Genomic DNA, 131,389 nt, shown 5'->3' on the forward strand with positions numbered 1-131,389 from the left:
CAGTAACAATGCACTCTTCATGTATACTTACATATGTAAAGCTGCTTTCCATAGAAAAATTTCAATATGTACATGAATGTACCCTGAAATACGCTGCTTTCACTAAATCTTTTTTTGCATAACACACTCCCCTAACTTATTCTAGCAGGGAAAACTGCCTCACCAAAACTTGTACCTGTAACCTGTTTAACAGAAACCATTTCCTTCCCAAAAATGCAAAGTTTTCAGGTCTTTGCCAACTGGACGCATTCTGAATAGGGAAATAAAGCAGCTGCCTTTGTAAGAATGAGAAACCAAAGCAGCATCTGGGGCAGCGCTGAGCTCTGAGCAGATGAAGGCAGCCGCCAGATGGATCCCACGATGTGAACCTGAGGCTTCTCCAATGCAGACTGAGAACTGACTGTACGTTGCTACTCAATGGAAATAAATTATGACCATTTTGAAAATACTGTTGCTTTTTCCTCGTGTATTTCCTCACAGGATGCATCTTGTGTGCATCGCAGCAGCTCGTGCCACGTCCTTCTGCACTGGCCAGGAGCTGCTTGTTATCACCCCAGCGTTGTGTCAGCACTGCTCTGCAGGGGGAAAAAAGAAAAAGACAAAGTGTGTAAGCAGTCTAGAAAAAGAAAAAAAGTTGGTTTACTAATTATAAAGCAAACAAGTCAGAAATGGGTTTAGTAGTGGTGCCTGTCTTTATTTTTACTCTCAGTGTCTCCATGCTGTTCCAGCATTGGATGTACCTGGTGGTTACATACATAAAAGGCCTTCATGTTTACAGGGTCAGTAACAAAAACAGCACAGGCTGTGAAGTGCTCACAGGGAGAGGGGCTGCATGGAGCAGCACAGCAGCAACTGCTGCACTCCGACGTCCAGCAGGGCAACCTGCACCGAGAGCAATTCTTCCTCAAGGGGCACAGAGACAGTCATCATCCTGCACAAAAACTGCCCTACAGCTGCAAGGTGGAATCAAAGAGAAGAGCAGAGCTGTGGAGGGAAGGCCTTGTCACCACACAAAAGAATGAGCTGGAGTTAGTGAGGCAAACAAAGCCTAAAAATAATGCACGTGGGTGATGAGGAAGGGTGGTGGCACTTTGCAGCAGTCAGAATAGATGAGGGTGGGCCATAGTTTCCTCTCCCCATCTCTTCTTTTATATGGAAAAACAACCGAAGGCCCATTCGGCCCCATGTTCGGCCCCAACAACCTCAGGGCGGAGGTTTCAGATCTCGGGGAAGAACCTCTTCCATGGGCAAGAATTGCCCCCAGGTGCTTCTGGCTGCCTGCCTGCCCTCCATCCCGCAGCGCTTCTCCCTTCCCAGCTGAGGTCTCAGCGCCTCGTCCTTGTTCCATCACAGCAGCCTCCATATATATGATTCCATCACAGCAGCTTCTTCCCCAGGCACGAAACCAGAGATCAAAATGTCCTGATGCAAAAGCAGTAATCAGGAGCACCTGGCTGTATTCTGGTACCGCGCACAGGAGCTTCCCATCCTCCTGCTGAAAGAGAAAAGCACTCCTAACATGCTTAGATGCTTCAAAGTGGGAGTTCACAAGCACAGCTCTGGTAGCAGCCTAACCTATTTTCAAGCCACGTGAAAAGTTGGTTTTCACTTTCACCTTCCAGTACGACCCCAGCTCTGCACAGAGCCAAGGCTGCTACCAGAGCAGGGAGTCAAACCCCTGCTAATTAAACAACACCTGCCATTGCCACAGCTTGCTACAGAAATCCTCTTCAGGTCTCAACAAGCACGGTGGCTTTGGGTTCACCTCCACCACATGCATGGCAGATTCAGAGCCAATCGAGGCATGATCTCACGTATTTGTCACTGCTGAACCCATGCAAATCCTCAGCCTGCAGGAACCGAAACTCTTAACTTACCTCCTTGCTGCTTTGGTTGTTGTTTTCTTTTTTAATTCAATTGTCTAAAATAAGAAAGCAAGCAGATATTTACTTTCCTTTCTTTGCTGACACGCCGTTACATAAACCCGAATTTCTGAGTGCTGATACGCTTGGCTGGGAAAATTCTGTGACTAAAGACCACGTCCAGCATCCAAAATCATCCTGCCAGGGGGGAAAGGCCCAAATCACCTCCAGTGCCACATGGAATCCAAAGAGCCTCCGGGATTCAAAGTCTGCACACATCTGGTTATCAAAACCAGAGCTCCTACGGATCCTCGCTCTTCCTTCTTCAACCAGGAGCTTGCTCTAAAATCCACTGAAAGCAACAGAAACTCACGAAGGCTCTCTGCGTTACCTGGGAGCGGGTGTGAATTTGTCATGCTCTGCAACAGGCAGCAGAATCCCAACAGCTGAATCCACACAGCCAGGTGCAGTTCTGAGAAGAGCACAGGGAAGAGCAGCCATGGACTGCATTCATCCCCACGGGCAGAGAGTTTCAGCAGCTCTGCCAGAAGAGCAGATGAGCTCCATACGCGTCTGCTAAGGCCCAGGGAGCCCAGAGCTGCTGCAGAAGCCCGGTGCCACTGCTCCTGCTGCCCGTGCCTGTCCTGCAGGCAGCTGTGCTCCTCTGGGACACAGCTCTCATTTACACCACTTGAGTCAACAGCTCCACGAGGCTGAGTGCTCCAGAGAAGCAGAAATGTTCTGCTCCAAAGCTCTTCATGGGGCACAGTAAAAAATAACATTTTCACCAGAACAGATGAGTCACAAGTCAAAGTGCCTCATCCAAAGACCCTAAGCTGTCATTTCCAAGAAATGCTGCTGCTTTTGTGTGCTTCTCACACCCAACAAAGGCAACAGAATTCCCACCCAATCATCTGAAAGGAAGATGCTGATTTAGACATACAAAAATCAGCGTTTAACCAGATAGCATCAACTGCTTCCTCTGATTTTGATCCCGTTGGCTTTGTGCGATCTCAAAATCAAATTTAGACACTCTGGTTTACAAATTTTAATTACAAGGAAAGCAAATATTCCCATCCTCAGCCTCCACCAGGCACATACAGCCCCATGGCAGCGGGGACATGGGGCTCCCAGCCCCCCACTCCCTCTGCCTTCCCCCCCAGGTAGCACAGCAGAACGCCTGCTGCTCTGCATCTTATCACAGGGCATCTGACATCTACATGAGAACGTTAATGTGGAAGGAGGTGTGAGCACACACGTGCTCAGGTCTGCTTTTGTCTCCCAGCAGAACTGGTTTCAGACTCCAGGGGCTCTGGCAGCAAAATTAAACGCCCCGCTCAATCTCGCCACCAGAGCTGTGCAAATGAAAGCTTGTGTTTTTAGGGGAGCGTTGACTGATTCCCTTCAAGATAACAAGTTTCTTCTTCTAACTTGCGGCCACACCGAGCAGTGAGAAAGAATCTCTACCCCCGTGCCAGGGCGGGGAGGGGGAGAAGGAAAAACAAGTCTCTTTCTGGATGACTAACACAGCCAGCAGCGATTGCCACTCTGCAGCTCAGCCCCGCTCTTCAACAGGGAGTTACACAAAGCTCCTTTGAAGAGGTTAACACATTCGCAGTCGATGCTCTCTGCATCACCAGGGGGTCGCAGGGAGCTGCAGTGCTCATGCTCGCACTTCAGGACCTGACTGCATGCAGAGGCAACCTTCACCAAAAGTCACGGCGCTGTGCTCTGACTGCCACAGCTTCCACCAGGCTGGGACGGGATGGCAGCAGGCCTGGTGAACAACCAGACCCTCACAAGGGTCACCAGAATGTCTCTGCTGCCAGCAGCTGCTGGCAAGGCTCCACACTCACCTGCAGTTGAGCAGCCAGTGGCCAAGCATCGCTGCAAGACCTGGGGGCTGCTTTGGAGCGTGCAGCCAGTGACAAACAACAAAGGTGTCCCAGCCATCAGAAGCAAGATGTGAGATGCCACCAGGCCGTGCCTCCTCTGCTGGGTGCCCTGGGGCACGATGTGGGCTGCAGCCAGGGCGCAACTCCATCGGCTCAGCCCCCATCCACCAGAGCACAGTGACGATGCATTGTGAGGCAGCAGCGCTGCAGACAAGCTGTTCCACCTGGGGCTTCTGGCACCTGCTCACCCCAGACCTGCTCCAAAGCAGCCGCAGTCTGCACCAGCACGACCAGGGGCAGCAGCTCCCTGCACACAGTGTCTCCATGGGGAGGCTGCGACTTTCTCTGGTTGCAGTCTAGCCAGACAAACCACGCCATGCCCCCTGTAACAGTGGCACAAAAGGAGCCCTTCCTCACAAAGCATTTCCTTCTGCAGACATGCACGAGGTTTGTCAGCCACGGCACCTGCCCTGAAACACGCTGCGACCTGAAGCAAGCCAACAGGACCAACAGCAGCTGTTTCTTTGAGAGATGCTGACACCGCGTGGGAAAGGCTGAGAAGTGCTCAGCACAGGCGGCACCTCGCTGCTCACAGCGCAGCCTGGGAGTCCTGCAAAAAAATCATGAACTTTTATCCTCTGAAACAAAGCTGGGGGTTCAAAAAGCGAGTAAAGTCACACTGAAGCGCTACGTGAGCAGTCAAGCTTGCTTTAATTAAAATACACTGGAAGCACTTTTAACAGGGGCTTGATTAGTTCTGAAATGTAACCTGAAGATTTTACCGCCTCCATTTCAACTTCAAACACACCTACTGCAAAATGAAACCTCCCTGACTCCACGGGGGTTGGCTCTGATGGTGCCTCTTCTGTCTGCACAGACAAAGAAGTCCTTTCTTCGTGCCTTTCTGCAGCACTGAAATGAACAAAAACAACGAAGGCTGCTCCATGCATGCAGCTGGCTTCCACCTGACAGGGATATCCCCCACAGCCCACACTCCACCCACCAAAACCTTAAAGAAATAAACATACAGTGACATGAAATGTGTTACCAAGGGAAGTTTCCCAACGCCCTCATACAAAAACACTTCAATATTCTGTTCTCTGGGACGCTGCCAACCCGCTGCTCCCCACACAAAGCACTCAACAGAGACAGAAACACACAGCCCTTCTCAGGAGGTACGGATGCTTCGTGTTATCCAAATATCATCACAAGCCAGGATGTGAGCAAGGAGCAAGGAATTCCTGCCACGAGCAAAAGGACGCCTGAGCAGACAAAAACCCAGCAGCGCAATGATAAATAAAGCAGACAATTGTGCACGAGGCTCAGCTGCAGCAGAAGAGGAGCTCAGGACCTGCGCAGTGCAGCCCTTTGGTTCTGTTAGGGCAGCCAGCGGAGGAGCCGAGGCCACATCCTGAACGTGAATCGTATCATCGCCCACAGTTTGGATTGGATTGCATCACTGATGCCAACCATGTGGGTGCAGGGATGGGCACTACATGCGCCACAAAGGAAAATTAAAAAGATTGTATTTAAATCCTGCAGAAGTAACGGGATAACAGAGGAACACGCGTGCGCCCGTTAACGACACCCAGCAGCTCCGTGCCGCGCAGCAGGCGGGGCGCAGCCGCAGGGAGCCCCCAGGGCCGCCTGACCGCAGGGGGGCGCCCTCCGCACAGCAGGAAGCTGCGACGGCTTCGCGCGATTTACGTGGTCCCGCCTCCACGTGCCGGGCAGAGCGCGCATGCGCTCTTCACCCTCTCCGCGAACGCCGCTGCCGCGCGGCGCCCCCTGATGGGAAGAGGGCGTGAAGAGCTTTAGCGGGTCGGCGGCCGCCGTGGGGCTCCTGCTGACGGACGGAGCTGCGCGGTGTTTGCCCACAGCCGGGCTGGGGGCGGCCGTTCGCGCCTCCCGTGGAGCTGCTCCTCGCGTTCCCTGCGCGCTGCCCTCCGCAGCTTCGCGTTCCGTTTCCCGCAGCTTTGGAGGACTCCTCCCGCTGTCCGCGCGGTGGCGCTGCGGAGCTCGCGCGGCACCGCTGTGGTTTCTGCGCGGCGTGAGCGGGGCGGCGATAACGGGAGCGGCAGCACGGGATTCCCGCTGCTAACGCGGACGAACGGCCGCGCTCTGCCTTCAGCCTGCTGCGGGCACCGCGGTTTCTTGGCTGTAGGAGCCGAGTCTTTCCTCCTGCTGCGAGCTGTGGCGCTGCGGGGCGCCCCTCCGTTACAGGAAGGAGGGAGGGAGAGAACGCGGCCGCGCGCGTGCTCGTTCACGGGTGCGCAAAGCAGGGCAGCAAGGCGCGCCCCGCCGCCCGCAGCCGCCAAGCGGGGATGGAAGGAGCGCGGCCCGAGCTGCCCGAGCTGCCCGAGCTGCCCTCTGTCCCGTGCGGTCGCAGCTGCGCGTCTCCCCGCTCTGGAGCTGTGACCGCAGCAGTTGGCTGAGCGCAGCGTGGAAGCGCTGCTGATCGGCGCGCAGCTTTTTCTCTCCCCCAGGAGAACGGCTGCGACTCCTTCGGAGTCCATCAGCAGCTTCCTCTCCTTCCACCTTGAACGGCAGCCATTCGCAGCCCCGGGGCTCGCGGTGCAGCGCTGGGTGCGGAGGTGCCGCGATATTCTTCCAGCTCCCATCCCCTCCTGGGCAGCGCCGGCAGCAGATCTTAACAGAGGAGCAGTGACCGGCTTGCCTGCACCCAAAACGAAGTATTTTGCCCCGCTGGTGTCTGCCTGCCTCGCACAGCAGTGAGAGGCACCGATGCTTTGCTGATACGTGTGCTGGGAGGTTATCGGGGAGCTGCCGTGGCTGGGACAGCAGTGAGAGCCCGTGGCATCCCTGCGGAACCCGAGATGAAGGCAGAGGCAGCGCAGGCTGTAGGGAGAGCACACGGAGCACCGGCCTGCAGGTGTGAGCTGCTGCCACCAGTATCAGAATGGCTTCGGCGTGACAAATGTCAGCAGCTGTGAGTCGGCTCCCAGGCAGACGAGCCATGGAACCATTGTGGCTCATTGGAACATGAGCCATGCAGGAGCCCACCGTGGCTCTGGCTGAATCCCGCTCAGCAAGGTGTGCCCGTGCTGCAGTGTCCCATGGGGAGATGCCGTGTAGGGATGGACCCCAGAGTGCATCTCGGCTCTCCCACCCTTGGCACAGGCCTGCAGCCCCTGAGCAGTGTGCGGTTCCCACTGTCTCCCCATCCCAATAAAGCGTGCAATAATCAGCCCATTCTTCTTCCATCCCTTGGCTGCTGCACCCACCTGGAGGCCCTCCATACACACTGGCTCTACCTTTCCCCTTCCTGTGCCGTCACTTTTGTTCCCGCTCCCCCCAGCTATTATCAGTAAAAGCTGTAATTAGTGCTGCTCCCTGTGCCTGGAATCCTTTTCCCATCCCTGTTGCTGTAGGGCTTACAGGTCTTCCGTTGAGCAAATATGGGTACAATTCACTTCAATTGCCAATCCCTATCAGCTGCTGGTGTGGGGCACTTCAGTGTGTGCAAACAATGCTGAGATAGAGAGGAAAAGCAAGTGTGGAAAGCAATTGTTCTCGCTGGCTTCACCTTGATAACAAAGACGCCAGCTGCGAGACAAAGGCTGTTCACGGTTCCTTGCCCTGGGGCTGCAGAGGTGTCATTCTTGAAAAGGGAAAATTGATGGTGTGGGCTTCAAACGCAGCTCTGCAGGACGGCGGCTGCTCAGGCAGGGCAGGGGGGCTCCATTTAATTCCCTTCTTCCTCCCAACATGAGAGCTCAGACATGTCTCCCTCCAGAGAAGAAAACATTGCTGTCATAATTCAGCTGCAGGCTGCCACCAGCTGTACCCAGAGCTCAGGCCTTCTTGCAGCACTGCCTGCAGAAACGAGAGGCTTCTGGATCACACACGTGTGCACGTGCAGCTGCTCCAGGAGCACAGAGTGCATCCAGGGCACAGGACAGAGTTCTGCTCCCGCCCTCCCCAGGCCCATCCACGGGTGTCTCCGGTGCTCCCAGGCGCGGCTGAGGCTGGAGCTGCAAAAATCTGCCTCTGAGGTGTGGAAAACAAAAAGTCCTTTTTCCATAAAAGGCGGCTGAGGAGCCCCAAGCCGGGGATCCGCGGGGCTGCGTCAGCGCTGTGCGTAACGCGTCGGTGTTCCAAGTGGAGCTGACTCACCTGCTGCTGGCAAAGGAAGCGGTGACGGCACAGATGTGGGGCTGCTGGGGGGCACTGGGGGCCGCCTGCACCAGGCTGAGGTCCTCACCAACACCAGCATCACCCAGCTCTGTGCCCAGAGTTGCTGTGGGTATTTCACTTCCACGAGTCAGCGTTTCAGTGCTCAGTGCCTTTTCTTCTATTCTGCAGCCCTGGGGGGCGGTGGGGGCTCTCCTGCTGCAGCCTGCCCTGCCATGGGGCTCAGTGCTGCCGTGCATCTCCAAGGGGGGACGGGGGATGTGGGACGGGACTGCAGGCACTGGGCACAGACTGCAGCACGACATCCTGCCCGAGGTGCTCCTTCTCCACCTTTTCTCCACATTTGCACACGTGAATTCCAGAGAAGTGCTCCCAAGTCTTATTCATATCCTTTGAAAGGCCCTTTGCTGTCTCAGCTCACAGGTATCTGCATGTTTACTTTGTTCAAATTCCACAAAGATGTAACCATGCACTTAGAAACCCTCCACGATCCCAATTGCGCAGCAATCTGCTCACACGGCTGAAACAGACTGGGATTTTTGCAGCCTGCCTCAGCTGGGGAGGTCAATCCACGCGTCCCTCACTGCTTAAACCCAAAACATCGGAGCCAATTCACCTCAACTTGGCAATGAGAGTAATTAAGGTAAAAGCCTAATCAGGCTGTAACAGCTGTGGAGCATGGAGGGTGTTTGGTCTTTGGAGGTCTGTGTGCTTTGCCCACCCCGTTAATTCTGTGCTGCCAGCAGAGCGCAGGCAGGGATTGTAGCTCGGCTGAGCTGCGGGAGAGAGGCCAAGGGAAAATGCTTGGGCTGCTTTCCTGAGGGTCCCACACCGCTCTGGGAGGAGTCAGCAGCGCCACAGCCATCCCCTATAGCAACTGTCCCCCAGAAGAGCCCGGAGCGCTGCGCACAAAGGGAGCGTGAATGGCACCGCGTTGTGAACGGCACCGCGGGCAGCGTGAAGGGAATGAAGGATCGCGATCTGAAAGCGCCCCCAGCAGCAGCAATCCCACACCCAGCCGGGAGGAACTGCTTCACCCGGGGACACAGAGGCCTCACAGAGCCCGCAGCACACGGATGGGATCAGCACGGAGCATTTGGGCGCCGCTGGGCCTGGGGGAGCTCAGCCGGGGCTGCCCTGCAGGTGCTGCTGTGCGGGGGGAGCGGCGCGGCAGGAAGGGCTGCGAGCTGCAATGTTTGCCCAGGGATGTAACGGCAGGAAAAAAACAATAAATAAAATGTCGGGAAGGTCGTAAAGGGAGTTCGAGGAATTAAAAGGAATGGGATTTTATATGATGTGCTTCCTGATAAACCGGGCGTTTCAAAGGGTCCCTCTGCGGCGTGGCGGTGAGCTGAAAGCATTCCTGGGCAGCAGAGCGGAAGGTTTCCTGGAGGAAGGGCACTGCAGACGCGGGGTGTTCATGCAGCTCCGTGGCTCCGTGCCCACCGACAGCAGGACGACCCCGGGGCAAAACGGGCGGCGCTGCGGAGAGGTGCTGGGGGATTATTTGTCATCACCCATCCCCACTGAGCGCCGGGTGCTGTATGGATACGTGTGTGCCTTAACCCCGCACAGCACGCAGGTCTGAGCGCTGGGGGCACAGCGCCGGCGGCTCCTGGGGTCACACGAGGCGATGCCTCGCGTGCTGCAGGACGAGCAGCGCCCGGCCCCGCCCGCCGTGCCAGAGGGCAGCGCAGCTCCCCTCCCTCCCTTCCTTCCCTTCTCTTCCCTCCCCTCCTTTCCCCTCCCCTCCCGCAGCACACCTGGCCCGGTGGGAGGGAGCGGCCCTATATCCCGGGCGCTCGGGGAGGGGCTGTGTCGGATCGGGGGCTGAAGGGCTGCAGTGCAGGTACCGTGCGGAGCCGCCTTCGGGGCACATCTCGGCGCTCTCTGTGCTTTTGTTTCAGTTCTTTCGGCTTTCCCTGCTGGCGTTGGTTGTGGTTACGTTGTTTTTCTTCCGTCCCTTCCCTCCCTCCTGCTCAGCACGGCGCTATTCGCTGCCCGGCGGTGCTCGTGGGGTGGGGGAAGGCGATCGCTGTGCGTTGGGGCCGCGCAGCTCCTCGGCCGTGAGTTCCCAGCGCCGTCGCAGTGCTGTTGTGATGCTGCTGCCCGGCGATCCGGACAGTATTTGTGTGGGAGCTGTGCGAGTGGCTGCGGGCTGCAACCCCCCATGCAGGCAGTGGGTGTGAGGAAGGCAGTGCTGTGATGTGGGGGGCTGTGAGGAGGTCCTCATCCTGTCCTGGGGTCCTGTCCCCACATGGGGGCATCGGTGCGATCCCTATAGGGTGTGTGGTGGGATTGTGGGCACAGTGATATGCTTAAAGTTCTTCTGGGTCCCCTGCAGAGCTCCCTCCCTGCCCCTTCCCTTAGCACCCCCAAATTGTGGGGGGACAGCCCCCAGCGCTGCAGCTTTTGGTGAAATAAGGGTTTGTGACACAGCCTGCCAGGGAGACCTGCCTGCAGGCTGCAGGAATCTGGGCAGCAAGAGGAATCTGGGCTGCAGCTCCAGAGAAGGTCTCATGTTCCCGTAACTCATCGCAAGCATTCCTGGGATTAGCCAACACCATCTATTTCTGGACAGACCTCCTCTGGAGGTGCAGCCCCACCATGGGGAGATAAAGGATCCTGGAGGGGAGGAGAGGGTCCTCAGAGGGAAAGGGGGGAGCAACTGGAGCAGTGATTCCACTCTGCAACCACTCCACCTCCCAGAAACGCATGATGCTGTTTGCTGCTGAGGTTCCAATAGCTCTCACTGGGGTGCACTGCCCCTCCTTGGGCACCCACTGCCCCTGGTCCCAGTGCAGCCCCCTGCAGCTGCAGGGCTGTGCAGCTCTGTGTCTGCAGGCCAAGCACTGTGACCGTGGCAGCTGTGTTGCTCAGGTCAGCAGCACGCCCTGCTCGTCGGAGCAATCACCGAGCAGCCCCACGGTCATTAAGCTGGGTGTGCTGAGCTCTGTAGGTCAGACAGTCTCAAGGCTCTTCCTTGTTGACAGCATCCCAGGTTCGTATTTTGGGGACAACCCCCCCAGGCCTGGAAGCTGACGTGCTGCGTTGGTCCCCGCTCTGCGTCCCAGCTCAGATGTCTGTCCCAAGGTCCCACATCAGGACGCTCAGGAGGCCACTGTCCCACACACGTGGGGCTCCGTGTGGCTGCTGCTCTGCGGTGCCTGCAGGCCATGCTCTGCCCACGTGCGGGCGGTATCGCTTCATTTCCTCCAGCAGAAGCCTTGTTCCTCCTCTGGTGCTTTCACGCAGACCCAGAGCGGTGCTGGGCCACGCGTAGGGCGTTCCGGAGCCCCGGGAAGTGCTGTGGGCAGCTCTGGCAGCCGCAGGGCCTGGGGTGAGGCCGTGCTTCCATCATGGGAGGGCAGGAGATGCTTGCGGCTGAACGTCAGCAGCATCCGGCACGGGGACAGCGAGGGGCTCAGCGCCGCTGGCTCGTGCGTGCTGCACGTTACTGCTGTACCTACTGAAATTAAACCCAGCTGCGCCATGCGGGCGCTGACCGAGGCAGGCAGCTCCGCTCCCCGCGGGGGAATCCGATTTTCGCTCGGCTGGGCTCGCGGTTCTGACCTGGGATGACTTTTCCTTTCTATTCAGCAAACGCTCCCTCCCGGCCTGCGCTGCTGGGCGGGTGGGGGTGGGGATGGGGGTCCGCTCAGCCCGCGCGGCTGGGGCAGAGGAGCCCTCAGGTGCCGCCGGGCATCGCTCGGCACCGCGGCCGCAATGAGTCACTGCCGCCAGACGTGACGGAACGGAGCGCGGCCCCCGCCCACGGAGCGCCGTGTCTGCTCCCTAATCCTCTGACTCCAGCGTTAATCAGCCGGAGATAGGCGAGCTAATTAGTCAGGCGTTCGGGCCTGGTGCAAGAAAGGGCAAATATTTTGGGAGGTGCATTGCGGTGTTTGCGTTTCGCGCTGCTCCGAGGGATGCGAGGCAGCCCTGAGCTCCTGGCCGTGACGTCCTCCGGGTCCCCCCAGCGGTGGCGGCGCTGCCCGAGAGCTGAGCTGCCCCTGAGCTCTGGGATGCTGCACCTCCGCTGCTGTGACGGGGCAGGACAGTTTTCCTTGGCCTGAGGTGCACGAGCGAGGTTCCCCATTGCATTTGCTGGCAGCCACTGTTGCTGTCGGTGCCTGGTGCAGCCGCTGGGAGCGGGGATTTCCCCGACCCAGGAGCCACTACTGCATTTCACTCGTTACAAGAAAATGAGCACTAATGCAGCTTCTCATGCTGCCAAATCCTGGGCTGCACAGCGGTTGTCCCTGCCCTCACCCAGCCATGCAGTGAAGGTGGTGCAGAGCAGGACAGGCCCTTTCCTGCACCGCCTTGTGCTCTCGCAGTTTCTGCTACAGCTGGCCCCTGCCCGCAGCACGCCTCGTGTAACACTGCTCTCCTGCATTCCTCAGATTCCTCTTCTGCTGGGGCTGTGGGCCGAGGAGGAGCCCCGGCTCTGTGGGGCCGACGCGGGAGCAGCAGCAGCGGGAGGAGGAGGAGGAGGGTCGGTGCTCAGCCATGTCCCAGGTCATCCACAGCCACGTGCTGCGCGTGGGGCAGAGTGTGTGCGTCCCGTCCCAGGAGGGCACCCCGCGCCTGCCCGCCCCGTGCTCCTACTACTCGACGGACGCCTGGGCTGAGCCTGGTGCTGTGCGCTGCGCCGCAGCCCCGCTGCCCACCCGGGGGCTGCAGGGGGGCCACCCCGCACCGCAGGAGCCGTCCCTGCGCCAGGAGGACGTGGGCACGGAGCCCAGCGCCCACCTCGGGTCGCCCATCTTGGACATCTCCATAGAGAACCTCAACAGGATGATCCTGGAGCTCGACCCCAGCTTCCAGCCGCTCTCCTGCCAGCCGAGGAAGGCGGCTGTGCCTGCTGCTCGGGGGGACGCTGCTGGCACCCCGCAGCACGACGTGGAGGCAGCAGGTGGGCAGGGGCTGTGGGCTCCCACCTCGGGCTGAGGATGAGGATGGTGTGGGTGCAGCCATGTCGTCAGTGGGACCTGTGTCACGTCGGTGTGTGATGGGAAGGAGGAGGGGCTGGGTGCCCACTCACCCCCAGAATGTCACACCTCTCATACTCAGTGGGACCCCAGAGCAGCCTTTAATCCAGGCTAATATTTGCTCCCCTATGTTTGGAGAAGGAATTTCCCATGAGGAACAGGATGTGTCACTCTCTGAAAGCTCCTGGCCCATGTTGCTGGCAGCAGTGAGTGCAGATGGGCAGTGACACACCTCACCCCACAGAGCCCCATCCCTGCAGGAGGGCTGTGGGGCCGTTCATGGGTCACCGTTCACCCACAGAACATTGGAACCTGGAGCCGGATTTCCAAAGCCCTGGGCTAAGGTGCTGCTCATTGCACAGCCACCCCTTGCTGATGTTCCAGCGTTTGGTCAGGGAAATTCTATTTCCAGGGCTGCGTGCTCCTCCAGCAGCATACCCCATCCCTGCAGCACAGAGCAGAACACACGGCCCAGTCCTGCTCCCATGCTGGAGTGCTCCATGCCAGCAGTTCTGCAGTGCATCATTCCCCCTCTGGTGCTGTGCTGCTCCCAACCCCAGGGCTCTGCCCACATCTGTGCAGTGCTGGTGCCCTGTGCAGTGAGGAGGCTGTGATGCTGTGCAGGGAGGTGTGCTGCTGTGGGAGCACCCAGCTGAGAGCAGCCAGGCTGCACAGTGCCCAGCTGCAACCTTAGGCACTAGAATGCCATGGGCATCTGCTTGCAGCGCTCCTTTCAGAGATAACATCCCACCCTTCGGGCCTAAGGATGTGGGGAGACCAGTTCTCCCTGGCTCCTTTTGGGAACTCGTGTGTGTGCTGTGGGGTTGGGAGAGGATGAGGGGTTTGTGCTGAGCCCCAGCTGGGCAGCAAGGAGCTGGGAATGGGCGCGCAGGGTGCGGCATGTGGGCACAGCACGGGGTTTGGGCGTTCCCCATGCGGCTGCGCCTCGTGCTGCACTAATGGGAGGGGTGGCCTTGCAGATAAGGGCTGTGGCAAAGTGCACGTTGGGCCCTTTTCTCCTCGTGCTGCTACTTTGGGCAGTGAGGTGGGCAGCAGTTCCTGCCCATGGCCCCCAGCAGGCAGCATGCTGCTGGACTGGGAGAGCTGGCACTGCATGTGGGCCGAGCAGCTGGCAGTCCGACCCTGTGCTTGGTGGGAAAAGCCTCACTTTGGCTTCCATTTTGTCCTAGCAGCTCTTTTTCAGTATAGGCTTCGTTGCTGCACTGCAGTGTGGGCAGCACCCACCCCTCGGGCTCCATCTCCTCCCCAGCCGACACGCAGCACCGCACCGACCCTGCGGCACTTTCCAAACCATTTACACACCCTCCTTTCTGCCCGAGGTGCCACTCAGCTCCTGCAAACCAGCCAGGGCTGGCAGGAGGCTGCCTGCACCCGGAGGCACGTGGGAGGGCTTTGCTCTTCTCTGATGGGAAACACAGTGTGGGTTTTGATCCTCTACGTGGCAGGAGTTTCCATCGCGCAGCGGCAATGGAACCGCCTGGGAGCAGGGCTGGGTTGCTGCTGGTGCTGGCAGGGAGCAGCCCTTCAGCCCACCCCGTGCTCCTGCTGCCGCTCCTTGGTGCTGAGCAGCGTGCCAAGAGCCCGAGCAAATATTTGAGGTTTAACCACACCTGATAAGCAGGAGCCTCAGTGGGAGGCACAGGGCTTCGCCAGCCCGGAACATGAAGTTGTTTCTTCAAAGGAGGGTATTTTTCCTTTTGAGGGACACACTGACGGTGCCCAGCCAGCAGTGTTTGTGTGCTGATGCTTTGAGCAGCCCAGTGCTCCCACTGCCCACACCACGTTGGGAATGCGGCCACGCTGCACGACGGCTCTCCTGTCTGCAGCGCACGGCTCAGAAGGGCCGAGCACGGTGCAGGCGCTGAGGACAAAGCTGGGCATGTTCAGAGCGGGGCGCCCGGAGCGGGGGGTGAAGCGCAGCCCCAACCCGCTGCCTGCTGCTGCAGGCTCTGCTGGCTCGGCCTGGAGTGCCGGCGTGTTCGGGGATGCAGAAGGAAACGTGGGTGGAAATCCAGCGCCTGCGGTGCGCAGCCCCTCCGCGGGGGGGTCGTGCCGCGCTGTTCATGGGACCCTGGGCTCAGGTGGCTGCTCCGTGCTGTGCGCCCCAACTGCAAAAGCAGAGCGAGCAAAGAGGCTGTGAGGTGCAGCCCCTCCCCATCGGGAAGCATCAGAGTGAGGGGGGACCATGCGGGCCGGGCCCCCCCAGCCTGACGTCACGTTGGATGGTTTTCCCTTGAGTCAGACACAAACACAGCAGCTGCCGCAGGGAGCACCCATGGCAGGTCCTGGCAGGCAGCGGGGGGGTCTGGCAGACGTGGCTGCATGTAACCCTCCTACAGCCGCCAGCACCGGGGGTTGGGGTTGGGGCCCAACAGGCGCTGGATTGTAACGGCTCTTCTCTTTCTGCTTCCAGACATTAAGTACATCGAGATGACACCGACCAGAGCCAAGTGCACCGAGGTGCTGCAGGGCTCCCCCAGCCCTTTCTCCAGGTCTCCCCAGAGCAGCCGCCTCCTGCCCCACGCAGCAACATCCAGAGGGCACTGCACCAACGGCAGTGTGGTGTTCTCCAGCCCTGCACGGCCCGACAGCCCCCGCTCGGCCCCCCCGGGCTGCTCCGTGTCCGAGAGCATCGCCGTGCCCCTTCCTCGAGCTGGGCAGAGCATCTCCCCCCGCACATCACCGGGTGCCGACCAGCTGCTGAAACCCATGCAGGCAGTGAGGGCGCAGCAGAGGGGCAGCGAGGTGTCCCTGCTCTCCATGAGCCCCGGCTCTGACACCAGTTATGTCTTTGGGAGGTGAGCGCAGCCCTGTGCCCCGCCTCAGGCAGGCGGTGGGGGTGGATGGGGTACCCCCAGCCCTTATCCATTAGGGTGGGAGTGATGGCAGTGGGGTGGGGTGGGCTGTGGGCAGATGCGTGCACCGTGCCCCAGCCCTGCAGCCCCTCCTGATGCCTCCCTCCTTCCCTCCTCCTGCAGCAGCACCCACTCACTCCACGCCAGTGACCCCGACGCCGCCTGCCCATCCCCCCCCGGCTCTGTGGGCAGCCCCCAGACATCATCACCTGGCACCAGGTCTCGTTCTGGAGAAGCTCTGTGCCCCCCGCACCCCCCTGCAGCCTCTCCTGTCCCACCCAGCCTCTCCCTGAAGGGCCAGGCCAGCAGCTGCCCACCCTCCATCCTCCCTGACGTCCCGGTGCTGCTGGTCAATGGGTGCTTGGAGCCAGGTGGGATACCCCTTCCCGGCCTGAGCACAGCCCCCCCAGCCCCTGTGCAGCCCAGCCCAGGGCTCAGCACCCTGAACAACGCGCTGTCAGCACCCACGCTCACCTGCGTCCCTGACAGTAAGTGCTCTGCTATAGGGCAGCTCTTCTTCTAGGGGGAATTCATCTGTGGGGGATGGACGCGAGGAATGCGGGGTCCATGCTGGAGCTGGGGGATCTTAGGGCATCCCCATGGCATGCAACTCCTTGCTTGGGGAGGTGGGGGGGACCAGCAATGCTCTGGTCCCACTGGAGGTGCAGATGCACTCATTGATGGCAGCTGAAAGCGAGGGCCGTAGTTCTGTCGGTTCACACTGGTGTGGGGCCTGGAGCTGGGAGAGGAGGATGGGGTTCCCGTTTGCTTTGGAGGACATTAAAGGTACCGAGGTCTGTGAGGTCCCTCATTCAGGGGCAGACAATGGGACCGTTGTGCTCCAGGGAGATCAGCAGAGGCAGCTCTCCAGACATGGGGGTTTAATTGGGATTCTCGTGGGAAAAGCAGGAGAGCTCTGCAGGTCAGCAGGAGGGAGCGATCCCCCGGCAGCTCCTCACAGAGGTTGGGGTCCCCAGCTCTGCTCACCCCCCTGCAGGTCCCCTCCGGGCTGAGCAGCCCACCTTGAAGTTCGTGATGGACACCTCCAAGTTCTGGTTCAAGCCCACCATGAGCAGGGACCGAGGTGAGGATGGGCGCCTGGGGCAGCCCTGTGCCTGGGGTGGGGAACCCCCTGCACCGGGCTGAGCCCCACTGTGCCCCACAGCCATCCAGCTGCTGCAGGACCAGGAGCCGGGCGCGTTCCTGGTGCGGGACAGCACGTCGTACCGCGGCTCCTTCGGGCTGGCCATGAAGGTTCCCGGCGCTCCAGGTGGGGGCCCGGCGGGGGGCACGGGGGTGTCACTGAGCCCAGCCTCACAGCGCTGACAGCCCCTCCGTGCCACCCAAAGGTGACGACAGCAGCGACCTCGTCCGGCATTTCCTCATCGAGTCCTCGGCCAAAGGGGTTCACCTGCGGGGCGCCAGCGAGGAGCTGTACTTCGGTAAGGATGCCACCCCAGCCCCCCTTCGTGCCCCTCCTCCCGCAATCCCCGGGGCACCGTGTGGGGCCGAGTGCTGATCTGCCCTGCTGCAGGGAGCCTGCCTGCCTTTGTGTACCAGCACTCCATCACCCCGCTGGCGCTGCCCTGCGCGCTGCGCATCCCTGCCCAAGGTAGGTGTGAGCGCAGTGCTCTGCAGCCCCCCTGTCCCAGCCCGTGCTGCGCTGCTCTGAGCGTCAGCAGGCGTTCGGCCCACGCCAAGCCGTGAGCACGGAGCAGCCCGACCCGCAGCGCTGCTGCTCCATCTGTGCCCCGCGCAGATCTCACGGATGGAGAGGACGGCCCCGACTGCGGCCCCGGCCCCACGCAGTCCCCGCTGAAGAGATCCGCAGGTGAGCGCAGGAGCGGTGCTGAGCTGTGGGTGTGCTGGAGAAGGCAGCTCTTGAGGTCCCGAGGCGGATGCTGACCCCAAAGTCCTCCGCTTTCACACCGCCTCCAGTTTTTAAGGCTCTCTCCCCATTGCCTTCATTCTGGGCACTGAAAGGGGGGGGTTCCCAGGGGAGGGATGGGGAGCAGGGGGTGTTTGGAGCCATCGCTGGGTTCCACCGAGGGCGCCAGTGGGGGTGGATGGGAGCTGCGGGTGGGAGCTGCGGGTGGGAGCGGGGCTGGGGCAGCGCTGGTGTCACAGTGCGGTCACTGCTGGAAATTCTGAACAACGAGTTGGCAAATGGAAAAGTTCAGCCTGACCAGGAACAGCACAGTCAGCCCCAAATGTCATGTCTTCAGCCAGCGCTAAGCTGTCAGCTGGCCTGGGGGGCTTCTGCTTTTCATTACTAGAAGTATGCAATAAACAGAAGGGGAGGAAAAGCCAGATCTGACATTTAGAAACCAAAAATTAAACATTTTGACTTTTAAAACAATGAGCACAAAGCATTTGAGTAAAGTGGAATGCACATTCGCAAAGAATTTCCACGTCCCCCAGCCTCTCATTGTCAGCAGAACTGAACCTGACCCAGGAGCACTGCTCCCATGTCTCAGGGATGCCGCAGGGATGCCGCAGGATGCTGTAGGGATGCAGGGGGCGCTGACCCCACTGTGCTGTTCCCGCAGAGTGCAATGCGCTGTACCTGGGCTCGGTGAGCACGGAGACGCTGGTGGGAGCCCCGGCTGTGCAGAAGGCCACGTCCTGCACCCTGGAGTTGGATCCGCTGCCCACACCCACCCTGGTCCGCCTGAGAGCGTCGGAGCAGGGCGTCACACTGACGGACGTGCAGAGGAGGTGGGGGCTCAGGGCAGGGCAGCTCTCAGCTTTGCGGTGCTCCATGCGTTCTGCAGCGCAGAGCTGCGTTGCGACATCCCTGTGCTCACAGCACCGCGCGGTGCTGCTCTCAGTGCAGCGGGTGGCGGTGGCCCAGCGGTGCTGGGATGCTATGGGGCCGTGCGTCGGTCTGAGATCCCAGAACCCCCGTGGTGCCTCCCACCCTGACGCTGTGCCCCCTCCCCACAGGGTGTTCTTCAGGCGGCACTACCCACTGAGTGCCGTCCGGTTCTGCGGGATGGACCCTGAGGGCAGGAAGTGAGTGTGGGGCGCAGGGGGGGCAGTGGGGCGAGAGCTGCTGTGCAGAGCTGACCCTGAAATGTTCCCCTTCCTTTAGGTGGCAGAAGTACTGCAAATCCTCCAGGTGAGAGCCCGACCCTGATGCAGAATCCTCGCTTGGAAACGGGGGTGGCTGAAGTGGGGATGGGTGGGGGCTCTGACCTGACAGCACAGGGGAGGTGAGGGGCTCAGCTCTGTGCCCCCAGATGGGACCCCGCCTGGCCCCTGCCCCCCCAGGCACAGGCAACAGCGCGGCTCTTCCTCTCCTTGTTGGAGGACGCAATGCTGCCAGAATGCTTCTCCCTTCCCAGCAAACGTGACTGGGGTGCGGGCCAAGGAGGGGATGGAGTGGGATCGGTGCCGGGGCCGTTTGGAGTGGGTCCCTCTGTAGCTCAGCGCCTCTCCCTCTCCTTTTCCAAAGAATCTTCGGGTTTGTGGCCAAAAGCCAGATGGATTCGGAGAACCTGTGCCACCTGTTTGCGGAGTACGACCCTGTGCAGCCAGCAGCACTTGTCATCGACCTCATCAGCAAGCTGCTGCCCGCCCCTTAGCGCCCGGCCGCTGCCACATGCTGGGATAGGACGGGTGTGCTGAGCCCCATCCCTGCAGCCACGGCGCTGTGCCCCCTCCCCATGGAGAGGGGGAGGTCTGGGGGGACTGTGGCAGTAGAGCAGCGTCACGGTGTCTGAAGTCAGTGGGCTGCGCTGGAAGGTCCCAGTCTCCTCTGCAAGCACCGGTGGTGGCAGAGCTGCCAGCACGGCACAGCTGTGCGCAACGCCTCTGAATTCTTCTGCCCTTTCTGCAAAGCCATGTCCCAGAGCACCGCGACCTCCTCACAGCGCCACAGGCTGAGAAATAAACGCTGACATTTTCACGACGGTGAAGCATTGGGATTTGGAAGGAACTGGGACGCATTTGGGCCGGAGCCCTGGCTGACGTCAATGTGCTCAGCCCCGCAGCACTGGGTCTGCGCAGACCCTCCTCCCCCCGCGCTGCTCTCATTTCGGACTCTGTGCCACGCGGCCCTCTGGGGGGGGTCAATAAATCAGCGCATTGTTTATCTCACTGCAGTGATTTAGCAACTGAAATGCAGCGCTCTGCTGCCCGCAGTGCTCAGCCCCGTCCTGCAGCACGCTGTCCGTCTGTCGGCCAGGAGCCACGAAGGAGGGCCGAGCTCCACTCGACCTGTTCTCATTAAGCAATGCCAGCCCAGGACCCGCACTGCACGACCCGCAGGCAGCGCTGCTGCAGCTCCTCGGGTTTATGGCAGCGCTGCCCTGAGCATCAGGGAGCAGAATCCAAACGCTTTGGCTCTGAGCGGCTCCGGGGGGAGCGCTGCTGGCGCCGCCCAGCCGGGCCCCCCCACCCAAACAGCTCCGGTTTGCAGAGCTCGCCAGCAAAGCGGGGGCTGATCTGCAGGGAGGGGTACAGCTGCTGCCTCCCTCCAGCCCGACCGGGAGCAGCTCCAGGCACCGCTGCCCGCAGTGGGAGTTCTGCGTTTGCTGAAATCCCTTTTCCAGGGAAGCGCTGCAGGAGGGGGGGAGTTCAGCCAAAACCACCCGGATTTAGGAAAAAACAAACAATTCTCTGAGCGATGCGCGCCTCCAACGCCGTCCTTCCTGGAAGCTCGCTGTGCCCGTCTGGCTCGGGGCATCCTGTGAAGCAGCCAGGACCTCAATCCGAGATGGGGACTGCACGGTGTCACCCCCAAAGGGGACACAGCACTGCCCAGAAGCACCCGCGCTTTGTGCTCTGAGCATTGGGGTGGGAGGTGCCCATTGGGCATCCCATCCCCATACAGCCCGAGTCACGAGGGAAAGGGAACACGGCCACTAAACGCAGCAACAGCTTTTTCTTTTCTTATTTTCTTTTAACAATACAAAGCTTCAAGTTTACTGTAAAAGGAAGGATGGTGCTACACAGAGCCTGAGCGATGGGGTCGTCCGATAGGGAACTACGATCGCATCAGTGCAGAAAAGAGACGGCAGGGTCACGGTGGGGTCACGGCAGGGTCATGGCGGGGTCACAGTGGGGTCACGGCGGGGAGGTGGGGGGCCTTATGCTGGTGCAGGGCAGTGTGTAACTGCAGCAGCACAGCAGGAGCGGCGGTGCGCAGCGCTGACCCTGCAGGACCCACCCCGCGCTCAGCCCCACACCTGCTGCCATTTCACACCCGCAGGACATGGAAACCCGTCCTGTTTGCACCCCATCTGAAGACGAGAGGGCAGCGACCGCGAGCCGGGCTCTGATGCCCTTGCTGCCCCACCCCGGGGTGAAGGTCCTTATTGCTCATTGCGACCCCCACCCCACGCACACAAAGGCAGGTGGCAGCTGGGGGTCCATCCCCTCCCATCCCCTCCCTGCCCACACCGGGGGGCTGAGGCACTTCTTGTGCTGCGCGCTCAGGGGGGCGCAGGGAAGGCACTGCGGCGGGGGGCTGCAGGCAGGGAGGGGCGCAGCGCTGCTTTCTCCTTTATGCATCTCCACCGAAACAGCCTGAAAGCAGCCCTGCTGACACCCAGCAGTGTCCGTCTGTCCGGGGTCTGTGCGGGACAGGGATGCCACCAGCGGCTGCTGGGTGGCGGTCACAGCACTGGGGCGGCACGGTGCTGCACCGTGGGCAGAGCAGAGCAGTGATGGGGGGCACGCTGGGGTCCACGGGCGCCAGGAGCTGCTCGGCAGATGTGTCCCCTCTCCTCCATGGCCCCGGCGGGCGGCCCGGCCGCGCTCACGCTCACATGCTGTCTGCTGGCTGGTGGCAATCCAAGTCCCCCTTCAGCTCCAGGAAGCCCGGCAGCTTCACCCCCGTCTTGCGGTCCACGCACCAGCACTTGCCCCGCTGCCCGTCCAGCGCCGGGTGACACTGAAGGGAGGCACAGCTTCAGAGAGCGTCCATGGAGCCATGACAAGCCCAGGAGCTTCTGCAGCTCCCACTGAAACCCAGTGCCCCCCACATCCCCCAGCCCTGCAGAGTGCAGCCCCCACCCTGCCCACCTGCTTGGGGTGAAAGTTGCCATTGCGGTCGCAGTTGGGGATGGGGATGACGTAGAGATCCTCGTGTGTCCGTGTCTGTGAGGCCGCCAGTCGCTCCAGTGCACGGTGCAGCTCGCTCTGACACGAGCCCTGGGCCTGCAGAGAGGGGGGAGCCGAGCTCTCAGTGGGGCACCGTGCATCCCCCCACCCTGCCCCGCTGCCAGCCCCCCTCCTGCCCTGGTGCCCCCAGTGCTCACAATGGGCCGGGTCTCCTCGCGGTGATGTGGGCTCCCGCTGCTGCGCATCTTATTGCCGTTGTTGACGCGCTTCGCCTGCTGCTTCTGCAGGCACTTGCGGTCGTGGATGCTGCAGGGGCTGAAGCTGTTATTGGGGTGCTCGATCTCCTCCTTCTCTGCAAGGACACAGCAGGGATCAGCGCTACAAGGCAGCCCCCAGTGCTCCCCCCACGCAACGCCCTGTCCCTGGCACAGCATTGGTCTGAGACCCCTTACAGCACAGGGAAAGGTTCTCAGGAGCTCTTACTGCTCATTCACAGTTTGTTTCCACGTGGCTGTTATTGCAGGGTTGTAATTCACGCCTGGAACACTGCACAGCACTGGGGTGCACCCTGCCAGCCCTGTGCAGCCAATGGGCACCGGGGGGGGGTGCTGACCCCAGGACACGCAGAACAACAGCCGACCCCTGGAGCCCCCAAAACTGCAGCAGGACCGGGGCTGCGGGGCCCCACCAGGTTCTGCTCGGGGTGCACAGCCCCAGCCCCCCACTCCCTTTCCGGGACATGAAAGCAAGAATTCCAGGAATAGGACAGTCCACCTCCTGCTGGCCGGCCGGGGGGGGCGGCGCTTGGCATCCCCGCCTGCGCCCACACGGAGCCAAACTGCAATCCCAGATGTTGGCAGCTGGGAGGGAACGTCATAAGACCGGGGCTGCTCAGACTCCATTGGGCTGCAGGTCCCCCTGCCTCCAGGCCCAGCGATGCCTTTGGGCCACGCACCACTCCTCCTGCTGCATGGAGGGGCCCGATGCTGCGGTATCAGCGCCTGGAGGAGGGCTGGGCACTGTGTACCTGATGGCAGCTCCTGGCTGCAGTGGGTCACTGAGCAGCTCCCAGTGTCCTGGGTAAAGTTCACAGCCCACCTGGCTGGCAAACCCTTCTCCATCACTGTAATATTTGCTTTTTGTTTAAACTGTCCTTTTTTTTCCAGGAAGCGGCTCATGCCCTTGACATTTGAAACACAAACTTGACACCCACTGAGGAGAGACTCCAGGACCCCTGGCAGCCCCTTTCACCGTATCACATCCCCACGGCGATGTGTCACATCCCTGAGGCACTGTGCTGCAGCCACTGGGACTCACTTGGGGACGCTGCTCCTCAGGGACGCCTGGCACTGATGGGGCCACCACAGCAAAGTCCCAGTGCAGCTCCCATGGAGGGGACACAGGGCACAGAGTGGCACTGCTCCGCACCATAGCCCGGCACAGGACCAGAACCCCCCGCTCCCAACCCAGCCCCCCTCCCCCCTCCAGCCGCTGTCAGAGTCAAATCTCTCAGTTAAATAAAACCAGATGCCAGTAACATTTTCCTGAGGTCCCCAGGAGCGCGGTGCCTCCGGGCAGCACGGCGGCGCTCCGTCGGCACCGGCACCGCGCTCCCCACCGCGGCCCCCGGCTCCAGGCCCCCTCCCCACTGCAGGATGGCTGCGGTTCAGGGCGAGCTCCCACCCGGCCGAGGAGCCTCTCGCCTTCCTGCCGCTGGCAGCGCTCCTGCACCGAGCTGGGCAGCAGAACTCCTTCAAGTGGAGCACAAAGATCTGGGAAAAGCAAATTCCTCAGAGCCAGGAAGGAGACCTGGAGCTCGCGCTGCACCGGCCCTGCACCACCAGCAGCACGAGGGCTGCACAGAGAGCAGCACGGGGAGGAAACCCCACGGCTGGGTTTGGGGTGCTGCCTCGGGAGCTCAGGGGTTTCTGCCTGGCCCGAGGACAGGAGCAGACATAAGCAAGGCATTCAGCGTCGCCTTCAATTAGCGGGAGCCACAAATGAGGTTTGTCACATGCTGGGCGTGTGATTCACAGCACTGCGCTCCAGCAGGAGGAGAGCCCCGAGGCAGCGAGCGGAGCCCCGGATGGCGCCTGCAGGACGGGGGCAGCAGCGCCGGCTGCACTCTGAGCCTGGGGTCAGCTCAGGGACCCCATCCACGCCCCGACAGCCCCGGTGACACCGCCGGGACAGGGCAAGAGCAGGTGCTGGCAGCGTCCAGTCACTTTTTCCCAGACATAACTATTAACCCATCATTAAGCCACTCGTGGTGCGTGCTGCGGGACGTCCTCAGCTCTCCCCAGACGCCACCCGCAGGTCCTGGATGCCCGATGCAGCGGCCCTGGGGCACACAGCAGGGCTCAGGCAGCACCATGGGGCAGTGCCGTGCCAGGGAGGTAGCAGGGCAGCGCCCCGTGCTGCCCCATAGGGTGCCCCAGGCGCAGGGCTCGTGGCCGCCCACTGTCCCCTCCTGCCACCTGCGGCTCTGCTGGCCAGGCACATGATCCCAGGGCCACCCACAGCCCCAGCACAGCCAAACAGGCGCAGGAAACAAAGGAAAAAAGCTGCAACTCCATTTCCTAAAGACTCTGGGAAAAAAATGCTGCGTTACACGGGGCAAAGCCAAAACCAACAGGGTTTGGCAGCCCGGTGCAGCCGTGGGCCAGGGAGTGCAGAAAGCTCCTGCAGGATGTGGGCTGGGGACAGACGGGCAGCGCAGGGGACCCCCGGCAGCACTGTGCCAAGTGCTCACAGCCAACGTCTGTCCTGGGAGGGGGGGGTCAGGGGGCACCTCACACATTTGGCACGGGTGATGGGACACAGCAGGGAGATGGGACATCCCCTGTCCTGGGAGCCCCAGGTGACACTGCACAGGAACCCTGGCAGAGGGCCACCCCCTACCCCGATGACGGGAACATGGGGCAGCAGGGCAGAGCCCACAGCAGCAGGGCTGCAGCCCCAGGGCTCCCGTGCCCCCACTGCCCCACCTGCATGCAGAGCTGTGGCCACGGCCCCACGCTGACCTGTCTGTGAGGGAAGCAGGTGCCCTGCAGCCTCTTTACTGTTTTCTCCCAACCGTGCCAGCAGCATCCCTGGGAGCGGAGCACCGGCGTCACCAGTGCACAACAGGAGCTGCTCTGTCAGCTCTGCACTGTCGGACCCTGCCCGGCCCCAGAGCTGTGCCAGGATGCACAGATGTGACCCTGTGACACTGCCACGCTGCAAGCGGGTGGGGGCTGTTGGCAGGTGCTCCTCTCGCACCCAACGGCAGCACTGCCATGCCGGGAGCAGGTGAGGACGGCACAGAGGCGACCCATGAGAATCCATGCAGCCCAGCCCTGCTCCAAGCACCTTCAAGCTGCCCATCCAACTGCAACCCCCGCCAAGCCCCCCACTCTGCTCTCCCCAACCGACCACGGGCGGCACAAATCCCCGCCAACTTCATCCCGCCCCCCGCCCTACCTGGCGGCTGCAGGCTCTCCTGGATGGCCTCGACGTCGGCCAGGTCGGTGCAGACGCCCTGCCCGTGCATGAGGGTGTGCAGCGGTCGGGGCACCCCGCGAGGCGGATAGCAGCGCAGCCCGGCCCCGCAGCGCGCCGTGTACACCCCGCAGGCGGTGCCCCGGCCGAGCGCGCAGGTCGCGCAGCAGCCGCAGCCCGGTTCCCGCACCAGCTCGGAGCAGCCCTGCGGGGTCTTGCAGCGGGCCAGCCGCTCCTCCGAGCACGGCGGGCACTGGATCGCCTCCTCCCCGCCGCCGCCGCCCCCCGGCCCCGGCCCCGCCGCCGCCGCCGCCGCCAGCAGCAGCAGCACGGCGGCCCCGCACATGGCGGCCCCGCGCCGCTCCGCTCGGCGTCGGGCTGGCGGCGGGCGCGGGGCGGCGGCGGCGGCCGCTTTATGCGGCCCGGATGGCCACACCTCCCGCAGCCACCAGGGCCACCGGCGGAGCCGCCCCCGTCACCGCCGGGCTCCGGCAGCGGGCACCGGGAGAGCTCCGCCGCCCCGACCTCCTCGGTGCCGCCCGGGCGTCCCCATCCCGCAGCCCACGGCTCTGCACGACCCCCGCCGCACCACCCCGTGCTGCCCCGCAACCGTCGCGAAGCCGGAGTGCTGCCCGGCACTGAGCCACTGGGACGGAACGGAACGGACTGGGATAACGGGGATGGGGTAGGGTGGGAAGGGATGGACTGGAATGGAGTGGGGTGAATGGGGATGGACTGGGATGGGATAGATTGGGATTGACTGGGGTGGGATGGGATGGAATAAATAAACTGGGACGAGATTGGGGTGAATTGGGATGAATTGGGATGGACTGAGACGGGATGGATTCGGATGTGATGGGATGGACTGAGATGAACCAGGATGCATAGGGATAACTAGGATGGACTGGGATGAAATGGACTGGGACAGATTGGGATGGAGTAGAATGCGGTGGGATAGACTGGGATAGGCTGGGAGGCTGCACCGTGCAGGACAGCGGCTGAAGCCCAGGTCCGAGCACGGGCCGGGCTGCCCCGACCCCCAGCGCCCCGTAGCGCCCAAAGCTGCGAACTGCGGAGCGTTGGCGGGGGGGGGGGAAGGGGGGTAAGGGCTGCGGTGCGGTGCGGTGCGGGGAGCACAGGGAGCCACAGCGTGCGGGGCTGCAGCCTTCAGCCCGGGGGCAGGGAACCACAGAACACAGAACCACAGAACCACAGAACCACAGACCATCCCGAGCTGGGAGGGACCCACAGGGACCACTGAGTCCAACCCTGGCTCCACACAGCAGCACCCAAACCAGACCCATGTCTGCGAGTGGTGTCCCAACACTGTGAGCTCAGGCAGCCGTGTTCCCCACCCAACCTGGAAGGTGCAGAACCTTTTCCTGACACCCAACCCAGCTCCAGCTCCAAGCACATGGGCTGAGCACAGCAAGCCAGGCATGAGCACGTCTCATGGGGCCCCATTCACCCCCCACAGACCTTGAGGAGCAGTGGGAGCTGTGACAGTGTGCCACCAGCTCAGAGGCACCAAACATCAGCGCCATTTATTTCATTTGCCCTCTGCATACAGACAGCAGGAGGGAGGTGCAGAGCATCAACAAAAACCACCTCCGCTCCATGCCTGCAGCCCGGCTGTGCTCAGAAGGGGCTGAGCCCACCGCAGCCCCCTGCACTCACCTCCCACCCCGCGCTCACACTGCAGTGCCAGCTGTGCCACTCTGGCCGCTCCCAGATCACCTTCCATCCCCACACGAGCGGGGCAGCACCAGCTGGGGGAGAAATGCCGGCAGGGCTGCTGCCTCCCGTGCTCCCAAACCCCTCTTCCCCTCCTAGCAGAGCGGGGGCCCCCCAGCCCCCAGCCCCTGCCCTGCCTGGCACAGCCACGGGGCACACAGTGGCCGTGACTCGGGGCAGAGGCGCCAGCCTTGACACAGCGTCCGAGCCGGGGCCAAACCCAAACAGGTGCCCGGCCCCGCGGCAGCCGCAGCTCCTTATCAGACCTTGGCAGCACCACGCGCCCGCCGGGGAGGCTGTTGTGTCTGCAGGGCTGGAGGGAGCGGGAGCACGGGGAGCGGGGATGTGTGAGCTCTGCAGCCCCAGGGGCTGTTCCTCATCTCTGCCAGGCACGGGGCCTCCAGGTCCCCGATTCCAGCACCGTCCTGCCCCATGAAGAAGGCAGGTGCACCCCACTGCCATGCAGCCAGCACCCCAAGACATTCGACCTCGAGCCCCCGCTCAGATTCTTTGGGCTCCCAGCTCTGGGTCTTTGTCCTCCTGTGACACCCAACAGCTCCAAAGCCATCACAGCACCTCAGAGGGGCTGTGGGTTCCAGCAATGCAGTGTTGCAGGGGCAGAAGACGCCTCAGAGAGCACTGCAGCCCCCAAGCTGATGGCAGCTCTTCCAGAGCAGGTGGGCTCTGATGGAGCAGGGGGACATGGGCTGCATGCATCCCTGGTGGGACGCTGCTCCTTGCCGTGCCAGTGCCCTGCTCCCAGCCAGCGCCTTCCCGCACTCCCTCATGGTTTAACTCCCATTTCCAGGCAGCATCTCCTCCTCCAGACCCCTCTCCCTGACCCGGCTCCCTTCCCACAGCTCCCATGCGCCCTCCCTGTCCCGCACCCTCACAGTGAGCATTCAGCTCTATGCTGGATGCAGCCCGCAGGGCGGGGGTGCTGGGGGGGGGGGAGGGGGCGTGTCGGGGGCCACTGTGATAACAGCAGGGGCTGTGCCAGGGCATCAGGAGCAGACGGCACAGACGAGCGGGATGAGCCAGACCCCCCTGTCCTCGGCACCCCGGGGCTGCAGCATGAGGCTGGGTACCCCACGCCTCCTCCGTGCGCTCTGCATCCTCTCAGTGCTGGCCGGGCTTCTGCCCCACGGCACGGCCCAGTGGTTCTACCCACTGGGCTCTGAAGACACCACTCCAGAGCCCGGCACCAGCCCCGCGACCCCCACGCTGCCCACCCTGAGTGGGGAGGAAGGTAGGTGCGCACCCCACGCTCCCGGATCCGGTGAGGAGGGGACACTCCCATGCACTGGGAGCAGGGAGCACCTTGCTGCCCACGTCTCCATCCTGCAGACGCTGCTGATGCAGAGCCCATGAAGAAGCTGCCGCTGAGCAAACCCCCGTTGGGAACGGACTCGAGGAGACGGGAGCCCTCTGCCAGGACCAAGGGCCAGGGCCGTGCCCTACTGCGCACGCGAGCCCAGGTGCCCATCCCTGGCAGGAGCTGCGCCCCAAGGCCCCCATCCCCACCCCCCCCCAGCCCATGCCAGGCCTGCTCTGCATCCTTCCCTTATCAGCACCAAGCACAGCGCAGCCACAGCAGTGCATCCCACACCGGGCTCCATCCTTGGAAATGCTTTCCCCTCTCTGCCCCTTGGAGAGGAGACCCTGGTGCCCCTGCACAGCCCGCAGTGCACAGCACCCCCTGAACCCCACTGGCTGCATGCTGAGCTCTGCCCTTCTGCTCTAGCACAACCACCCCACGGCCACCCCGCAGATCTTTGAGGGCAGCGCAGAGGAAGAGGAGTTCCTGCAGATCAAGGTGCAGGGGCGGGGGGGGGGGGGAGGGGGGACGACTGTGGGGGAGCTGTGGAGCAGCCGGGCACGGGGCGGGGATGCAGGGGTCTCACTCTCGGTGCTCCTCTCTCCTGCACAGACCACACCGAAGGGGCTGCCCCAGCGTGTGCCCATGGCCCCCGGGCTGGATGTGACTCTGCAGGTGAGGGGGGGTTGGTGCCGGTGCCCCCCATCCCCCATCCCCACAGCTCACAGCTCGCTCCCCCCCAGATGCACAACGGCTCCAACTGCGTCTGCCCTGCGCGCCCCGGCCCTCCCGGCCCCAAGGTAGGAGAGGGGGTCCTGCAGGGGGCAGAGGGTTTGGGGATCTGTGGGGAGAGACCCCAGGGCTCTTTTCACCTTTTTCTGCTCTGGATTTGGATTCTTGCTTTGGAGTATGCATTGCAGGGACAGTCGCAGTGCCGGGGCAGGAGCCAGGCTCTGTCTTCATCCCAACAGGGAGAGAAAGGCGACCGCGGTTTCCCTGGGGAGCGGGGCCAGCCAGGGCTGTCTGGGGAGAAAGGGAGGACAGGCAGCCCGGGGCCACCGGGTCACCAGGGACCTCGGGGCCCCCCCGGACCACCAGGACCTCCAGGGCCACCGGGACCACCGGGTGCTGGGGGAGCCAGGAGTCCACCTGCACCTGCAGCTGTCTCCAAGGAATCAGAGAGAGAGGTGAGAGGTGGAGAGGGGGCATCTGGGCTGGGTGACATGGGTGGGTGATGGAGGGATGGGGGATGATGCCGGGATGGATGGGCAGTGCTGGAGTTGCTGTGGGGTCCATCCTCAGCTGGACCTGTAGGGACAGGCAGAGCAGGGACGCAGAGCTGCAGAGGTGGGTCGGGGGCCCACAGGACATGATGCTGCCATTCACCAATGCCACTCTCTCCTCTCTCCCTCCACCTAACAGCTGGGAGCAGCCAGCCCCACCGGGAAGCCAGGACCACCCGGTGCCCCAGGGCTGCCTGGCCCCCCCGGCCCCCCAGGCTACCCAGGTCATGAAGGCACTCCAGGGCTCCCTGGGCGGGAGGGGCAGCCTGGCCCCCCTGGCCCACCAGGAGCCGTGGGACCGCCTGGGTTCCCAGGGAGTGAAGGAGCTCCAGGATCCCCAGGCCTGGCTGGGCCCGATGGCCCCCCGGGGGCACCGGGACTCCCAGGCACACAGGGACCCCCTGGAGCACCTGGGCACGAAGGGCCCCCTGGCCCCCCGGGACCTGCGTCATTCCCTGGCAAACCAGGACTCCGAGGGGAGCCAGGATTCCCAGGATCAAAGGTAAAGAAGGATCTCAGAGGGGGTTCCAGCCTTTCCACCCACAGACCCCAGCGGGTGGGTTGGGGCACCGGGATGCACCCAGCTCCATGCTCTGCTGCTGCGGAGCCCTGGGGCGACATGGGCCCCACACTCATGGCCCCACGTGCTGCATCCCGGCAGGGTGAGAAGGGTGAGCAAGGACTGCCAGGCATGCCAGGGAGCCCTGGCCGCACCGGGGAGATGGGAGCCCCAGGGATGCCCGGTCCTATGGGACCACCGGGGCCACCGGGGGACTACAGGGTGAGCACAGGGCTGGGGGTGCTCAGGGTGGTCGCAGTGCCCAGCGCTCAACCTGCACATCCCCTCATCCCAGTGTGAACCACGCCATGCTGGGCACCATGGAGCCACTGGGCACCACGGAGCAGCTGGGCCACCGGGTCCCAAGGTGAGCAGGGCAGCAGACACTGGGTTTGGGGTGCTCATAGGGCTGGGATCACTGGCATCAGGGCGCTTATGGGACCGCTCTGCTTTCTTCCAGGGTGAAAAGGGTGATCCAGGAGAGCGGGTTTGTATGGGGTGCTGCCCGGGGGGGAGCTGGTGCGGTTATGGGGGTGGGTGAGTTGCACCATCCTCTGCAGCACATGCACACTGCACACCCGACATGCGCCCCTCTTCCCCGCCCTTACCCTGCCTCACTGTGCCCCCCAGGGGTGCTGCTATGGGGAGCCCGGCTGCAAACCAGGCCACCTCCCATTCCCCAGCCATGGCAGCCAGCCCAGCGCCTGGTACCAACCGGTGAGTCCTGGGGTGGGGGTGGCGGGGGGGTGGGGGGTGGCAAGAGGAGCTCAGCCTCCATCTGCTCGCGTTCCCTTTGCAGCACAGCAAGGAGGAGCCGGATATCTACGGAGCAATCATTCCCCATGTGAGAGATTGCACCCAGCGTGACGTAGAGCCGCCCACCCCAGGAGCAGCACCAAACCACCCTAAATCTCCACACTGCTCTTCTTGCAGGGTCCCCGAGGTCCCCCCGGTCCGCCCGGTCCTCCAGGCCCCCCCGGAGCACCAGGACTCCTCTACCTCAATGTAAGGCCCTGCACAGGCAGTGCACAGCTCTGTGCCACAGTGCACACGTGTGTGAGCATGCAGTGCAAGCTTCTCCCCGTGCATCCTCCTGTTTCTGCTCACAGCGGCTGCACCCCATGCGTGGACAGCAGCCCTGCAAGCAGCCGGTAAGCTCGCTGTCCCCTCCCTGCATGTCACCGCCGTGCACCTGTGTCCCAGCAGCAGTAACGGCCCCGTTTGCATTCACAGGCAGCAGGCAGTGCAGCCTGGGCAGTGGGTAAGGGGCTCTCTGGGGATTTGGGTGAACTCCTGTCTGCTTGGAAGCACCTTTTGCAAAGCTTCATGCCCTTGCACCAGGGCTGTGGTGTTGTCCTGGTGTCCCCATAGTGTTGGGGTGCCCTGTGACCTCAACCCTACCCCTAAACCCAACCCCAACCCAACCCCAGTCCTGCCTTTAACCCAAACCCTCCTCAGCTTCTCCAGATGCTGATGTTCCCCGCCCAGAGCCGCTGGAGCCCAGTGCCGACCTCCGGGTGCGTGGGGGGCTGTGCCCATGGGTGACCCTCAATGTGTAGGCAGCTCCCCTTGGGCAGGGGGGGGTCAGCTGAACCCTGACCCCTCTCCATGTCCTTCCCAGCGCCAGACGTGGGTATTCAGGTCTAAGGAGCTGATGCTGAGGTCTGGCAGCTCTATCCCCGAGGGCAGCCTTGTCTACGTGCAGGAGGGGAGCAACGCCTTCCTGCGCACCCCCCGGGGCTGGAGCAGGCTGCTGGTACTGTGCTGGGATGGGGGGGGGGGAGGACACACAATGTGGCTGGCCCCCCCTAACTGCTCTTCTGCAGCTGGAGGACTCGGAGTCGCTCTTTGTGGGTGATGACCCCTCCGCCTCCACGCCGCAGTACCAGGTGAGGCAAAGGGACAGACCCCCGTGGGGGGGTGCACCGCTGGGACTGCCCTTCCATCTCTGTGCAGGAGGCAAAGCAGGCGCAGACACGAGGTCCCAACACAGAGCCACCCTCAGGGGCCCGGGCAGATGCACTGGTGAGCAGAGGGATGGAGGTGGCACCAGGAGACTCCGGGTAGCAGTGGGATGAGGAGGGAGATGCACCCTGGGCACCGAGACTGCTGTCCCCAGGTGTCCCCACTATTGCAGGTCCTGAAGGAGGATGGAGATGGGCTGCCCAGCACCCTGCCGACCACCGTTGCCCCCAGGATGCCCTCTGTAAGCATTGCCCCATTTCCTGGCCCCTTCCAATCCCACAGAGCCCAGGGACACCACCCCCCCCCCCCCCGTGTCCGTGGGTCTGTATAGACCTCGATGCCCGACTCAGGGAGCTGCAGTGCCCCATGGGGTGCGGGATGATGGCACATACCCTGGCAGCCCCGGCCCCCCATGCGCTGCCACCCGCTGTCCCTGTAGCTCCGTCTGGTGGCCCTGAACGTGCCTCTCTCCGGGGACATGAGCGGCATCCGCGGCGCCGACCTGCAGTGCTACCGGCAGTCACAAGAGGCCCGGCTCTACGGCACTTTCCGTGCGTTCCTGTCGGCTCCCAGCCAGGACCTGGCCTCCATCGTCAAGAGGACGGACAGGACCCTCCCCATCGTCAACCTGAAGGCAGGCGGCCCTATCCCCGAGGGCTCAGGGTGTCCCGCAGGAAGCACGGGCTTTCCGCGTGTTTTCCTTCCACCCAGAGATATTGTAATGGGGACAAGGGGCTCTGGGGGGCACTTGCCTCCATCCCCAGCTCAGTGCCCCCCCCACGTCCCCAGGGCCAGCTGCTGGCTCGCTCCTGGAGCTCCCTCCTGCAGAGCCAGGCTGGAGCCGCCCCGCGGGGCCCCATCTACACCTTCAATGGGCGCAACGTGCTGACGGATGCCCTCTGGTGAGTCCTGGCCCCGCACGTCCACGGCATCAAGCGAAGGTGCAAAGGGCGGGAGGACAGGGAGGGCTCCCCGACGATCCCCATCATCCCGTTGCCGCTCGCAGGCCCCGCAGGCTGGCATGGCACGGATCCACGCTGCGGGGCGGCCACGCTCAGCGCCGGGATTGCCAGGGCTGGCGGAGCTCCGGCCCCGGGGACGGCCTGGCGGCCCCGCTGGCTCAGGGCAGGCTGCTGGCCGGGCGGCGGCACAACTGCTCCGAGGCGCTGGTCGTGCTGTGCGTGGAGGTCGCCTTCCCGTATCGCCACATGTGGTGACGGCCCCGAACCCCGGGGGGGGCAGGGAGCACCGGGAGGACGTCCGTGCCGTCCCTGTGCACAGCCAGCCCCGCACCTCCAGCACCGCCCGTGTTCATATCTCCCTCAGAATAAAAGACGAGAAAAAGTTGGGTGTTCGGGCCAATGTTGGGCATCCGTTATTGGAAGGGAACCTTTAAGGAAGGGACCTCGTTTGGATGCCGCCAGCTGCACGGAGGGATGAACGTCACAAGGCCGGGATATGGGGACAGCGCGGGGCTGGGATGCTGCTGCGAGGCTGCGGATATCGCGATGGGGCTGCGGGTGGGGGAGCACCGTGGGGTCACAGCGCAGCTCCGCTCCGACAGCGGCCGGGGCAGCGGCACTGCGGGCAGCAAAGGCAGCGGTGCCGGGGCCACGAGCTGACAAGGCAGCGCTGTGTAGGGGGCCGTCGTGAGCGCTCCCCCCGTGAGGGCGGCTGCGGGGCAGAGCGGCTCAGCGCCCCTTTGGGGCAGCGCAGGCCGGCCAGCCAGTCCCAGCACTGCCCAGTGGAGCCGGTCATCCCCATCCAAGCCCATCCAAGCCCGTCCAAGCCCGTCCAAGCCCGTCCAGCCGGCCCCTACGGCCGCCCACACCGTCCTTCAAACAACGACTGAGCATGTCCACAGATCCAGCCGCGCAGGGTCCTCCCTTCTCGTTCCTCTATTTGTCTTCCGCTCTGCCCATCAAGCAGTCGCCCCTTCTGATTGGCTGCTTTTGAAAGAGCGGAGCTCCTCGCGGCCGACTGGGAGGAGGCAGGGGCGGGCTCTACGTCCCCGTCGCCCTTCAGCGATTGGCGGCTTTCGGGGGGCGGCGCGCGGGGATTGGCGGAGCGTTTCGGCGGGCCCGGCGGAGGTTTGAAACGCGCAGCGCCGTTACCGGCCGCCATCGCTCCGCTCAGCGCCCCGCCGCCATGGAGCTCCTGGACTCCCCGGCGCCGCTCCGAGTGCGTGTGGGGCCGCCGACCCCCGCCCTCCCCTGCCCGCCCTCGCTGCCTGCGCTCCCCGAGCACCCCGTCGCTCCCCGACCCCGCTCAGCTCCGCTCTCTCCCCGCAGCCCCTGCAGGACAACCCCCGCCTGCTCGCGGCCGATGGCGCCCAGAAGCGGCTCTCCGTGGAGCGCATCTACCAGAAGAAGTCGCAGCTGGAGCACATCCTGCTGCGGCCCGACACCTACATCGGATCCGTGGAGACCGTCACGCAGGTGGGTGCGGGGCCGGGCCGGGCGCGGCCGGCGATGCCCGGTGTGAATTGCGTCGCATCCTCCTCCTTTTCAGCAAATGTGGGTGTTCGACGAGGAGCTGGGCCTCAACTGCAGGGACGTGACCTTCGTGCCCGGCCTGTACAAGATCTTCGACGAGATCCTGGGTGAGCGCTGCCCGCGCGGAGCCCCGCGCAGCACGGCTGTTACAGAGCCCGTTCAACCCCGCGGTTTTCCTTTTAACGCGATTTTGTGGCGTCCTTCCTTGTACCTGGCCAAACATCTGCCTTGCAAGGAGATATTTGGCAGTCCTGCGATGGGTTTTTGCATTTGTCCCACTGAAAACCCCATGCGGTTCAAACCTTTTGTCTTGTCTTTTGTCTTGCTTGCGAACACGCTCTGATTAAAAACCCTCTTTCCCTTCCAGTCAATGCTGCGGACAACAAGCAGAGGGATAAAAGCATGTCCTGCATCAAAGTTACAATCGATCCGTGAGTGCTGGTTCTGTGCAGTGCCTTCCCCGCTCAGCTGGCTCCTTCCCTCACGGCTCTCCTACATCAGTGTGGGTGCTGCAGAGCTCTGTGCCCAGCCCTATTCCTGTTCGTGGGCTGCAAAAGCTTCTTTCCCTGGGTGCTTTCTCGATCTGTCACAGAGCACAGGCTGCTGAGACGCCGCTTTGTGGTTGTTTGCGACTGTGGTGACTTCATGTTTCCATGTTTTTTTGTTCCACCACTGAACACATGCTTTGTGGTGGTCCATTTTATTGGCGCTCTCTGCAGGTCTGAAATGAGGGCTTTTTGTAGACTTGCCCTCCCTCTGCTGGCTGTTGCCGCAGTTGCTGAACAGAAATCTGTTCTTGATGAAATGGTGGCCTTTCCCTGGAGATCCTCTGTGTTTGTTCCAGAGCTCAGTCATCTGCAGCCTTACAAACACGCTTTCCCCCTCCTCCAGAGAGAATAACACCATCAGCGTGTGGAACAATGGGAAAGGCATTCCAGTGGTTGAACACAAAGTGGAGAAGGTCTATGTGCCAGCACTCATCTTTGGTCAGCTGCTGACATCCAGCAACTACGATGATGATGAAAAGAAAGTCACAGGTAGGGAACACTGCAGTACGTGCAAATAAACCTGGGCAGCCTGACTGGTGTGCTCTGGGAGCTCAAGTACCTGGTGTAATAACTGGTGTTAATTACATATGGTTTTATAGTGGCTGCAGGGTTTGTGGGACAGTGCTCATTGTTAGTCAGACTTGGTGCTGAAATGAATGAGCTCTCGTTAGTCTGGAGTTCTCTCCGGTGGTTTTGAGCAAAGGTAACAACACAAACATGTTTTCCTTCTAAATCCAGGTGGGCGAAATGGTTATGGAGCCAAACTGTGCAACATATTCAGCACCAAATTTACTGTGGAGACAGCGTGTCGTGAATACAAGAAGTTGTTCAAGCAGGTAGGAATGCTGCTCATTTCAGGGAGGTTGTACCTGAGATTTGCAAATTAGACTTGAGTTTTTCCTATATAAATCTGGGTGTCATTGGTGTGACAAGAATAAACCTGGTCAACAGCTACTGTGCCAACAACTGCGATTCAGACAAATGATGAGATGAGCAGACAAAATCAGAATCTAGTTTTTAAGCAGTGCTTTTTTCCTTCGAGTATTTAAAACTCCAAGTCAGTTTGCTGCTGTTAGGAACTGCGCTGGTTTCTTGTGTTTGTTGCACTCAACTCACAAAAACTCTCCTCAGACCTGGACAGACAACATGGGGAAGGCCGGTGAGATGAAGCTGAAGCATTTTGATGGAGAAGATTACACGTGTGTCACTTTCCAACCTGATCTGTCCAAATTCAAAATGACGACTCTCGACAAGGACATCGTGGCTCTGATGTCCCGAAGGGCCTATGATATTGCTGGATCCACAAAGGATGTCAAAGTTTTCCTGAATGGGAAGAGGCTGCCCGTAAGTGAGCATTTAAACAGGACAGAACATCTGTGTTTCTCGTGGCATTTAACCAGTGAGATTTTGTTGAAGCCATTTATGCTGTTGCACAGAATAAAGTGAAAGCTTGCCAAGCAGTTTTCCCTACCAGCTTTTCAGGAGGATGTGCATGAAGTATTTATAGGAGCTGTTACTCCCATATGAGTGGTCTGCTCTCATCTGTAGGTGAAAGGCTTCCGCAGTTACGTGGACCTCTATCTGAAGGACAAAGTGGATGAGACTGGAAATGCACTTAAGGTCATTCATGAGGAAGTGAATTCCAGGTGGGAAGTGTGCTTGACTTTAAGTGAAAAAGGCTTCCAGCAAGTTAGCTTTGTCAACAGCATTGCCACCACAAAGGTAATTCTCTCGCTCCTGTGGTCGTGTTCACTTCACACTCTTCATTTCTGGCCCTGTTTTGTTCCCCTGGAGCCACCTGGAGCTCTTTGGTCCGTTCTCCCGCAGGGTGGCAGGCACGTCGATTACGTAGCTGACCAGATTGTGACGAAACTCATTGATGTTGTGAAAAAGAAGAACAAAAACGGAGTTGGAGTGAAACCATTTCAGGTACGGTGTCAGAATTTCCAATGAAAGAAGCCTTGTATGTATTCCACATTAAGCCAACAGTGTTCTCTCTGCTCAGGTGAAGCAGAGCGCTCTGAGCCAGTAAGGAAGCACTGCGGCTCAGCAGCTGTTAGGTTCTTGTTTAGTGGGAGGGCTGCTGGTGTCTTGACATCCCAAGGCACGTGGCTCTTATCAGCCGTCCTAAATTGTGCCAAAAGACATCTAGGAAAGTTCCAGAAACAACCAGCAATCGTGGAACTTGTTCTCCTCGCTGTGTGATCCTGACAGCCGGGCCTCAGAAAGAAGGCACTGCTGTTACAGGGAGTGGAGCTGCAGCTTGCAATGCTCCTCTTGTTTACCTGCAGGTGAAGAACCACATGTGGATCTTTGTGAATTCCTTGATTGAAAATCCAACCTTCGACTCTCAGACTAAAGAGAACATGACTCTGCAGGCTAAGAGCTTTGGCTCAACGTGTAAACTGAGTGAGAAATTTATCAAGGGTGTAAGTATTGCTGCGTGTGGGTAATCAATGTGTCTGTAAAGCTGCAGCCTGTGCTTAGCATGGCAAATAAACTGCTTACAAAGGCACGAATTAAAGGAAAAAAGCAACTTAAAGTTTTTCCCACGGTTGATTTTGTTCTGTAATTTTGTTTGGGCATTGCAGGCAGTTGGCTGTGGCATTGTTGAAAGTATCCTAAACTGGGTAAAATTTAAAGCTCAGACCCAGCTGAATAAGAAGTGTTCAGCTGTGAAGCACACCAAGATTAAGGGCGTTCCTAAACTGGATGATGCCAATGATGCTGGTGAGTTTTTCACGTGAGTTTTTCACATCAGTTTGTGCAGAGGCAGGGAAGGTTTGCTCACAGCACAAATGAAACGACCGTCTTGTAAAGAAAACGGCAGCTTGTGCTTGTTCTGCACTGCAGACCTGTCTGGTTTATGAGTCACCTCACACAACTTGCGCTGTGCCAGCCTGGACTTCACTTCTTAATTTGAAGACTTGGGTTTTTGTTCTTTGTTTTTCAGGCAGCAAGAATTCAATAGATTGTACGCTCATCCTGACCGAGGGAGACTCAGCCAAAACGCTGGCTGTCTCTGGGTTAGGAGTGGTTGGTAGAGACAAATACGGAGTGTTTCCCCTCCGTGGGAAAATGCTCAACGTCAGGGAAGCTTCTCATAAGCAGGTTAGTGGGAAGACCTGGAGCATTGCTGGGAGCTGTGGTGTGCTTTGTCATGCAGTGTTTGTAACTGAGTCCCAGGGTTCTTGATGCTGTAACTCATGAAGGCAGCGGGCTGCTCTCACCTCCAGCTTGCCTTTCTGAGCGAGCAGCAGTGCTGAGCAAACCTTGTGCAGTGCTTTGCCTGCAGGGAGAGCATTTGTGCTCTGGGTTAGGAGATGTTTGAAATGACCTCGAAAAATGTAAAGCTCAGACACTGGATGAGAAATAATGCAATGCTCTGAACAGATGAGACTCTGGAAAGGTGGAGCACAGTTGGACGCCTACACCTGATGGATGTTTTTGCTGCTTTGAGTCTGATAGAAAAGTTTGTATTCCTTGTGATCTTTTCCAGATAATGGAAAATGCTGAAATCAACAACATCATCAAGATTGTGGGTTTACAGTATAAGAAGAATTATGAAGATCGAGAGTCTTTAAAGAGTCTTCGCTATGGGAAGATCATGATCATGACAGATCAGGTTAGGCTGACTGAAATTCAGAGCTGGGAGAAGAAAAAGTGCTGGGATACAGAGGAAAGAGGAGAATCCTGCTGCTGCCATGCCAAACTTTCTGCACTCATCTCTAGCCTTCTGTATCTCAGTGTTTTCAGATAGGAGGGATAGAGGGGGCTGACGTTACCAAGTTCCACCTGCTGTTTCTGCAGTCTGCTGATGCAAAGTCCTTCATGCATTCGTTCACCTCAAATGTGCCTCTTCTTTCTGTTAACTTTCAGTGCTCAAAGCGTGGCCCCTTCTTTGGAGCTGAAAGTTAATGGTTTTAATTTGTGTTTCTGTACTAAGCTAACAGCTGGCACTGCCATCAGGGCCCTGGTTACATTTGTACTTTTCTCCAAAATAAAACCACAAAACAGGATCAAGATGGATCTCATATCAAAGGTTTGCTGATTAACTTCATCCATCACAACTGGCCTTCTCTTCTGAGACACAACTTCTTGGAGGAATTTATTACCCCCATCATTAAGGTAAGGGAGGTACAAAGGTGAAGGGACAGGAGCCTGTTGGCCCACGTCTGCCTCCCATTTCACAATTAACACCTTCATTCATTACAGGCCTCCAAAAACAAAGAAGAAATTGCGTTCTATAGCATCCCTGAGTTTGAGGAATGGAAAAACAGTACACAGAACTACAACTCGTGGAAAATCAAGTACTACAAAGGTTTGTAGAGAACCTGAGGTGGTGAAGGCAAATAATGTTCCTTATTGAATTAGTCCAGCTTCTGCAGAAAGGTTTGGGGTAGGTGGCCTCCGAAATTCACTTCCCTCCTGAACTACTGTGGGCTGCTGCATGCTGATGCAAGCTGCCAGGTGCAGAACAACGGCTGGATGGTGAGGAATCTCTTCCAGTTTGTAGGGATTGGTTTCACACATCTACAGAAGTCGCAGCCAACAACCTAAAAGTGCAGTTGCTGCGTTGTCTTTGATTCCTACACCTCCTGTTGTGATTCCTTACATCCCATTAAATCAAAGCACCTTTATGCTGTACATTGATGTGATTTATTGCAGAGATTAGATACAGTAATGCCTTCCTTGGAAGTGCAACTTAATTTAAGCAAGAAATTAGGACTGACTAGCATTGCTCCTGCAGGTTTGGGTACCAGCACATCGAAGGAGGCTAAGGAATACTTTGCAGATATGGCTAGGCATCGAATTGGCTTCAAGTACTCTGGTCCTGAAGATGATGCTGCCATCACCCTGGTAACTTACACTTGAATTAATTGCTGATTTACTACCTTTGGTATTTTGCTGCTTATTTTCTCTAAAAATGCTCTCAGAGGCCTTTGGGCTTGAGATGGTCTCTTTGTTACCAAGGCTACAGCCTCAGTTTAACCAGTAGAAGCAAATCTACTTCTCGGAGCTCAGGCCAAGAGCACCCTTTCAACGATGGCTTTTAAATATAGCTCAGAACAAACTAACCACTACAAACCAATTGACATTTCAGACACAATAGTAAATATTCCTGCCACATCATGCTGTGTGTTCTGCTGCAGTTTCCTCTGAGCCAAACCCCTCCGTTCCCCTCCAGATGTTTTTTCTCCTGAAATGGTTCACCAGAGGATTCACAACAGTCCCCACTCCTGTGAATTCCACCACCCTAAGGAGACACTGGCTCTCATCTGTTCTCACCTATTAGACAGTACCAAAAACTGAGCTTTTTCTTATCCTCCGAAGTGTTAAGTAACAAGGAAACATACTTCAATTTTCCGTGACTCTGTTAAAATTTCATGCAGTTAAACCTGGCTGCTGTGTCTCTTACAGACTGGTGGAAATCCAACGTGTTCAGCCCCAAGGATCTGTTACTGCACTTCTCAGGCTGCTAAGTCAGCCTGCTGCCCGTGTTCTTCTCCTGCTGAGACTCCTCTGTGTGCTTTCCTTTTCTTGGTGTTGCAGGAGGGCACAGAGCGTCCCACAACTGAGCCATTTCTCATTTTGCACCACAGGCCTTTAGTAAGAAGAAGGTAGAAGAGCGAAAGGAATGGCTGACCAACTTCATGGAGGATCGAAGGCAGCGGAAGCTGCAAGGCCTGCCGGAGGTAAAAGGTTTTTGTGCATGAAGGAACTTGGTTCCCTGTCTCCCTGTTCTCAGTTAATTCTGGCAAGCCAGGGCTGTAAGCAGTGCAGTCGCTGGGCTACAGGATCCGTAACGGTTTGGGATTTTGCAGATCTGCTTCTCCTTTTCGCATTGTATTCATATAACCTCAGTGCCAGTGAGCCAATCCTTCTTTTCCTTTCTAACCCTTTCAAATTACTTTATTCAAAAGGGAAATGACAACTTGAGTACAACTGGGGCAATGCGCTTCATGGGAAGCATCGTTTTGTTTTTCCATGCTGAGAATGTCATCACTTAACTGTGTTTACCTGCAGTCTTACCAGCAGCCTCCATTTGAGTGAAACCAGCCAAGTGTGAGCCAAGAAACAGGTCGAGCCTTGTTAAAATTAAAGAGCTCTTGCATTTGTTTTCCTTAGGACTATCTGTATGGGAAGGACACGAATTACCTGACGTACAACGACTTCATCAACAAGGAGCTGGTCCTGTTCTCAAACTCAGATAATGAAAGATCCATCCCATCTCTGGTTGATGGTAAGTTATTTCAGGGCAGTGATTCCACGCAGGGCTTTCCCAGAACGTACCCAGGGAACGGCCTGCTGTGTCCTGCATGAGGGGAATTTGGTGACTTTTCAGGGTCGGTGTTCTGAACTCCAACTTCTACCTTCCAAGTGCTTTTAACCTTTGGCTTCAATGTCTTTCCTGCTCTGTGCTTAACTCTGGTGGTGCAGAATCTTTAGGTCTCTAAGTTGCTGTCTCTAGAGAGCAGAAGCAAGTGAAACACATTGCATGTTGGAAACACAAGGTCGTCTTTTGCTGCGCAGGTTTGAAGCCAGGCCAGAGGAAAGTTCTGTTCACGTGCTTCAAAAGAAACGACAAACGGGAGGTGAAGGTGGCTCAGCTGGCTGGCTCTGTAGCTGAGATGTCCTCGTACCACCATGGCGAGGTAGGAGCCTGCCCTCACTGTGAGGATGCCTTAAAAAAGAGCAGAGAGATTTCAGTTTCACGAGATCGGCCGCCCTGCCGTCTCACCTCCCGATGGGCTGCGTGGTGTGAGGAAGCGGAACGAGAAAAACCTGCTTTATTTGTGATGGATTTGGGAGGGCACCTTTTATGAGCTGAATTTATCTTCCCTATCAGTTCTGTTCTTAGTGTAAACTTTACCTTTAATGCTGTCCTTTCAGTGAAGAATTACGCCTTTTTCTTTGTCCTGCAGGCATCGCTGATGATGACGATCATAAACCTCGCTCAGAACTTTGTGGGCAGTAACAACCTGAACCTGCTGCAGCCCATCGGCCAGTTTGGCACAAGGCTGCACGGTGGGAAGGACTCTGCGAGCCCTCGATACATCTTCACCATGCTGAGGTTGGCACTGCAGGGTTCTTACAGCCTTGAGTATCTGCAGCATTGCTACGAGACTCGATGTAACGGCATTTAAAACGAAAAGTAATGTTTTCCCTTAAAGCCTCTAGAACTGCACCCTTTGAATAAAAAAGATCAGCCACGATTTGTGGGACTGGGATTCTACATCCAGATGTGTAAACTTGATCTGCTGTCCTACATATCCGATAGGAATAGCATGGAATAGCAGAAATGAGAGCAAAACCAGTGTGAGGAGACTTTTGGGTAGGATAAAAAATGACCTTGAATTGAGAGAGTTGTGTTCTGGTATCCTGAAGCGCAGTGTGGTGTCTCCTTTATCAAAGTACAAACTATAGGGGTTGCACAGACAAGTAGGGGCTGATGAGACTGCTCAAGATGCAGCTCTCGTTTGAGTGTTGCTCCAGAAGCCTGGTTTCCTCACAAAGACCCGGGCTGGTTCATATGGAAAGAAACACACTGTGATTGATTTGTTTGATCTGACTTTAGGGGTTCTTTTTACATTGCAGGCATTGCTGTGTAACGAGGCTTTGGGCCCGCGTTCTCTGTTCTCTTGTAGCCCGCTGGCACGGCTGCTGTTCCCACCGGTGGATGACAACGTCCTCAGGTTCCTCTACGATGACAACCAGCGTGTGGAGCCGGAGTGGTACATGCCCATCATCCCCATGGTGCTGATAAACGGGGCAGAAGGGATCGGCACCGGCTGGTCCTGTAAGATCCCCAACTTTGACATCAGGGAGACTGTGAACAACATCCGTCGTCTGCTGGATGGGAACGAGCCGCTGCCGATGGTAGGTGATGGATTGAAGGCACCGTGACTCCTTTGGTGGTTTATTCAGCTGCTATTGAAGCGTATGATGCTTTTTTGAGTGCTTGCAATCCAGTGTTTCCCTGCGTGATGTGGTTTAGTGCTTGTGGTGGCAGTGGTGTTGAGGAGAGGGTTGGACTGGATGATCTTAGAGTTTGTTTCCAACCTTGTGATTCTATGATTCTTTTCTGCTTAGCTTCCCAGCTACAAGAATTTCAAAGGCACAATAGATGAGCTGGGACCTAACCAGTATGTGATAAGTGGTGAAGTGTCTATCCTTGATTCCACGACCATTGAAATCACTGAGCTGCCTGTCAGAACGTGGACACAGGTAACAAACGCTGAGTTTGCCCTGTAAAGTAAGAAGTGATTATTAGTGTTTATTGGCTTTTCATCTCCTTGGACCAGTGGGTCTGACTTGGATTCTTTTCTCAGACCTACAAAGAGCAAGTCCTGGAGCCGATGCTAAACGGGACTGAGAAGACCCCCCCACTGATCACAGACTATAAGGAATACCACACTGACACCACAGTGAAGTTTGTAGTGAAGATGAGTGAGGAGAAGCTAGCTGAAGCTGAAGCAGTGGGGTTGCATAAGGTCTTCAAACTCCAAACAAACCTAACATGCAACTCTATGGTACGTAATGGCTTTTGCTGAAGAGAGTTTTGGTTTACCTCAGTGATGTGTCCAGTTGCAGCTCCTGCTTCTCATGAAAATATTCCTTCTCAGCAACCTGGTGACTTGGGGTTTCCTGATAGCACTGGGTTTAATCAGCTTTCTAGATTCACCTTTAAAAGCTAAAGAGACTGACCTGGCAGTGGGTCCCACGTGGGGTGGGTTTGCCTGCGGGTGTCAAAGTGATCCGAAGTCTCACAGCATCCTTTGCTGTGCCAAGGCCACACCTCTGAATGTCCAGGCAGTGTGTGATGTTTGCAAGAAATGGATCCACCAAGTAGCTTTGAGATTCAAGGAACAGTTGCTCTGCTACGTTTTTAAGTACTTAGAAGTTCTAAAATTGTCTCTGCTGCTGCGCTTGCGAGCAGAAATAATTTCTGAACCAACACTAGGGTTTAAAATGGGTTGGTTGATAAATCAGCTGCAGGATCACAGCTGTGTCACGTCTGACTTTTAGTGGTTTTGTTAATCAGTTCCACGGTCATTGTGGCCCTGCTCTTCCCTCCAGGTTCTCTTTGACCACGTGGGCTTTCTCAAGAAGTACGAGTCTCCCCAGGACATCCTGAAGGAGTTCTTTGAGCTCAGGCTGCGTTACTACGGGTTGAGGAAGGAGTGGCTCCTTGGGATGCTGGGAGCGGAGTCTGCGAAGCTGAGCAGCCAGGCTCGATTCATCCTGGAGAAAATAGATGGCAAAATTGTGATTGGTAACGTGCTGCTCTTGGGCCTTTGAAACCGAGAGAACTGGGAGCTCTTGGGCTCTGTCAGCGCCCTCAGCCCCACTCTGGCTTTTCACAAAACACCAGAGCCCATCTTTCTGTTCTCGTAACATCAGAGGAAAATGCTTCATAGGGCGCCCTTCCTCTATAGAGTTATGCACGTGTAAATTACAGCAGAGTGCTCTTACAGCTTTCCTACAGCACTACTTTAGAAGTATAAACGTAGGAAAAAAAAAAGTACTGGGGGGGGGGGCTGGAAAGGGTTTCCAGTTGGTTTGGGTTTTCTGTTCCAGCGAATTCTTAGGAGCCTGTTTCTTTTCTGCGTCATCTTTGTGAGACTGCAAAATATCCCGAGTCGTGTTTGCAGTGAAGCGGAGTTTCAAAGTGAGCAGACAGCCGAGCTCACAGCATCTGAGCATCATGAGCTGGAAAAAGAAGCACATCTTTGTTTGCAGCACTTGCACTTCTCAGCCAGCTCGGCTCAGCCTGCAGGGCGGCCTGTATTTCACTTGCATGGATGCGGAGCACAGCTGGACGAAGGGTCAGGAGATGCTCGGTGGTTGGTGCCTGCAGGGCACCTGGAGATCCTGCAGCCTGTGTCTGTTTGACTCGAGAAGGGAGAGAATCCCCTTGAAATGCGTTTCCTTGCCTTGCTGCAGGATGCAGCTCCGAGGCTGACAGAGCTGCTTTCATTTGTATTTGTGCCTCGTGGATGATTGCTGCTGCGACATTGGGAAGAACAAAAATGCAGCTGCAGCATTTCCATTGGTTGGGACATTTATAGAATAAATCTCCCAAGTGATGCCTGATGAGGCTCCTGCTGTACTGAAGCCTTGAAGTCACATCAGGGCTTTTTCCCCCACCTGCCTGTTATCGTCAAGCCATTCTGATACCATCGCTGCTCCTTCTCCTCCCACCAAATTGAGATTCTATTTAGGGCAGGGGAAATGCATGTATGGAAATGAAGGAGCAAATGTTTAAAGTGCTCCAGCAGGTGTTCCTGACAGGCGTGGGAGAAATGCTGAGCTAACAAATCGCCTCCAAAATAGCAATTTTTGGGTGTTATTTTAAGATCTGCCCCGTCTCCCAGCTCCAATTAGGAAAGGCTGCTTAGAGCCATCGAGGGTGCTGAGCTGTTTTAACTGCTGGAGTCAAAACGTGAAGATCACCTGCCTTTCCTAGCAGGGCTGTCGTGGCACTGATGGCAATTCTGAAATGTCTGTTCACAGAAAACAAGCCCAAGAAGGAACTGATTCAGGTTCTTATCCAAAGAGGATACGAATCGGATCCAGTGAAGGCCTGGAAGGAACTGCAAAACAAGGTAATACTTGAGCCATCAATTCACTGTCAGTTCATAGAAAGGAGCACAAGTTGCTTTGCCATTTGGAGAACTCAAGAGCTTGGGTGTCTGATGGGGAAAGCGAGACAAAAAACCTTTATTCTGTCGTTCAGAGGCACTGAGCAGAGTGGTGACAGCCATCCAGCAGTGGCAAATCCTACTGCTTCCCTTCCCAGGGCTTTTTAAGGGCTCTGCTCTGCCACTGTGACACAGCTGTAGTGAAAGGGCAGCGAGGAAGACGAGAGTTGTTAAGCAGCCTGAGGAGAACTTGGTCTCTCGAGACAGAGGCCAAACAGGGCAGAGCAGAAGAGCTTTGAAGAATTCTTTGCAGTTGGGCTCCTCCTTTCGGGCCGTAGTTCCTTCTCTGTCCATTTCTGAGCTGTGCTGTACAGGTCCAGCACACTGTGAGCACGTGGCAGCCCTATGGTTGTACGTGGCTGTGTTTGCAGACCATGATTGATTCAATTCTCATTCAGGAGGAGGAAGAAGAAGGAGATGAGAGTGACAAAGAATCAGCTGCAGCTACTGGGCCGGATTTCAACTATCTTCTCAACATGCCCCTCTGGTACCTGACCAAGGAGAAGAAAGATGAGCTCTGCAAGCAGAGAGATAACAAAGTATGCTCCTTATTTTCTTATAGAAGCATTGCATTTTCTGGGTTAAGCTATGTTGGCTCACTCATGGTTCTCACCTGTGATTCGCTTTAGGAAAAGGAGCTGGAAGACTTGAAGTGCAAGAGCTCCTCTGACCTGTGGAAGGAAGATCTTGCTGCCTTTGTTGAAGAGCTTGATGTATGTCAGTGGTTCTGTGAGATGACTCCCTTATCCAGTGGTTAATTGAATTCTTTGCTCTAACAGGAAACTACAAGTGGAAGTTTGTATGTCTTGCATTAAGCTCACTCCAGTAGGGGAATGAAAGCTTTCTTTGCCTTCCTAGGGCAGGGTAGGAATACCTGCTGTGGGGCAGGCAGTCAAACCACCAAGGAGGCTGTGGGAAGGAAGTCAGTGATCAATGAAGAGGAGTTCTAAGCGAGCCTGAGGGGAAAGCAGGAAAAATAGCAGAGAGGGAAGCTTTGTTTAAACTGATGATAGGAATTCTGTCAGCGAGTTTAGAGGGTTTTCCAGCACAGGCTGTGATGGGGGGGGGTTTCCAGCAGGACGTTGGTTCTTATTCTCATGGCTGTGTCACTTCATGTTCAATTCTGCAGGCAGTGGAAGCCAAGCAAATGCAGGATGAAATGGCAGGGATAACTGGCAAACCTTTAAAGGCAAAAGGAGGGAAACAAGGAGGGAAGCAGAAGGTGACAAAGGCGCAGCTGACAGAAGTGATGCCTTCACCTCATGGCATCAGGGTTGTTCCTCAGATCACTGCAGAAATGAAGGCGGAGGCAGAGAAGAGAACTAAAAGGAAGATCAAGGTGAGAGGTGCACAGATGCTCCAAACACTTCTGTTCCGTCCTCTCCAGCACAGTCCTGTAGAAGCACCTTCTTGTTAGCTGAACTTGGTGCTGTTCAGCTTCCTGCAGCCTAGAGAACAGAAATACCCCTACAGCTGTCGTCAGGTGCTGCTCCTTTCCTGCAGCTTTAGATTCCATCTCACAGCTTTTCCAGTTACATTCCTGCTGTTGATTTAAGCCACTCTGTTTGAGTCCTGCATCCTCAGCAGGCCCTGAGGCCGTGCTGCCAGCACACAGAGGCAGCCCCAAAGCAGTCAGGTGTGGGCACAAGGCTCCTGTTTTTGTTGTGTTGGGTTTGCACTGTCAGTCCCCTGACCTGGGGAACACTTGCCCGATTTCCTCGGCAGCAACCAATTTCAGACGGTCTGTTTCACAAACTCAGACTTTTTACATCGCCAACTCCTGGATGTACAAACTTCTTTCTGTGCCTCTTCCAGTTGTGAGTTAACTTCCCACCTCCTTGACAGTATCTGCTTTTATCTTCAGAGTGAGAAAAACGAATCTGATGAGAAACAAGAAGGAAACTCATCTGGGGATAAAGAGCCCTCAAGCCTTAAGCAGCGATTAGCACAGAAGCGTAAAGCCGAGCAAGGTAAACGTGTGCAACTCCGCCACGGGAAGCGAGGGGGGGGGCGGCTGCTTATCTGCCTCTTCCCAAAGGCTGAGTGGCACCCAGGGTTGGTGTGTTTGGAAAAACGGGTGAGGGAGACGAGATGTGAAGAGATCCTGGCCACACTGGTGGCGCGGTCGCTGCTCCTCTGGGCCGCTGGAGCCTCTGAGTGCAGTGCTGTATTTCTGAGCTGAGCTCCAGCGACTCGACGGCACGTGGAGGTCGGGGCTCAGCCCTTCCCCGTGTTTTCCAGGCCCCCAGAAGCAGAGCACTCTGCCCTTCAAACCTGTGAAGAAAATGAAGCGCAACCCCTGGTCGGACTCAGGCTCTGACTCAGAGTCGGGTGACTTTGAGGCGCCTTCCAAACGGGAGCGAGTGCTGCGCCAGGCGGCAGGTGAGCGGCGCAGGGCTGTGCGGAGGGGTCCCAGGAAGCAGCTCTAAAGGCTCATTTATCTTCCTTTATGGAGCAATCCAATGTTTCTGACCTGGGAGTAGATCTGCACAGCGGTCTTTCAAGGGAAAGCAGAGAAGAAATTACTGTTTTATATTGGGCAGCTTTCTTAGCAAATCAAATGTGTTCTTGCCGAGTGAGCCCAGAAAACACCGGCAGCCTGCAGTCTCCTCACTGTCATCCTCAGTGTCTGCTTGGTTTTGAGTCTTTTTAAATTAATAACTACATCTCAAATACTGGAAAGGAAGCGGAGCTGCTTAATACCAAGTGTGTAAAATGATATCTGTGTTATTTCATCAGCCAAAATCAAACCCATGGTCAATTCAGACTCGGATGCAGATCTTAACAGCTCAGATGAGGAGTCTGAGTATCAGGGGAGCGGCGGAAGCGACAGTGACTCAGACACAGACTGGAAAAAGAAGCCTCCCAAGCCCAAAGCTGCCCCAAAGTGAGTATTTCTTCGTGCAGGCACTGGAGGTGGGCTGTGCTCACTGCTAACATGATGTAGTAATAGTGACAGGAATAACGGCTTTTGCGTTGTAGGGAAACCACAGAGAAAAAAGCTAAAGCTCCCAAGGAGAAGCCGCTGCCAGATGCTGTCCCTGGTGAGTCCAGCTCCTTCCAAACCTTTCTCATTTCCCTCCACCAGTGCAGTTTGCTGGCTGCTGATCTCTGTGTAATGCCAGCAAGGGCAGATATCAGAGTCGCACCACGCAAAGAAACTGATGCTGGAGTGCGAGCTGGTGTTGCCGCCCGGGATTCTGCCTGCTTCCAGCTTCTCTTTGTGATTATTCTGCTTTTTGATAGCTGTCATAAAGCATTTCCTTCTGCTCTGGTGTTTACAGCCAGCGTAGATCAGTTAGCTGCCTCAGACCTGCTTCCTCCTTTCTCTGTTCAGTTCGAGCCCAAGATGTCGCTCCTGGAAGCGTGAGTCAGGATCCTGCAGCTCCTCCTGTCCCCGTGCCTCGCACTCAGGCCGTGCCAAAGAAGCCTGCAGCAGCTAAGAAGGGCAGCACTGCCAAGGGTAAGGCAAAGCTGGGCTCTGAGCTCTGCAGTCACTGAAGGTAATTCTGGGGTAGCAGTTACTCCTGTGGGAAACGGGCAGTGCTTCAGTCAGGAGTTTGGAGGAGTTCAATTCATCAGAGGTCTGCGTTCAGGCGCTGCCATGCAGAAGCGCTTTGCTCATTTCAACTTAGTTTGGAGATGTGCTGTTAGAAAACGTCAAAATACAGGTGAGAAAACTCAACAGCTGCTCAGAGTGAGGAGGGAAAGACGTTCCTTGCCTCAGCAAAAGCGCTGAAGCTGTAAGATTGGTTACACGGCTTTGAGCCTTCGGAACTCCTCTGCAATGCTCTGAATGGCTGTGGGTGCGTTTTAATGCGGGGCATTTGGTGCTCCGGGCAGAGGAGCCTCGTTCACAACCTCAGCAAACTGCTGCTTAGTTTGGGGAGAGCCGTGCTTCCAGGTGAGGGGAGCTGAGCGCCGAGCTGGCGGGGCAGCACCTGTGCTGGGAGTGAGAGCAGGAGATGAGAGGCAGCAGAATAAGGGCTCGAACACGGCGCTGTGTTTCAGATAACCAGCCGTCCATCGTGGATATGCTCACCAAGAAGAAGGCGGCACCAAAGCCCCCAAGGGCAGCACTGAGGGAGGAGCTCCCACCTCCCATAGCCGCAGCCAAGAAGCCCGGTGCCCCCAGGGGGCGGAAGGCCGCCAAGAGGCTGTCGAGTTCTTCTGATTCAGACTCGGATTTCGGCTCAAAGCCTTCCAGATCTGTCGCAGGAAAGGTTGGTGCTGAGGGGGCACCGGGGCGCGTTGTGCTGCTCTGCTGGGACAGCGGGCTGGGAGCAGAGCTCATCTCATCCCCGTGGCCCAGATGGGGAGCTGGGTGTAGAAGGGCCCTGCTCTGAGCTCAGCTGATTCAATGCTCCGCTTCCTTCTGTCCAGAAACCCAGGCAGGACGTCGATGACCTGAGTGCAGGCGGCCCTGCGGCAGCAGCGCCCCGCAGCCGGCCTGGGCGCCTCAAGAAGCCCGTCCAGTACCTGGAGTCCTCTGACGAGGAGGACGTGTTCTGAGTTTTTATCACCTTTTAAAGCGTTGGGCCACGGACTGGCAGTGAGCAGAGCTCGGGACAGAGCTCCTGCAGCCAAGGAACCCGCATCTCAGAGTAGGAATCTTTGTTAATTTAACTTCAAAAGTGTTGGATGCGAGTGAATACAGAACATTTTTCTAGGTTTAGGATAATTCAGAGTTGTTTATGAACAGGAGCACCTGCTGCCTTTTCTCCCAGCCGGTGCTGACGTGTTTCCCTTCTCCCCGCTGGAGGCCCTGGTAAATCTTCTGACTCGTTACAGTCATTTTAATGGCAAGACACATTTGTGTATCTTAAGTCCTATAAGTTATACAGATGTTCCCCTTTTTAGATACCTTTAAAATAATAAAATATTTTAGCTTTTAACTCCACAACCAGAGACTGGCCGTGCGCCCCAGTAGCTCCGTTTCTGCCATGCTGACTTTTAGCCTTTGGCTTTTTCAATCCAGCTTTGGTAACGGAGGTCTGTGCAGGCTTGTCTCCACGCTGTGCTGCGGTGCGCTTTTACCTCCTGACCAGCTGCCAAGAAGCCCAGAGCTCAGCCTGGGCTCAGGGCTGCTGTGCTGGGCAGGCAGGCGTTCCTCCCTCAGGCTTTGTGCCGTCCTGAAGGGATGCAGGCTGGTTATTGCAGTGCGCTGGTTGGGAAGCAGCAGGTCCCCATGCTGGGCTTCTGTCCACACTCGGCGCAGGGGAAGCGGTGCAGAGCAGCTCTCAGCAGCGTGGAGCTTCTCGTGCCAGTCTGTACCTGAGGGCAGCTCTTCCTTCCCCTCTGCTGGGAGCTGGGAGCTGTGGCACCCCAGCACAGCTCCTGTTTTGTGTTCCTCAGCAAAAGCAGGGCAGGGTTGCCTTCCTCTTCCCCTCAGCAGTGCTTTACTGCAGTATGGCCAGTTGCGCTTTGCTTCTCTGAGGGGCTGAGTGATATTTCTTAACTGTCTGTAAATATTCTGTGTTTTTCTGTCGTTCTTGTCACTAAACTGTCCTTTTAAATATTGACGTAATAAAAGTTTTTCTACTTGTCTACTTGTTGTCCCTTTCTGTTCACCCACCTTTCACCCTTCACCAGCGCCCTGCCTTCTCCCTCCTTCCTCCTCAGCATTATTCTAAAGCTGTGTCACAACTCTACGGCAAATGCGTCCCAATTCCCAGCTCCTTCACTGAGCTGCAGCTGAGCTGCGCTGGGCGCTGGGTTGGACGTGGAGCTGCGTGCGGCTCTGTGTCCAACGATGGGACGGGAGATGCAGCGGCAGCCCCGCAGCCCGGCCCCGCTCCGCTGGGGCTCCTGCACCCCGCCTGCAGCAGCGCAGCCTCACGGAGCGCCGCGCATCGCCTCTGCTCCCCGCGGGGCTTCTGCCTCAGCCGCTGCCCGGCGCCGCTGGGAGCCCCGCAGCCGGACCTCCCCGTCCCGCAGCGCACCGGGGGAAGCTGCTCTTCCCCAACCCCTCACCCGGGCGTCGCAAAGCCTCCGCCCGCCACCGTGCTGAGGCCTTCGAGCGAAAAACGGGCGGCGAGGAGGAGCCGCCCGCCCTCAGCCCCGTGTGCCGCGGTTCCCAGACGGACGGCGGGGCTCCCGAGGGCGATGGGCGCAGCGCACACACGCGGCACCGCCGGCCGCGCTGCCCGATGCCGCACGCGGGCGCTGCGGAAGCACCCCGTCCTGCCCGGCATCCCGGCGCTGTCGGTGCCGCCGAGGTGCCGCGCTGGAACGCAGCGTTTTCCACCGCCGGGCTCTGGAGAGCGGCTCCAGCGCGTCCCCGCCGACGGCAGCGCTGTTGCGGCTCCCGCGGTGCGGGTTTGGGGCACGGCACACAGTGCGGGGCCGCTCCGCTCATCCCGACGTCCGCCGAGCGCTGCGCCCACGGAGCGCCGCCGTGCAGCGCGGGGACCCCCCGGCCTCGCTCGGTTCTCCGCCCCGTCCGGGGCTGTAAGGCTGCCTCTCCGTCCCACGCGCGATGCGCTCCGCCCGCCCCCCCAGGGAACCCCTCGGCCGCTGCCTCTAAAAGGGCTCCGGGAAGCAGCGGGGCCGCCATCCCGACACGGGGCGGAGAGCGGACGGCGTCGGACCGGAGCTCCCTCCGCAGGTACCGGGACTGGGGGGGGCGGGACCGGCGGGACCTCTTGGGGCCGTTCGTCGGGGTGAATTTTTGCAGGGGCGGCTTTCGGCTCCTCGGAGCGCGGGGACGTTCGGTGCCTTCGGGACCCCCGGGCACAGCGTCCCCAGCACCGCCCCCTCCCGCAGCGATGGGCGAGTGGGGCTTCTTGAGCTCGCTGCTGGACGCGGTGCAGGAGGACTCGCCCATGGGGGGCCGCTGCTGGCCGCTGGTGACGCTGCTCTTCCGCGTGCTGGTGCTCGCCACGGTGGGCAGCGACGTCTTCGAGGACGAGCAGGAGGAGCTCGCGTGCAACACGCGGCAGCCGGGCTGCAAACCGATGTGTTACGACGCGTCCTTCCCGCTCTCGCATTACCGCTTCCTGCTTTTCCTCGTGCTCGCTCTCTCGGCGCTCTTCCTCATCTTCGCCGTGCACCAAACGGCCAAAGCGGGGCTCCCAGCGGGGCGGCGCTCCCGACGGCTGCGGCGCTTCTACGCGGGCAGCGTCGCGCTCCGCAGCGCGGCCGAGGTTGTCGTTCCTGCTGGGGCAGCCGCTGCTCTACGGCTCCCGAGTGCCGCCTCTCTTCGTCTGCCGCCCCCGGCCGGGCCCGCACCGCGTCCACTGCTTCGTGTCCCGCCCCACCGAGCGGACCGGCTTCATCCGCTTCTACTTCGCCGTCGGATTGGCGTCGGCGCTGCTCAGCCTGGCGGAGCTCGGCCACCTCCTGCGCAAGAGCCGAACGGCCCCCGAGAAGATCCCCACTTCCGGGGGGGCGGCTCAGCAGCTGCGCCCCCCAGTGCGAGCTGCCCTGGATGCGTGAAACGCGTGTGCCGTCGCTGCGATGAGTTGTGGCTGCGCTCAGCCTGGGGGGGGTCACAGGTCTGCATTGGTGTCAGGAAGCAGCCGTGCCCTGCTGCCCCCCCCCTCCCCACCCGGTTCCTGTTGTGGGGCAGCGGATGGGCCTCACCCTGCAGCTGCTGGAAAGAAAACTGGGAGAGGGAGGAAAACAAAGCAGTGCTGACCACACGTGTCACGAGGGCGCCGGGGCTCTGCAGGCACCGCACCCCACTGCACTCTGCCCATCCCCGCTTTGTTGGATGCATGGGGGCAACGGGACCCCGCAGTGGGGCTCAGCATGTACCCCTTTAGCCCCCCCCCCCCGTGCCCCACAGCAAGAACGAGCCGGGCATAGAATAAATAAACTTTATTCTGGAGCCATTCCCCCTCCCGTCCCCACGTCCTCCCCGTGCGGCCGCGCCGGGCCCCGCAGCCCCCGCCCCACCTGGGGGGGGGCCCAGGATAGGGGCCCGCCCGCCCCCCCCCGCCTCTAAAACCACTAAAATCTCAACAACAACAACAGAAAAAAAATAAGTCATAATAATAAATCGTGTGCCCCCCCCCCCAACCCCCCTCCCGCCCCCGGCAGCGCCCGCCGTGCCCCCTCCACCTGCACAGCCTAAAAACCCCTCCAAACTTTTACAAAGGTTTTAAAACATATTTATAGATATTTATAGATATTTATATATATATACTTTGATTTCTTTCTCTTTTAAATGACTCTGCTTCCTCGGTGGCGGGGTCGGCCGGGTTCCCCCCCCCCCCAGTGGCCGGGCCGGGCCGGGGCGATGGCGGCGGTCGCGGTCCCGTTTGTGCTGGTGCTGGTGGGGCCGGGGGAGGGGGGGGGAGGGAGGCGTCCCGGGGGTCCCCGCGCCCCTGAAATGTGAATCAACCAAAGCACTGCAGTGCCCCGGGGTGGGGAGGGCCGGGGGCAGCGCCGCTCCCACTGGGTCCGCTCCGGGTGGGGGTCCCGGGGCTGTGCCGGGGGGGGGGGGGGCTGCGAGGAGTCCGCCCCGGGGGGGCTGCAGATGGACCCCCCCCCTCAAGCTGTGTCCTGGCGCACGCCGGGCATGGGTCACGGCGAGTGCGTGGCCGGGCTGCTGCGTGTGGAGCTCGGCGAGAGGCTGGGGCTGCAACTGCCCGGGGGGGGCCCCAAACCTCCTGAGCGGGGACCCCCCGGCTGCCCCCCCATCGTGTCCATGCCCTCCGAGTTCTCCAGCATCTCCTGGATGAGCGGCGGCATCGAGCCCGGGATCTCCATCTTCAGTGTGATCACCCGCTCGGCGCCTGCGGGGGGTGGGACGGGGGGGGTCAGCGGGGAGGGGGCTGCTGGCACCTCAAATCGGCATCCCCAAGCAGCACCTCCCAGCCAGCGCCCCGACTGGCAGCCCTACGCTGGCACTCCCAAATGAGCGCCCCAAATTGGCGCCCCGAAGCACTGCTCTCCCTCCCCAGCAGCCCGGGGCCGAGGGGGGCTGTGACCCCGCTCCCCTCCCCCCCACTCACCTTTGGCGCTGATGCTGCGGAGATCTGTGATCTTCATCAGCATTTTGGGGAACATGTGGGGTTTGTTGGGCCGCCTCTTCCTCACGTAGATCTTCAGTGCCTCCAGCAGCGGCTCCTGCAGTTTGTCCACCTTGTCAGGCTGCTCCAGGTCCTGGCGGTCTGCATGGAGGGGGGGGGGGGGGCAAAGGTTACGGGGTCTGTGTGCCCCCCCCCATCCCACCCCTCCCTGCCTGGCGCACGGCTGCACCTGGCGGAGGGCACAGAGGGGTTTGAGGGCGGCCACGCGGTGAGGAGGGGCTGTGATTGTAGGGTGTCCCGGTTCGGCCCTGGGGCCGGGGTGTCCCACAGCCCCCCCCCCCGGCACCCACCCCCACAGATGAGGCAGATGGCGCTCAGCAGCCCGGTCTCAGCATCGTCCATCTCCAGCGGCAGCAGCTGATTGGCAAAGGCGAACACCAGGTCTGTGAGCGGCCCGAAGCCGGCGTTGTGCATCTGCGTGCGGTTCAGCGTCAGCCCGTCCGAGAAGGTCATGGTGTCCTGCTCAGGGGTGTAGCGCGTGCAGATCCGCAGGATCTGGGGGGCAGAGGGGTTGGGGGAGCTCAGCACCCGTGGGTGCAGCGCCCAACCACATCCCCAGCCCCATCTCCACCCCAGCGCCAGCCCCACGCCCACTCTGTCCTCCGCATCGGCTCTGTGCCATCTCCACCCCGCGCCCCCCCCGCCCCCAGCCCCCTCCTCATCCCCATCCTGTCTTCGGCCCCGTCTCCATTCCCACCAGGATGTCCAGGCAGGCGGCTTTCAGCAGCGTGATTTGGTCGGCGATGGTGAGCGTGGTGAAGCCCGGCAGCTGCTTGGCGAACTCCACCGTCTTGATGATGCACTTGGTGCTCAGCTCACTGAATTTGTCCCACAGGTCGATGTCCAGCGACACGCGCTGCTCCGAGCTGTTGTTCTGTGGGCACAGCAGGCCTTCAGCTCCCTCCCAGCTGCGGCTCCGTGCGGTGGCACCCGGTGCGGCCGCTCACTCACCGTGGTGTATTTGCCGAGCTGGCAGAGCGCAGGGAACGTTTCCTGGTGTGCTTTGCGGACCTTCTCGATCAGCTCCTCCACCTCGGGGGTGATGATGTAGCTCTCTGAGCACTCCGTCTTCGGCACGTCCTTCTTCTTCTTATTGCGGTCATTGCGGACGGCTGCGGGGGTGGCACTGTCAGCGCCACCAAACCCCCCCCAAAGCCCCCGGTGTCCCCTGAACCCACAGAGTTCCTTCACAGCCACCTCTGTGTCACCATGGGGGCGGATCTGGGCAGAGGGGGGACGGCCGCTGGGAGACAGCGGTGAGGCAGCAGCTGGGGGGGGCGCAGAGCCCTGTAGGTGCAGTGGGTGCTGCTCAACCCCGGCGCCAGCGGGGGGCGCACAGATGGGGCAGGACCTCCCGGCCCCCGCTGATGACCCCCCCGTGGTGCAGGGGTTGCAGCCAGGCACCATGACAACTGGCACAGACAGCACCATTTATCTCTGACATCGTCCATCACGTGTTGCCAGGCAACGGGCAGCGCCGTCACACCAGCAGGGTGCTCCCCCCGCAGCCCCCCCCCCCACCCCCCCCCCAACCAATGGGGGGCAGCCGGGATCGCCCTCAGCACTCGGGGCAGCACCCAGCGTGGGGTCACCCACCCTCCCCCCTCATCCCCCCCGTCCCATCCCACACTCACACTCCTTGGACATCCCGACCTCGAAGCACTTCTGCAGGCGGCAGTACTGGCAGCGGTTGCGCGTCACCTTGTTGATGATGCAGTTCTTGTCCCGGTGGCACGTGTACACCATGTTCTTCTGGATGCTGCGGCGGAAGAAGCCCTGGGGACACCCAGAGAGCTCCGGTCAGCGCTGGCACAGCACGGCATGGCACAGCACAACATGGTACAGCACAGCATGGCACAGCACGGCATGGCACAGCACGGCACAGCACAGCACGGCATGGCACAGCACAGCATGGCACAGCACAGCATGGCACAGCACGGCATGGCACAGCACAGCATGGCACAACATGGCACCCCACAGCACGGCATGGCACATCCATGCAGCTCTCACCTTGCAGCCCTCGCAGGCGCTGACGCCATAGTGGTACCCCGAGGATTTGTCCTGGCAGACGAAGCACGGCTTGTAGATGCGCGGCAGCGGCGGTGGGGAGGGCGGGCTGGGCACGATCTCCTCTGAGCTGGTGCTCTGCGTCTCCACGGCTGCAAGGAGGGCAGCGGTCAGCGGCTGTGCGCCCCCCACAGGGGACCCCCCTCCTCCCCCCGGGGGCCGCTGCCCCTCTGCGTGCCATAGGGACGGGTCGGGGGCTGGGGGGCTGCCCCGGCTGCGCACAGGGATGGGAGATGTGAGCTGACGTTTCCAGGACGATGACAAAAAGAAATAAAAAGGGAAAAGAGGAAAAAAAAATAAAAAGGGAAAGGAAAACAGATAGAAAAAGCAAAAAAAAAAACCACCAAAAACCCAGAAAAATCCAAAGCAGCGCCCAGGAGCTCCCCTCCCTCCATGGCTCTGCAGTGCAATGCGTGCAGGCACACAGCTGTGCAGGGCCCCATCGCCCACCGCCCCACAGCAGCATCGGCGCCACTGCGCCCCACTGCGCCCCACGGCAGGGCAGCCAGGCACGGGTTAAGCTCTCAGCTCCTCAGGATGTTTGCGAATGTTTTGCTTAGGGCCGAGCCAAGTAAACCAGTCAGACAGGATATGAAAGGCCGGGCCGGCGGGGAGCCCACACCGCACCCCACACAGGGACCCGGCCCCATAGAGGGCCCTGTGCCCCAAATAGGATCTGTGCCCCGCAGAGTCCTGCGCCCCACACAGCAACTCACACCCCTTAGAGGGTCCTGTGCCCCACAAAGGGATCCCTGAGGAGAGTTCCGTGCCCCACAGAGGGCCCTGCAGCACCACCAGCAGTGCCGGCCACGTGGGGTGGCAGCAGGGCTGTGGGCACGGCAGCGCTCGAGTGGGGTCGGGCAGGAGGTGCCCCCCCAGCACTGCCCCAGAGGGGGGTTAAACGGCCACAAGGCACCGGGATGGGGACCAGGGGACAATGGCAGCCGCAGCGCCGCCGTCCCACGAGGCTGCAGGGCCGGGGGGCAGCGATGGCGGGCGCTGAGCAGCACCGCATCCACCGCCCCCCCCCGGCGCAGCCATCACCGCGGCGCAGCCGCCGTCCTCCATCACCGAGCGCCTCTGTTGGATGATTTAAGGACCTCCTCACGGAGCTGTGCTCACAACACATCTGACGCCGCGTTGCCGGGGGGCTCCGGCCGTCTGTCCGTCCCGCCCCCCCCCCACCGCCATGGGCTGGCGGCACCGCAGGGATCCCCGGCACTGAGGAGGGCACCGTGCCCCCGGGAGCTCCTCACAGCAGCATCCAGAATTGGGGGGGGCAACCAGCAGCACCCAGAGGTGCCGGGCATGTGGGGGGGGGAATGGGGCAGCCCTCCTCAGCCCCACAGGGTTGGGTGATGGTGGGGACGTGATGGGCGCACACACAGCCCCGTGGAGCAGTGGGAGCCCCCCAGTCTGAACAGTGGAAAGAACCGTCCCAGCTGTGCACCAGATGTTCTGCAGGCAGCCCCCGGCCATCACCTCCATCCCATCACCCACAGCCCCACAACCCCACCATCAAACAGCCGTCTAACAGCCCCACAGCCCTGGCACCCGGTGTGGGAAAGAGCCCGCGGGGCCACGTGCCGGGGGGGGGACCGGGGGGGGGCCGGGTGACACAGGATGGGCACCGTGGGGATGCAGAGGCAGAAGGCTTCCAGGGTGCTCCAGTGCTGCACCCACAGCAGCACAGTGCTGTGACGCACAGGACACCCCGCACGGCTGTGGGGCAGCGCAGCCCCCCAGGGCACGGCTGTGCCTCGGTTTCCCCGCAGCTCCCGGAGCAGCACAGCCTGCAGGCACAGCAGCACGGTGACAGCAGCCACAGCCACGGGGTGACACAGCGGAGCTCCCGGGGAAACTGAGGCAGGGCTGAGATGTGGGGCACAGCAGTGGGGCACAGCGCCAGGACACGGGCAGCCCCACAGCTCACAGCACCGCGGGGCAGCAAAGGGGCACTGCGGGGCTGCGGGGGGGGGGCTGAGAGTGTGACCACTGCAGGAATGGGGGGGGTCTCACCATGCTGCTTCCAGCGGGATCGTGGCCCCGCAGCCACCCCAGCCCAGCGCCCTGCCTACAGACAAAGGCCCCGCGTGCGCTCGCTCCGATCACAGCAGAAAGGTCGGGTGGCCCCGAGACAACGGGGGCAGATATGGGGGGGCAGAGCCGTCAGCTTCCTCCCACCCCCCAACACCGGGCGCTGCTGAAGCAAGGGCCCACCGCCCCCCGGCACCAACCGGGCTGAAAGCCCCCCTGCGCAAAGCGCTGCGGCCGCAACCTGCATGCAGGGCCGGGCTGCGCCGGGGGGGGGGAGGAACGTGGGACCCCCCCCCCATCCCTGCAGTGGGGCCGATCGGGGCCAGCACAGCGGGGGGGCGGGGGGGCAGAGGGATTTCCCAAACACAGAGGGCAGCGCACGGCTCCGCTCATGGGGTCGGGAGGGGAGCGACATTCCCGGGAGGGGGAATCGCTCAGCACAGAAATGGGGCCGGGGTCGGCACGGCGCACACACGCAGCACCCGCTCCCGCCCCGATGCCCCCCCCGCTCAGCGCCCACCGCGCACCGCACGCAGCGCTCAGCACCGCACGCGCAGCCCCAGCACGGTGCGGGCCGCCCTGCGCAGAGCCCAACGCCCCCCCCCCCCCCCGCTCCCCAAGCCCGGCGCCCCGCACAGCGCTCTGCCCTCCCCCGCCCCCCTCACCCCCAACCCCCAGCCCAGCTCGGGATCCCGGTACGTACAGCGGCCGGAGGAGCCCCAGTGCGGGGCGCGACGCGGGGCGGCGCGGGGCGAGGGGGGGCACCGTGACACCAGACAGCTCCGGCCGGGCCCACAGCAATCCATGCGCAGGAGGGGCCCGGGCGGGGGCAGCCCCGCCACCTCCGCGCCCTCGAACATCGGCCCCGCCGCTCCCGGGGCTGCGGCCCCCCCTGCTCACCGCCCCCCCCCGGCGGGGCCGAGCCCCCGGGGCGCCCCGCGCCGCGTTGCCATGGGCCCCCCCGGAGCGGCGGAGGAGGGGCGGTGCGCACCCCGGGGGGGGGGGGGGGGGAGGTGCTGTAGCGCAGCCCGCGGCCCCGCTCCGTCCGACCGAACGCCGCCCGCAGCCTTAACCCGCGCCGCGCCGCGCTCCTCCGCCCCCGCCTTCCTCCCCTCCTCCTCCTCCTCCCGTTTCTCCTCCCTCCCCAGCGCACAGCTCCGGCCACGCAGCGCACGGAACCCCGGGGGGGGGGGGAGGGGAGGGGCCGGGGGTCCGAGCTGAAGGGGGGTGGAGGGGGGATTGCGCTCATCCCCCAATGGCACGCGGTGACCCCCGGCTGAACCCGAGGGAAGGGCAAAGCCCGGGCTGACCCCTGCCCCCCGTGTGAGCACGGGTGTGTGAGCGTGAGAGCACGTGTGAGTATGTGTGTGTGTATGTATGTGTGCACACGTGTGCTGTAGCATGCAGGTGTACATGTGTGGTTGCTCCTGCAGCGCACACACACACACACACACACACGTGTGCTCTCACACCTGCCTGCACTCCCATAGCACACAGGGCAACATTTCTGCACACGTGTGCAACACCAGAGCGCCCAGCACACACTGCACACGCACAGCACACGGGGGCTGTGCCCACCTGCATGCACTCCAGCACGAGGCTGCTGCTGTGAGCACTCAGAGGGCACGCGGTGCACACGCGTGTGCATCCCTTTGCCATAAGCTGCACATGTATGTGTGCACTCCCTCGCTAAAAGCTGTGCATGGGAGTGAACACACACAGCAGGCTGCACACACACACACGTGTGCACACCTTCTGCACACGCAGCCATTGCTCGTGCTGAGGACAGGAACACACATGCACACACACACAGCTCCCTGCACACACGTGCACAGCGCGGCACGGCAGCTGTGCTCTGCAGGGAGGGGAGGGCAGAGCACTGGAGAGACCCGGTGTGTGTGTGTGTGTGCAGGGCAGTGCTGTTCCATTGCCACCATCCGTGCGGGCTGTGCTGAGCCAGCAGCTCTGCGAACAAAAGCCCCGCGCCGCTCCAACTTCCTGCAGCCAAATGACAAATGTCTGCTGTGAGTCACTGCGCCGAGCGGGGAGGAATGCGGGCGGCCGTGGGGGGCGAGCAGAGCACTGAGCTGCACGGCTGTGTGCAGCACTGCGTGGCCACAGCGCATCCATGTTACATCCGTGATGCACCCATGATGCATCTGTGACACATCGTGGCACTTCCGTGACAGTTCCATGGCACGTTCATGGCACTGGATGGCCACAGTGCATCCACAGCACCGCATGGCCATGGCACAGCATGGCACAGCATGGCACACTATGGCACACTATGGCACATCATGGCACAGCATGGCACATCATGGCACACTATGGCACAGCATGGCACATCATGGCACATCATGGCACACTATGGCACACCGTGGCACACTATGGCACATGATGGCACACCATGGCACACTATGGCACACTATGGCACACCATGGCACACTATGGCACAGCATGGCACACCATGGCACACCATGGCACACTATGGCACACTATGGCACACTATGGCACATCATGGCACAGCATGGCACACTATGGCACACTATGGCACACTATGGCACATCATGGCACACCATGGCACACTATGGCACACTATGGCACACTATGGCACACTATGGCACACTATGGCACACTATGGCACATCATGGCACACCATGGCACATCATGGCACAGCATGGCACACCATGGCACATCATGGCACAGCATGGCACATCATGGCACACCATGGCACACCATGGCACACTATGGCACACCATGGCACACTATGGCACATGATGGCACACTATGGCACACTATGGCACACCACGGCACACACGCTGGCACCGCAGGGCCGCGTCCCACACATCCGCACGGCCGCCACGCCGGGCAGCACTTCCGGCCCCGCTGTGGTGACAACAGGAACAAACACAGATTAAGAAGAAAGAACAGAAAGGAGCAAAGCTCTGAGCAACACCACGCAGCGCCGGGGGAACCACACCAGGGTGGGACCCGGCCCTGTGGGGACGGCGGGACGCGGGCAGGGTCCCCCCACACCACCGCCGGAGGGGGATCCCCGTCCCCTCCCCCTACCGCAGCCCCCCTCCCCCGCAGGGCCGTTCCCCCCACACTTCCCCCACACCGCTGACAGTGATGGAGCGCTGTGCCCTTATGCGCCGTCCCCACCGCCCCTTCCCCCCCACCGTGGAGGCCCCCACCGCCCCCATCCGGGCCCCCTCGCTCTCCACCCCGCGGCCCCTGGCCTGCCAGGAGCACGTTTCGCTCATTAATTTTTAAAAATTAATTAATTACGGGGCGCCGTGGGGGAGCGGTGGCGGCGCAGAGGAAACCGGAGCTGGCGGGGTTTGGTGACGGCGCAGCCCCTCAGCACAGGGGGGGATAATGGGGACACAAAGGGGACACCCACCCCACGGGATGGGGGGGGACGGAGGGGTTAAGCTCCCGAGGACGGAGGGGAATGGGAACAGAGGGGATGGATGGAGGGTCCCCAGTGCAGCGCTGGGGGCCACAGCCACCCCAGAGCTCCTCTATGGGGCAGAGGAGGGGACCCCCCCGGCGTGCCGCTGCACTGCAGCTCTGCGCTGACGGCTGCATGCACGAGGGCGTGCGCTCTTGCACACGTGTGTGCAGCACTGCAGGAGCTGAAGCGTGCATGCACGCACACCGCCAGCTCTGCAGCAAATGCAGAGCGCTCCAAAGGCAACGGGGGGCTCCCGCAGCCTGGTCGTGGCCCCCGGGATGAGGAGGAGCTGCAGGCAGGGAGGGGCGAACGTGGCCCCCAGTGCCACAGAGGGCAAAGGATAAAGAGGCTGGGAGGGGGGAAGGGGGGGGGGGGGCCACGTGCAGCCACACCACCACCAAACGGGGCGGCACCACGGGGTGGGTGGGGGGCACGAGCAAACCGCGATGAGGAGCAGCCGGTGGCCGGGGGGGCTCCGTGCCCCCCACCCCGGGACCGCGGCCCTCCCCGGCGCCCCGCCGCGACGGGGTCAGAGGGAAACCGAGGCACGGCCGTCCCGGTTCCCAGCGAGGTTGGGGGGGGGGGGAGGATGAAAGGAGGGGAACGGTGCCCCCCCGCCCCGTTCCCACAATTCGGCGCGGCGGGAACGGCCCCCGAGCGAGGCGGGGGAGGCACCGCGCCCGCCGCCACCACCCAGCCGCCCGACTGGTCCCGCTGGGTCCCACCGCGCCGGGGCGGCTCCGGCGGGGGACAGCGCCCGCGGCCCGGCCCTGCCCGGACCTGCCGCGAGCCCCGGGGCTGGGGGGGCCCGGCACGCCCCGACCCAGCGCGGCCTCCCCGACGGCGGGCGCCGCGGGGCATCCGAGCGGCACCGCTCCGCACGGCGCTGCGGGAAGCGAGGCGGGCGGCCCGGCGGACGGAGCGGAGGCGACCCTGCACTGCAGCCCCGTCCCCGGCTGGGCCATCGCTGCGCCCTGCAGACGGCGCCGGGTGCGGGCGAGGCCGCGCACAGCGGCTGCTCACCGTGACGGAGCCGTGCCTCAGTTGACGGTGCCCCCAACCCCGCAGCTCCGTTCTCCCCTCGGCCCTTTCTTTCCCATCACCGCAGCTATTTATAAACCCATCTGCGGGGGGGCGGCTGCGGCCGGGGACACCCCCACACTGCTGTCACCGCTTCCCCATCCCCACAGCACTCACAGCACGCGACAGAAACGTTACCCCACCGGCACGGGGGACTCCAGCGCACCCCCAGCCCGGCCCTATGGCATCGGGACCCCCCATCCCAACCCCCCCCAGGTCCCCATACTCACTGGCAGGCGAGGGCGTGCTGTAGCCGCTGACGGGCAGCTGGTGCTGGATGCCGGGCAGTGAGCTGGGCGGGGAGAGCCCCCCCAGCATGTGGGGGAAGAAGAAGGCGTAGGGGGTGACGGGGTAGCCGTTCAGGTGCCCCCCCCCGGGCGTGGGGCAGGAGCTGCTGTTGCTGGCCATGGCGGGGCCTCCGGCTCTGGAGGGCACTCAGGCGGGGGGCGCGGGGGCCGAGCAGAGCATGGGGCTGTCCTGGCACGGAGCGGCTTCGGGGGCTGCAAGGGGAGCAGAGAGAAGGGGGTTAAAGTGGGGCAACGAACCCAGAGCTGCCCCGTGCCTCAGTTTCCCCACCCCAAAGCCCGGGGGGGGGGCACAGCGGTGCCCGGCGCTGCCCCATAGATTAGCGCAATCCCCCGATTAGCGGCACCACTGCGGGCACTGCGCTCATCCCGGCTTAGCGGCCCGGGGGGGGCAGGGGGGGCACAACGCGGGACACCCCCGGGCCTCACACCTGAATCCCACGGCACGGGGACGGATCCCACCGGGTGACCTCGGGGGGGGGGCGGGGGGGGGGCGCGGGGTTCCCCGAGGACGTCCCACATCACCGCGGCTGCGTGCACCGATCGCGACGGGGCTCAGCTGCGGGCACGGCCAGAGCGCTGCGCCCCACGCGGGGGGGCGGCGCTGGGGAGGGGGCCGCGGGTTTCACAACGGGGCCCGGCTGTTTATTTAAGCGCTGGCGCGGGGCCCGGCGGGGGATGTTTATTTGCCGAGCGCTGGCTGCGGCCCCGCGGAGGCGGAAAAGGATCCCGAGGAACAAGGCTGGGCCGCCCGGGGAGGGGCACGGCGCTGCGCGACCCCCAGAAGGCACCCTGGACCCCATCGCTGCGGGGGTGCAGCGGCCCCACGGTGGGCACTCGGGAGGGGAGGGGGCGGCTCCGGGCGCCCCAGCTGGAGCTGCAGCGCTGCCCCAGGGCACCGAGGTGGGAACGGTCCCCAGAGGGACCCCGGTGCCAGCCCAGCGCGGGGGCTGCCAGTCCCCCCCCCCCCCCCCCCCACTGCATTACCCGGGGGGGGCGGGAGGCGCGGGAAGAACTGTTTATGTTCGCGGGTGCCAAGTGCAGCCGGGCGCCGTGCCAACCGCGCGGGGCCACTCAACGCCTGCCGGCCCCCCCGCCGCAGGGCCGGGACGCAGCACGGACACCGCCCGCCCGGGGCCGCCGCGCGTCTGTCCCAACCCGGGGCGCTTCGGGGCCCCTCGGCGCCCCACGGGGCTGCACAGCGGTGGGGGGGGCGCGCGGCGGAGGATGGGGCCGCAGACCCCGTGTGTGCAGCTGCCCCCGAACGGGGGCTCCCGGGCGCCCGGCCCCGCGCTCGGCTCCCGCAGGGGCCGTACGCGGTGGCAGCCCGTGCCCCCCCCCTCCTCCGGCGCCTTTTCCTCCAGTCCCCCCGGCAGAGCTGGACGGGGCGCGCAGCTTCCTGGAATCCGGCGCCGCGTTCCAACCCCGCGCGGAGCGGCCAAGTCCGGCCCCGCGTCCTCCGCCCAGACCGGGGGCGGCCCAGGGGAGCGGGCGGACGGACGGACGGACACGCGGAGCCCGGCCAGGCCGCACCTCGGGCTCAGCGCCGCCCCAGCGCGAGGCCCGGACCCCCCCGGCGCTGCGCCGCTCCCGTGGCACCGCGGGGTTCCGCTCGCCGCCCCGCAGCCCCGAACCCGCGGCGCTTCCTGCCGCGCGATGGCAGCGCCGGATGTGACACGGAGCGGTGGGGCCGCCGCCCTGCGCGTCTGTGTGTCCCCGCTGCCCCCGCCGACTCCCCCCAGGTTCCGCGGGGGCACCGGGGCCGTGCCCCCCCCCCTCGCTGCCCCCCCCGGCACTGCCCGGCACGCCCGCGCCCGCAGCTTCCCCTCGCCGCTCTCGATTCCCAGGACGCGCGGTTTCGGTTCGGTTCGGCCCCGTGTCCTCGCGTCCCCTGTGACACTGCCGGCCCCCCAGCACCCCCCGCCCTCCGTAACCCCGCGCAGAGGACGCCGCCACCCGCACCCCACGCGCACACCGCCGTGACGGCCGCCCCGCCGCGCAGGGGCAATGAGCGACGTGGGGGACGTGGGCGCGGTGCCCCCCGTGGCACACGGCCCCTGCCCCCCCTTTCCCATCCCCCCCCCCGGGCAGAGCAGGAAGCGCCCCATAGCCGCCGTGCGGCCGCAGCCCGCGGTTTCCTCGCTGCTGTCAGCGCTGGGGCAGCCTCGCACGCGAGCGGCACGCAGCCCCTCGGCCCCCGGCAGCGCCCCCCGGCTGGAGGGACCCCCTCCCCACATCCCCACGTCCCCGCGGCCGTGAGTCACCGTCACGTTTCTCACGTCCCCGGGCAGCCGTGATTCACACCGCGCCCCGCGTGCTGCCGGCACAGCGCGGCCGTGAGGTGGGCATCGGGGCCCGGAGCTGCGGGGCAGGGCTGGGGGCCCGGGGCTGAGCCCGCGGCCTCGCTCAGCCCCACGGCACCTGGCGGCACCGCCGCCCCACGGGGACGCGCACCCCCCGGCAGCCGCCCCACGGCGCGGGCGCATCGCCGCAGCACCGCCGGTGCCCGCAGCCGGGCAGGAGCGGCGCGCTGAAATTCCACCTGTCGCAGCCGGGCCGGCTCCGGTTACACCGGGAACAGCGCTCCGGTTACACCGCCGCCGCGCCATTCTTCCCCAGGAACAGCTGCCCGGCCCCAGCACGGCCCCCGACCCCGCCACCACCGCTCACGAAACGCGCCGTCCGCTCCCACCACTGTCACGGCCAACCCCTGGGGGGACAGCCCTGTGCGGGTGTCACAGCGCACCATAATGGCACCACGACCTGGACGCTGCCAGGCCGCTCGGGGCTGCTTCGGCAGCACCCACAGGCACGGCGCATCCTTAGGGGGCATCGGCGTGATGGCTGCGGGTACCCGGCCCCGTGCCGTTTGGAGCACGGGGAGCAGCGTGACCCCGCACGGCGCTTCGGTGGATGGACAGCACAGAGGAGCGCGGCACAACGCAGCACGGCACAAAGCGGGGGCACCCAAGGGTGGGACGCGGGCAGCCCAGGTTGGGACGCCGCTCGCCCCGACTCCGGGTGCCGTCACCGCGCCGGGCACCGAGCGCACGCGGCCCCGGCCACGAGCCGCCCCCCGCTGAGCCGCCGGCCGCCGCCGCGCGGAGATTAACCCATTTTCTGTAATCAGCACATGTGGCACCGCTGATACGATCGCGGCCCCCCCGGCACCGCAGCCCCCCCCCCACGCGCCGCACCGCCGTCGGTGACAACGGCAGCGCCGTCGGTGACAACGCCGTGGCGGTGACCCACAAAGGGCCGGGGACGCGGAGCGCAGCTGGGCCCGCGCTGCGAGCGTGGCACGGCGCCGCGGCCCGCGGTTATAAATAGGGCCGGAGGTGAATCCCAGCGCCGCGGGGCAGTGCTGCTATGGGGACACAATGGGGACACGGTGGGGACACCCGGGCAGGACGCGGCACACAGCTGCCGTCCGCTCCGTGCCGCCCATCGGCTGCGGTGGCGCCGCGGAGCCGCCGGCACGAACACGGGAGCGCGGTGTCGCCGCAGCCAAGGGGGTCCCCGCGGCCGTGTCACGCAGCGCCACGCGTGTCCCCGTCCGCCCCAAGGTCACCCCCAAGGGCAGGGCGCGGGGCCGCGTTGACATATGGGTCCGCAGGGCCGCTAAGCCACGGGGCCGTCAGCCGCTAATCCGGCCGGGGCGGCCACGCAGCCGCAGGCAGATGGCACTGCGGGGACAGCGGGACCCCAAAAGGGACGAACCTCCCCCCAGCCCCGCAGCCGGGATCACCGCAACGGGACAACGGGGTCAAAGGTCAAAGATTCGAGGACAGCCAGAGGGGGTTCCCTGCTGTTGGAGGACTCCTGGCTGGGTGGGGGTGTCACAGACAACTCCTGCCCCCCCTCCCCAATCTCAGGGGTCCGTGCAGCACTCAGTACCCACCCCACCCCCCCCCTCCCCCGGCACCGCTGTGTGGAGTTGGCCGGGTCTCAGCCACCCCCTCCGCGGCCCCTGCCTGACTGAAGCATCTGCTGCTGTGTGCCGGAGGGGGGGGGGGGGGGGGAGCAGCCGGACCCCCTCCCCGGCCCCCGCCGCCCACCAGCGCTGTCAGCCGGGCAGAGGGATGGCTTCCTCCGCGGGACCGCCCCCCCCCCACGGCCAGGAAGTGCCGCAGACACCGCGCGCCGCCCCCCCCGGACCCCCACCCGGGGGTGTCCCCCCCCCCCCCCCAACACACACAAACAGCCCCGCGCACCGGCGCTGCCCGACCCACGCAGCCGGGACAGAGGCAGCGCCCTGCAGCCCCCCCCACGACTCCCCCCTAAAAAAGGGGAAGCGGCGGTTGCGTGCCCCCAACCCCCCCGCCTCGGTGCCAGGAGGGCTGTGGCAGGAGGGGGCCCGGGGGGGGGGGGGAGGGGGCCGGCACTCAGAGCCCAGAGCTGGGACTGGGGGCTCAGCACCCACTGCACCCCCCCCTTCCAGCGCCCACAGCGCGGAGGAATGGAACCCCCCAGCCTTGATTCGGATGTGCTATGAGAACGGGGGGAGGTCCCACCCCTGTAGGAGCTGGGGGGGGGGGTCGTGGAGCACCCAATCCAAGAGAAGCCCCCAAATCTTAAAGGGGATAAAAGGGGCTGGGGGGGGGGCGGGGGGGCAGGCAGAAAGGGGGCAAAACCGTCATGAATCCCGGAGGGGTTCCTCAGCATCCTGCACCCACTGAGCTCCCAAATACACTAAGAGGGAGGGGACACCCCCACGCCACCAGCCTTCATTTGGGTGCTGGATGGGAGCCGGGGGGGTGGCACCCATCCGAGGAGGAGCCCCCAGTGCAAAAAAAAAAGAACGAGAAAAGCGAGCGGGTCTGCAACCCCCGGAGCCAGAAAGGGGAAAAGGGGGGGAGACCCGGAGCAGCCCCCCCCCCCCCCATCGTAAAAGAGAAAAATGAGGGAGCAAAACCTTAACGAACCACAGGGGGATCCCGGTGTCGTCCCCCGTCCCCCATTCGAAGCACCCCCTTCTCCGCAAGGAAAACCCCCTTCCCGGGGAGGACCTCTTGATGGGGGGGCACCCAGTGCCGCCGGGGGCGCTGGGGGCGGGGGGTTCAGTCCGGCACGGGGCCGCGGCGGGCAGAACGCAGCGACGCTCCGCGCCCCCCCCACCCCCCCCCCCCCCCCCCCCGGAACACAATGCAGCGGGAGCGGTACCTGCGCGCGGCGCTCACGGCCGGGACGCTCCGGGTAACGGCGGCTGCATGGCGGCGAGCGGCGACCCGAGCGGAGCCGAAGAACGACGGAACGGCGAAAGGGAAGAGCTCAAGGCGAGGAGGCAGCGGCCATCGCGAGTCATGTGCTCGAGGGGGAAACTTTACCCGGGGTTGGGCCGGGCCGGGCCGGGCGGGGCTCAGCCCGGGGCGCAGCGGCGGCGGCGGCGGCGGCGGCGGCGGCGGAGAGAGGGCGGGAGGGCGCGCGCCGCCCCGCCTCCTGCTGGCCCCGCCCACCGCCAGGAGCCACGCCCCCTCCTTGGCCCCGCCCCCGCAGCGCTCTCACTCGCCCCCACTCCCCGGCCCCGCCCCTCCCGCCAATGGGGCGCCGCGGGGGGCGGGGCGGCGCTGCTTGGAGCGCTTTGAAGTCGCGGGAAAGGCGGAAGGGGAGAAAGTGGGTGCGCGCGCCGCGCCCGGGGGGGGGGGCGGCTTAAAGGGGCCGCGCGGGCTTAAAGGGGCCGCGTCTTTGCTGCATTTCCCACCCCCCCCATCCCACCTCCCCTATCCCAGACCCTCCGTTGGGAGGGGTCGGAGCTGCTCCCGGTCGGCTCGCTCAGGGCCTGATGGGGTCGGTTCCCCCCGCGACGGAGGAGGGACCTCGTGGCCTCTCAGAGGGGCGGGGGGTCACCCAGGGGAACGGGGCGAGCGCGGAGGGCGGCTGTACCGCGGCCAGGCCCCTGGGGTACGGCGCTAGAGGGCAGGCGGCAGGGAGGGGGTAGCTGGGACACTGGGAGGGGTCCTGGGGAGCCCTGAGCTGCCTCCGCGGGCTGCAGGGACACGGACAGCTCGCGCTGGGAGCAGCAATGGGGCCTGCAGGAACTACAGTGGGAATTTGGGCTCAGGGATGCATTGAGAGGTAGAAACAGACACACGGACACACGGACAGGCAGATACACGGGCACACAGCACACAGGCACACGAAGACACACGGACATGCGGACACACGGACATGCTTGAATCGTGGGGCTGCTCCCACTACCGGGCTTCAGCAGCCACTGCCACCGCACGCTGCCCGCCCACCCTGCTGGGACAGGGGAGCAGCAGCTGCTGCACGCCCCGCAGCGCCTCAGTTTCCCCGCCGCACACGGCAGCGCTGGGCCGGTCCCACTGCAGCCCCCTCCCCACGCACCGCAGCCAGGCCGGGCCGCCGGCATGCGCTCAGCCCGGAGGAATGCACCAAATCACTGCCAGATGCGCGCGGCCCCCCGCCCGGCTGGGCCCCCCCCCCCCCCCAGCCGCCCCCAACTCTACAGCACCGGGGGGCCACGGCTGGCCCCGTGCCCCTCCGGGATGCGTCCGTGGGGTGGGGGCCGGCGTCCCCATGCGGGGTCACGCGGGGTCGTGCTGTGCCCCTCGTCCCCAGTGCCCATCACGGGCGCAGCGGAGCGGAAGCGGCTGTCAGATGGAATCTGGGTGCCGGCGGTGACAGCGCAGCGGGAGGGGACCGTGCCCGGCCACGTGGCTGCTTATGTAAGGAGAGTGCAAGGGAGGACAGCGAGGCTCTGGGGACACCGGCGAGGGGACACGAGGCCCCCGCCATGCCCGTGGGCACAGACGCAGAGCACCGAGCGGGGGGACGTGGGCGCACAGAGGTGGTGCCTGCGCTGCCCCATGCGGGTGGCACTGCGAGGACAGCCCCAAGAGGTGCCACCGCGGCCTTCTGCTCACATCCCCTGTGCCACCTTCACGCAGTGCCATGGGGGGGCCCACAGCAGCGCGGTGCCACCCGCATCACAGCTGCGTCACTGCGGTCACACGCGGCCACCGCTTCCTTCCAGGCACCGCCACCGCCGGGGCTGCGTCATGGGATGGGGGGCACGTGGGGACACCCCCCCCCCCAGAGGGTTTTGCCCCAGCCAGGTGACAAAGGACACAAAGTCCTGGGACAGAGAGCAAAGAGGAGGCACCAAAATCTGCCCCCCACACCCGATGGCTGCACAGAGCAGGAACACGGGTCAGCCCTACAGGAGGAGAACAGCACCCTCTGGGCCCTCCATCACCCCAACACCGCCGGCCTAGGGAGGGACACACGTCAGAAGTGGGGGGACAGTGTCTGGATGGGGAAGAGCAATGGCAGGGATTGGGGCACCCAGAGATTGCAGCCCCCCTCCCCAGCGCTGCAGCCCCAGGCCCCCCCGCAGCCGGGAAGCTGCAGAATTAGGTCAGCGCTGCCGTTATTTAACACAAGTGGAGGAGCTGGGGGGTGGGGGGGGCTGAGAGGCCAAGCGGGGCCAGCCCACAGGATGGGGACACAAAGCCCACAGCAGCAGCACAATTAAGGAGGACTTTATTAGGGCCAAGAGATGGGGGGACCCCCAGGCACCCCCCCACCTCGGCGTCCCCGCACAGCTCTGATGGAGCCAACCCCACAGCCAGTGGAGGAACTCACCAAGGCCGGGGGGACCGTGGGGGGGCTGCAGCAGGCACCACCCTCCCGTTAACAATTAATAAAATAACAATGATAAAACTGCATACGATTGCCTCCAGGGTGGGAACTGCGCCGAGCATCTGCAGTGCCACCACCCACCCATGGGGCCACCAAACCGCCGAGCTGCCGTGGGGCCGAGGGGGTTTAGAGCAGCCCTCGTGCCAGGATGCTGCCCACCAGCGTGGCGTCCTGCAGCGCGTGCTGTGCTTCCTCCTCCTCGACCTTCAGGGACACCTGGAGGGGGGACACAGTGCTCAGCACCTCGGGGCCGGCGTGCCAGGGCTGTCCGTCCCCAGGGCTGCCCCCCCTACCTTGGTGAGGCGAGTGTCCTTGGCACGCTTCAGCTCGAGCACACCGCGGGACTCCAGCAGGGTGACCAGGGACAGGCACTCGGCCTGGTCCACTGCAGGGAGCTGCTGCTGCCGGCACACTCGGCTGTAGGCGTCGTGGAGCTGTGGGGCAGGGGGTGTTAGTGCAGCCAGGGGACCCCGGGGAGCCCAGGGGCTTCAAGGGGACAGTGGGTACCGTGGGGACCCCAAGGGGGACACTGGAGATCATAGGGATCACAGAGAACCCTGAGACGCTGGGGACCTCAGGGACACAGAGGACTTCAGGGATGATGGAGGTTGTGGAGAACCCAGAGGACACTGGGGACCCTGAGGCCACCACTCACCTTGCCCAGCGTGACCTGGCGCGTGCGCAGGTGCCGGGTGAGCAGCAGCAGGGAGCACACGAGGACCTTCTGCTGCAGGGGGAATGCATCGCCAGCACCAGGGCTGCCTGCTGCCATCCTGTCCCCAAACACCTCTGAGAGGACACGGGACACCTGCGGGAGCCCCACTCTCTTGGGGACGGGGCTCGGCGCGGCTGCGGGGTCACCTGCAGAGCGGCAGAAGGGTTTCAGGCGCTGCGAGATGGGCAGAGGCGCAGAGCCCCCAGGTGGGACCGCAGGGTCAGTGCCCCCCCCAGGGGTCACTCACTCACCAGGCAGTGGCTGCAGCAGGGTTTGGCTCCGCACGTCCAGCTCCACCAGCTCCACGGCACGCCTGAGGGCACAGCCCCATCAGCACCCACAGGTGGGCTCGGACCCCCCAGCCCAACACCGCGCTCTGCCCAGCACGTCACACCATCCCTGCTCCCCGCATCCCTGGCTGGGAGAAGTGGGGAAGCTCCACAGCACAAAGCTCTGGGGAGCGCCGGCGGGGCTGCGCAGCACGGCTGGGACCAACCCAGCATCACCCAACGGTGCGGCTCAGAAAAGCCCCCGCAGCCCCACACCCACCTGCAGACATCGAGCGCTTTGCGCGCGTCCCCGGACACAGCCGACACTTTCCGGGCGCAGAACTGGAGGGCGCTGGGCTCGAGGACGGGGCCGCCCTGCAGCTGCTCCAGGCGGCCGCGCAGGATGGCCGCCAGCTGCTCACGGCCGTATGGGGCGAAGCGCAGCAGGCGGGGGCCGGGCAGCGGGGGGGCGTGCAGGCGCGCCAGCAGGCGCTCGGTGAGATCCAGAGCGTTGGCCAACCCTACGATGCGCAGCGGGGTGAGGAAGGCAGGAGCTCTGGGTTTGGGGCTGTGGGGCCCCTGATTTGTATATATGAACCAGGGCTGGGAGCGCGCACTCACCGATGAGGACCAGGCGGGAGCCGGGCAGCCGCGGCCACTCGAAGATGGTGTAGAGCACGTCCTGCGCCCTGCTGCCCAGCTGGTCCATCTCATCCAGCACCAGCAGCCTGCGGGGCACACGGTCAGCCCACGGCCCCGCTGGGGACACCGGGACGCCCACCCTGGCCGTGTCCCCTCCCCCCCAACCAGGAGGTGACTCACAGCATGGGTCCCTTGGCCGTCAGCGCCCGCTCCAGCCGCCGTGCCAGCTCCCTGCCGCCCGCCCCGGCCGTGGGCAGCCCCAGCTGCTCTGCCACCGCGGGGAACACGGCGTGGGCGCTGCTCAGCGCCATGCAGTTCAGCACCGCGCTGCGGCTGCCCCCCAGCTCATCCTGTGGGGATGGGGCAGTGTCACATGAGGGTGACAGCATCCCACTGCCCACCCTGTGAAGTCCCATAGGAGAGACCCACGTGCTCACTCTGAGCCTCTTGCAGGAGGCATTGCAGAGACCAGGAGTGCGGTTAGGGGTAGCAGATGGGATCCCAAAAGTCACCCGAGGAGAACAGTAGGGGACCCAAAAACCCACCCACACTCAGGAGCAATGTCAGGGGCAGGGGACGAGATTCTTCCCAAACTCTTCCAAGGACCAGGAGCCCTAAAGCCCACCCTAGAAACTGGATTAAGGGAAGTGGGCAGACCCAAAGCCCTCCATAAGCAGAGTCTGGGGCAGGCGACTGGACCCTGAGGCCACCCCCAGGAGCAGAGTTAGAGTTAGGGGGCAGGACCCAAAGACCTCACCGGGAGAACGGGATGAGATCCCAAAGCCCACACCAGAACCAGGGTTAAGGCCACGGGACGGAGCCCGAGCCCCCAGGGGCGGCGTTATGGGATGCTCACACACCTTGCAGTCACGCAGCACACAGCTCACACACGCTGTTTTCCCGGTGCCGGGCGCTCCTGCAATGTAGAGGCTGCCGGGGCGGCGTGCAGCCACGTGCTCCCGCAGGAACTGCCGGATGGCGGCCGCCTCCTGCTCACGGCCGTGCAGGCGCTCGGGCAGCGCCGCATGCAGCGCACGCTTCGCCTGCTGGTAGCACGTGCCTGTGGCAGGGGTGTGAAAAACGAGGGGGATGAGGGCGGGCGATGGGCAGAGTCCATCCCCAGCTTTAGGGACACGTCCCACGGCCACCCACACCCACCTTCGTGCCTGAAGAGGCGGCTGCGGGTTGGTCCTGCGCTGCGCCCCGAGCTCTGCGGCGTTTCCTGCCCCCGCTGCAGCACGGGCAGCCCTGCAGCGTTCTGCTTTCCTGGGGAGGCCGTGGGGTCCCTGAAAAGCACTCGGCAGCCGCGGTTCTCCTTGCAGCGCTTGGCCGGGGAGCAGGGCGTGGCGTGGGGCACATTGCACAGGTTGTCATCGCCTGCAGAAGGGAAGCTTTGTGCCACCGGGGCGCCGCAGCCTCACATCAGGGTGCCCAGGGCCGGGGCTGCCCCGTCCGGGGGGCCTCGGGAGGTGAACGTTTCTTACCCAGGCGTTTGCGGGGGCTCAGGGGCAGCGCCGTGCTCCGGGCTGACGGCGAGACGGGGTTGGGCTCTGCGGGGCGCGGGGACACCGGCGAGAGGCGCCAGGCAGCGGGGTCCGCGGGGCCGGGCTCAGCCGGAGGGGTCTTGGACGGGGCAGCGGCACCGCAGCGGGCACCGCGCCGCCGGGGGAAGGCGATGGTGGCCTGGCGCTGCGGGCGGGCGACGGACATGGCTGCAGCCCTGCGGGGATGGAAGCGGTCACGGCGGGAAGCGGCCCGACCCCGAGCCGCCCCGCGCTCAGCTGCCGCCCCGCTCACGGCTCCCGGCCCTGCTCCACGCGCCCCGGCCCTACGGCGCGACCCCGAGCCGCCGCCCTCCTCCGCCGGCCCCGCCGCTCAGCTCTGCCCCCCGATCCCGCGCCGCCCCGCTCCCCACGCGCCCCCATCGCAGCCCCCGCTCACCCTCTCGCGCCAACTCAGCCCTCAGCTCCGCAATTCCCGCCACCGGCCCGGACAAGCCCCGCCCCCTTCGCTCCATTGGCTGCGTCTCACGGCGCCGGCACCAATCGCGAGATCTCGCGCCAAACCCTCGACTGGGCGGGGCTCCGAGCAGCCAATGGGAGGCAGCGCGCGGGGCACGCCGGGAGGCGCAGGCGGGGGCGCGATGCATACCGGGAAATGTAGTCCTCCGGGCGGGAGCCCCGAGCCCCTCCTCCGCCTCCATCCCTCCGCGGCCCGGAGCCCCCAGCCCTCCCCCCCGCGCCCCCAGCACCGACACCGCTGCACCTTTATTACTTTTATTTAAATGCAGTTCCAAGCTCACGGCTTTTCCCCTCTCCCTTTTCATCCCCTCCTCCCGCCGTTCCCCCCCCCGGGGCTGAGCCGCCCGCTCTCGGAGGGCTTTTCTGCCTTTATTTAAACCAAACGGTGCCCCCCCCTCGCGCGGGGCCTCGCTCCCTCCTGGGGAAGGTTCCAGCGCCGTAGAAAACAAACGAACGAACGAACGAAGAACGGTTAAAGGTGAGGGTTTAGTTTACCCCGCCGCAGCCCCCGCCTCCTCCGGTACAAAACTGATCAGTAACGATGGTTAACGGGAGCCCGCCGCGCTGCGCAGAGCCCGGAGCCAGCAGCCCGCGTAAGGCAAAACGGCGCGCAGCCCCGACCCCCCCCCCCCGTTAACAGCCCCCCGACCCCCGGCCGCAGAGCCCTGCAAACGGCCCACGTCCATCAGCTGGCGCTTCCTTTTGGTCCCGCGGCGTAAAGCACGGGGCTGCTCGCCCTCCCTGGAGCCACCGTGGAGGCGCGGCCCCGCTCCCAGCAGCTCTACGAAATCGCACCTCGCAGCACCGGGGCGGAGGGCTCCGCCGGCCCCGTCCCACGGCCACCACAGCCCCGCTCCGCTCTGAGCCCACGAGGACCCCCGGCACGGCCCTCGCCCGTGTCCGTCCCCGGCGGTGCACTGCCCGCCCCCGGCCCCGCCCGCTGCCTGGAGCGCGGGGTCCGACGTGGGGCCGCGGGGCAAAGAGCCGCGTGGGTTTGTGGTGAGCGTGGGCCGGGGGCGTCCGCTCGTCCTGGGAGAACCGAAGGTGCCGGGAGTTTCTCATGCAGGTTCCTGGGGGCAGGGAGGTGGCGAGGGTCCGTCTGAAGAAGGGGGAGCAGCTCTGCGGCTGTGCTCAGGACCGACCGCCGGCACAGCTCGCTTTCACCTGGGGATGGGGGGCAGAGGAGGGGCCCCACGCGTGGCTGCAAGGAGAAAGCACGGTGAAACCAGGCCTCCCCCCGCACCCCCCCCCCCTTCGCGCCACTCCAGAGCTGTGATGTGAGCAGCAGCCGCTGCGGCACGCACAGAAGGCTCGGGGCCTTTCAAATCCACATTAAACATTCATGGCTCTAAAAATAACCGAGCATCCCGCTCTCCCCAGAGTCCCCCCCCGGGATCCGCAGGGCTGGCACACTGCAGCAGCACGGCAAGGGCGCTCCATGCAGGATGTGCCGCATCCAAGAGGGGTAACGGGGACACAGGCAGCGCCGGGGGGGCTCCCAAACCCATCTGCCCCACAGCAGCGCTTCACAGAGCGCATCCTGCAGGGCTGCTCCAGCACCAAACGCCCTCAGCACAGGAGCACGGCCTGCCGCCAGCACACGCGGTGTCCCCAGGAGCACACGTGGAGCCCAGGGAAGCCGCAGCACCCAGCAGCCCAAAGCAGCCGGGCACAATGCCTGGCTGGGAGCGTGACAAGGACCCGGGTGGCTCTGCTGCCACCTCCCGCCTCTGGAGCGCGGCAGGGCACAGCGGGGACCACGGGATGCTCCGCCCTTACCTCTGTTGGTTTTGCTGGGGTAGATTCTCTGGAAGTATTTATATTCTTCTGGGGCTGGAAAGTCTTCGACGGGGTGAAACGAATATTTGGATTCAAAGTCATCTACAGAAAAAAGGGGAGAAAAACAAGAACTGGGCAGGTCAGGAGCGGGCTGCGGATGGGAGCCAAGGCCGAAGGACTCGGCCCCAGGGCTGCCCCCATCCCTCCCCAGCACACGGCCCCACTCACCCAGGAACGCTCTGACAGTGGCGATGGAGTCCCGGTGCCCGTTCCTCACCGGCGGTGGGGGTGGGGGCGGCCCGGCAGGCGTCCGGGTGGGCGGTGGGGGTGGCTTCCCGCGGCTGGGGGGCTCAGTAGAACCATGCAGTCTGTAGGGGGGTGGGGGTGGGGGGGCATCACGCCCCCCGTTTCGCAGCATGGGCGGCGGGGGCGGCGGGGCTGCAAGGAGAGCGAGGTCAGCATCTGCACAGTGGGACAAGGGGACCCACGGCGACACCCCCGGCCCGGCAGCGGGGTCAGGGACATCCTGCCAGCCAGCCCCAGGGGTGGAGGAGAACAGGGCCAGGTGGGCAGAGCCCCCAGCCCTGCCCCTCAGCCCAGAGGCCAAGCAGACCCAGGGGCTACCAAAAGAGCGGCCCTGCTGACTGCCCCCTCATTCCCACCCAAGCACGGCGGCAGGTCGTGCTCCTCGTTAGGCTAATTACACACAGACTAAGGCAGCGGACCGCCAGCCGTAACTCAGCAGAGGATTCTGGCAGAGCCTGAAGTACGGCGGCTTGGCAGGGACCCAGGCTGGAGCTGCGGGCTGGACAGGGAGCCCAGCAGCAGGCGGGGGCACCGGGACAACGCTGTCCCCTCTCCCAGCAGGAGACAAGGAGGGGATTCCACAGTCACCTCTTGGGAGGGGCCACAGCGCCCCTGGTGCGAACACACGAGTCACCAGGGCTGCATCAGGGTGTCTGAACCTCGCAGTGCCAAATCCAGCACACAGAGCGGGGCTGGAGCATTCCTGAGGCTCTGCTGCAGCTTTTTGTCACTGCCCCAGCGACATTTAGGAAGCTCAGGGGAGAAGCCACTGTGTGCAGTTCCAGCACGCTCTTCTCCCACCCCAGGAGGACACGGTGGCCACTTGTGCTTGAGCTGCACAGCCAACGACAGACAGAAAGAGCCAGACACAACCAAGGCTGTCAACAGAACGAGACGAGCCAGAAGCCACCCCTGGGTCAATGTCAACGCCGACAGCCCCGTGCAGGAAGAACCACCTCACTGCTTCCCAGCTCCAACGGCTCCCTCAGCATCTCTCACCAGCCACAAACAGCCCAGCCACTGCCCAGAAGAGCACAGTTCTCACCTGCACCACGGCTGGGGGGGTCCCGGGCTGGCGGCGGGGGGCGGCTGCTCTGGAGGGACGGGGAGGCCGAGGCGGGCGGCGGCGGCGCGAGACCCCGCAAGGGACCCGGCGTCTTCCTGTGCAGGGAGTTGTGCCTCTGCGGCAGCTCCGGGGCAGCCTCGGTGACGGGGCTGGAAGGGCCGTTGGGGACGCCGGGGGGCTGCCGGTAAGGGGGCGGAGGGGGGGCGAGAGACTGGCTCTGAGCCCCCGAGCCCGTCCGGAGACTGACTGGGGAGGGCGGGGGCTTGACGGGAGGGGGGGCGGGGGGTCCGTCCCTGCCAGCAGGCGCTCGCTGTCCCGGGGTGGGCGGCAGGGGCTTCTCCCGGTTGTAGGAGGAGACCTTGGGGCCGTGTGCAGGCGGGGGGGCGGGCGGCGCGGCGGCACGGCGGCCCGGGGGGGGAGGCGGCGGCGCCGACGAGCTGTGCTTCATGCCGGTGCCACCGGCGGCGCCGGGCCGGGAGAGGTCCGGAAGGGACGGCCGCTGCGTGCGCGGCAGCTCCGGCGGAGAGGCTCGGCTGTTGTCAGAATCATCCTGAGGTCGGCTGTTGCTGGCCGGCACCGGGGGCCTGGGGGCAGCGGCTCTGGAGCCGGGGACTTGCAGGGTTTGCTTCCCGGATCCGTCTGCGGGGAGGGAAAGCGGAGTGAGCCACCAGGCACGGCAAGGGACGGCGCAGCCTCTGCTCGGGGCAGTCTGCCCGCCCTGCGGCGAGGGCCAGACCGCGGGGAGCGCTGTCTGGCACCGGCAGGGAGCTGGCACCGCACACAGCCACACGCAGCTCCTCTCTCACCGCCTGCCGCCTTGCTGGAAGGCAGGCTGCCACAGAAAATAGCAGTGAGAAGCGTTCGGCAGCGCACGCAGCGCTGTGAGGAGGGCGGTGCGCTGGGGACGCCGCGGCGCGGAGGATGGCGCTCGTCTGCGGCCACACGTGGGCGGCAGTTTGGGGTCCCTGCTGCTAACGGCTGAATGTCCCACGCAAACGCGGCGGATCCTCAACCCTTTCCTGCTGGGGGACCTTCCACCCAGGGAGCCCTTCACTAACCGCGTCTGGAGGGCCTTTACCTGAGCCGTCCTTTGCTCCCACAGGTCTGAGCTTGGGCACACCGCCTTGGAAGAGGCCGCCTTTGGGCTGGATCGCAGCTGAGCTGGAGCCGTAGCTGCTGCCACCGCTGCCCTTGGGCTCTGGAAGGACGGAGGCACAGAGGTTGTACTTGGTGCAATCGGCTCCTCCAACCAGGAGCCAATGGTGGGAACACAGCTGAGGCTCAGAGCCCACCCTGAAGTGCAGAGCAGCACCCAGCGTGGGGTACAACAGGGGGGTACTCACTCTCTAGGATGGGGGCGCTCCGGTCATTGATTTGTGTCACCTTCTTTAGCTTGGTCCCTTTACAGATGTCCTGCAGGAGGGCTCCACGGCCGCGCTGCTCCTCTCGGCTCAATTTTGGTGGTTCTGTGTTCGCCTGTAGATGAGAAGCCTCTCAGCAGCAGCTCACCTGCATGCACAGCAAGCCCAGCCCGGTGCACAGCCAGGCTGGTTTGGGTAACACAGATGGATGGCAGCACGCTGAGGGAAGCCCTTACCTGACTGAAGGTGGGGGGCGGCGGGGGGCCGGGGGGCGGCGGCGGCGGGGGTGGGATCGGCATGGCGACCCGGCTGCGGCTGCTCAGTGCTGGGGATGAGCCTGGTCATTCATGCCTGTGCGAAGGGAAGAAGCAGTCAGGGCTGTGGGGAAGGAAGAGAAGCGCCTTGCACCTGGGGCTGCAGCCACACAGAGGACCCGGGGCTCCTGCTCCGTCGCGTTCCCACCCACTGCTGCTGTGCCGTGCTCAGCTGGCAGCCAGCACACAGCATTCTGCGTCCAACCCCACCGTAACAACCCCACAGATGCCCTCCAAGGTGTCTGCGTGAGCCAGCGGCCACACGAGCATTTCCAGCACAGATCTGATCGCACTGGAACCCACCTGATTCCCAAACACAGGCAGCCCCTCCGCAGCTCAGCTCGAGCAGCTCCCAGCAGCGCAGCTCACAAGTCCGGGTTGGACTCAGAGCAGGGACAGGAAGGAGCCTGAATCACCAGGAGGTGCAGGCTGGGCTCATGCCTCTGACAGCAGCACCGTGGGTTGTGCCACCCTGGCAGCTCAGGGAATAGGAATGCAGGGATGGGAGGCCCGTGTGCACCCCAGGACGTTCAGGTGTCCCTCTCCAGAACAGCAGCTCCAGCCTCAGGGAAGCCCATGACACCAAGCAGGAGCACAGAAGGTTTGCACCCGCACCTTTTGCCTGCTGATCCCACATCCCCAGGCCAAGAGAGCAGAGCAGCCACCAACATTTTTACACGAGTGAATTTCTTTTACAGACTCCTCCTCATCTACAATAAACTACAATTTACTACTGCTGCAGTACACAGAACCTGAAATACAATCAGGTCCGTCTTCAGGCCACATCTCCGTATCAGTGCAGAGCGCAGGGAAACACATCCCTGCAGCCCCACAGCTATGCCAGCAGCTCCCTCTGCCCTCCGGCCAACAGCCAGAGCTCTGCAGCGTGAGAAAACAAATACATAAATCACCTGCAATTAAAAACAGCTCTTCTGCTGGGCAAGAAGCTCCTCAACAGCGAGCGGCCTTGCAAGAAAACATCGGGAGACAGAGGGAAGCACTTCCCTGCTGGCACTCGTGCAGCACCGTCGGCCGGCCCACGGCTCCAGCCCCCATCTCTCACAACACAGGGCCTCGCGCTGCCCGCTGCACGCCTTGCTGTGACCCAGCAGGTGAGACCTGGCACACGCCACCCACCAGGGAGCCGCTGGGACGCGGAGCCCATCTGCCCACATGGGTGGGGAAAAGTCCCACAGCAGCGTCACCTCCTGTGGTCACAGCTGAGGAGAGGGGTGCTTCTACAAAGAAAACCGTGAGTCATTATCTGCCTTATCTCACGCGGCCCTCGACTGCTGCCACGCTGAACGCCGCATCCAGATGAAGGCTCTGACCTAGAAGTGCGAGAAAGGAGTTTAAGCTAAAGCAGCTTGAGGATAAAGTGGAGCCGAATTCCCCAGAAACAGGTCATTTCATTGCAGCACACGGCCCTGCTCACGTTGTGGATCAGCAGCAGAGGTCACAGTGAAAAACAAAAATCCAGAGGCATTGAATGCAGCACACAGCAGCGCCCACCACTTCAAACCGTGAGAAACACCGAGACGTCGGGGTGGGAGCGCGGGGCGATCGCTGCCTGTCTCCAGCAAAGCCTCGATCTTTAATGTTCCTGAACACAGACAAGGCTGATAAAGACAGGGAGACACAAGCTAAAGCCTCCAAGGGTGAAAAAGCCCCCCGGGGTTCTCCCAGCACCGCTCAGCAGCCCTTCATGTCTCACGTAGGCCTTACGGAAACCGGGCGCTTTGAAACAATGCCGCTCAGACAGCGGCTGCTCTGCATTTCTCCCCTTTGTTCCTCGGCACCGCGGCTCCTTTCCCCGAGCTCTGCTCAGCTCCATATGCCGCAGCAGCAGCTAGCTGCGCTCGCAGGGAAAGCGATTTGGAAGACGTGAATCAGGGCAGCGTGAAAGGCAGCCGTGAGATCAAAGCACAGCCAGCTCCTCTCTGAGCCAGGAGGGGTGGATCGGAGCTTCGGCTCTCCTTCAAAATGCAAACGAGAACGACGGAGCTGTGAGAACACCGGGAGGAAGGCGAGGTGTGAGAAGTCCTCGCTCCAGAGGAGCTCCTGCAGCCGCGCTGGCCCTGCAGAGCACTGCTCAGCACCGGCCGGGGGGCGGCTCTGCTGCCACAGCCCCCAGCAGAAGCCCCTGCTGCCTTTGGGGCTCCAAGTGCCACCGAAGCCCGGCGTTCCCCCGCGCAGCCCGGCCCCGTGGGGACGCAGGACCTGAGATGCGTCCTGCAGCCCTGGATTCTGCTGCTGCTCACGGCGGGCCGAGGGCTTTTTTTAGCAGTGACCTTCAGACGCCGTTTCCGCGCTTTTCAGGGGATTTGGGCGCTGCGGCTGATTTCTGTTTCACAGCCGCGCTGCTTCCGCGGCCAGCCTGCATTTGCAAAGCCGAGACGTAGCTCCATCCTCAGGGAGGCAGCGGCTTTGAACTGCAGATCAAGAGGAATTTCCAACCCTCTGATGTCGGCTGCAGAATGCAGCTGCACCGGTTTGGGAGGCCTCCCCAGGCCGCCCCGGTCGCTCCCTGCCCGCCACCCCCGCCTCCCAGCGCTCCTTTTCCTGTCCCTTCTTCCCATCCAAACCTCCCCAACCCCAGCGCAGCCCTCCCAGGCTCAGGCCCTGACATTTCTGCCCGTTCCGAGCGAGGGCTGGGGCGGCCCTGAAGATGTGACATAAATAATTTATCCCGAAAGACAGCCATCACAGGATTTAAGGTCACTCAGGCTTTTAAAATCGTATCAGCATGCTTTCAGAGCAAGAGCTGCCACCTCAATTTGGAGCGGTTCGGAGAGCCGGCGCATCTCTGCGTGCAGACAGGCAGCCACGCTCCGACCCCGCGGGACTCAGAGGCTCGCTGTGAATTATTCACAACCCACGGTCACTGACAATGAGCTCTGAAAACCCTGAACACAAAGTTCCTAACGCCGCAGGGACCGACTGCAGCACCTCGTGCAGCCCCAGCTTCCGCCGTTGCAGCCCCAGCTCGGCCGGGTCCCCGAGCTGCACGATCGGCTCACAGCTCTCCGCAGAGCTCAGTTCATTTGGCAGAGGAAACGTTTAATCAGCGGCGAGGACTCACGTCCTGCCATTAGGCTGCGGCAAAGGATGGAGCAGGAAAGGCCCTTCCCACGGGGCCAGAACTTCCCTGCTGCTCCCGCTGTGGGTGCCGGAGAGGAAGGCGGGGAGGGAAAGGTGGCGCACGTGGCACCGGGCAGCACTGCTCAGACCCTCGTGCTCTGACCATCATCCTCGATTGCTCCGGCGGGAGGAAGCTGAGGGAGACGTGAGGACTTCCCGACGGCTTCGAGGGCGACCCGTGGCCGAGAATAATGTGTGCAGCCCCGGAGAACAATGCGCCGCAGGGCGGGCAGAAGCGCTTTGTAGCGGCTGCCAAACACGCACCTTCCCACACCGAGAGCGGAGCAACAGGGGCTCCTCGAGGACAACGTGAGGCTCCACGCAGGATGGGAGCAGAGGGGCCCCGCCGTCCCCACGCAGTAACTCGTGTGCCGCACACGTCGGCCGCCACGCGCCGCAGCAAAGCATCACTGCCTGCCTTCAGGCTCAGCCAGGCTGCAGGTGAAGCAGCACCGGCAAAGGAACGCCGCCAGGACCCGCAGCCTTTCCCACCGCCACTGCATGCAGTTCTGTACAGAACAGCACCTCCAGCTCAACGCCCCCAGTAACACCAACAGCAGCCGTGGCACCCGCTGGGGAAACGAGACTGGGCTCAGGGCGTGGATGGGGCAGGTCCCACTGGAAGCATCCAGGTTATCTGGCACATCCTGAGCTCCAGCCCTGCTGCGACACGGCCCTCAAGGCCCAGCACAGCGGCAGCGTGGACTCCCAACCAACCACCCCAAGCCATGCTGATCTCACAGTGAGGAAGTCACTGCTGATTGCTTCCGCAGAGCAAAACCGCCTGAAGAATCACACCTTTCCCATTAGCAGGGAGACCAGTTGGGGAAAAATGCACAAGCTGCCATAGAAAACCCAGCACTAAAATGTTATTCTGCGGCACACGCGCGTTTGATGCTTGAGCAGGACCCTAAAGCTGCAGACACCTTACAAACGGGCCTCATTGATGGCACACGTCAGCAGGGTGCTCCCACTGCACAACAGCCACACATGCATCAACGCAGCCCAGCGAAGCTCCCTCGCATGAGGTGAAAATCTCCGGGCCTGGGCACACACTGGGGCGCTGAGCAGCTGTTCTGTGGTGCAGGGCACCGAGCTGCAGGGGGAAAGCGAGCCAAGGGCTGTCAGAGTGAGCACCCTGCAGTGCCAGGTCAGCAGGTGCCAAGAACAGCTCTGAGTGCACGGCCAGCACAGAGGGGAAGGAGGCCTCGCTCTGAGCTGTGACCTACTAATGCGGGGTGACAGACAGAGACTGAGACACGGCCGCACGGTCCCTGCGTGCCAGCACTGCTGGTGAGCACGCAGCTGCCCCACGGCTCGGGATCTTGTGGCTCCTGAGCAGCCCCACGGCTGCCAGCTCACCTCACAGTGGGAAAGCAAAGTGGAGCACGAGCCTCCGCGCACCCAGCAGCGTCACTCCTTGCCCCACAAGTATCTCTGCCCAGGTGCCACATCCCTGGCTGGTCCGGCCGGTGTTGCAGGTATCTCCAGGTCTCCTGACAACATGCTTGGGAGAAAGGAAGCAAGAAAGGGGAGCAGGAAGGGGCCGTGGGAAGCAGAACAGAGCAGAGCACGGTGCCGCACAGGGCACAGGAGTCTCCGCTGTCGGCACTGCAATGCCCACGGGCTGCTGTTCCAGCTCAGGAAAAGACCAATGCACATTCAAGCCAAGCCGGTAACACTGGAGCAGTGAGCCTGGGGAGCTGTGCTCATTCCAGCACTGCCCTGGCAGACGGTAGAAACCCAACACGCTCGGCCCCCCGCTCTGAGGGCACTTCCCCCCCCCGGCTCCCTCCTCCCACCTTTGCTTCCCAGCAGAAAGCTACTTCTTTGGCAGAGCAAATCTGCCTTCCTTCCAAGCAGCCAGATGTAAGTAAGTAGGTCAGACAAGGACCAGAGCGCCTCCACGACAGCACTTTAGAGCAAAGCAAAGCGGGCAGCGAGCCCTGACCTGGAACGCGCCCTGGCACCCGCGGAGCAGGGCAGCCTGCGTCACTTGGAGGTAACGCGCCCAGACCCGGCTCCGCAAGGGCAGAAAGCCCCACAGCCTGGCTGCGCTCCTGCATGGCAGCCTTCATTTCAGGGCCTGAAATCCTGCAGCTACAGCGGCCACAAGCTCTGCAGCCTCATGCACCGCAGCGCCGGCTGGCTGGGAGCCGCAGGGAGCCGCACACCTACTTACAGCTGGAGGAATAAATTCAAACAGATCTCACACACTGCAGAAGCAGCAGTGCAGGGGGCGAAGGTGGCAAAACGGTGTCAGTCACCCATACTAACATCCCAGCACACGCTCATGGCAGCACTGGGCTTGGCAAGCCGACAGCGCCAAGGGACGGAGCCAAGCCCGCCCTCACCCCGCTCAGCACAAAGAGGGGTCTGTGCCGGCAGCCATGGGAAAGCAGGCTGTGTGCTCACATTCCTATGGGGCCAGGGGGCTCTGGTGCCAGGAGGCAGCCCCCTCCCACAGCCTCTGTGCTCGGGCAAAGTGCAAGGAGGCAGCTGCACCCAGAGGCTCCCAGGTGGAGCAGCAGTGCTATAGCATCTCAGGGACGGAAGGTGCTCAGCAAACACGAACCAGCCCAGCAGCCGAGCTGTGGAAGCAGCACGTGATGCTGCAGTGTGCCCTGCAGAGCACAGCCCAGCCAGGCAGACAGACCGGCCGGATCGGATCCTTCACGGCCAACAGCAGCAGGGCAGCAACACCCACAACAGAGCACAGGGCAGGCCGGGGCAGCACAGCCCAGCAAAGCCAACTCTGCCAAAGGTAAAGCGGGGCCGCTTTGGGACAGCGGCACCTCTCCAAGCACGCCTGCAAGGGGCACCGGCTCCGCTGCAGCTCATGGAAATGACTGGCACGCAAAACCTCTGCCCGCAGCCGGTCCGGGGATGCCACCACATCGGCTCTGCGCCGGTCCCGGCGTACCTGGGAACCGCGGCGGGGCGGCAAGGAGCCGGTCAGCTTCAGCTGCGGGGCGGGAGGCGGCTCGCACATCCCCCGTGAGCAACCGGCGTGATCCACACGTTTGGGGTAACCGGGCGGGGCGCAAGAGGACACGGCATTCATCAGAGCGGGTCAACGGCGACGAGAGATCCGGGAGGGAGAGCGCAGGGACGCGCCGGGCAGCAGCGGAGCTCCGCGCACAGCGGCCTTCCCGGCACCCAGCAATGCGCGGCGATGAGCCGCCCGGTGCCGGCCGTCAGCCCACGGGGTCAAACCGGGACAGCGCCGGGCCCTGTCTGTCTGTCTGTCTGTCCGTCCGTCCGTCCGTCCGGGGGTCGGCGGGACAGAAGCGGCACAGACAGCACGTTGGCAGGGCGGCTCCGGCCGCCTTCACCCGCGGCACAGCTGAGCTCTGCTCCCGGCCGGCAGCCCGACGCACACGGAGGCCCCGCACCGGGACGCTGCGAGGACGGCACAGCCTTCGCGTAGGCCGCTCCCCAGGCAGCCCCCGCCAGGCCCCAAGGCTGCACCCCGACCCGGCGCTCCTTTCCCAACAAGGCCCGGCACCGCAGACGCCCGGCACGGCCCCCCCCGGTCCCCGCAGCCCCGGCCCCGCTCCTCACCGCCGCCCGCGGCCTCCGCCCGCCGCACCCGGAAACGCGGCCCAGCGGCGCCCTCCGCCTCCGGCCGCCCCGTAACAAAATGGCGCCCGCCGCTCCCCTACTGCGCCTGCGCGCCCGTGCTGCGGAAGTGGGCGGAGCCGAGCGCCACGTTGGAGGGGACGGGCGGACATGTTGGGAAGGGCGCCGTGCCTCGGGGCCTCCAAAATGCCGAGGTATTTTGGCGGTCGTCGGGGCGTCCTGGGACGGATGAGAGCGAGAAGCAGCCGAAGAGAATGCGCTCTGCGCTAAGAGCCGCTGCACAGAAGCGGCCCAAGGCCTGCTCCTGTTATCCGCCATCTTGGGAAGGTCGCCCGGCGCTATTCCGGTGGCCATTTTGAGGCGATCACGTGGTTCGTTACTGCCGCCATGTTGGGGAGGCCACAGCGCCCCACTGCGGCCATCTTAGGAAGCTCGCTGTTCGCTATTGCGTCATCCGTGACGTCACCACCAGCAACGTGACGTCACGCACGCACATCACGACGTCACCCCGCGCGCCGGACGCGTGGTCGGGATTGCTGTTTATTGGCGCTCAAGCTCTTTTTTTCTTTTTTTTTTTTAATCCTTTTTTCCTCCTTTTTCTTAAAAAATAAATTTACAATTAAAGACGCATTTGGTACAAAATATACACATTCTGGGGCCCAGGGCCCAGGCGGAAGCGGGGATGGGGCCATGGGGACACATACAAAAATAGAGGGGGCCCGCGGGGGGTGGGGAGGCCCCAGGGTCCCCCGGGCAAAGTGCAGAGTGCGGGCGGGCGCCGCTCACTGCCCGCCGGGCTCCAGCTTGTAGGACAGCTCGAAGAGCAGGTTCTGGTTGTCGATCACCTGCAGCTGCCGCACGTAGGCCTTGGTCTGCAGCTGGCTGGGGGACGGCTCCAGCTCCAGGCCTGGGGAGCGAGGGAGGAGAGGATGGCGTGGGGCTGTGTGCCCCCCAACCCCACAGGAGGCTTCATCCCGTGTCCTGGATCCCTGTCCCTGAACCCCGTGGCCCCAGCTCCACCTGGATCCCCGTCTTGGATCTCACCCCCGCATCCACATCTCCATCCCCATCCTGGAGGATCCTGTAACCCACTCCCAGCCCATCTTGCCATGCTGGATCCCCATCCTGCATTCCTACCCCAGCCCGGATCTCGCATCCCCATCCCGCAGCCCCATCCCACAGCTTCCCCACCCCAGCAGATGTAGGGCCAGGATCTGTGCCCCCACTCACACAGCGGGCGGCTCCGGTACTTGCGGATGGTCCTCACCTTCTCGGCAATGCAGTGCTGGAACACACAGCAGCCCCGTCAGCTCCCCCAGAACCCTGCAACCCCCCCCCCCATTCACCCTTGGGATGTTTCTGTGGACCCCCCAGGACCCCCGGATCCCCACTGTGCCCCCCCTGGGCACAGCACCCACCAGCTTCTCCACGTTGACCAGCCCATCCAGGAGGGTTTTGCTGCCTTCGTGCAGAAAGGTCAGATCTGAGAGAGACAAGGAAGTGAGGGCTGGCCCCATGGGGAGCAGCAGGGCCCCCTCAGAACGTCCCCCCACCGCACCTTTGAGGATGAGCGGAATGAAGGGGATGAGGGGGGGCTTCATCTTGGCCAGCACCTCCCGGTAGGTCTTGTGGTTCCTGCAGGGGTCCTGGGGAGGGCGATGGGGGGGTCAGGGGCGTGGGCAGCTCCCCCCACACAGGGTGCACCAACCAGCCATCCACAGAGAGCAGACATCCCCAGGAACACCCCGACCCGCTGCTTCCAGAGCATCCACGGAGCTCCCTGATGCTACAAGCATCCCCCCACACACCCCCATTACAAGCAGACCCCCCCATGGAAGCCCCAGACCCCCGCGCCCGCGCTGCCCCTCACCGTCAGGTTCTCAAATTTCCGAAACAAATTCTTGAATTTCCCTGGGAGCTTCTGCAAGACAAAACCCCATGGGGGGCTGTGAGCAGCTTGGGGGGCCGGGGGGCCGGAGTGGGGGGTCCCGCACAGCCCCTCACCTCCCAGGTGAGCCGAAGGCGGCTGATGGCGGCGTTGTTGAGCCCGATGACGATGGCGTAGAAAGAGAGCATGTCCTGGTTCTGCTTACATCTGCAGGCGGTGGGTGAGCCCCAGCAGCCCCCCCCCCCGCGGCCCCCTGCAGCCCCCAGCCCTGCACTCACATGGCAGCGATCTTGATGAGTTTCTTGAGCAGATGCGAGCGTCGACCCAGCGACTCGCAGAGCAGCAGCTCCGTGCCCACCCAGTGCTGCACCTCACTGCACCGCTGCAGCAGCAGCTCCAGGTTGGCCGTCTCGCGCCGCCCGCGCTCCCCATGGAAGACGTAATCCACAAACTCCAGCTGCGGGGGGAGGTTGCGGTGTTGGGGGGTGGGGGGGGCGCCGCAGGGACCCCCATTGGGGCAGCCCTGGGGGAGGCACCCGCGTCCCCCCGACCTCGTGGATGCAGCGGAAAAGCTCCCAGTGGAAGGCGGTGAGGTGGTTGGCGATGTCCTCGGGCTCCACGCGGTGAATCTCGCTGTCCCCTGGCACCACCTGGATCTCCTCTGGGAGCGGCACCTGCAATGGGGGGCGGGGGGGTCCGGGGTGGCTGCAGGATGCGGAGGGGTCTCACTGCGGCCCCACCGACCCCCCCGGCGCTCACCAGCGACTCAAAGGTATCGCGGGTGCAGGCGAAGAGGTGGCTGTTGATGCCCAGCGTGGTGAAGACGCACTCCTCGCTGGGCTGCAGCACGGCTTTCTCTGCAGGCAGAGCGCATTGGGGGTGGGGGGGAGGGGGGTCAGCGCTCACCCCACACCCCGTGCCCCCCCCCCCCCATGGCCCCATAACCACCTCCAGACGAGGCCACGGTGACGAGGATGAGCGCATCATCGCGGGCGCTCTGCTCCTCTGAGTACTGCAGCTTCTCGGTGACGGAGGTGAGGATGTCCTGCACTGAGGCCGAGAGGCGGCTGCGGATGGTGACGTACGAGTGGTCCGGCATGTAGACACGGCAGAAGACTGCGGACGGACAGACGGATACGTGGGGTAGCAGAGCGGGCCAGGACCCCCGGCGGGGCGGCGGGGTCACTGCGGTCGGGACCCCGGGGGTTCGGGGCACGGCGCTCACTCTCGTCGGAGCCACGGAAAGCCACGCGCGTCTGCAGGCAGGCATCGATGCGGCGGAAGTGGCGGAACAGCGGCTTCACCTGTTTGCTCGGGGGCGGGGTCTCGTCGGGGACCCTGCGGCACCGCGTGGTGTCAGCAAAGGGCACCGGGGGAAACGGAGCGGTGGGGGCCGCACACAGATCCCCTCCCCGCTCTGGTGGGGTATCACAGGGGCGGTCTGATGGGCCTCAGGTGCAGGGCATTCTCGAGGGTCGCAACCCCATGTGTCCCAGAGAAACCCCGTGGGGACCCCGCACGCCCCATAGAAACACCTTCCTCTATGCAGGGACCTCACTCCTGGGGTACCCCTCCACCCCATAGCACTCCATGCACAAAAGAGGGACCCGCTCACAACCCCTGTGCTTCATCAGGACCCCAAGCACCCCACGGGGACTCCATGAGCCCTACCAGGACTTCATGCACCTCACAGGAGCCACCTGAACCCCTTCAGAACACCCTGTGCACACACACCCCCCCCCCGATACCCTCTGCACCCCATCAGGACTCCATGTACTGCACTCCCATCACCACATCGGAGACCCCTGGCACTCCATGGGGATCCCACTCACTTCAGCTCCACCGTCTCCACCAATTGGTGCAGTTTCAAGATCTCATCCTCCAGCTCATGGTACAGAGATGCGTCCTTCATGATGAGCAGGTACAGCTCCTGGGGGGCGAGAGGGGTTAGGGGGAGGGGGGGGAGGGAAGCCGCGGGGGGGGGGGAGGGCTGCACCCACCTTGATGACCTTCCCCGCGCTCTCCTCCTCCTGCAGCAGCCCCTTGTAGGTCTCGAGGAAGTGCAGCAGCACCGCCAGCACCGCTCGCTTGCGCCGCAGCCCGGACCCGTCCTCCCAGCGCTGGGGCGGCCCATCGCCCGCCAGCACGAAGGTGGCAGCGTTAAGGAGCAGCGGGGACACGGGGACCTCCTCACACCAGGGAAGGGCACCGCGATGCCCTCCTCACGGCCGCCCCAACGGGCGCCCTCGTGTCACCCCCGGCACAGCCGCTGCTCACGCTGATGTCACCGTCACACCCACCCGTGTCCCCCTCCCGGTACCCCCACCCCTGTCTTCTTCCCTCTCCCCCCCCGTTCCCACCTTCAGGTCCTCGCACTCCCCCCGTGCATCTGTACGCGCCCCCTCCCGCAGCCCCCCGACGCCCCCCCCCCCAGCGCCCCGAGGATATTGCTGGTGCAGCTGCTGCAGGAAGAGCTCGGTGGGCAGGAACAGCGAATGCGTGAGCACGATGTCATCCAGCAGCGAATCTGGGGGGGGGTCGGGCGGGGGTTGGGCACGACACCTCCACCCCAAACCCCGCACCGGGCCCATCCCCGCGCCCCACGCGGAGCCCCGCGCTGACTCAGAGCCCCTCCCGCTCCGCAGCGCCGTGGGGACACCGCGGGGGCCGCACCGGGACGGTGACATCGGGGGACACCGCAGCGGGGCCGTCCGGGCGGGCACTGAGGCACGGGGACGCGGTGCCGGGAGCGGTGCCACGGCCGCGACCTTTGGACGCGCAGTGCAGCTCCGCGTCCGACCCCGTCCCACGGACACAACCGCGGGGCAGCCCCTCCCCGCAACCCCCCCCGCACGGAGCTCCGAAAGCGGCACAACGCCCCCCGGGCACCGCCTGACCCAGACCCCGCACTGAGGCCGAGGTGGTGCGGGATTGTCCGGGCAGGTGCGCATCCCCAGCCCGCCGTGCAGCGCCTCCGGAGCGCTGTGTGGGGGCGGCGCCGGGATCCCCTCGCGGGTCTTCGCGTCCCCATTCCCCCCCCAGCCCCCCCCGAGCGCCGCCCCCTCCGTCCCTGCCTCGGTTTCCCCACGGCTCCGCAGCACCGTCCGGGTGCCCCGCAGGGACCACGCGCGGCTGAAGGGCCGCCATCCCCGCACCCCCTGCGCCGCCCCCCCCGCTCCACACGCGCGTGTCGCTGCACGCAGAGCCAACGCTGCCAGTCCCGGCGCGCGCCCCCCCCCGAGGGCTCCGCGGTTTCGGTGCGCCCCACCCCGGCCCCCCCCGGCCCCATCCCCGGAGCGCGGCCGTGGGGAGGTGAGGGGGGGGGGTTGGACTTGAAGGCAAACCTCGGCGGGGGGCTCCCACAGTGCGGAAGGGACGCGCACCCCCCCCCCCCCTTCCACCGCCTCGGGGTCAACGGGAGCGCCGAGAGAAGCGTTACACATTAACCGGGAATCTGCGCGGTGCCACCGCTCTGCGGGTGCCCCCCCCGCACGCCCTCATCCCCGTTCCTCTGCTCCCACGCTCCCCCCGCACCGCGGCATCGCGCATTGCAGCACCCGGCGGTGCCGCAGCATCCCCCCCCCCCCCCCCCTCCCGGCACTCCCCGTACCCCCATACCTGCTCGGCAGCCCCGGCCGTGCCCCCCCCCCCGCCGGCAGCCGTTCGAGGACGGCGCTCAGGAGGCGCTCGGGGGGCGCGGGCGCGGCGGGGGGGCAGCGGCAGCAGCAGCGCGGGGGGGGCGGCGGCGGCGGCTCCGGGCTGAGCGCGGCGCGGTCCCCCCCCGGGGACAGCTCCGACGGGGACAGCGCCGACGGGGACCGCGGCGGCGGCGGCGGGGGGGGGACCTCGGCGGGACGCAGCTCCAACCGTCGCCCTTCGCCCCCCGCCGGCCCCGGGGGCTCCTCCGGGGGGGCCGCGCTGTGGCGGCGCGGTGCGGGCAGCGGTGCGGGCAGGTGCGCGCCGGGCTTCTTCAGCAACTTCTCCAGCGGCTTCATGGCCGCGGAGCGCCTCGCGGGGCCATGGGCGGTGCGGGGCGGTGCGGGGCGGGGGGGCGGCTCCGCTCGCGCTCGGGCTCCGGAGAGAAGTGGGGGGGGCCCGGCGCCGCCGCCCCGCCCCGCCCGGCACCTGCCCGCCCCCGGCCCCGGGCGGAGCGTCGCGGTCACGCGTGGCCCCCCCCGACCGCAGCGCCGCGCAGCTCCGCGCTCCGCCGTACGCCCACCGCGCGGCGCGCTCAGGCAGCGCGCATCCCACGCCGCCCCCCCCCCCACCCCCCAAAACCGGCGTGGGAAAAGCCCGTGGGTACGACGGGGGGGATGAGGGGGGGTTCCCGCTGCGGCTTTGTTCGCGGTTCGCCTCCATCCCTCGTTGCCTGGCAACTCCCGGCCGCGGGGGGGGGAGTCGGGGGGCGGTGGCAGAACGCAGCCGTGTCCCCGCGTGTCCCCTCCACGCGCGGCTCCGCGTTGCGCTCCCCTCGGACCCTCAGCGCGGGGTCTGGACGGGAAACCGAGGCACGGTTGGGGGGGGCGTCACGGGGAACGCGGCCCAAATCCGCACTGCCCCAATTGCAGCTCGGGGAAGGGGCAGCGCTGGCGCGGAGCTGTTATAATTAATGCGCTGTTATTTCTCCTAACGAGCCGGGAGCTGCCGCGGCTCTGCCCGCCCGATGCGCCTCCATTTGCAGCCGTGGGGTGGGGGAAGAGCTCTGGGGGGGCACAGCCCCCGGGCTCCGCTCAGAGCGCCCACGGATGGGAGGAAGGAGCGCACGGAGGCAGAGAACCCCACGAGCCCACCTCCCTGCAGCACGGGGCTCACAGCCCCTCGCCCACCGCTGCTGCCCCCAAAGCCGCCCCTCGAGCACTTTGGTGGGCGTGGGTTCCCTCCTTGTGGCAACGGGCCGCGCTCCGTCCTCACCCCCACGCGCTGCCCCGGCCCGGGGGGGGGAATTGGAGCCCCGCGGTCCCGCACCGCCCTCATCTCCGCATCGATCCAACGCTGCTTCCTCAGCGCTCGGTGCCACCGCGGCCGCGATGCTCGGAAACGCGACCCACACCGGCACCGAGACCCACCGGGCACGGCCAAAGCAGCGCCGACGGGAACCGAGCAGCCACCGAGCCGGGCGGCAACGGAGCGGCAGCCCACGCGGGGCGCGCCGGGACTCGCCGGGCGCCGCCCCCAGCAGCACCGCGCCCGGTCGGGCCGGTTGTGCGGGCAGATGCGCGGTGCCCGTGAAGCTCCGTGCCTCCGAAGGGCCGGGCAGCAGGAAGCCCGCAGTGCACGGAGCGGGGGTGGAGGCTCCGCGAGCCCAAATCTGTGCACGGCATCCCGCGTTGGGAGCCTCCAGCTGCGGCCGGGGCTGCCCGGGGTGCAGCCGTGTCGGAAAAGCAGCAGAGAGGCTCTGCGCGAAGCTCAGCTGCTCTTACAGCCACAGGGATAGGCTCGCAAATTTAAAAAGAGAATTGAGGATGAGAACGGAGCAGGGCTGGGGCTGGGGTCGCGCTGCGGCACGGCCGACACACGGAGTCCAAATACCCAAAAGAAACAAATCAGCTTTACTGAAGGAGCCGGTTCATTCCTTAAATAAAAACAGAGACCACAATCAAGCAGCTGAGTTGAACATCCTAGAAAGGGAGAAGGGGAGGCTCAGTAGAAGGGGGAAGTGGGTGAGACCTCGCGGCCACTGACCCCGGTGCCGCCTGAGGGTCAGGGGAGGGGAGGAGGGCCGGCAGCCGGGGGGCGGTCCGGGCACGGAGGCGACGGCCCCGAGCAAAGCGGAAGCCGACGGCATCCCGCATCGCAGCCGGACGCGGCCTCCCGGTGCAGAACCGCCGGGTCCGACGCTGGGGTTCCACGGCCGCATCCCTACGTGCCGCTCCTCTCCTTCACCTTCTCACCTTTGCTGTCCTGGGGGAGCAGAAAGGAGACGGAGGCTCAGCACCGCGCAGCGCTGCGCCCGCCGCCCGCCGCCCCGCCGCCCCCCCGCTCCAGGGCCGGCTCCCGGACGAGGCCCCGCGGAGCGCGGCTCCCCGCAGGGACGCCCGGGCGGATCTCCAGCGGCTGCGCTTCCCGGCTGGGGGAGGCGCAGGGGAGCAGCGCTGCCCGACCCGGGGCGCAGCGGCACGGCGACACACGACAAAGGGAAGCAGACACACACGTGGCACTCGGGCGCACACACAGAGCAGAGCTGCGCTGAGAAACCCGTCCCCAGCGCAGAGGAACGGCTCTCGGCTCCGCGCAGCCTTGAAGGCCGCCGCCTGTGCCGGGTGCTGCCAGCATCCTGGCGCTGCTCTCCCACCGCAGGCACTGCCTCCTAAGCTCAGTGCTGGCCTTATTCCCTCTGAAGCTTTTTTTTTTTTTCTACCCTGAGCAGAAAGAGAAAGCGAGAGTCAAATTCCGACTTACTTTTTACGTGGGTTAGATTTAAAGTATTTAGAAACTCAAATTAACTGGAGCCCTGCTTACCACCTGCAACGAGAAGCTGAGGTTTGGGACATGTCAACAACGAGGCAATTTTAAAACGTCCTTGGGACAACACATTTTTTTTCGGGTGGGAGAGGGAGGCCGCAGCACCACACACACCTCAGGGGACAGCAGCAGGCAGACGGGCAGAAGGGACGGGGAAAGGGGCGAGCAGAGGGGCGAGCAGAGGGGCGAGCAGAGGGGCGGTACCTCGGGAGGCGGCGGCTTGATGGTGACGGGCTGCGACGTCCTCCGCGGCGGTGAGGGTTTGGGCTGCACTTGCTGCTGGACAGGGTTGTAGTACGTGACCCCCCCGAACACCTGGGACTGCGCCTGCTGCCGGAGAGCGGCACGCTGAGCACCGAGTGCCGCCCGCCGCCGCAGCACCGGCATCGCGGGGAGCAGACGGCAGCGGATCCAGGCCGCGCCCCCAGCCCCGTGCGGCGGCTCCGATCCGAGCAGCGAAGCTCGGGAAGCCGCGGGGCTGCGGGGCTCCGTCCTGCCGCTGCGTGTCAGCCGTGCGCCTCGCGCGGCCTCGGGGACGTCGGGCTGCCGCCGGGAGGGGCGGGCGCTGCTCCCCGCTCACACGGAGCCGGGCCAGAAACGGGAAAAGCCAGCCCTGCGAGCACTGCTCACAGCCAGGGCTGCCCGGGCGGCGCTGAGGAACGGCAGCGGGCAGCTCCCGGTGTGCACAGAGGGCATCCGAACAGTTCTCAGGATGCCTTTGGCTGAGCAGCTCCCAGCCTCCCGTGGGACGGCGCCCAGCTCGACGGGGGAAAATCCTCGCTTTGGATCCTCCAACACAGCCACGCCACACTCGAGACCCCAAACGCGAGTTAAGCAAAGCACAGAGGTGGCGGCGGTTCCTTCCGGTTCCCACCTCCGGCAGAGAAGCAAACGGCAGCAAACAGCCGCCGCTGGGGGCAGCCCTGCTGCTGCAGCCCCCTCCCAGGCTCAGGGCACCCGCGGCTCCGGCAGGAAGGAAAGGCAGCACGGCTCACCTGGGTGTTGGAATAGAGGTGCGGAGGGGGCGGCGGGGGCAGCGCTCCCGGGGGGTACGGGTAGCCAGGATTCCCAAAATTCATGACTCCAGGCGGGGAGAAGTAAGTCGGGGCGAGCAGCTGCTGCGGCGGGGGCTGCCCTGGGGGCATGGAGACCGGCGGGGGGTAGAGGCCAGGGTTTGCCATCGGGGCTGCTGGCTGGTGGGGATGTAAACCTGAAAGAGCGACAAGGAGGAGCTGAGCGCCACGTCCCGGTGGGGCGCTGTGGGGCAGAGGGCAGCAGGCTGCACCATCCGTGCTGCAGGCGGGAGAAGGGCAGAGGCTTCTCCTACAGCCTGCGGAGCTCAGCTCCCGCGCTGGGGAAAGGGAAGGGGAAGCTCTGAGCAGAGCACACGGCCCCCCCGGCCTCGGCCCCAATCAGCACGTCCACTTCAGGAAACGGTTCTGCAGGCGGCACGGAGCACAGCCCCATCCAACAGCTCTCATTTCTGCTTTTCTCTTCTGAGCTACGAGCGGCAGGGAATGAAGACCCAGCCTGGCACGGCAGCTGGCGCAGCCCCACACCATGCTGCCGGGGAAGGGCCTGGCCAGGCTGCCTGCAGCACTGTGGCCGTGCAGCCAGAGGCTGCCAAGGCAGTGAGATGATCTCAGGCTGCACTGCCTGCGAGAGCCAGGCACGGCTATTTTTCCTCCCTGAAGATTGATACGAATTCAACCCTAATGCACGAGGGAAGCAGGTCTCCTCCACGCCACAGAAAAGGACAGAGGCTGTGCAAAGCCGGCCTGGCCGCCCCGTGCTCCTCACCTGGATGAGGGAGGTGCATTTCTGGCTGCACGATCATCCCCTGGGGCGGCAGCGGGGCCGGGTTCTCACTGTGGGTGTAGATTGGTCCCTGGAATTGTACTGCAACACAGAGCAGAGCGTAAGAAAACCCCCACCACGTTTTCTTCTACTGCAGCACCGCAGATCCAAGCCACCTACAGTTACTGCACTCGAATGCAGTGCTGCAAGCTCCACTCCTACCAGAACAGCACACAGCCCACCCAGCTCCCAGATGCTGCGTGCTCCCACAGCAGAGCTTCCTATGCCCTTTACAATGCAGAACGCTCAGGGAATTTCTCCTCTCGCACTTTACACGCCGGAATAAATTCCAAACCCATCTTTGCGTTCAGCAGCCCTCCCTGCTGCTCTGATTTCTGGCCAGTTTTAACGTCTCACAAAAAAAGCAGCTCCTTTGGAGCCCCTGCCTGGGGCAGGAGAGCAACGCTGCACACCGAGAGCAGCCCAGGGCGGCTCAGAGCAGCAGAGACAAAGCAGCGCCGCTCCTGACAAAAGGAAGGGGAACAAAGCCCAACTTCAGCGCCTGAGCACAGGGGACAGGAGGGGGTCACTCACGTGGGTCGTAGTAGTGCCCCTCCATGATGCTGATGTGCATGGGGGGGGCCGGCTCTGGCACTGGGGGTCTCTGCCGCTGCGAGGAGTAGCGCTTGGCACGGCCGCCCTGCACCGCCTGCGGGAGACAAAGCAGCAGTCGGTGCCCAGCAGGGAGCCCCCACTGCCCCCCCCGGCCTCTGTGGGTCACAGAGAACCACGGCACACAGAAAGGGGAGGGGGCTGAGGCACCCCAGCCACGCTCTGATTATTCCAGCCCACGGTCAAAGCAACGCTCGGCTTCCCCGCTGCCATAAGCGACGTGCTTTACCATTTCCTCCATCCTGTTGAACTGAGGGGGCGGCCCAGTTCCCACGTGCAGATGGTTGGGAATACCTGAGGAAGAAGCAAACTGGTTCTCATGGCTTGCATTTGTTCTCAGCCACCTCACTGTCACCAGGGCTGGGAGCTGCGCACCACCGCCAGGAGACCCCGCGCCACCTCCCCTGTGAGAACCTCCCAACAACTCCAGCTCTCTCACTGCCATCCCAGACATCTCAGAGCAAACCAGAAGCTGTTGTGTCACTGCACGATCATCCGCTCTGCTCAGTGCATTTTACATCTGCCTGAAAGAAATCCTCCGCTCGAAATCCAGGTTCTGGTCTCAGCCCTGCTCCTGGGTCCACATGGGACAGCGTAAGCATCACAGCCACCAGCAGCACCACGTCACCTCAGCTGTGAATCAGCTTCCAAACTCTTGTTCTAGTGGCACGTTTACAGCCTGCCCACTCTGGTCTACGATCAAGGCAAGGCTCTGCTCACACCGCTGTGTGCAGGAAGATCTGCTTCCACAGACCCAACCCTCAAGAGCTTAGGACAGCAGCAGGCCACTTTCTTCTCCTTGCTCCAGTTTTGTTTCTCTTGGGAAGGACTCTGACTCTCCCCAGTAAAAACCTTAATTCTGCAAATGGATGATTACATCTGCAATGGCTGCCCCACAAGAATTCGGTCCTTTGCTCAGCCTGCCTGCCCACTTCCCAGCACAGATCGGCCTCCTGCAACCACACCGCTGGATTCGCAGCCAAGCGGCCAGAGAGCAGCTCAGAGCCTGCAGCATGCCTGTGTTGATGAAGGGAGGCCGGCTCCCTCCTGCCCCCAGCAGCACACCACAGGAGCCCAGTTACTCATCACCCTCACCCATAACCACACATAATGCTCTTTATCCTCTGAACTCCAGCTCTGAGCCTGGCTGTGACTCACACAGCTCCGCAAGTTCCTGCTGCCTGCTCCCCGCACAGCCCTTCCCCTTCACTGACCCTTCCCCCATTCTTATCAAATAGGGTAAGGAGAAGGAATCTGCTCTGATGCCCATCTGAGCCTTAACCCAGTTCACCTACAACAGAACGTTTAATTTCCTCATTTTTATGTTCTGTTTCGTCCCTTCCTCTCGTCCCACTGCATTTTCTCCACCTTGTGAGTCTCCACCACCCTCCACAGCTGGGACAGCATCACACTGCTCAGCTCTGACCACCTACGTGGCTGCAGACCCCAGGCAGGGGCAGCAGCACCCAAGCTGCCAGCTGGCGCACACTCACCCCGCAGCTCCCGGGGCTGTAAGAACTGAGATTGCCCCGGGCTCCAGTTCTGCTCCGTCAGATTCATCTGAATCATCTCCTGCTCAAGTCCATCCAAGCTGGATTCCACTGGCGACTCCCAGTTGCTGCTCTTTGCCGGCGGGGGGGACGCCTCAGCTTGGACGGGTTTTGGTGTCGCGGGAGCTTCCAGAGCAGGGACGTCATCCGCCAGCTTCCCCGCGTCCCCAGCTTTGACTCTGGTCCTCCTTGCCCGGGAATAAGACTTCTTTTCTATTGGTCTGTCTGGCGGCGGCTGCACGGCGTCGGTCTGGTTTTCCAGGGCGCCCTCCTCCTTGACGGGGCTGCCGTGGACGTGCCCTGCTTCCACTTCTGGTGACTTCTCTCTCGGTGGGCTCTGCTCCGCGCGCTTCGCTCGATAGCCGCTCTCCTGTTTGCTCTGCTCACCATTTCGGGCCGGGTGCTGCACGCCGGCTTCTGAAGCTCGGTATCCTGGGCGGGTTTCCTTGTAGCCCCCCACCCTCGGGTAGTTCCTGGGAGGGGGCATCCTGCCTGTTCCCGCAGAGCTCCTGCTGGTGAAGGTTCGTGGGGCAGCAGAAGTGCCGTCGGAGCCCTGGTGCCGCGGGGGCTTGTTGGGCCGCTCGTTGGACCAGTTCGGGTCTCGCTGGGGGCTCCCAAACCTGAGGGATAACAGCAGTGCGAAGGACTGGAACCAAACGCCGGGGTGGGGGGAGCCTCCGGGACTCGACTTCCAGGACTGAGCCCCCAGCCCCGCTTAGAGCCCGCTGCAGAGGGCTCAGGCTGCCCCCCACGAGGAGCAGGCCGCACTCTGCCCGCTGCTCACCTCGGTTTGCGCATCCTCCTCGGCCTGATGTCGTCAGGGTTGTGAGCGGAGCGGATGTCGTAGCCATACAGAGCAATCAGCTCCTGCCTGGTTTTGGGGGCCTGCTCGTCCTCCCGGAACTTGTCGTGCTCCCAGCGGCCCTCGTCCTTCCACAGCTTCCGCTGCCGACCCTTCGGCCTGCACACATGGGGACGAACGGCGGGTTGTGAGGAAGCCAGGGACGGCGGCTCCAACCCGCAGCAAACGCTTGGAGGGCAGAGAGCGGGCGGGAGGCAGCGCCTCTCCTTCCTCCCGCTCGGCAGCTGCCCACTGGAAGCAAGCTTTACTCGTGTTTACTGTGCCCAGTCCCTGCTTTTACAAACTAAAAGCCAAGACGTCCCTGCAGAACACTGCTAGCAGGCAGCTGGGCCAGAGAACAGAACAGTTCTTTGCTGACCCTTCCCAGCACGTCACAAGCGCTGCAAGCATCACCGGCGCCGGGCAGAGCCACATACCTGACCTCCTCCTCCTGCGTCTGCCCTCGGAGATCGTGCTCAAAGAAGAGCCCTTTGCGTGGGATGTAAGCCGGGTTCTTCCGATCCTCGTCGTCGTCCAGGTGCTTGGGAGCTTTTTTCCCAACTTTATTCTCAACGGGTTCGGTGCTCTCCTGTCAGAATCAGACAGCTCCTAACACTGCAGCAGTCCCGCTGCGAGAAGCTCCCCGCAGAGCAGGCAGCACACAGATGTCACCTACCTGCCCGTCCCCACTTTGCCTTTCACCGGTTACGGCGCCTTTCGAGTCCAGTTTCTCATCCCCTTTCTCCGCTTTTGCTGCAGACTCACAGGAATCATTGCTATCCTGCTTCAGTTCCACTTTGGCACTTTCTTCCTCGCTGTAATCCTCTTCCTCTGCCTGAAAGAGCCCCGCTTTACTCACACACACACCTGGAGCAGCAGATCTCCTGCTGATTTCCCAAAGTCCCCACACCTACAGGTCGGTTCCCATTCCGCTTTTGACAGCTCTGGCCATTTCACAGCACAGGATTTGCTCCCAAAGTCCTCCCTACCCCTCTATCTTTACAGAAAAGACAAAGATTAAACCCAAGGTCTCTCCCCAGCAGCTGCCACTGGTGACATCAGACCAAACAACCACAGCTGCCAGCACAGAGCTGGGAGCAGCTCCCCCTCACCGCCCCCGAGTGCCACGTGTGCCTCATGCAGCCCAGGAGCCCATGGGAGCTCCATGATGGGATGACAGCCACGCTGCCGGGCCCTCGCTGTCCCTCTCTCCCACTGCAGCCCCTCATTCCCTGCAGTCCCCCAGCTGACTCACTCCAAGCTCTCTGCTCTCAGGAGCGTGACCTTGTTTCACCCTCCAGGAGCCTGCAAGCCTTGCTCAGCTTGGGATGGCCACTAAAAATAGCCCGGTGTGATTAACAAGAAGGCTGCTCTATTTTTCTCTTTCAACACAGCCTATTTGCACATCAACTGCTCCTTTTGTTTACACTGGGGAAACCCAGACATGGCATTATTTTTAGGCTCAGGAACAGAGCCATCCTGGCACCCGGTGATGCAACACCGCCTGGCTGCGGTGCCCAGGGGAGCTGCCCCCTCCTTCCTGCCCAGGGCACGGCCTCTCCAGCACTGCACAGCCCAGCAGCTTCCATTCCATCCGCCTCAGTTTGCGGTTTTCTTTTTAAACCAAGTCCACCTCAGGATCTCCACAAAGCCTGCCTCGGAACAGACTGCTTCTCCAAATGCCTCTGATCTCAGAACGCAGGGCAGTGTGTTGCCATGGGCTGCTGCAGAGGCTGCCCCTCCAGCACAGCGCTCAGCACACAGGGGAGGTTCTCCCAGCACACGCAGTGCAGAGCTGCCTGCATGCAGGCGTCTCACTGACCCAGTGCCACACACAGACATCAGGGATGCCCCTTGGGATGCTTCCAACCCAGCGCTAAGCTTTTAATTTCAACTAATTACAACGCAGCCGCCATCCTACACCCTTCTTCCACACCCTTCTTAGCCGTTCCGCTCCCACCACGCGATGTCTGAGGACTGAAACGGACCACGTGCTTGTCCTGCATTCACCTTGCAGCAGCACAGGTGCAGCAGCACCCGCCCTGCCCTGACAGAACCGTCGGGGGAGGAGGAACTGCACCTGGAGAACCCGTTTTCCCCTCACACCAATGGCTGCAGCACAGCACAGCTCTGTAACACGCACACAGCACACGAGCTGCAGCCTGGAGACAGATACAGCTGCTGCAGATGAGAATGAAGGGCACAAACCAGTGTTGTGCTAAAACTACACGAGGTGAATTCACCCCACAGAGCCCTTCCACCACCAGGACACGCAGTCTGACTTACCTCCGAGTCCTCTGCGCTTTCATAATCTGACAGCACAGCTGCAGGGGAGAAAAAGGAGGCATTGTCAGGGCAGGAAGAGCAGCACAGCTCCCTGTGATCGCAGCACTGGGTCCTGGGCCATCACCAGCAAATACACCACATGGCCACGTAGTGTGGCATCACAGCAGCACGAAGACCCCTTGAGAAGGAGCACCACCCTACGTGGGGGGGACCCAGGTGGGCCTGGGGAGGGCTGACCAGCACCCCCTGCACCCCCATTTGCGGTATTATGGCTGATGCTCAGGACTGCAGCCGCAGCACTGCAGGAAGCAGCGCCTTCCCCGTTTCCCTTTGCACACACCGTGAGCACAAGCAGTAACTCAGTCGTTACTCACCATCGCCTTCGATGCCGTCCTCGCTTTCCTAAAGAGGAAGAAAAAAGGCGCTTTAGCAGAAGGGAGTGAAGGGCAGCATCCGGCCCAGGAGCTCAGCTCAACCGAGCGCCGCGAGCAGGGAGCCGCGAGGATCGGGCAGCGCCGGGCGCAGCGGAGCGGTGACACCTTGAGAGCCGCGCGGCACCACCGGGAGGCACGAGAGACGCGGACCGCCGCCCCCCCCGCCCCACTCACACACTCGGATTGCGGAGCGCTTTTGGCCGCCCCTCCCCCGGCGGCGCTTTCGGCCCCGCGGCCCCGCGGTCCGGCGCTCAGAGCTCCGGCGGCGCCTCGCGGAGGGCGGTGCGAAGGCCGCGGCGAAGCGGAGCCGGAGCGGGAGCGGGCGGGACTGGCGGCGGAGTCGCCGCTGTCGGAGGCGGCCGAGTCCGAGTCGTCCTCGCTGTCCTGCGAGGCGCGCTGCCGCCGCCGGTCCGCCATCTTGGGGCAACCGCAGGGGCGGGCGGCGCCGCGGGGCACCGCGGGAACGGACTACGGCTCCCGGCGGCCCTCGCGCGCTGTGACGTCACGAGGCGCGCCCTCCCATCGATCCCCGCGGCTGTTCCCGCTCTCCGGCAGGGGGCGGGCGCGCGCCGAGGGCACGGCCTGGAGGCGAAAGTGACGTCACGCGCGAGACGGCGCAGAGGCCAGAGGTCACGGGGGGGGGGAAGGAAGGCAGCGACACGCAGCCGTTGTTTTTCCGCTTTTATTGAAAAAAAAAAAAAAAGGAAAAAAAAACAACCAAAAACGGAACAAACAAACAAACAAAATGTCTGCATTGAGTCAGCACCGGCGGTATTTACACAGCGACCCAGGCACACGGGGCGGGCTCCGGGCCGGGCCCAGGCCGCACGCGCACGGCAGGGTGGGGCGATTCGTTTAATTAACGTTTGTTCCCCATTTCCTGCCGCTCAGCCGCGGGGAGCGGCGAGCAGCGCCCTCCAGCACTGCGCCCGTAGGAACAGCCTGGCACAGAACGGGGCTCCTCCTGGCACAGTGTGAGGGGGGTCGGGTCGCTGCCACGCTGCCGCCCTCAGAAGGCTTAAATTAAAAAAGAACCAACGTTGTGCGTTGAGGATTTCTATTTCACACACGAGAAAAAAAAAAAAAAAAAAGGAAAAAAAAAAAAGAAAAAAAAGTTTGTTTTCGTTTCCTTTTAAAACTCTCCTCCCACCACGTTACAGCCACTCAACAGGAACAACACAAAGGCGGTGGCTGACGGAAGCTTCAGCCTCGGGCAACTGCTCAGCGCTGTTTCCTGACCCAACACCAGAGCAGGGCCAGCGCCGCCGCAGCCCTTCTCCAGGGAGCACAGGCAGGGCCCGGTCCATGCCTGCCACGGACACTGAGACCCGCTGGGACCCACAGGAGGCTCCCACCCCACTGCTGCACGCAGGGCTGCCGAGGAGGGAGGAACACAAATGGGAGACAAACCCCAGCTCAAAGCACAGGCGGCGGGGACGAGTCTGAAACGTGTTGAAAAGAAAACGAGAGAACAAAACCAGGGCATGGAGGGAACAAAACCATCCCTGAACAAGAACAAAGAGGGCAAGGACTCAGCAACGTACAGAGCTCCCGGCTCCGCTGCGCTGCTACTTCCTGCAGGTCCGGTGGGGGGTCTGCTTCTTCTGCACCTCCAGCCGGCAGCGGCTGCGCTCATCCAGCCAGGGCAGCTCGAAGTTCCTGCAGCAGAACCAGCACTCAGCACCCCACAGCACCATCCCCATCCGCGACGCCCCATCTCCAGTGCCCCTTTGTACTCACTGTGGGGTCAGTTTGGGTAAGGGGCGGCCGAAGGCAACGACAGGCAGGTAGGGGGTGATCAGCAAGCTTTCCACTGTGGGAGAGAAACGGCGTCACAGAGCTGCAGAGGGCGGGCAGCCCTCCCTGCGCTGCCAGGCTCTCACCATCATCCGGCTCAGGGAAAAATGAGGTAACTTCAGGCTCCGACTCCTGAATTCCTTTCCTTTTATACATTCTGAGCTGCAGTCGCTGTAAAATTCTTTGTTCCCTGATCCTTTGGATGTCCCATCTGGAAAACAGCGACCCGTAGGCAGTGAGGAGCTGCAGCTGGGGGCCAGCAGCCGTGCAGGCCAGCGGGGGCTACGCTTGCAGCACTGCATTTATTCCTACCTTTTCCTTCGTTTTTCATCCAACTCCAGTTTTGCATGCCGTTTGGAAAACACGCTGTCATCGAGGTTCTGCATAAAGAGAAAGGGAGATGGGTGCTCCTCCCAGCACTGATTTGTCCCCCTCACCCGCTGCAGGTGCCTTCAAACATCGGTTCTGATGGTGACAAGAAGGCTGCTGCAACCTCAGCCACACACACAGGGCCAGCTGTGACTCGCACGTACCTCCAGGATGTCTGAGGGGTTGGGGTCTCGCAGGGGCTCCACAACATGGTCCCTCCAAGATGGAACTGCAAAGGGAAGGTTCAGATGTTAACCCAGCACAGAGGCACTGCAAGCTCACTCTACGCCACCAGTCCCAAGCTCCAGGAGGCTCCAGCCAGGCTGCTCTGGGATTGGCAGCACAGGGAGGGCTGGAAGCTGCCCTGCCTCTCGCAGCAGACCTGAGGCACTGGGATGGAATGCAGAGGCCTCCTCCTCACTCACAACATTTTGCTATCCAGTGTTTGCAGGCAGCTGACAATGCAGCAAACCTGGCAGCTCCCCGTTCCCACTGTGTGCTGGGCACCTCACAGAGCTCAGGGCTTTTCCTTCCCCAAGTCAGGCTGCACTGTGGGGCTAGGAGGAAAACACCCAGAACAGGGCCCAGCAGGAGGCAGGGATTCTGCCCAGGCGCTCCGGCGAGGAACAAACACATCACACTGCACTGCACCAACCCAGAAACACATTTCCCGACCACAGGCAGGAAGTTGCTTCACATTTTGCTCAAACAGGCACACAGGCTGTGCTGGAAACCAGGCTGGTTTGACACACGCAGAGCGGGACCCAGAGCCCCCTGCCCTGCTGCCCAGCACAGGCAGCACGAGCCAGAGAGGGCCTGGAGCGCTCGGGCGGCGCAGACAATCTGCTCCATATCTCCACTGCATCCGGGACGCTGCTCTGTGCCAGCTCTGGGGAAGGGCACAGGGCTCCCAAGGCAGGCAACGCTCCACCAGCTGCCAGCCCTGCCTGCACACCTTCTGCAGGCTCTCCATCGCTTACTTGCTACAGTCTCCTCCTTCTTTGGGGAGGGCTCTCGTAACGGCAACGGTGATGGGGGGGGCTGATGCCAGCGACACAAGTACATTTCCGTGGTGGAAAGGTAGGGCAGATCGTCAATCTCGCTGAAGAAGCCCTTTTCCTTGGGGTGGCTGCTGGGGCCCTTCAGCGGGGCGGAGGGTCTGAGCGGGGTCTCCAGCAGCGACCTGTTTTTTTCTGGAGTCTCTTGGCTCCGCAGTTCTCGTTTGCAAACAGTTTCAGACAAAGAACCACTCGACTCCTCTTTCACCGGAGAGTGCTTCAGAGTTTTACCCTTCACCTTCGAGAACTCAGACACCAATTTCTTAACGGGCGTTTTCCTCTCTGCGCTCCCAAACGCCGGCTTCCTGCAAGAGAGAGGACTGCTGAGCTGCAGCACCCACAGCTGCCAGCCCTGCACACCGCTGCTCCGCTGACAGCTTCAAGACTTTTCCCTCTCAGGTGCATCACCGCTGCTTTTTAAGAGCACCTGCACACACAGGAGAGGCCAGGCACCACAAACACACATCTCTGGGGTTTTAATCAAAAGCAGGACCGCAAACAGAACGGGCAAACACAATGAGAGCGAGCCTGGCTGGAGCAGAGGAAGGAGAAAGGGAAACCCACAGCCAGCTGGGTGAGCCCCACACTTCCCCACACTTCCCCACCAGCGGCCCCACAGCACCCTCTACCTTTTATGCCCCTTCCCATTCCTGCCGTAGGGGAAGTGCTTGGGCTGCAGGGTTTGCGAGGGCTCCAGCAGTTCCTGCGGGCATTCCAGCGGCAGTTTCTCACACGCCTCTGCTTCGGCCTTCTCATCCACCTCAAAGCCCTGGAAAATCCTGTGTTTTTCTCTCTCGGTGTCCTTCTTCACCAGCTGCACTCTTCTTTCCATGCGCTCAATGCGCGCAAGGAGCTGGAACACAGAAACAGCACGGCTCAGACGCGTGCTGAGGGGCGAGCAGGGAATACCTCCAGTGAGAGCCACCCTGCAGCACCCACAGCGTGCCTGCAGAAGGGCTCAGCCATCGCAGGACACGGAGGACCGCAGTCAGTGCCTTCCTATTTCCTGACCATAGCAAACTGTGCCTGTCCTGGCTTTTACCTTACAACTCGGGCAATGGAGAGCTTCCAAGGCACAGGAGGAGCCCCTAGGTGGCACCCGACCCCTGGCGCTGCGCCCGCACCCCAAGGTCAGCGGGCTGTGGGACGCTGCAGGTTTTGCTACGCGCAGCGAGTGCCATCATTAACTCATGCTCGCTCTCCTGAGCTGGAGAGGGGAGGCTGAGAGCAGAGACTGCGCCCAGTCACGGCAGGGCGATGATGTCTGCGTGCTGCAGGCAACGCAGCCCCGTAATGCTAATGATGGGGAAGCCGGGCACAGCAGGTGTGCAGATGCACGACCTGAGATGCCCCAGCGGCACAAGATGGCCCCTCGCTGCCCGGCTGCTTCTCGCCCAGCAGTGCTGCCCATCCCCACTGCAGCAGGGCATCGGCTCACAAACCTGGCACGTGACGAGCAGCGATGGCAGTCGCTCCAACTCTGCCGCATCCCCTCCGAGCGCTCTGAGGGCTCGAGGACGCAGCTCATAATTAGATGCGGTCTTTATTAGAAAGCTGCATTCACAGCCCTGCTGGGCGCAGAGGATGGGCAGCTCGGAGGGCTCTGCAGCGCAGGCAAACACCCCGGGACACCCTGAGATGTGTTTTGTTGCAGAGCCCCCCCCGGGGAAAGGGCTGCGGGGGGGTGGGGGGGTGTTATTTTTAGGCTGCTGCAGACCATGGAGATGAGGGTTGGGACTCGGAGGGAAGCACAGAGCACCACAGAACAGGGACCGGGAGCCCGGCAGCCCCACGGCAGGCAGCAGCACATGGGTCAGTTGTAACACAGGGTGCCTCCTAAATGCACAGCCCTGCAAACACAGCCACCTCGGGGGGGCACCGTATCTGTGGGGCAACGCACACGGGGGGGGGGGGGGGGGGGGGGGGGGAAGCAATGCAGATAGGGCATTCCCACCCGTGGGGGGCACGGCACCGGGGTGGGACACACACACCGCAGTTGGTGCCGGCCCTGCAGCGGCGGGGGGGGGATGCGGCAGCACCAGCCTGGCCTTCGCCGTGAGCTCTGTGCGGCTGCGGCAGGCGCGAGGGGGGAGGAGCAGAGCTCCTCAGCCCCCCACCCCCCCCCCCCCACCCCGCGGCTGACGCGGCCCCTTTAAGTGAAACCCCCGGGCGGCGGGGCCGGGAGGCATCGCGGGCTCTTTAAGGCCCCCCTTCCTCCCCCCCCCACGCTGCCATGGCGACGGGCGCGGCCCGTTAACCCCCGCCGTCCCGCCCCGCCCCCACCCTTTGTGCCCCCGCCGGTAACCCCGGGCTCTCACTCCCCCCCAAGGCCCGGGGGCGAAGCGACCCGCCTTTGTCTGGGGCGAGGGTGTTAAAAGGTGGGGGGCGGCAACCCCTCCGGGGGGGGGGGGGGGGAGAGATCGCAATGTGGGGGGGCATCAACCCCGTGTGCTGTAATGGGGGGGGGGAACCGGAGGGGGAAATGCCCGGGGTTTTATCCCGGGGGGGGCGGCACTGCACGGCCGGAGGAAACTGGGGGAGGGGAACCCCCGTAGTGGGGGGGCACGAAATCCCTGGGGGAGCGTTAACGCTTGGGGGTGGGGCATGAAGTACCGGGGGGGGGGGGGAACGGGGGAGGTTTAACCCTCTGTGTGCCGTGGGGGGGAATTAACCCCTTGGGTGCCACATGGGGACGACTTACCTGGGGGGGGCAATAACCCGGGGGGTTTAACCCTTCGTGTGCCGCGGCAACCCCGCATCCCCGCCCCCCCCCCCCCCCAGCTCCCCGCCGTACCGTGTCGCGCTCGGCCTTGAGCTCCTCGATCTCCTTCTCCTTGGCCTGCAGCTGCTGCTGCTGCTGCTCGATGAGGTCCAGCTGCAGCAGCAGGATCTGCCGCAGACATGCCGCCTGCCCGGGGGAGCCGCCGCCGGCGCCCATCCCGCTCCTCCGCGCCGCGCTCCTCCACTTGGCCTCGGCGGGAGGCGGCGGCGGCGGCGGAGGGCCCGACTCGGCGCTCCCCGCTCCTGCGCTCTCCTTGGCGGCCGCGGGAGCCGCGCCGCGCCCGGGCAGCACCGCCTGGTACCGCGGCCGGCCGCTGGCATCCCCCGCGCCCGCCTGCTTGCCGCCGGCCAGCGGCACCGGCCCGGCCCAGCTCTCGGCCGGCGGCCCGGGAGCCCCCCCCGGCGCCCCGCCGCCTCCCGCCCGGCCCTTGTGTGCCCCCAGCGGCGGCTCCTTGGGCCTGCGGGGCGGCGGGCGGCCCTCCTCCTCCTCCCCCTCTTCCTCCTCCTCCTCCTCCTCTTCCTCCCGCCGCTCCCCCGGGCCCCGCTCCCCCGCCGGTCCCGTCCTTTCGCCGCCGCCCGCCCGGAAGGCGGTGGTGGAGCGCATCCTCACGGCCCTCCGCCGCCGCCCCGCGCCGCCGCCGCCGCTCCGCTACCGCCCGCCGCCATGGCGCGGCTCCGCCGGCACAACGGCAGCGCGCGGCCGCGGGGGCCCGAGGGGAACCGGGGCCGCCCCGCGCTCATACCCCGCGGCGCGGGTCTGGGGGGGTGGGGGAGGTGGGGATGGGCGCCCCGGATCGCTCAGCGCCCTTCCTCGCGGCCCGACGGCGGTGCCCCCCCGCACGGTGCCCCTCCGCCGCTCCTCGCGGCCCTTTCCTCGTGGTTCCCCCCGGGTTCTCCTCCCCTGACGGCGTCGACCCCCCCCCCTCAGCCTCTCCCCGCAATACCTCTCGGCTCTCCCCGCAGCCCCCCCCACCCCTCGCAGCGTATCCTCACGGCTCTGCCCCCCATCACACAACACCCCCCCCCCCCCCAGGGCCGGGCCGCTCTCAGTGCCGCCCCCCGGGTACCTTCAAACCGGGCGCGGGGCGCGTGCGCGGCGGTGCGGGGTGGGAGGGGGGGGGGGGTCCCGCCCCGCCGCCCGCACTGCCCCGCACCACCCCGACGCGGCCGCTAGGGGGCCCCCGAGTGCGGCGGCGCCGCCCGCACCTCACAGGGACCCCCCCAACCCCCTCCGTTGCGGCCCCTCCGCCCGCACGGCGCCCCGCTGCCCGCACGGCGACTCCCGCAGCCTCTCGATTACACGGCTGTGCGTTGCACAAGTGTGCGCTGCGTGTGCCCGCGTGTGCGTATTGCGCGTGCATCTGTGTGCACAGCTCCGAGGGGACCGCAGCTCCCCGGACACGCGTGCAAACAGCTGCACGCACACGCTGACACACCTGCAGGGTCTGCAGCCCATGGTGTTTGCACGGCGGGCACGCATTGCACGCACACACATCGCGTGTGCACGCTGCTGCACGGAATGAGGCCCCAGGGCACGTGTGCACGCATGCACACACAGATATCAACACAGATGTAAACACAGCTCTGCTGGCAGCGGCTGCAGCCTCTGGCTTCCACGTGCAAGCACGTGCACACGCTGCGAGACTGCAGCCCCAGAACGCACACGCATGCACACGCATCCCATGCACACAACTGCAGGGCCTGCACTGCTGCTGTGTGTACACACACACACATTGCACACACGTGCACACACTGCTCTCACACACACACAGTGCAGGGAGAGACTGCAGCCTCACTGTGTGCTGCACACACACTGCACACACACCCCTGCAGTGAGGAACTGCAGCCCTGCTGCATGCACACGCACACACATGCACTAGCATGTACACACTGCACATCCACTGGCACCCTTGCTCACACTTGCACATCTCCCTGCAGAGCCTGCAGCCTGCTGTGTGCATGCACAGACACCTCTCCATGCACACACATACACATGTAAGCACACACACAGGTGTACATGCACACACACACCATGCACACATTTGCTCATTCATGCACACCCCTGCAGGCAGCCTCGGCAGCCCCACTGTGCACTCGCACACACTGGGCTGACACACACATGGGGGGGGGGGCTGCAGCCCTGCCATGCACACACACACAGATACACGTATGTACCTGCACCTACATGGCTGTTCTTATAGCAGCACACGCACCCCCTGCAGGGCCGTGCTGCACGCACACACACGCACACAGAGCCCCCCCGCAGACCCTGCCCCCCCCCCCCCCGCACAAACCCCGCACCCTGACGCCACACGCAGGGCACGCTCCCCTGCACACCCACACATATTATGGGGCTGCCCCACGGCGGGGTCCCCCCGCAGCGCCCCGCATGTCCCCCCCACCCCTACCCCCACCCCCCCCCGCTCTGCGCAGCGCTGCTGCAGCCCCACGTGCACCCGCACCCGCCCGCACATGGCTCTGCAGCGCGGCGGGGCGCGCGGGGCGGCTAAAAATGGAGCAGCGCTCACATGCGGCCGCCACGTGACGCTGAGCTGTGCGGAGAGGGGTGCGGGGGGGGGGAGGAGGAGGAGGAGGAGAGGAACGGGGAGCGCCGCTCACATGCGCGGCCACAGACGGCGGCTGCAGCCATAACCCGGGGTGCGGGGGTCGGGAAGGGGCTGCGAGGGGGCACGGCAACCCCCTGCTGCACCCCCACCCCCCCCCCCGTCGCCGGGTCCTGCACCGCATCGAGCCCCCACCCCGCACGTGGAGCCCGGCCAGCTGTGTCCCTGCACTCCTCCAGTGTCATCGCCCCCAAACTCCGCACCCCGAAATCCCGCACCTCTAAACCCCGCACCCCTATTCTACACCTCTTAAGTCCCGCACCCCTAAACACGGCACCCCGAAATCCTGCAGCCCTAAACCCCGCACCCATGGCTACAAGTCTCAATCCTGCACCCCGTGGATGTGAGCACCCTGCACCCCTCAACCCATCACCCCAAGGATCCGAGCACCCCTAAATCCCGCTCACATGGATGGAAGCTCCCCCAAACTCCCGCACATTGCACCCCGTGAATGTGAACGCTCTGCACCCCAAACCCCCGCACCCCAGGGATCTGAGCGCCCCTGAGCCCGCACCCCTAATCCTTGGATCGGAGCGGTGCGGATGCCGCTGTGGCCCCGCCGGGCACCGCCCGCGTTCCCGTGTTCTCCCTCTGCAGGGAGGGGACGGCGCGTCCTGGCAGCGCGCAGCCCCGGCCCGGCCAAGAGCCGCGAGGCCAAACTGGGGCCACGTTGGGGCCGAGTTGGGGCCGAACTGGGGCCGAGCTGGGGCCGAGCTCGCCGCCCATAACACAAGGACCCCCCCGCGTCCAGCGAGCGGCCGTGCCCCGCATCCCAAGTGCTCCAGTGGGGCACCGTCAGTAGGGACCCATGGGGACGAATGCGCCCGTGGGGACAAAAGTGGATTTTGGGTCACAGCTCCCTCCCCCCCCTCCACTCCCGGGTGAGCCCCTCCACCTCCATCCTCCTCTCCCCCCGCCCGGCACTGCCTACTCCTGCAGGTGGGGAAACTGAGGCACGCTGTGACCGCGGTGGCACACGGCCAGGCACGGTGACCTCGGCCCCGTGGGGACACCGCAGCTATGCAGTGGGTACGTCGGACTGCAGCACGGAGGGGGGGGGGGTGGTGGGAGGGCTGCACCCCCTGCCCCCCAGCAATCGGCCTTTGGGATGAGGGGGGGGAGAAGCAGCACGGAACCCCCTCTACCCCCCCCCCCGCTTTTCCCGGAAGAGGTGCGGTGAGGTAAACAGCGCTGCTCAAAATATCCCCGTGCGCTGCGCAGCGCTGCGCTTCCGCACGTGGCACCGCCGCACGGCACCGCGCGGCACCGCGGCCACCTGGGCACGGCCACACGCGGCCCCGCGGCACCGCTGGGCGCGGGAAGGAGCCGGGAACGGCCCCACGGGGACACGGCGTCGCGCGGGGACGGGCGGGGGTGGGGGCGCGGGGGGACACGTGCGTCCTGCAGCGCTCACCTGGCACCTGAGCGCGGGGACACGTGACGTCCTCGGCTCGAGGTGGCCCCGGGCCGTGACGTGGGGCTGGGGGGGGGGGGGGACACGACGTGGGGAACCGTGGGAACGTTCCTGCTGGCTTTGGGGGCATCCTGGCCGCGCTTCCCCGTGCGTCCCAATGTCCCCTCGCGGTGCTGGCACGTCCCCAGCGCGGGGCGCACCGCAGTGTTCCTCTTATCCCCCCTTCCCGCCCCCCCCCGAGCTCTTTGGCCGCGCTGTGGCCGGGTGTCCCCGCGTAGGGAACAGCACCGTGCGGGGTGACAGTGCCACCCCACGGCGCACCGGGGGTCCCCGGCCGACGGGCAGCGGCACTCGGGGTGGCGGGAGCGCCCGGTGCAGCCCCGCAGGGGACGCGGCCGCGTTGGGTCCCGGTGCCGCGCGGTGCCGTTGGAGCGGGGCACATCGCCGCACCGCGCGTCCCCGCCGCAGGGGCTGCACCGCCGCCCCGCCGCCTCCTCCCCCTCCCGCGCGGTGCGGGTCCCGGTGCCGCAGCGCGGCGCTCCCCGGTTCCGGGCCGGGCGCGGTGCGGGGCCGCCGGCGGAAAGTGTGTCACTGGGGCACGAGGCTCTCCCCGGGAATCACATGGGGGAGGCGGCGGCGCCGCGTGCGGCCCAGTGCGCAGCCGCGGCCGGTGGCGGGCGGGGGGGGGGCGGCGGGCGCACAGCGGCGCTACCGGGCGGCACTGCGCGGCTCGGTCCGGTCCGGTGCGGCACTGCGCGGCTCGGTTCGGAGATGGCCGCCCCAGATACCGGCAGCACAGGTCAGTGCCGCCGGAGCGGTGCCCGCGCCGCGGGTATTGCGGGGGAGCGGAGCTGCGGGGACGCGGAGCGGCACCGGTACGCGCACCGGGAGTGCGGTGGAGGCGTTCAGCCGTCCCGGGAGCGCGCAGTGCCGCGGAGCAAGAGAAGGACCGGGAGCGGTGCGGCACCGGGGAGGTCCCCCGACACCGGTACCGGAGCGCGCTGACAGCGTCACCGGGCGGTGTAGGGCAGCGGGTCGGGTGGGCTGGACACGGGCACCGGCTGCTGCTGAGTACCGGGACGCGCTGATAGCCGCACCGAGCGGTGCTGGGCACCGATACCGGGCACCGAGATGTGCTGACAGCGGCACCGAGCGGCATCGGGCAGCGGTACCAGGCACGGGGATGTGCTGACAGCGGTACGGCGCAGTGCGGAGCGGCGGTACCGGGATGCGCTGACAGCGCTGCGGAAGCGCAGCGATCCCGGGCGGGCCCCCGCGGCGCGGCGCGGGCACTGCGGCACCGGGAGCTCCGTGTGCGGCCCGGGAGGCACCGGGGGGTCCCGCACCGGCACCGGGCGCGGTGGAGGCGGAGGCGCTGGTTCCCCCCCCGGCACGTGGCCCCCTCCCCGGCGCTGCCACGTGCGGAGTTTGTTTTCCCCGCAGCCCCGCCCCGCCCCCGCCCATTGGTCGCGGCCCCTCGTGACGTCACCGCCTCCCCCCCTCCCCGTGACGTCACACGCGGAAGCGAGGACGCCGCGCTCCGCTCGCGCGCTCCGCCGTGGGGGGGGGCGGCCAATGGGGGCGGGGAGGCGGGGCGACGCGTGAGGGGCGGGGCCGGGGGCGGCCACGTGCGGGGGGAGCACGTGGGGCGGCGGCGTGAGGACGGCGGGGGGGCGGCCGCGGGGCCCTGACGCCTCCGGGCCCCCCCGCGTCCCGGGGAACCCCTCCGGGTGCGTCCTCGCGGCGGCGCTTCGGGTCGGGGATCCTCGGTGAAGCCTGCGGGGAGGCGGCGCTGCTGTGGGATCTGCGGGGCACCCCCTACCTTCGGAGTTTGGGGGGGGGGGGGGGAACGGATCCGCCGTCCCCGATCCGCCGTGATCCGCCGCCCCGCAACGACCCCGAGGGGGACACGCGGCTGCGCGCTCCGCTCGCGCCCGGCCCCGCGCCAACAGCCGCTGTGTGCGTGGGGGGGGGGGGGGGAAACGCGGGGCCGTGACCCCACGCGGGGCCGGGCCGTACAGCGGGTGGGGGCTCCGTGCCCTTATGGGGATTCCCCTCCTCTCTCCTCCTCCCGCACAGTGCTGGCGCTGCCCCCCCACCCCACAGCCCGGGGTTCCCATCTCGCCGTTCCCGTCCAGTATTTCCTCCGTGGGTTTTCCCGTCCCCGGATTCCCATCTCTCCATTCCCTCCCCACGCCCTCCCACCCCCGTTTCCGGGCCGCGTGTCCCCACGGCACGTGGGACGCACCCCCATGTGCCACCCGCCCCGCTGACCCCGCTCCGTGGCACACGTGCAGCTCTGGGTACGGCCCTTCCGGGGCGCTCCCCGCGGCCCCCCCACCCGTTCTGATCCTCTCCGTGCCTTTCCCGCAGGCGGTGTCATCAGCTACGTGGGCTCCGTGGGGTCCCCCCCCCGCGCCAGCCCAGTCCCGCTCTGCAGCGAAGGCTCCGCCGGCGGCCCTCAGCCCGTCCCCCTCTACTTCCCCCCGTCGCCCACCGGCTCCCTGCAGGACTCCCGGCCCTACGGGGGCGGCCCGCTGCCCCCCCGCGATGACGGCTCGCCTTCCTCCTCATCCTCCTCCTCCTCCTCCTCCTCCTCACCCTACGGCCCCTCGGCCGCATTCCCCGGCGCAGTGGCGGTGGCAGCGGATGAGCGACGCCGCGGTTCGCCCAATAAGAACGGCACCAATGTCACCAGTGAGTGGGATGGGAGGGGGCGATGGGGTGGAACGCCCCCCCGGCCCCGCGCTGCGCTCACCCCCCGGTGCTCCCCCCAGAGCTGAACGGCATGGTGCTGCTCTGCAAGGTCTGCGGTGACGTCGCCTCTGGCTTCCACTACGGTGTGCACGCCTGCGAGGGCTGCAAGGTACGGGCTGGGGCGTGGGGGGAGGCGGTGGGGGAGGAGGAGACCTCCAGTGACCCCCCGGCGCCCCGCAGGGGTTCTTTCGCCGCAGCATCCAGCAGAACATCCAGTACAAGAAGTGCCTGAAGAATGAGAACTGCTCCATCGTCCGCATCAACCGCAACCGCTGCCAGCAGTGCCGCTTCAAGAAGTGCCTGCTGGTCGGCATGTCCCGCGACGGTGAGCCGGGACCCCCCCGCGGGGCTGGGACACTCCCTGGGGTGGAGCCCCCCATGCCCGGGACCCGGGTCAGGGTTGGAACACCCCTGGAGCTGTGACCCCCCCCACCCCCCTCCATGGGCTGGGATTCTCTACAGACATGGGACCCCCCCTCTCCCCGGGCTGGGACCCCCTACCCCCCTCCCACCCCAGAGTTGGGACACCCCCACAGAGCCGGGACCCCTTCCCAGGGCCGGGATCCCTACCCTGACTGTGCCTCCCCCCTCCCAGTAGCACCGGGACGCTCCTATAAGGCTGGGACCCCCCCAAGGCTGTGCTCTCCTCTGCGCGCGGTGCCCCGGGTGCTGCACCCACCCCATTCTCTGCCCTCTTCCTGCTCGGTGTCTGTGGGGTTGGGGGGGGAGGGGGGACACGGCAGTGCCACCGGCGTTCCCCGTCGTGCTGGGGGGGTCTCCCCGTGCCCCCTAACCCTGCTGTCCCCACAGCCGTGCGCTTCGGGCGCATCCCCAAGCGGGAGAAGCAGCGGATGTTGGCGGAGATGCAGAGCGCCATGAGCGTGGGCAGCGCCGTGCCGGGGGCGGCACCTCTGGGCGAGGGACCCGTTCCCGTGGGGGGCCGCCCGCTGCCTCCCGGCCCCCCGCCGCTCGCCCCCCCCCGCCTGCTTCTCCCAGTTCCCGCAGCAGTTGACCCCCCCCCGCTCGCCCAGCCCCGGGGGGGCCACCGAGGACGTCATCGCTCAGGTGGCCAAAGCGCACCGGGAGATCTTCGTCTACGCGCACGACAAGCTGGGCCCCCCCCCGAGCTGCGACGGCGCCCAGCCGCGCTGGGACGCGGCCCCCCCCGCCTGGACCCCCCGCCCCCCTCGAGCCCCGGCTCTGCCCCCCCCCCACCGCCGCATACCCCGACCCCACAGCGCGGGGCTGCGCGTGGCCCCGCGGACCCAAGGACGTGCTGCCGGTGAGCCCAACGGGGGCTCCCATTCCGCCCCCCCCGCTCATTACGGCCGCTAATTGCGCTAATGGCCGCGCTGAGCCGCCGCTCCCGCAGGCCTGCCCCATGAACAGCCACCCGGCGGGGCGCAGCGGGCGCTCGGTGCAGGAGATCTGGGAGGATTTCTCGCTCAGCTTCACGCCCGCCGTCCGCGAAGTGGTCGAATTCGCCAAGCACATTCCCGGCTTCCAGGCGCTGTCCCAGCACGACCAGGTCACCCTGCTCAAAGCCGGCACCTTCGAGGTACGTCTGGGCATCGCACGGTGCTGCGCATCCCAGCACGGCGCCCGGTGACCTTGGGACGCTGCACGGTGTCCCACAACCCATCGCGTTGCTCCACATCCCGGCGCTGCACGGCACAGTGCCCCCAGTGTTGCACAGCGCTCAGTGCTGCAGCGTTGCACGGCGATGCAGCAGCTCGGCACGATGCAGCACAGCGTTGCACGGTGCCTCGGATCCGAGCGCGGTGCCACGTGGCGTCGCACGGCGCTCCGTGTCCCGGCAGTGCTGCAGGGCATTGCGTGGTGGTGCACAAGGCGCAGCGTCCTAGCAGCGCCCCGCAACCCAGCACAGCCCCCCACCTCCCAGTGCAGCCCCCCCCCCCATCCCTTCGCAGCCCCCCACACCCCAGCACGGTGCCCCGCAGAGCCGCACGACGCCGTTGCCAATGTGCCGCAGGTGCTGATGGTGCGCTTCGCCTCGCTGTTCAACGTGAAGGAGCAGACGGTGACGTTCATGAGCCGCACCAAATACAGCCTGGAGGAGCTGTGGGGTATGGGCATGGGCGACCTGCTCAGCTCCATGTTCGAGTTCAGCGAGAAGCTCAGCGCGCTGCAGCTCAGCGACGAGGAGCTGGGGCTGTTCACCGCCGTCGTGCTGGTGTCGGCAGGTGGGTGCCGCGACGGAGCCGGGCAGGGCGCGTGCTGGGGGAGGTCCCGGGGTCGTTCTCCCCCCCCGCGGTGACGCCCGGCCCCGCAGACCGTTCGGGTATGGAGGACGCGGCGTCGGTGGAGCAGCTGCAGGAGACGCTGATCCGAGCGCTGAGGGCGCTGGTGCAGAAGACGCGGCCGGCCGAAAGCTCCCGCTTCACCAAACTGCTGCTGAAGCTGCCCGACCTGCGCACCCTCAACAACCTCCACTCCGAGAAGCTGCTCTCCTTCCGCATCGACGCGCAGTAGGGACCCCCCCCGTGCACAGCCCCCCTCCCCCTCCCCACATTGACCCCCCCCCCCGGACCCCCCCACCCCCGTTGCGAAGCAGAGCTGGCTGGGTGGGTTTGGTTGGTAGGTTTTTTGTTTTTTGGGTTTTTTTTGTTTTTTTTTGTTTTCCGTTTTTTTTTTTTTCCGTTTTCTTTTTTTTCATCATATATTTATTACATAAATATATAGTAAAATAGACCAGCAACAATTACCATAAAAATATCTTTCTTTAAAATCCTGACCATAACACAAAAGGGTTGAAAATCGCACGTCACAGACTGTGATTGTCACGGAGCTCAGCAGCGCCCGCCCGGACCCCCCCCCCCCCCTCCCCCGGACCCCCCCCGCGCCGTACATTCAGCCGCTCCCCACCGCGGCCCCCCCACCGCGGGGAGGGGGGCTCAATGCATAGTACTGGGGGGTCCCGCCGCGCTTCCCCCCCCCCCCCCCCCCGCAGGGGCAGCCCCGGAGCCATGAGGTATGTGCTGGGGGGGGGGGGAGGGGAGGGGATGTGGGGGCGCGGGGAGGGGGCTGCCCCCCCCCCATTGGGCACAGCACATTGGACGTGCGACGGCGACACGAGACGGAGACAGACGGAGCGGCCGGGGGGCGCGGGGACCCCACCGAAGGGGAGAGCGGGGCTGGGCCGTGCCCCCTCCCCCCCCCCCCCAAACAGGGCCGTGCCCCCCACCCTCGGGGCTGCGCTGCCCACCCGGGTTGGGGCACGTTGGCTGCTTTAAGACACTTCCAGCGCGGCCCCGGCACGGCCACGCGTGGGCAGAGCGGGGCGGCGCGTGGGGCGGCGCGGGCATCACCGGTGTGACACGGCCGGCGGCGAGCATTGCACCAACGTGGGCACTGCGGGGCACTGCGGGGACGCGGCGCGGCTGCGGGGCTGCGGGGCCTCCGCGGCGGCACGGCGCGAGCATCGCACGGCGCCGCGTCGCTGCGGCACAACCACCGCACGGCGCCGCAACGGCGCGGTGGCCGCACGCACTTTGCACGCGTTGCACCGCAGGGGAATCGCAGCAACGCAGCGCCGCACGACTCCTGCACGCGTGTTGCAGCTGCGCTGCGCTGCCGTGGCGCGGCCCCCCCCCCCTCCCGGCGCCGTGCCCCCACCCGAAGGCAAACGGTGAGGCCTGGTGGTGGGGCGCGCGTGGGGCTGTGGGCAGCGGGTGGGGGCTGTGCGGCGCTGCCGAGGGGGTCGCGTTCCTGCCCTCCCCCTTTCCCCCCCCCCCCCATGCAGGCATTGGCATTTCCCACGTCTCCCTATTGCACAACCCAGGGCCGGGGGGCTGCGCCCGGTGGGACCCCCGTGCTGGGGCGGGGCGTGGGGGGGGACTTAAGACATTTGCACCGAAAGCACCGCGTCCCCCCCCGCCCCCCGCAGCACCGCAGCTCTGCCACAGCCCCGCTGCCCGGTCCCCCCCCCCCGGGCCCAGCTATGGGGAGTGGGGGGGGTCCAGCGCAGCCTCTGCTGCCCCACTCCTCGTGGCCCCTCGTGGTGTTGGGGCTGGGGGGAGGGGGGGGGGGGCTGTGACGGGGCAGGATGGGGAGAGGAGGGGGGGGGGGTCCCACACATCCCCGTCCCCCCCCACGGCCCTGGGGTCACCAAGTGTCTCACGTTGGGCTTTTTTTTTTTTTTTTTTTGCTTTTTTTTTTTTCGCTTTTTTTTTTTTTTTTTTTTTTTCCAACGACCCGTAAAAAGATTTTTTTTGTTTTAATTACAAAAATTATATATTTTATATATATTTATATATATATATATATATATATATATATTAGCTTACCCGGGGCCGCCCGCCTGCCTGCCCCGCGCCCTCCCCCACCCCCCCCCTCCCCCCCCCCCTCGGCCCCCGCCTGAGGTAACAAAAAATTCACAAACCCAAAAGGTGGGGGGGGGGGGGGGGGGGGGGGGGGAGGTTATGGGGGGGCCACGGGGGGGCGCTGCCAGCATCCGGGCAGCCCCTGCCGCACCCCCCGCCCCGCTCAGCGCCCCCCGAAGTGCTGATGGTGTGGGGGGGGGGGGGGGGGAGCCGTAGTGCATGGGGGGGCCGCGCTGTTTTCTGGCCACTCCGGGGCCACTGCGACTGGTTTTGTTTTGTTTTGTTTTGTTTTGTTTTGTTTTGTTTTGTTTTTTTTGTGGGGGTTTTTTTTTTGTTTTTGTTTTTTCCTTTTTTTGAGTTGTTTTTTTTTTTTTTTTTTTGTCTTTTTTTTTTTTTTTTTTTTGACGGAAAACAACGAATCGAATCGAAGGACGCCGACGGGGGGGGGGGGGGGGAGGGGAAAAGACAACGGAAAAAAAAAACAACCAAAAACAAACAACGAACAAAAAGGGGTGCGGGGGGGGGGGGGGGGGGCGCGACCCCCCCCTTCCCCCCCCCCTCCGCCCGCGCTTGGCACTGAAACCCGCTGCTCTCAGCCCAAACCCGAAAGACAAAGAAAAAACCCCAAAGCCCCAAACGCCGCCCCCAAAACGGGGGTCTGAGGAGGGGGGGGGGGGGGCAGCCCGCAGATGGGATGGGGACCCCCCCCCCCCCACCCAAACAACGCTGTCCACCTCACCCCCCCCCCCCCCCTCGTGGCCCCCAAAGTGCGCGTGGCCGGAGCGGTGCCCCCCCCCCTGCAGCACAGAGCCCCCCCTCCCCGCTCCTCCTCCTCCTCCTCCTCCTCTCTCGCAAAGTGCAGTTTTACATTTTAGCCTCTCAGGGAGGGAAATAAATGCTTCAAAAATAAGAATCTCAGAAGAGAAGGGACGCGGCGCTGGGGGGGCCCTTCCCTGTGCAAACAAACAAAAGCCGGCAACGTCCGGGGGGAGGGGGGGGGCGCAGGGGCGAGCGGCGGCGCTGATCCCCCCCCCTTCTGCCATCCTCCCCCCCCCTCTTTCTGCCGTGCCCCCCCACCCCCCACCCCGTGCAGCACCGCCGCCCTCGGGGGGCAGAGAACGAAATATCGGGGTCTGTGGGGGGGGGGCTGCGCACGGCGTGGGGTCGGGGGGCTCCGGGGGGTGCGGGGGGGGGCGCGCGGCGGGGTGGGGGGGGGGCCCTACACCTCCTGGTCCTCGAAGACCTCGAGGAAGAGGGGAGGGAAGAGCTCGGTGGGGCACTCCACCTTCATGTGCAGGAAGCGGCTGGCGTGGCACGCGCCGATCATGCGCAGGTCCGTCACCTTCATCAGCAGCTTGGGCCAGAAGTGGGGAATGTTGTGTTTGCGGTAGTTGATGTAGTGCTCGAACGCCAGCAGGTAAGTCTCCTGGCACTTCTCAATCTTATCCACGCAGATCAGCCCCGTCCGGTCTGCAGGGGAGGTGAAAGAAGGGGTTTCAAAGGGCGTCCGACCCGTGGGCAGCCCCAGAAGGTGCGGGGTGAAGGAGCGGGGCTGTGGGGGGCCTATGGGCTGTCTGCCCTGCTGCTCCCCACCCGGCTTGGCACAGGTGCCCCCAAAATGCTCAGGTCTGGGCGCTGAGGTGCCCACACTGCACCCCCAAATATCGGCGCTCTGGGCATCAGGGGGGGCATCTCCTGTGCCCCCAGTGCTGAGGCTATAGATATCAAAGTGCCCGCCCTGTGTGCCCCCAAATACTGGCACCTTGGGTACCAGGGTGCTCACCCCACGTGCCCCCAAACACTGGGGTTTTGAGTGTTGGGGTGTCCGCCCCTGTGCCCCCAATGGCTGGAGGATCAGGGTGCCCGCCTCATTCATGCCCAACCATCGGGGTCTCCCCCCCACGCATCCCCCAATGCTGGGGGGCTCCTGACCCCCCTCCCCCCCCCCCAGCCCAGGGTGGCCGCTGACCTGAGGACATGAGCAGCACGGCCTGCAGCAGGGCCACCTCGGTGTCATCCAGGTTGAAGGCAGACAGCGACTTGCCGAGATCGAAGATGGCATCAGACACGACCCCCAGCCCTCCGTTTTTCAGCTGCTCGCGTTTGACGGCCATTTCCCCGCTCAGCGTCAGCGTTTCACTCTCGGGGTCGTAGCGCACGGCCGCTCGCAGCGACATGATCTCCATGCAGCAGCCCTTCAGCAGGATGATCTGATCCTCGCACGGCAGCTGTGGGGCGCAACGTCAGCGGGGCTGCGGGACCCCCAACAGCCCCATATCCCACATCCCATAACCTCCCGCAGCGCTGTGAGTGGGGCTGCGGGCCCCCCCCCCCGTGTCGCCATATCCCATATCCCTCCCCACAGTGGGGCTGCCACCCCCCAGAACCCCGTGCCCCACATCCCGTATCCCCCCTCACAGCACTGTCAGCAGAGCTGCGGGCCCCCCCTCAACCCCATTCTGCCTATGCCCCCATAGCTGCTCACTGGGGCTGTGGGACCCCCTCCCCCCCCCATTACCTCTGAGAACATGGGCAGTTTTTTGGCAAAGTCGACCACGCGGGTGATGGCCGGCGTGATGATTTTTGTAAACTCGCTGAACGCCTCCAGGTCCACTTTGTCCCCGTCAGGCATGGAGGCCATGGGCGACTGGCCGATGTCTTCGGGCTGGGGGAAGGGGGCACAAAAGGTGGATGGGAGGGACAGAATGGCTGGGATCACTCCCACCCCCTGGGGACATGGGGGAAACTGAGGCAGGGCAGCGCGGGACGGCAGCCAGGAGAGGGAGCAGCGCGCACAGGGACAGGGGAAGGGCCACCCTGCAGGCACAGCTGTCCCCTTCGGTCACCGCTCACCCCAAACCCTCCCCGGGGGTGACACCTCAAGGACACACAGTGACAGTGACACCCCCAGGCCCACGATCCTGGTGCCAGATGGGGACAGAGTGTGGCCACCATGCCTGCGCTGAGCGTGCCGGGGCAACGGAGCTGGATGGGGATGGTGCACAGCAGCAGTGAGCACAATGAGGGCAGCAGTGTGAGCACAGTGTGAGCAATATGAGCACAGCAGTGTGAGCACAGTGTGAGCACAACAAGCACAGCAATGTGAACACAATGTGAGCACAACAAGCACAGCAGTGTGAGCACAATGTGAGCACAATGAGCACAGCAGTGTGAGCACAGTGTGAGCACAACAAGCACAGCAGTGTGAGCACAGTGTGAGCACAATGAGCACAGCAGTGTGAGCACAATGTGAGCACAAGGAGTGCAGCAGTGTGAGCACAGTGTGAGCAATATGAGCACAGCAATGTGAGCACAGTGTGAGCACAACAAGCACAGCAGTGTGAGCACAGTGTGAGCACAACAAGCACAGCAGTGTGAGCACACTGTGAGCACAACAAGCACAGCAGTGTGAGCACAATGTGAGCACAAGTGCAGCAGTGTGAGCACACTGTGAGCACAAGGAGCGCAGCAGTGCTCAGCCTGCAGTGCCTGGGCAGGTGCAGGGCCCCTCGTTGCCCTCACCAGGAATTTCCTCTTCTGCTTCCAGTGGCTGCCCTGCGCGTTGGTGCTGCGGTGCGCCTCGGTCACCACGTGGATCAGCTCCCACTCCTCTGCGCTGGGGCTGGGCCGGTGCTGCAGCGATTTGATCATCTCCTCCTTGCGCCGCCGCTCCCGGTTCTCCTCGATCAGCTTCCTCTTGGCTACGCGCTTCGAGTCGTCCAGCACCACTGCGGGGCGGCCATCAGCACAGCCCCGCATCCCGGCGCTGCTGGTGCCCCAAACCGCCCCGCAGCTGCACAGGGCTCCCTGCCCCACGCTGTGCACAAGCTGCACAAGCCAGGTCCTCCCCGACCGCTCGCACGGCTGCAAAAGGATCCCCCCAAACACCCCACAGCACCGCCGGCTGTGCTGGGCGCCCTGATCTTCTCTGTGGCTGCACGAGGCACCCCGGCCTGCCCCGTGGCCTGCACATATCCCACGCACCCCAACTGCATCTGCTAAAGGGTCCCCAAAGCCCCTCTGCACCCTGGGTGCTCCCCAGCTCAGCCCTGCAGCAGGCACCCCAAGCTGCCCCACTGCACCGCCGGCTGTGCCGGGCACCCCAACCTGGTCCTGCAGACACCCTGCTCACCGCACTGGGCTCCCACAGCGCCCTACAGCTGAGGTTGTGACCCCAACCCGCCCCCCGCCCGCACTCACAGTCCATGGCCATGCCCACAGAGATGCACTTCTTGAAGCGGCACAGCTGGCACTGGTTGCGGGTGATCTTGTCGATGACGCAGCACCCATCATACTTGCACGAGTAGGTGGGGTGCAGGTTCTTCTGGATGGTCCGACGGAAAAAGCCCTGGGGTGGGGGTGGGGGGGGTCACAGTGAGACCCCCGGCCTTGCAGCTCTCCCTCCCCTCCCCCCCCCCCCGCAGCCCATCCCCCCTCACCTTGCAGCCCTCACAGGTGATGCAGCGGTAGTGGTAGCCGGTGGCTTTGTCCCCGCACACCACACACTGTTCATCTTTGTCCAGGTAGCTAGGGATGTACCCTGGGGGGGGACAAGTCAGAGCCCCCCTCCAAGCTTCAGCTTCCCCTCTGCCCAGAGCCGACTGCTGCCCCCATCCCTCTGCAGGCCCCCGTAAGAGATGTGGGGTGCAGGGACCCCCAGCGGTGCCAGGAAGGAAGTGGGGTGGGGGGACGCGGCAGGGATGCTCCGGCAGCTTAAGGGTTAACAGCTGGGGGGCTCCGTGCCCCCCGCAGCAATAAAGCGCCCATTCTCCAGGGCTGGCTGTGAGGGGGGGGCATCCCCTGGGCACACAATGGCCCCACTGTCCACTATTGTCCGGGGTCCCCCGGCCTTGGGGCCGCCCTCTCAGCACCAACCTCACGGGGAGACTGAGGCACAGAGCACCTGCACAGGGACCCCCACTGTCCCCCTTTAGTTCCATAGACCCCCCCCCCACACCCTGCAGGGGGAGGGGCACACACAGGGAGGGAGGGGGAGGGCTGGCACCCCCCTCTTTCTCCTCCTCCCCCCCCCCCCGGATCCCGCCGGCGCCAGCCGCTCCCCGCTGGGGAATGGGGCAGGGCTGGTGCCCAGCCCAGGGGTCACTGCCCGCCTGGGGCCCCCTTATCTCCCCCCCCCACTGCACTGCTGGGCCCGATAGTTCCACAGGGGGGGGGCAGCACCCAGCGGGGACATGGGGCACCGGGGACCCCTAGGGACTCACCAGGAACAAGGGGTGGGTAGGGACCCCTGGGGACCCAATGGGGGATACGGGATGTTGGGGACCCTCGGGGGCCCATAATGGACATGGACTGTGCAGGGAACCTGGGCACCCAACAGGGATGCAGGAGGGACCTTGGGGGCACATAGCAAACGTGGGGCGTAGGAGAACCCTGGGGACCCAGCAGGGATGCGGGAGGAACCCTTGGGGACATGGGGTGCAGGGGTCAAAGGGGTGCCAGCAGGGACGTTGGGCAGAGGGGACACTGCGGTCCCGAGGGTGCACAGGGACCCTGGGGTGCTGGGAGGGACACGAGGTGCCTGTGGGACCCAGGGGACCCTGCATGAATACATGGCACCTGGGGCTGGGGGGGCTGGGGGTGCTGAGCAGCCCCAGCAGAGATGTGGGTGCATGGGGACAACCAGGGTGCTGAGGGGCGTCGTGGGGTGACATGGGGGTCCCAGTGGTGATGTGGGGTTACCAGAGGGGACGGGGGGGTCCCGTACCTGACATGCTGCTCTTCACCAAACATTGGCTGCTCTTTCTTTTGCGCTTGCCATCCAGCCACCTGGGGGGGGGGGGGGGGGGGGGCACAGTGTGACTCGGAGTCCCCACACCCTCCTTGCACCCCACCAGTGCCTCCCACCCCTAGGGGGATCCCAGGGGGCTGACGCCACACGTGGAGACCGCGACGCAGCCTTGCGGGTGACGTGGGGACTCGAGGGAACCCCAATGTGGGACACGGCACTGCCTTAAGGGGGGGGGCTGAGGATGGGTGGGTGGGGGAAGTGAGTGGGGGAGGGGCAGGGAAGGGTGGGGGAGGGGCTCTCATTTACAGTCAAAGACAAAATGTCCTTTTGGCTCACGGGGAAGTGACATCAGCGGGCGCAGCCAATAGGCGGCGGCGGGGGTCTGCGCCTCAACCCCCCCCCCTGCACACGCGCATGGGCAGAGAGGGGACCCGGCGCCACGGGGACGGCACCCAGAGGGGGGTGGGGGCAGCACCCAGGGGTGCCCCAGCGCCCCCGAATAGGGCAGCAGGGTTGGGAGCTGCCGGGGGGGGACAAGTGCCAGCCCAAGGTGACCCCAGGCCTGGCCCCCCCCAGGGCACGTGAGCTGCCGCCGCACTCCCAAAATAGCCCCGGGTGCTGGCAGGGCCGATGGGGGGCCCAGGCTGGGGGGGGGCCGCGTGGGGGGGGGAGGGGGCTGAGGATAGGCGTGCATGGGGCGCGGGCACGTGTGGGGGGACACAGGGTGATTGGGGGGCACCGGGACACGGGGATACCGGGGGTGTGGGCGATGGATGGGGATGCAGGGGACGGGGGGGGACACGGGCGGCACAGGACGCCGGGGGGCTGCAGGGACACTGAATGCACGAGGACACAAAGGGAAATGTGGGGCACTGGGGCACGGAGGGCACGGGGACACACGGGGACACAGGCATGGGGGTGTGCGGGGACACAGAGAGCAGCACAGCGGGACGCAGCCCAGCGGGGCCTCACCGGGTGTCCTCTGGCTCCGACAGCGGGTCCAGGGTGCTGGGCTTCTGTTCCATTCACCGCAATTCCATCAAGGAGCGCCCAGCACCAGCCGAGTGGGCTCCGCCACCGCTGCCACGCGCTGGGGGGCCACGGCGGGGGGGGGAAGGGGCTACGACGCGCGCCCCATGGCGCCCACCTCAGTGCTGGGCTCCCTGCAGCATCCCGGGGGGGGGCCTGCACAGATAGAGCGCGCTGAGCCCCCACGGAGCAGCGTGTAAAGGTGGACGGGGGTGGGCAAGGCCACGTGGAGCTTGCAGAGGGGCGCAGGGCCGGGTGGGAGAGCAGCGGGTGTGCAGGAGAGCCTGCGACAGCATGCAGGGTGTGCAGAGGGCACGGCTGCGGGACTGCATGCAGCGTGCAATGGTGTGCAAGGGCAGCGAGCGCACAGCATGCAAGGCCGCGTTGAGCATGCGATGGCATGCAATGCAGCGCATGGCGCAGCGTGCACGGGGTGTGCAAAGCTCAGCGGAGCGTGCAACGGCGTGCAATGGTGTGCAGGGCACGTGGAGGTGGGTGGGAGCAAAAGGGACGTGCAAGAACACGTGGAGCGAGCAGGGGCTTGCAGGGTGCACACAGCAGGGCTGGGTGGGAGCACAGAGGTGTGCAAGAGCACGCAGGAGCACGCAGGGCTGTGCAAGAGAGTCGGGTGGGGAGCAGCGTGCAGGGTGTGCAAGAGCGTGCAGAACGAGAGCACAGCGCTGGGTGCAGGTGTGCACAGGGAGGGCTGGGGCTGCCGGGGCCTCCTCTGAGCACCGAGCGGGTGTCGTAGGGGGGACTTACAGGGGTGGGGGGCGCCGGGGGCTGCTGGGCACTGCTTTGTCCGCGAGCAATCCTGCTGCAAAGAGACGGCACCGTGGGGCCATGGGGGGCGGCACCCCCTTCGCTGCCCCCAACCACCGCCGGGAGCAGCAGCTCGCACCGCCGCGCCACCCCCCAGCGCACATCTCAGCGCCCACCCCTCCGCCCGCATCGCCCCAGCGGCACCGGGGGGGCCCCGGCTCGGCGCGAGGCCCCCCCCCAGGCCCGCCCCGTTTGGGGGCGTGCGGCGTTGGAGGCCCCCCACCCGCCCCCGGTGGGCGCCGTGCCCGGCCCTGGGGCTGCAGCGCGGTGCGGGGCCGGGCAGAAAGTAGGTCACGTTTGTCTTGGCGGCGGCAGGAATTCCTCCGGCGGATTTCGAGCGAGGCGGCGGTGCAGCCGACCCGACCCCCCCGACCCCCCTGGTCCCCCCTCCATCTGGGGAACCCGACCGCGCTGCCGACAGATCGAGGGATGCTGCGCCCGTGGGTGCGCGGTGCCGCCCTTCGCGGCGCTGGGGGCACCCGGAGGTGGGGGGGGGGGGGAGGGGAGTCGGGATGGCAGTGACCCCCCCACGGCACGGCGCGGGATTTGGGGCCGCAGCTCCAGGCCGGGCTTTGGGGCCGTCCGCGGGCGGTACCTACGGAGCGCGGCCGGGGGCTGCAGCAAATGTTTGTTCCATATGGGAACGCCGCGCCGACACTTCCAAGTATAGGCACTGGCCGAGCGCCAGCGCTGCGCGGCCCCGTGGGCACGGCCCTCCCCCCTTCTCCCCCCCCCCCCCCACCCCGGGACCCCCCCGGAGCGCGCAGAGCCCCGACCCGCCGGGCGCGCGCAGCGCTGCCCCCGACCCACCGCCCTCTGCCTCCGCTTCCCCTCCGGGCGGCGGGCCGAGAGGTCACGGCAGCGCTCACAGCTCGGCGCTCGGTGCCGCCCAGTGCCCCCGTGACCCCCCCGGGACGGTGCTCGGTGGCACCCGGCGCCCGGGTGAGGCCGCCCGCGCTCGAGGAATCGCCGAGAGACAGACAGACAGACAGACAGACAGACAGCAGCCACCCAGACAGAAGGACGGACGGACGGGAGGCGGCTCCCGCGGGACACGTGCACCGAGCGCGTCGGGTCTCAGCCCCACGGCAACGCCGCGCCTCCACCCCGCGGGCCTCGATGGGGGGATGGGGGGGAGGGAAGGGCGACACAGCCCTGGGCGCAGCGCCCAAAGGTGGGGGCCCCCGCCCGCGCCCCTCGGCCCAGCCCCACACCTGGGCGCGATTCTGCTGAGTCGGGCGGTTGCGTGCGCTGCAAAACAACTGGGGGCAAAGTCCGGGCGTGGGGCGGCACAGGGAGCACGGCCCCCCCCGCACCCCCTGCCCACGGCACAGTGGTGGCCACGGACCCCCCGTTCAGGGACAGCCCTCGCTGCGACCGCATCACTGCCACCCGCCTACAGGATGCCCCGCAGGGCCCGGCGGTGTCCCCATCCCTGGCGCAGATGGGCGCGGGGGTCCTGCTGCCCCCTCCCCCGGCCAGCTGCTATCTGGGTCAGGGAGGTGAGGGCCTAAGCGCTTTAGCCGGGTGCCAATTAGTGTGATTAGCACCGTTGGGGGGGCAGGGCGACGGGCAGACGGCGGTGGGCACTGTGGCACTGCATGGGTGCCGGCACGGTGACACGGCCCTGCCCACGGTGACACCGAGCCACGTGCCACAGTGCCGTGCCAACCAAACCGAGCGGCAGCATCAGGCAGGACTGTGCCACGGCAAACTCGGCAGCACCAACACACGCCAGCGTCCACGTGCACGGCTGCGCCCGGTGCCACACGCGTGTCCCTCCCGGTGCCACCCTGTCACCCTGTGGGCGCTCGGTGGCCGTGCCGCGTGCCGGCAGGCTGCAGGAATCCCCGGCACGCGCAGCAGCTGGGCAGCCCCCGAGTGGGAGATGCCATGGGGCTGACATCAGGGGCACCCGGGACCCACTGCTGCATCCCCTCCCCTCGACCTGGGGTCAGGGCCGGGCTGTGGGATGCGATGGCTGAGCACGGCAGCAGGGGTTGTGCAGCCACCGCCGAGCGAGGACGGGCGGCCCTGGGGACAGAGACCTGCCTGCAGCATCCTCGCACCTCCAGCACGCCCTGCACGGCACGGAGCTCACAGCCACAAAGCCCACCAGCCCGGCTCTGCACCCCCGTGCCTCAGTTTCCCCATCCCGTGCCACACAATGGGGTCTGCCCAGCAGTACCAGGCTGAGCCCCACGCTGCTCCACACCACACAGCAGCGCAGCAGGTGCCCGGCACCGCGTGCACACAATGCCCAACAGTGACCCCGGCTGCATGGGATGTGATGAGTGCCCACGGGATGGCTGCAGGCCCCCAGCTCTGTGGGTGCCCCCATCCCCAGGGCTGAGCCCTGCGCGTGCCGGGACGCCGGGAGCTATTCTCAGCTCCACGGGGCGGGAGCTTGGCACGGGGCTCGGGACGTTGCTAAATCGGGGAGAGCAGTGGGGGCTCCGGTTTGTGTGTGCTGGGAGGGGGATGAACTGTGGGGTCGTGGGTTGGGGGACAGTGCCAGCACTGTGCCATGAGGCACATGGGGTGGGCAATGCTGGTGGGACACCATAAGGGGTGTTGGCACTGGGGGGGGGGGACGGACCTGCAGTGTGCCCAGTGCTGAGGGCTGGGGGTGACACTGAACCATACCCAGTGACACCAAACCCAGTGACACCGACACGTGCCCTGTGACCCTGAGACCAAACGGTCTCCAGCGATGCTCAAACTGAACCTGGCGACACCAAAACAGACCCGGTGACACCGAGCTGCACCTGGTGACACTCAAACTGCGCCCGGTGATGCTCAGACTGCACGCGTTGGTGCCCACACGGTGCCTGGCAATGCACACCAGTGTCCCCCTGTCACTGTGCCACTGACCCCGGTGCAGCCGCCGTGCCCCCACCCACCCGGCCCCACTCAGTGCCTTTGGGGTGTATGTGTGTGTGGGGGGGGCACGGAGGGGTCCCGGGCTCCGTCCCGTCCATCTGCGCTGCTCCGGGCTTTGCCGGCGGCCGCCTCTCCTCTGCTCTCCTCTCCTCTCCTTACCCCGGGACAGTGCGTGGCGGGGAGGGGGCGGCTTCCTGGTGCCGAGCCCCCCCCAGGAAGGGCCGGGGCCGTGAGCCTGCCGCCACGCAGCACCCAGCGCCTGTAGGGCCGGGGCGGGGGGGAGGATTGCACCGAGCCCTCCGCGGTGCGCAGCGGACAACGGGGGGTGCGGGGTTGCGGTGCTACGGGAGGGGGACCACGCACAGCGCTGAGGGGAGGGGCTGCGCGCTTTGCCCCCCCCAGCACCGCACAAACCGCCCCCCGGGACCCCCCCCCACTGCAGCGCAACGCAGCGCACGGGGCGGGGGCTCAGCTCCGTAGCGCACCACCCCCCTCCCCCCCCAAGACCCCCAGGGTGGGAGGGGTGGCCCCGCGCTGCGTTCCGCGAACGGGATCCGCCGGGCCCGCATCGCCTCCGCTCCACGCCCCGCGGAAAGCCCGCGCCCCGCACCGGGGTCACGCGGGGTGAGAGCGGCCGTGTGTCCCCCCCACCCCTCCCCCGGCGCTCGGTCACCGCGGTGTCACCCCGCGCACACGGCTGAAGGTCGGGGGACGCCGCGCGGGGTGACCTTGGCCCATGCCTCAGTTTCCCCAGCGCTGCCCGCAGCTCCGCGCTCCTCCCCGAGGCCGGGGTTTGGGGGCGGGGGGGGGGGGGGGGGGCAAGAAGCGGCTCTGCTCCCCCCCCCCCCCCCGGTGCGGGAGCGGCGTGCGCGGGGCCGGGCCCGGGGAGGGCAGCCCCCGCCACGCCCCTCCCGCAACCCCGACCGCGGTGTTTCGGAGCACCACCCCCCCCCCCCCTTCGAAAAGCAGCGCAAATACACACGCTTGCGCGCACACACACACAAAAAAAAAAAAGAAAAAAAGAAAAAAAAAGGAAAAAAGCGCTG

At 64.1% G+C, this 131,389-nt stretch overlaps 14 protein-coding genes across 25 annotated transcripts; 6 read left to right on the plus strand and 8 right to left on the minus strand.

Annotated features, from left to right (window-relative positions):
* The first annotated feature begins 9,651 nt into the window (after positions 1-9,651).
* TNS4 (tensin 4) lies at positions 9,652-19,878 on the plus strand. 2 transcript variants are annotated; one of them, XM_052700257.1, is made up of 13 exons: positions 9,652-9,761; positions 12,319-12,830; positions 15,341-15,725; positions 15,906-16,270; positions 16,780-16,866; positions 16,948-17,052; positions 17,132-17,224; positions 17,317-17,394; positions 17,542-17,613; positions 18,332-18,500; positions 18,729-18,797; positions 18,877-18,903; positions 19,240-19,878. In XM_052700257.1, exons 2-13 carry the CDS (start codon positions 12,425-12,427, stop codon positions 19,367-19,369), a joined length of 1,986 nt encoding a protein of 661 aa, XP_052556217.1. In that variant the 5' UTR covers positions 9,652-9,761; positions 12,319-12,424; the 3' UTR covers positions 19,370-19,878. The 2 variants fall into 2 exon arrangements, with proteins under 2 accessions (XP_052556217.1, XP_052556218.1); XM_052700258.1 differs by having other exon boundaries at positions 15,909-16,270.
* Positions 19,879-20,656: 778 nt separating this feature from the next.
* Positions 20,657-25,677, minus strand: IGFBP4 (insulin like growth factor binding protein 4). Its single transcript, XM_052700281.1, has 4 exons — positions 25,314-25,677; positions 22,049-22,203; positions 21,813-21,947; positions 20,657-21,681 (listed from the first exon to the last, which is right to left on the minus strand). Exons 1-4 carry the CDS (start codon positions 25,675-25,677, stop codon positions 21,553-21,555), a joined length of 783 nt encoding a protein of 260 aa, XP_052556241.1. The 3' UTR covers positions 20,657-21,552.
* Positions 25,678-28,060: 2,383 nt separating this feature from the next.
* Positions 28,061-33,528, plus strand: LOC128089138 (collagen alpha-1(XVIII) chain-like). 3 transcript variants are annotated; one of them, XM_052700253.1, is made up of 23 exons: positions 28,061-28,314; positions 28,413-28,543; positions 28,810-28,881; positions 28,996-29,058; positions 29,127-29,183; positions 29,355-29,570; positions 29,806-30,168; positions 30,328-30,447; positions 30,521-30,592; positions 30,686-30,712; positions 30,856-30,942; positions 31,025-31,069; positions 31,159-31,230; positions 31,335-31,376; positions 31,459-31,486; positions 31,684-31,742; positions 31,847-31,981; positions 32,052-32,114; positions 32,182-32,250; positions 32,345-32,431; positions 32,630-32,824; positions 32,980-33,092; positions 33,197-33,528. In XM_052700253.1, exons 1-23 carry the CDS (start codon positions 28,098-28,100, stop codon positions 33,405-33,407), a joined length of 2,544 nt encoding a protein of 847 aa, XP_052556213.1. In that variant the 5' UTR covers positions 28,061-28,097; the 3' UTR covers positions 33,408-33,528. The 3 variants fall into 3 exon arrangements, with proteins under 3 accessions (XP_052556213.1, XP_052556215.1, XP_052556216.1); XM_052700255.1 differs by having other exon boundaries at positions 32,363-32,431; XM_052700256.1 differs by lacking the exon at positions 28,810-28,881.
* Positions 33,529-34,246: 718 nt separating this feature from the next.
* Positions 34,247-50,847, plus strand: TOP2A (DNA topoisomerase II alpha). 2 transcript variants are annotated; one of them, XM_052700252.1, is made up of 35 exons: positions 34,247-34,371; positions 34,482-34,628; positions 34,702-34,792; positions 35,053-35,116; positions 35,577-35,722; positions 35,972-36,069; positions 36,365-36,577; positions 36,782-36,955; positions 37,061-37,162; positions 37,525-37,662; positions 37,825-37,963; positions 38,187-38,344; positions 38,733-38,858; positions 39,251-39,361; positions 39,449-39,554; positions 39,984-40,093; positions 40,837-40,929; positions 41,363-41,477; positions 41,768-41,889; positions 42,160-42,308; positions 42,883-43,114; positions 43,328-43,462; positions 43,567-43,767; positions 44,315-44,510; positions 45,752-45,843; positions 46,338-46,478; positions 46,569-46,652; positions 47,069-47,278; positions 47,804-47,909; positions 48,181-48,321; positions 48,679-48,826; positions 48,922-48,983; positions 49,277-49,402; positions 49,951-50,162; positions 50,323-50,847. In XM_052700252.1, the coding sequence occupies exons 1-35, from the start codon at positions 34,339-34,341 to the stop codon at positions 50,449-50,451; spliced, it is 4,650 nt and encodes a 1,549-aa protein (XP_052556212.1). In that variant the 5' UTR covers positions 34,247-34,338; the 3' UTR covers positions 50,452-50,847. The 2 variants fall into 2 exon arrangements, with proteins under 2 accessions (XP_052556212.1, XP_052556211.1); XM_052700251.1 differs by having other exon boundaries at positions 36,782-37,162.
* A 1,734-nt stretch (positions 50,848-52,581) lies between these two features.
* Positions 52,582-53,447, plus strand: GJD3 (gap junction protein delta 3). Its single transcript, XM_052700153.1, is given in 2 exon segments — positions 52,582-53,084; positions 53,086-53,447. Coding segments are annotated over 2 exon segments (669 nt in total). The 5' UTR covers positions 52,582-52,706; the 3' UTR covers positions 53,377-53,447.
* Positions 53,448-54,355: 908 nt separating this feature from the next.
* RARA (retinoic acid receptor alpha) lies at positions 54,356-69,309 on the minus strand. The gene is made up of 9 exons (XM_052700152.1): positions 69,090-69,309; positions 63,852-64,121; positions 56,988-57,136; positions 56,612-56,753; positions 55,929-56,089; positions 55,675-55,851; positions 55,268-55,472; positions 54,900-55,058; positions 54,356-54,680 (listed from the first exon to the last, which is right to left on the minus strand). The coding sequence occupies exons 2-9, from the start codon at positions 64,027-64,029 to the stop codon at positions 54,469-54,471; spliced, it is 1,383 nt and encodes a 460-aa protein (XP_052556112.1). The 5' UTR covers positions 64,030-64,121; positions 69,090-69,309; the 3' UTR covers positions 54,356-54,468.
* LOC128089016 (uncharacterized) lies at positions 65,154-65,909 on the plus strand. Its single transcript, XM_052700020.1, has one exon. It carries the CDS (start codon positions 65,154-65,156, stop codon positions 65,907-65,909), a length of 756 nt encoding a protein of 251 aa, XP_052555980.1.
* A 2,034-nt stretch (positions 69,310-71,343) lies between the features above and the next one.
* Positions 71,344-75,221, minus strand: CDC6 (cell division cycle 6). The gene is made up of 11 exons (XM_052700043.1): positions 75,159-75,221; positions 74,702-74,937; positions 74,376-74,594; positions 74,078-74,277; positions 73,398-73,567; positions 73,197-73,303; positions 72,856-73,096; positions 72,558-72,619; positions 72,247-72,452; positions 71,885-72,025; positions 71,344-71,807 (listed from the first exon to the last, which is right to left on the minus strand). Exons 2-11 carry the CDS (start codon positions 74,925-74,927, stop codon positions 71,718-71,720), a joined length of 1,662 nt encoding a protein of 553 aa, XP_052556003.1. The 5' UTR covers positions 74,928-74,937; positions 75,159-75,221; the 3' UTR covers positions 71,344-71,717.
* Positions 75,222-75,705: 484 nt separating this feature from the next.
* WIPF2 (WAS/WASL interacting protein family member 2) lies at positions 75,706-86,863 on the minus strand. Of its 2 annotated transcripts, XM_052700137.1 has the most exons (8): positions 86,770-86,863; positions 79,987-80,101; positions 79,733-79,865; positions 79,468-79,587; positions 78,369-79,028; positions 77,246-77,455; positions 77,018-77,119; positions 75,706-76,439 (listed from the first exon to the last, which is right to left on the minus strand). In XM_052700137.1, the coding sequence occupies exons 2-8, from the start codon at positions 80,047-80,049 to the stop codon at positions 76,399-76,401; spliced, it is 1,329 nt and encodes a 442-aa protein (XP_052556097.1). In that variant the 5' UTR covers positions 80,050-80,101; positions 86,770-86,863; the 3' UTR covers positions 75,706-76,398. The 2 variants fall into 2 exon arrangements, with proteins under 2 accessions (XP_052556097.1, XP_052556098.1); XM_052700138.1 differs by lacking the exon at positions 86,770-86,863 and having other exon boundaries at positions 79,987-82,195.
* Positions 86,864-87,341: 478 nt separating this feature from the next.
* Positions 87,342-92,702, minus strand: RAPGEFL1 (Rap guanine nucleotide exchange factor like 1). Its single transcript, XM_052700136.1, is given in 16 exon segments — positions 87,342-87,694; positions 88,018-88,072; positions 88,206-88,270; positions 88,346-88,433; positions 88,658-88,708; positions 88,792-88,882; positions 88,954-89,132; positions 89,227-89,349; positions 89,435-89,532; positions 89,624-89,791; positions 89,901-90,013; positions 90,508-90,605; positions 90,676-90,826; positions 91,124-91,202; positions 92,294-92,324; positions 92,326-92,702. Coding segments are annotated over 16 exon segments (1,860 nt in total). The 5' UTR covers positions 92,671-92,702; the 3' UTR covers positions 87,342-87,569.
* A 1,499-nt stretch (positions 92,703-94,201) lies between these two features.
* CASC3 (CASC3 exon junction complex subunit) lies at positions 94,202-103,170 on the minus strand. Of its 4 annotated transcripts, none has more exons than XM_052700029.1 (14): positions 102,892-103,170; positions 102,658-102,685; positions 102,284-102,321; positions 100,674-100,832; positions 100,435-100,586; positions 99,941-100,117; positions 99,100-99,776; positions 97,836-97,900; positions 97,529-97,643; positions 96,938-97,036; positions 96,133-96,347; positions 95,342-95,467; positions 95,075-95,137; positions 94,202-94,576 (listed from the first exon to the last, which is right to left on the minus strand). In XM_052700029.1, exons 1-13 carry the CDS (start codon positions 103,132-103,134, stop codon positions 95,102-95,104), a joined length of 2,130 nt encoding a protein of 709 aa, XP_052555989.1. In that variant the 5' UTR covers positions 103,135-103,170; the 3' UTR covers positions 94,202-94,576; positions 95,075-95,101. The 4 variants fall into 4 exon arrangements, with proteins under 4 accessions (XP_052555989.1, XP_052555988.1, XP_052555987.1 ...); XM_052700028.1 differs by having other exon boundaries at positions 95,075-95,150; XM_052700027.1 differs by lacking the exon at positions 95,075-95,137 and having other exon boundaries at positions 95,342-95,464.
* A 215-nt stretch (positions 103,171-103,385) lies between these two features.
* Positions 103,386-109,341, minus strand: MSL1 (MSL complex subunit 1). Of its 4 annotated transcripts, none has more exons than XM_052700033.1 (9): positions 108,736-109,341; positions 106,571-106,794; positions 105,864-106,246; positions 105,048-105,112; positions 104,827-104,894; positions 104,601-104,725; positions 104,458-104,530; positions 104,262-104,376; positions 103,386-103,774 (listed from the first exon to the last, which is right to left on the minus strand). In XM_052700033.1, the coding sequence occupies exons 1-8, from the start codon at positions 109,324-109,326 to the stop codon at positions 104,286-104,288; spliced, it is 1,620 nt and encodes a 539-aa protein (XP_052555993.1). In that variant the 5' UTR covers positions 109,327-109,341; the 3' UTR covers positions 103,386-103,774; positions 104,262-104,285. The 4 variants fall into 4 exon arrangements, with proteins under 4 accessions (XP_052555993.1, XP_052555992.1, XP_052555990.1 ...); XM_052700032.1 differs by having other exon boundaries at positions 103,386-104,159; XM_052700030.1 differs by having other exon boundaries at positions 103,769-104,376.
* Positions 109,342-113,453: 4,112 nt separating this feature from the next.
* Positions 113,454-118,058, plus strand: NR1D1 (nuclear receptor subfamily 1 group D member 1). Its single transcript, XM_052700021.1, is given in 10 exon segments — positions 113,454-113,559; positions 115,134-115,457; positions 115,538-115,626; positions 115,698-115,842; positions 116,328-116,484; positions 116,486-116,675; positions 116,710-116,799; positions 116,890-117,075; positions 117,511-117,721; positions 117,811-118,058. Coding segments are annotated over 10 exon segments (1,620 nt in total). The 5' UTR covers positions 113,454-113,531; the 3' UTR covers positions 118,011-118,058.
* Positions 118,059-121,061: 3,003 nt separating this feature from the next.
* Positions 121,062-126,770, minus strand: THRA (thyroid hormone receptor alpha). Its single transcript, XM_052700035.1, has 8 exons — positions 126,582-126,770; positions 125,586-125,647; positions 124,300-124,400; positions 124,061-124,208; positions 123,383-123,588; positions 122,379-122,525; positions 121,830-122,088; positions 121,062-121,330 (listed from the first exon to the last, which is right to left on the minus strand). Exons 1-8 carry the CDS (start codon positions 126,632-126,634, stop codon positions 121,080-121,082), a joined length of 1,227 nt encoding a protein of 408 aa, XP_052555995.1. The 5' UTR covers positions 126,635-126,770; the 3' UTR covers positions 121,062-121,079.
* Positions 126,771-131,389: the final 4,619 nt, after the last annotated feature.

Source organism: Tympanuchus pallidicinctus, unplaced genomic scaffold (assembly GCF_026119805.1).
Source record: "Tympanuchus pallidicinctus isolate F22 unplaced genomic scaffold, pur_lepc_1.0 scaffold39, whole genome shotgun sequence".
Taxonomy (NCBI): Eukaryota; Metazoa; Chordata; class Aves; order Galliformes; family Phasianidae; genus Tympanuchus; species Tympanuchus pallidicinctus.

Bases quoted from the DNA above. Each gene is read 5' to 3' on its own strand.
- RARA (XM_052700152.1), bottom strand. From the start codon at position 64,029: ATGGCCAGCAACAGCAGCTCCTGCCCCACGCCCGGGGGGGGGCACCTG. The intron at 55,473-55,674 runs GTGGGAATGGAG...TCTGCCCCCCAG, and splicing joins CCGCCTGCCTGGACATCCTG to ATCCTGCGGATCTGCACGCG. The intron at 54,681-54,899 runs GTGAGTGGGGGG...CACCCCCCGCAG, and splicing joins CCGCAGCATCAGCGCCAAAG to GCGCCGAGCGGGTGATCACA.
- LOC128089138 (XM_052700253.1), top strand. From the start codon at position 28,098: ATGAGCCAGACCCCCCTGTCCTCGGCACCCCGGGGCTGCAGCATGAGG. The intron at 31,982-32,051 runs GTACTGTGCTGG...GCTCTTCTGCAG, and splicing joins GGGGCTGGAGCAGGCTGCTG to CTGGAGGACTCGGAGTCGCT. The intron at 32,432-32,629 runs GTAAGCATTGCC...CTGTCCCTGTAG, and splicing joins TTGCCCCCAGGATGCCCTCT to CTCCGTCTGGTGGCCCTGAA.
- TNS4 (XM_052700257.1), top strand. From the start codon at position 12,425: ATGTCCCAGGTCATCCACAGCCACGTGCTGCGCGTGGGGCAGAGTGTG. The intron at 16,867-16,947 runs GTGAGGATGGGC...TGTGCCCCACAG, and splicing joins CACCATGAGCAGGGACCGAG to CCATCCAGCTGCTGCAGGAC. The intron at 18,501-18,728 runs GTGGGGGCTCAG...CCCTCCCCACAG, and splicing joins CTGACGGACGTGCAGAGGAG to GGTGTTCTTCAGGCGGCACT.
- LOC128089016 (XM_052700020.1), top strand. From the start codon at position 65,154: ATGGGGCCGCAGACCCCGTGTGTGCAGCTGCCCCCGAACGGGGGCTCC.
- IGFBP4 (XM_052700281.1), bottom strand. From the start codon at position 25,677: ATGTGCGGGGCCGCCGTGCTGCTGCTGCTGGCGGCGGCGGCGGCGGCG. The intron at 21,948-22,048 runs GTGAGCACTGGG...CCCTCTCTGCAG, and splicing joins GCGAGGAGACCCGGCCCATT to GCCCAGGGCTCGTGTCAGAG. The intron at 21,682-21,812 runs GTGGGCAGGGTG...GCCTCCCTTCAG, and splicing joins GCAACTTTCACCCCAAGCAG to TGTCACCCGGCGCTGGACGG.
- MSL1 (XM_052700033.1), bottom strand. From the start codon at position 109,326: ATGCGCTCCACCACCGCCTTCCGGGCGGGCGGCGGCGAAAGGACGGGA. The intron at 106,247-106,570 runs GTAGAGGGTGCT...TCTCTCTTGCAG, and splicing joins AATGGGAAGGGGCATAAAAG to GAAGCCGGCGTTTGGGAGCG. The intron at 105,113-105,863 runs GTAAGCGATGGA...TTCCCTTTGCAG, and splicing joins GAAGGAGGAGACTGTAGCAA to TTCCATCTTGGAGGGACCAT.
- WIPF2 (XM_052700137.1), bottom strand. From the start codon at position 80,049: ATGCCGATCCCACCCCCGCCGCCGCCGCCCCCCGGCCCCCCGCCGCCC. The intron at 77,456-78,368 runs GTGAGAACTGTG...CTCTCCTTGCAG, and splicing joins CCCCCCCAGCCGTGGTGCAG to CCCCGCCGCCCCCGCCGCCC. The intron at 77,120-77,245 runs GTGAGTGGGGCC...TTTTTTCTGTAG, and splicing joins CACTGTCAGAGCGTTCCTGG to ATGACTTTGAATCCAAATAT.
- THRA (XM_052700035.1), bottom strand. From the start codon at position 126,634: ATGGAACAGAAGCCCAGCACCCTGGACCCGCTGTCGGAGCCAGAGGAC. The intron at 124,209-124,299 runs GTGAGGGGGGAT...CCCCCACCCCAG, and splicing joins TCACCTGTGAGGGCTGCAAG to GGCTTTTTCCGTCGGACCAT. The intron at 122,526-123,382 runs GTGAGGGCAACG...CCCTTCCCCCAG, and splicing joins AGCAGAAGAGGAAATTCCTG to CCCGAAGACATCGGCCAGTC.
- TOP2A (XM_052700251.1), top strand. From the start codon at position 34,339: ATGGAGCTCCTGGACTCCCCGGCGCCGCTCCGA. The intron at 43,115-43,327 runs GTAGGTGATGGA...TTTTCTGCTTAG, and splicing joins GGAACGAGCCGCTGCCGATG to CTTCCCAGCTACAAGAATTT. The intron at 49,403-49,950 runs GTAAGGCAAAGC...GCTGTGTTTCAG, and splicing joins GAAGGGCAGCACTGCCAAGG to ATAACCAGCCGTCCATCGTG.
- CASC3 (XM_052700026.1), bottom strand. From the start codon at position 103,134: ATGGCGGACCGGCGGCGGCAGCGCGCCTCGCAGGACAGCGAGGACGAC. The intron at 97,901-99,099 runs GTGAGTGTGCGC...CTTCTTCCTCAG, and splicing joins ACAGCCCCGGGAGCTGCGGG to GTATTCCCAACCATCTGCAC. The intron at 97,037-97,528 runs GTGAGTGACCCC...TCTGTGTTGCAG, and splicing joins GGGGCACTACTACGACCCAC to TACAATTCCAGGGACCAATC.
- CDC6 (XM_052700043.1), bottom strand. From the start codon at position 74,927: ATGTCCGTCGCCCGCCCGCAGCGCCAGGCCACCATCGCCTTCCCCCGG. The intron at 74,595-74,701 runs GTAAGAAACGTT...TCCCTTCTGCAG, and splicing joins GAGCCCCCGCAAACGCCTGG to GCGATGACAACCTGTGCAAT. The intron at 73,568-74,077 runs GTGTGTGAGCAT...CCATCCCCACAG, and splicing joins GTGTGCTGCGTGACTGCAAG to GATGAGCTGGGGGGCAGCCG.